Here is a 144,179-nt window from a genome sequence, read left to right on the forward strand (position 1 = left end):
TCTGCAGTGACGTTCTTCCTTCGTGAAACCTCAGACCACACTCCTTCAGCCGCGACAGAAAGAAACAATGTTCCCCATACACAGACGTCATTCGAAGGTGAATGTCGCGTGTATTAGCGTCTTACGCCACCAGGAAAGGCACGACTGCTCACTGGTCTTCCTTACTGACCTCAATGATATGTTCCTGCACTTCTGCAATTCACACTCGCTCACAGTCGAACGGCTTCAAGCACGCATGCGACGCGACTGCCATCTACCGGGCGATAACGGAAATCCCTTCCAGTGGCAGGAGATTCGTGAAGCCGAATCATCTGCACGTCGAGATATAAGAGGTGACCTGTTTTCCACTGACTGACCCTCATAAATCAGAGCGTCCAACCCTCTCCCGTCTCTCACGACACCAGCCTTCACGACAACGAAGCCTTCCTCCGAGCAATAATCCATCCCAGGGGCGTGCCGTGACCTTTCGTTACAGCGCCTTGAATAACGTAGTGTGGAAAACGACCCAAGAAACTGGTTCCCGAGACGATGACAAGTAGATGGCAGTACGATCGACCCAGGTGCTAATTTTGTTATGAAAGTAATGCGGCTTAGTTAGTTTTTGGAATATATTGTGTAGATTTGTTTCTGTAGAAAGGCGGTAAGTGAATTGATGGAAACAGTTATATTTGTGGAGTGATTTGCAGTTACGAAATGGCATTAATTTACACAGAAAAGTAACATAAATACGTTTTATGTGCAACGCAACACGAGCATCAACATATCGCATGTGAGGCTGGACGTCAAATGTTGGATTGTGTACACAAGTTTATTTTTGTATACTAATAAAATTGAAATAGTGTCATGAAGGAGAAAAAATGTTTCGTGGCGTACACTCAAAATCGAATGAAACGCTCCCCCTTACGGTTATGCAACCCGGAATTTTATATCATCTAGTTTCGCCAGGAATATCAGCTCGCGAGAAGCGTAGTGTTTCCAACTCTTGAATCTAGCCACAGATTCACGCGACCGGGTGGAGACCTTGCTTTCCTCTTGATTTGATTTTAACGGACAAGAAGTTTATTTTGAGAATGTCTCTGGTAATAATAACAAGTGTTATTAACATTTATGCTTGAGTTTTTTATTATTCTTTTACCACTTCCGAACGAATATGTGAAGATTTTTTTTTTCATTTTGCAATAACGCTTTCGGCATTTTTCCTTCAGAGTTATTCTTTTTGTTTTTAAATTTTTGGCGACATCTGATTTGGAAAAAGTTCCACGAAGTTTGTTTTAAGTGTAAATGCATCTGGACATACAGTGTAGAGTGGGATTCGAACAACAAATACGAGCTGCCGTCGCGAATCGAACCAGCGCTCCTTTCATTATGTTTTCTTTCCACGTTTATTAAAATTTGCTTCCTTCAGCCTACTTCCGATTGTCGTATATTTCAATTCGTATTCCCGTTTTTTTTTTCATTTGCATTGTTCGAGCAGTGATAACTTTCTCTCTTAATCTGTTTATTCGAATACTTTTATACTTAATTTTTTTTTTCCTTTTCTCGATTTTCCCTTCGCACTCATTACAGATTTTGGTATCGCGCTTTTCCATATTTTCAGTAATTTAATTCTTTGACTATTTTTAATTTGCCCTTAGTCCGAATCAAGAAAATATGTTGGGAAATGTTTCCCGTGTAAATCTTATTGTATAGTGGTGTAAAATTGATGCCAGCTTTTTCTTGCGATAAGGGTTTTGAAAGTGCAAGGGTCTCATTTATTAACCATGGTGGGAAGGGGAGGGGGCGGAGGGGTGCCAGAAACCTTCCAGTCGGAATATGCCTGAAACGAAAAGTATAGATCGACCAAAACAAAAAAAATCCTTGGGACGAAAAGTACCCGCGCAGATCTCCCTTCTTCCCTTCAGTTCGGGCCATAAGGAAGCATGGTCCACTCTCCCCCGCCCCTCCTCGCGGGAGTACGGTGCACAGGAGTCGTGGGTCTGCGCAGGATGTTTTGCTTGTGGTTCCACTCTTCCATCAGCAGGTGCGTGCTGAGAAGGCTATGCTATCTGCGAGTGAGGGGGGGGGGGGGGTGACGAGCAACACTGCCACAGCGAGTCGCTGTAAATGATTTCATTGTCTGTGCTGGGTGAAACCGGTTCTTGGTGCTCCTACACTTTTCCGATACATTTCTGCCAGCCTTTCTAGCGAAGCGAGGTCATATGTTCCAGATTCGAACTCTGGTCAGGCATGAATGTATCACTGAGTTTGTCCTGCCACAATTTTATAAATTGATAATTCATCCGTATTATCGCGATTAACTCAAGAGGCAGAAGAGTGGTGTAAAATAACCGAAATAGAAATTGATGCATTTGTGCCTGGTGCTAGTGTAACGACGAAGTTAACTATTTATAAATGATGCAATAGGTAGCCCTTGCGCTCAAATACACTTTTGCCACAAAAAAATCTAACTTATCGCTGATCTCTTACTACATTTGGAATACAGCCAAGAGCGATGTAAAGCAATGCAATTACATTGTGAATGTTTCACATCCTATAGTCTTTCTTTTTCTCGTAGCGGGGGCGGGGGTTCATTCATTACAAATATCTAGGAATGGATTTAGCAGCAATCCGTGATATATTTAAATATCATAACATGCTGCGTAGCCGGGGTTCTTGGGTCCTAGCCTCTGATAATGAGTTTTTCTTTTTCGTTGTTTCTTCAATCTTCATCAATTTCCCTGAAGCATCATTCATCCTCTGTCGCCATTGGCTATATGTAAAAATTGACATAAAATTAGTAAATTTTGAAAAGAAAACACAAGCTCATAGCTCGCCAAACATGCACATTTCTGTATTTTATGCTTTCAGCGCTATCATTATTCTTGGCAGGCAATGGAATTGAAGCAACTCTCACAACTAACGTAAACTACATATCACTCAGGCATGACAATTCTCGCGAGCAAAGTGGATTTCTTTGGCACATGGTAGCGCAATAACTATCTTCTGGCCTAGATTTAAATCCGTACTTTTTATTCCAGTTGAGTGATTGACTCACAATTTTGCCATTGAAGGTTTGGGTTGTATTTGGGTTATACGTATTGTGTTTTTGGTGCGCTAGGAAAAAGCAATCCCAAAGGTTCGCACTGAACAGAAAATTGTGTGCTTTTCCTCTCTCTCTCTCTCTCTCTCTTCCAACTCCGTCCCTCTCTCTCACCCCAAGTCCCCACTATTTAGGTAAACTGTTGTTAGAAACATATTTTCCGAAGAATATCCATATTGAAAATAATATTCCCCAATTGTTTTGATAGGGCATTTCTATTGCTCCGAACGAATTATCTCCGTAAAAGTCTAGGGCCTCCCCTATGGCGCAATCGTAGAGTCGTCACCTTTAATCAAGGGGTCCCGGGTTCGACACCCGGTGGAGGAACATAGTGGTTCGGAACCCACTATAAACTGTAGGTCCAGTCCCAATTAGTCTTTCTGTGCATAAAGTGGACTTAAAAAAACAACAATTCAATTCAATTGAATTATCTTATCAATATTTTTAAATCTGCATGCACCTGCTAAATTTAATAGATTATACATTTATATTCATTGCGGGCAGAAATGTGCGAGAAAACAATGCATTTTTTTCAGGGAATGCATGAGTCAATAATAATGTATATTTTACGGTATATACTTTTTTATATTGCATTGATTCAATAGTATCCTTATTTCCTAAAGCAAGCGTGAGTTTCTTTGCACACACCACGCAGGCCCTGCTTGACGTAAATCTCAGATGCAGTAACTTCACGGTTGCCTTTTGCCACCACGCTTTGGCTTTAATTCGAGCCCCGGTGGGTGCTTCGTTCGAGATCCTGCAGCAGTTTTACTCGTATCTATACCTTGAGCATGCCACTTGCAACGGAACCAATAAAATGAAACTTTCTGCACCGGAATGGGCGTGAAACTCTACATGCACCAATGATAAGGTATTTTCAAGAGGTATGTGCCACGTGCAGCATGTCCCTTCGGTCCGAATGTTCCTTTACGATATCATTTCATCATGCCTTACTTTCGGAATTTACAAGAGAGAAGATAGTCCGCATGTTCTTGTGCGGCGGATCTGCTGCACTACAGATTGCTACGACCCTTGGTGTGGACGATTCATGCGTCAGGCGTTGGATTCGGTGTTACGAGGAAGAAGGTGACCAAGGAATGAAGTGAAGACCCAACAAAGGCCGGCCGTGGAAGGCAACCAGGGAAGAAGATGCAGGCATCATTGAGATGAGCGAGGGCAATCCCTTCATGGCTACAACGAAGATTCGCCAAGAGTTGAAACTGGAGTGCGATGCTGCAACAGTTCGGCACCGTTGAGCGGCAAAGAATGAAGCAATGACGCATTTCCATCACGAAGCACGGATCAGTTTTCTTTACAATATTTACCAGCTCCTCAAGAATTTTGGCAGAACGTAATTTTGAGCGACAAAAAAGTATTTTCGTCTGACGAAAATGGTCAGGTTTATGTTTGGAGGCGCAACAACACTCGCTACGGCCCCGAGAACATTTCTACCCATGCTAGGAGCGGCAGGATATCCGTGGCGGTGTGGGGATGGATCAGTTCGTCTGGAGTAGGTGGATTGGTGGAAGTGTCCTCGAGAATGAATTCGCAGGAATACATCGTAGTGCTGGAAAACCACACGCTTCCCAGCGTGCGAGAGAGACACCTTGAAGATGAGATTTCGCACGTGACTTTCGATCAAGACAACAGCAGCGTCCATACATCGAAAGCGAACACCACCTGGTTTAATCAGCACCCAGGAATTTCAAGAGTAGATTGGCCAGCGAAGTCTCCCAATCGAAAACATTTTCACGTGTTTGATGTTTGGGAGAGTTTAAGGAGAAGACCAAACATCTGCTCGTGGAATCCTTGCCTCGTCGACTAGATGCAGTGCTTGAATCCAACGGCGGGTGGACACAGTATTGAAACCCCGCACGGTTTAACCGATGTTCTTTGCTACATCCCAGAACAAAACTAATTACACACATCTCCATATGCAACTTATGTTTCCAATTCTTTTTTATTGATACCTTGGTGCTCATGGTTACTTTTTCACACGCCTCCACCATTATATTATATTCTATAATATTAATATTCACATTATTGACAGATATGATTCACATAAAATTCAAATGCGCAGCACACATGCACCCATCCCTAACACTTAACTATTAGTTACATTACACCTATCACGTTGTCACAGTTCTAAATCAGTGGTGCCCAGGGGGAGGGGCATTATGGCGCAGACTGTGATGGAAATTTGACTGAGTAAACAGGGAACAAGTTTAATTACGTTATCAATTAGCCATTGCTGTTATACAAATAGTAATTTGTAGATTGTCAGGGGAATTGTTACGGGTAATAAGTAATATTGGTGGGGGGCGATATCCAACTCTTACATATTAGGCCTTAGATTGATAGGGAAATTATGGTGGGCGATTAATGAAGTTAGTGGGATTTTCAGGTAGCTGGATTGATAATTATTTTGGGGGCAGGGAATCCCAACTCTTGTGTATTACTATTACGTCTTAGATTGCTTTTTTGGAGGGAGCAATATCAACAGGAAGTCTAAAATTGGCTTGAAATTTTGTTGGGAAGATTGAGTATTAAATTTGACGTGGAGGAGAGGTGAATAAAGTTTTGATAAAGTGTTATGTCTTAGATTGTGAAGGGACTCGAACCCGGAACATTCGGTGTCTGGATCGTTAGTCCATCACTAACTGCGCTTGGCCGCAGAGAAGGTTCTCTTTGGTGGCCAAGCGCGTTAAATGGTCTACTTCCGATACCACGAAATTTCCGGGTTCGAATCACGGCTTCAGTATTCAGGATGGTGTCAATCTAATCTAATCGTCACTCATCCTCATTAGCCGAAAGTGGCAGAAGAGCGACTTAAAATAACAAAGAGGTACAAAAACAACTTTAACCCTCTAGTAATTTCTGATCAATAGATGCGTATTAGCTTTGATTGTTGACTCTTTAATGATAAGCTTACGATTATTATTGTTAATATGGATTGCCATCCATCAACAGAAGGACGGACCAATCGATCATTTAATTCATGACGTTTTTTTGGTATTTGTTGTCCCTTCGGATCAGCTTCGAAACCTAAGGAAATGATTAGATGTCTGTCTGAAGTTAGTGACAATGGTTCTTTAATTTTCCGTTGCTCTTTCAGCCGGCGCGGGAACCACCTTTATGGCAGTGATCGTCTGTTGCCGCGTTTACCTACGAAGGAACTCGTGGCCAAACAACGAATTAGGTCTACCGCTTGGGCAAGAAGCGGCAACTTCACAAAGCCCTCTTCTCCGAAGCAGCCAGCCGGGAAACAGAATTTTGTCAAAATAACCCTTCTGCTCTGTGAATGAACACCGGTTCTAACAGCGTTTCTATACTTAATTGGACATTATCCATTGTTTTTCTTTTTGATTGACTATATATTCTATCTATATATTTCGAGACATATCAAGAGATCACCTCTTCTCTCATCTTCAGGCGATCAATTTTTGCTATGTCTGTAGTGTGATTGGAACAATGACAGTCCGTGATTTTTTCCAAATCCGGTCCGCTAAGCAACCAGTCTTAGATGCCCATTCGAAATCGACAGCTATAGAGCAAAATATGTTTGAAGTGAAGAGTCTTATTGAATGAAACATAGCTCGACTCACCCTCACATTTGAATTTTTTTTAGATAACTTGCTTGCACTTCGTATAGAAAGCACCACGGGACTGAAAATTCACACTATTTGTCATGGCAAATAGACCTTATTCCAGCTTCGCTGAAAGTTCGATGTAGTTGTCAGTCATTAAGTTCAACGCTCTCTGCGCGTGTGTTGTGATGGGTTACCGTGTTCCAATTTTGTTTTAATTCCATTTCATGCTCAAAAAGGCTATCCGAAGTGGGACCTACAGTTGAAAGTGGGATCCGAACCACTAGGCAGTTGTGTCTCCACCAGGAATCGAACCTGGGACTCCGTGATTATAGGGGGTTAACGCGTTCATGGCTTTACAGTTTCGTGAATTCAAGGAAGCCAAGGTGAGAAAAATGTGAAGAAATATCTTCTACACGGAGCTAACTGTGTGTATGTATGTAAAACTTTCTAGCACATCCATTTTCCTACCTTCATTTTATCATCATTACGTTGAATTTTGCACCAGTGATTTTTCACTACGTTCTAGGTCACGTCATTTTGAGTCGTAAAGTATTGTCTGTAATTCAGTTTTAGTATAGTTTGTAGCCTCTCACCAAAAAAATTTTAAGGTGGGAGAAGGGAGGGGGGAAAATAGTGCGAGTTCAATTGAGAATACGAAAATAGAGCGGAATGATTATATTGCTACAATATCTTCAGGAAAGTAAAGCGTAAAATTGAATTCTGCCTCTGAGTGAGTCCATGATATTGTTTATGTTTGAAGGTAATATATTAAACATGACTATCAGCATAACCGAACGCATATAACGAGATGATTTATTAGTGTTACCAGACTAAAGGTGTGGAGTGCGGCCTGTTGCCTCGTTCATTACGGAATTCCACATGTAAAAATTGATCAGCTCTTATTGCTAGTAACCATTATAGGCTTAGACCAAATTCTGGCGTTTATATTTCAATTCACTTCCTCAACAAATCCTTTCTCGATTGACTAGATTTTAAGCGGAGCGTCATTCAGTTGTTTGTGAGTGTTCTTTTTGCAGAAGCAACAGCAGCTCGCTCGCACCCACAGTGCCCCGCCCACTCGACGAGACGCGTGGTCTGTGCAGTGCAGAACAATGACAGTGTTGCCTCTCTATTCGATCTTTGTATTCTCTTTTGCCTGCCACTACAGACAATTCTTCCCATACAACAAATGGAAAAGCAATCAGGCAACTGTTAAATGGCTCTTTTCTAGATTTTCTATTAACACTTTCCACGGCCAAGATATGTTAACTTGGTTCTGTTTCGTATTCCCACAATTTAGCTTCGTGCAGTAGGGCTTTATATTGCAAGCTAAAAAAAACAACGTAGGCAGGTATTTTAACATTTTAATTTTCATCCGTTTCATGATTGTGTGAAAGAATATGGTGGAAAAATACACTACTTGAGACAATATCACTAATAATAATTGGCCGCCGCTGTGCCCGAGCGTGGTAAGCCGTCGGCTTTTGATCTCACTGCCGAAATTCCCGGGTTCGAGTCCCGGCCTGGGTATGATTGTTTATGAGTGTTCCTTCATGAATTTTATCATACACTAATCCTCATCGTTGCGACTAGCCAAAAGTAAAGTAAAAAAAGAGAAATATATTAGTAATAATAAAAATATGAATCTAGCTCCCCATGGTTCCTTTATGACTGTCCTTTTATCAATTCCATCGAGTCATCATTCATCCTCATTGTTGCGATTAGCCAATAAATGGTAGAGAAGCTGCGAAAAATAAGATGTAAAATAATAACAGAATTTTCTCCACAGAAGGAAAAATAAATGCTCCAGAAAACATGCAATACAGGCAAAGAGTGTCCTGTAATGTGAGTCTGTAAACCAAATGTAAATCACGAATGAAGAAGTTACCTGAAGGTTTCGTCTTCTACGAAGCAATACAGGCTTGGATGGCGTAGTGGTAGCGTCGTCGCCTTGTAATCAAGGGGTCCCGGTGGAGGCACAAAGTGGTTCGGATCCCACTTTAAACTGTAGGTCCAGTCCCGATTAGTCATACTGTTCATTGTGGACTTAAAACACCAAGTCAACAGCCAACCAACCAATACGGGGTTGGAAACACTACGGTTATAGGTTTGGAAACACTGCTCCTCTCGGGAACTACTCTACCAGGCGAAACTAGACGATATAAAATTCCGGGTTGCATAACCGTAAGGGAGGCGTTTCTTTCGAATTCCTCTGTACATATTATGAAGTCATTTTCCCGAAATGCAGATGTTCGAAATAATATAATTTCATATTCCATGGAGTTCAAATAGCCGATTAGGATGTACCTTGTCATCTCTATCAACAAATTGCTTTACATTCGTGTCGATTGGTAAGTAGAACATTGGTGTTAAGGACTGCGCATAATCTCTGATAATGTATTGTTCATCGAAATGCAATTCACAAACACCAGCTGTGTCATAGAGTTCCTTGTCAGCTCTGGGAATTGCACGATTCCACTCGGCTAATTTATCTTTTTGTTTGGGAACACTAAATATACAAATACCCTTTTCTTTACTTGAACGATATCCACTAGAACAACCAGGCACAAGACAGTGGCGACAGTTTCCAGACATGGTGAAAATATAACTCAACCAACGCGTTGTTTACATTTTTCCAGTAAGCGGGAAACGAAAAGTGTCATATTTCACGCTTGCGAGTTTTTGGGCGGTAAGTTGGACAACACGCGAGTGGATGTAAAACAATCTTTGAAAAATAAACGAGTATTGTCTGTGTGAATTTCCATAAAAATAATATTTGTGACAATGACAATATTAATGAACCTTTCAGGATAATGCATACACAATACTAATTCTCGCAGCAATTGTCATGTTACGTGTTACAATCCATACCTATGTTTTCTTCCGTATTGTTAATAAAAAAACACAAGGACAGGTCATGATCGACGGTTCATAATATTCTTTAATATTTTCGCGACTACTGTACCAAATATCATAACAATTTTCTGATATAAAGAAATGTTACAAGGAAAAGAATCAGACGTTGCAGCAAAAACCTCATTTACTTCCATTATAAGCAGTCGAACACCAAGCACCGGGGTCAACACCAGCGCCTCTAGCGGATCATTTTCGAGTGGAACCAGCCAGAGCGCGCAGAACCATGCCGTTTTCCACACTACGTTATTCTAGGCGCTGTACTTTCGTGATAGGCAAGCGATGGGTTAATTTTTCGTTTCGGTTAATTATAATTTCAAATATAATATAGGCCTACACACATCCCTACTTACAATAATGTACATAATGGTGAAGCATAGAGCTTGAGTGTGTGAAGTGCATACATACCTAAAATCAAATCTTCGCTGCACGGTTTTTAAAGAAGAAAAACAGCCTCTCGATATAAACTTGTAAATTTCAACCATGAAGAAGATAATGATTTACTTGATATTTGAGGACTACTGTAAATTAAATTACGTTCTTTTTTAACCCTGAAAATAATAAACATCCTATTAGCATAAAGTTTCGGTCTTAAATAAACGGACGGGTTTCGGTTTCTTACTTGGCTAGAATCATTACTTGTCTTCAGTTGGATGCAAGCGCAGATGTGATTCTGGGAACGTTCAATTATTTGCACTGCATTATAAAAATTGCTTAAGTCACTGTAGCCTGTATAGTTCCATGGTCCTAAATTTGTATTGAACAAAACACATGGCCAACAAAATAATTTATTAAAATCATTGCTGCCACATAACCACATAATATTGTTGTACTGAGATGTTTTAAACTGCCTAATGAAAACTTTCCCATCTTTCTTAGTTGGTTTGGTTGTGCACAGTTCAGGACACGGTCGCTCATGGTTCACAATCACAAGCTCCAACTTTACACCATATGTTCTCGAACTGAATGGTTTTGAAAGAAGGTCCCTAATCAAGTCCTTACCTGCAGCACTGCAAATCGATGGCTCGTCTGGTATGTCAACCATGGTGGAAATTTTCAATGTAGAATCCTACTTTTACACCAGGTACAAAAACACGACACAAAGAACAGAAAAAAACAGCACAATATCACAGAAAAAAAACAACACGCATCCGCAGCATCCACGCTTCTAAATTAACCTTCCTTTTTTTCACCCTACCAGCAGTATTACATACCCTCCATATTTCCGAGTAACTGACCACATGACGAATATGTTCAAGTACCGGCTGTGATTTCATTTCTTATAAATAGCATACGACTGGTGATCACTGGCTAACTTCATAATGTAATTTGTTGATTACTATAGAGTTTCAAACATGAAAATCGTACCGCGTTAGGTGGTGCTACGGATGCATAGAAAATTCTGGAACACTTGTGGCCAGTGTGGACGAATTCTTTCCAACACCCTTGCCAAAGACAGATGCGGTCTTGGTGTTGATTGCCCTCGGCATTTTTTCTTCGTAAACGGGGATGGACAGTGTCCATGCAAGAACTGCATAAGTCACTCGAAAAGCGGGGAGAAAGGCGAGCAGTCTTCTTCTTCTAACGCGGTCAGTCGTGCCGCATCGCCCAGCGTCGTCAAGGGAGTAGCCGGTTTATGTTTCAAGCCAAAAGAACAGAAAATAGGGGAAATGAAAATTCTGCAATGTAAATATCTTATAGTAAATAAATTCCATTCTAATGTGTATAAAGGCATTGAAAAACACGAACTTAAGATATCAAAAGTGTTATAAAAAACAACGCAAGCGGCGCTTGCCCCGCCTTTCCTTACTGCACGCTTCTGCTCCATCCACTACGCCACGCCGACACAGCGTCGAAACACCTCAAGATTCATCCCCACGTGGCGCACGAGGGGTAGAAGTGTGGAGTTGTCACCAACGAGTGCTTCTCAGCAGCCTCTGGTGCCTACGTCCTTCCCGGCCTGGTCTCGTCCCCCGCTGCCCATTCGCCCCTCCGCAGTGCTGGCTCTCCCCCCTTTAGGCCTGGACTCCTCGGAGACCGTTTCGGCCTTAGGGCCGTGTCCGAATCCTCACCTGCTACCCTCCTCCATAGCACTGGCAGACGCAGGATTTTCTTTTCAGGGGGAGCTGCCGTTCTCGTCTCAATCTGCGTCATAAGCAGAGTTGGAGAAGAGTTGGAAGGTGCGAAAAGCGCACGGTTTGTGTGACACCCCCTCAGCTGGACGTTCGGAAGACCACTTGGACAATATTCCAACTGATCCCTGGCGGGAGAAAGCTGTAATGGTGCTATTGCACCCTGCAACCTTTCGATTCGGACAAATTGAACGGGATGGGGGAGGAGAAAGGGGCGTTGAAGATTCAAACACGGCCTAAGTCTCGGGTCAATTGATACGGCGCCAGAAGAATATGTACGGGGAGGGGGTGCATTTTTGTGGGGAATCATATTTAATACTGCACTAAATGCCACACACATGATGAATGTTTTTGCATTTTTTTTTATACTGTCCACCTGGCGCCGTAGCTGTGAACCCTCCACGGGGCGATAAGTCTAGCGGCGAATCCTGCGGCCAGGAGAATGTTATAAACCGGAAGTAGTGTCAGCTCAGTGTCCACTACCTCCACAGAGGGAATCTTGCGTCCAAGCAAGATTGTAGGCAGCGCCTCGTTCCTTTCTTTGGAAACTACGCAGGTGGGATCGGAAGTAGATCAAACTGGAAGGTTCAGTTTACGACCTCCCTTTTTGATTTCGTTTTCCTGTTCCACCAAATCCCAATTTCATCCCCCAATGGGGTGGGGGGCACCCCACACTTGCGGCTCGGCTGGACCCTTGGCCTACGCTAGAGAAGCAGTTTTCGAAATTTCCATCGTAAAACCGCCATGACATTCCAACTTCTGGAAAATAATCTCTGTTCCGATATTCGCATTTGTTTGATGACTACGTAAGCCAGGAAGCGACTATCTTGACAACAGCGAGAGCAAACCACAAGAAGGTTCAGTGAATGCTCTAGAAAGAATTACAATCAGGTGTACATTTTCTTATTTAGGAATCCCAGTGGTTCATCGAAAGGAGATGAACGTGCTTCGCTGGCGTCGGTCGAAGCTCCAGCCGAGCCTCGAGCCAAAACGTCCTCCATGGAACCCAGGCCTATCCCTAACCCTCCCCTGCCCTTTCCCTTCCCCCTAAGGATGAGGAACCCTTTGAAAATGGAACCCTAGTTTTACCCCTTTGCCAGACAGGCGTTTGAACGAGGGAGGGTTTTTTTTTCCACTTGGTCTAAGGGTAAGAATCTAACGCAATTTTTTTTACTGGAATCTGAAATAGACAGATTTAATTTAGTCAAGTTTATTGGATGTGGCTATAACTTTACAAATTTCCGAAAGTCTTGATAATAAAGGAACTTCCTAAGGTAAGGGACTGGACCTCGTATAATGTGACGGGTACAAAATAGCCTAAGTGCTGATGCACTCATAGTTACCAGTTCAATCAATCAATAGAGGAACTTCCAAAGACGAAAGGATTTCGCTAGCCTCAACGACACTGCTGCATTACAAGCAAACGTTAGGGATAATCATGTGCTCAGGATCTGCCCAAGGAATTTGTCACTGGTACAAATGGGTTACAAGATTTAATAACGACACAATTCATTACGGAGCATCTAAAGCCCCGGTACCATATCCATAAATCATTAGGTTGCACAAATTCGATATTTTATTTTCCCTCTTTTACAGGAGCTGACTAAAATGGCGTGTTCTCAGTCAACAGTTCCTGTTGAATGGCATTTTCGTTTATCCTTCATTACGGCAGGATCCTCTCTCCAAACCAAGCATACTTTCAGTGTTACGAGACACTTTACGATAGACAATCCCACTCTAACTTCTAGCATTGCAACGTAACGAATTATTGAATTCGGAATGGAACTTTAGGTACACCCTATATTGTAGGTAGCTTCGTGATACGTGAACTGAGTGTTTGTTGACATCAAGATAGTGTTATGTGCTTAAAATGTTACCTTATTGGAAAGAAATAATAATAAATATAGCCAAGAAACTAACATAAAATTTAAAAAAAATGCAAAACACCATGCCGTTGAAAATTTAAATACTAATGACATTTAACCTTCGCGAACTTTATTGGAAAGGAGCAAGAAATTATCCATTTCGACCTGTTACGTAGAACATGTCAGCTGAAAATCAATAAACGCATAATTGGTTTTGAAGGAAAATTAATTGCTCAAGTTTCAGTGACATTCTTAGGAATTCGTAGCGAGATTCATAATATCTGACAGACCTCCGTGGCGGAGTGGTTAGCACAACGCGCTATGAAGCCACGGGTCCCAGTTTCGAATCCAGGTCTGGGCATGGTTGTTCTTTGTGAGTATCAGTTCATCAACTTCATCATCCTCATCGTCGCAATTAGCTAACCGTTGCAGGGAAGCGACGCTAAAGAACGAAAATCAAATAAAATCAAAACAGAAAATATGGAACAAACTATATTTACCAAGCCTTTGCGGTCATTATTCCCAGGATGCAGCATTCTGTCCCTGGATCACTGTGTTGCCTCTGAAAGATACGAGTAAGACACACATAAACCAAATTGTAGGTAATACCTATTATTTTTTTCTGTTCTAAGACACAGTCATATCAAACTCCCAGATCCCCTTGCACCTAAGGCTCCACAGAGTAATTCCACCCTCATTTTCAGTTTCACAAAAGCTGCCACTAACGTTGATGCAAAAGCAAAGAGAAGCCTTGAAAAAAAAAGGAAGCTTCTATTTTTGTGAATGCTGCCCCCACTTCCCTGGTTTTAATCCGGCCCTCTGGATTACTTTCCTTCTTAAATACTTTCAAATCTCTCCTTCCACATCTCTCCCTGGGTGTCTGGAGAGCAGATTTATAATAGCGCCGGAATTACGAATGTGGGGTTTCGCATAACATTTATACATACTTATAGTCCCTTGGTTCGTTACACATGTACAGAAAGTGAATAAATATCTGGTTTAAAATAGACAGTACTCTAGTTCTTGTAGTTAATTCTTAAATCAGAACATTTCTTGTAGGATTATACGGATTTATTATACGTTGCTTTTATATACATACTAGCTTATTACCCGGCTTTGCCCGGGTGTTTAATGAATTCTAATTATAGCGTAAAATGTAACTAATATTATTTACGGGTATATAAAAGCATAACTACAGTATACAAATTATAATGTCATATATTTTACAAATTCACTACAATATAAATTTAACAACAATTTATGAACAACATGTTTAGTTCCACCTCCAAGAGCAAGAATAAATTAAATGGCATTGGGAGTGTACTATTCATCTCAGCGGCCCCGAAAACTATGGTTTCCACACTAATATCGGTCGTTTTACATGTCACCCCTTCCACCTCCACCCCTAGAGTTGCCAGAGGTGTCTTGGAATTGAACGGCATTTAGAGAGTCACTATTCATTTTAGCGACCCCGAAAACTGTGGATTCCACACTAATGTCGGTCGTTTTCGATTATTTTTACATGTCACCCCCTTTCCACCCCCAACCCCTAGGGGGTGCCAGGGGTGTCTTGGAGTTGAACGGCATTGGGAGTGTTACTATTCATCTTAGCGACCTCGAAAACTATGGATTCCACACTAATATCGGTCGTTTTACATGTTACACTTCCCACCCCCACCCCCACCCCTAGAGGTGCCAGGATGTCTTGGAGTTGAACGGCATTGGGAGTGTTACTATTCATCTTAGCGACCTCGAAAACTATGGATTCCACACTAATATCGGTCGTTATACATGGTACACACTTCCCACCCCCACCCCTAGGGGTGCCTTGGAGTTGAATGGCATTGGTAGAGTCACTATTCATCTTAACGACCCCGAAAACTGTAGATTCCACACTAATATCAGTCGTTTTGATTATTTTTACATGTCACCCCCCTCCCACCCCCACCCACACCCCTAGGATTGCCAGGGGTGTCTTACCCCACAGTATTTCATTCCATATTGTAAGTCATATGTGTACCAAGTTTGGTCATCGTGAATGTCACCAATTAGCTTAGCGACTCCGAAGACTATGGATTCGACACTAATCTTGGTCATTTTTGACATTTTAATTTTCACCCCCTCTCACCCCCATCCCGATAGGTGATGAACTTGAAGTGGAACGGCATTAGGAGTGTCACTATTCATCTTAGCGACCCCGAAAACTATGGATTCCACACTAATATCGGTCGTTTTCGATTATTTTTACATGCCACCCCCTTTCCACCCCCACCCCTAGGGGGTGCCAAAGATGTCTTGGAGTTGAACGGCATCAAAATAAATTTCTCAAATATCTACTATTTAAACTTGATAGTACATATCAAAAACTCACTCCTAGCAACATATTACGCGAAATCTTTAATATTTCGTCACTCGACGAAAGGAGGAAAACAAATCAATTAACTTTTCAAACTTATTAATGATAAAATAGATTGTTCTAATCTGCTGTCGAATTTAAATTTTTATGTACCAAACTGTATGTTAAGGCCCAGAACTGACCTCTTTCAAATCCCTTTGGAAGAACCAAAATGGCCGACGCTGTACCCATGAGGAGAATGTGCAACTTATTTAATTCAGTTTCTAAGAATAACCCAACCATAGACCTATTTTAATGTAATTGTAACTTTAGATCTATTCACTGAATTTTTGTGTATTGTTTTATTCATAGAATTTTGGTTTTCATTCAGCTTGTAAGGTTATATCCAACAATTTAGCGTGATTTTTATTGCATTACCTCTGTTTTTCCGTTGTTTCTATAGTCTAATAATTAAATTCTTCTCACAATTGTTATTAAATGTAAAATGTATATTACGTCATTGTTAATTTTTCTTAGATATGTACTTCTTTATGTAATGGTGATATTCCATATTGAACACTGTAATTGGACATGCGCCTGTTGTATTTTAATTAAATAAATAAACATATTTGTCTATCTATCTACCTCTCTCTCTCTCTCTCTCTCTCTCTCTCTCTCTCTCTCTCTCTCTCTCCCGCCGCTCCCTTCTAAAATTCTATCTTGGCGTCCATATTTTGGTGCCTACATCCCCCTCCCAACATTGATAATGTCTTTATATTCGCCGTTGGAGCCACTTTTGTTTTGCCGAAGGTGAATTTGAAAATCCAATTTGAAAATTTGACTTGCAGCAAATTTATCAAGTAAAACTATATATCAATAAATTCTCACCTGCTGCTTGTGCAGTTCTCCTCTTGCTGGGTGCTTGCTTTTTCTTCAGTTTCAATTCCTTGGCTTCTCAGAAGACTTCAGCTGATGACGTCAAAGCTGGAAGTCGAACGTTGCTGTCTCTAGCTTGAATGGTGCTTCTTGCTTCTTTCAACTTGTCGAAGCCCTCAAATGTGCACTTCTACACTGAGGATGAGAGCGACGTAGCTCTTGAAAGCTTGGAAGTGTTGCCAGATCTCACGTGGTCGATAATCTCAGAGAATCTTTCCATCAGCCATCTTCTGAGAAATTAAAAAATAATTTCTTTTAACTATCAATTGATATTAATTTTGTTTTCATGTGTGTCTATGTTTTATGTATAAACATGGAGATAATACTTTATAGCAGTGACGTCATTAGTAATATTAAAAGAAATATAAAGTAAATACAAAGTTTTATGCAACGTAAATTTAAGAAAGAAACAATTCATTGCACTTGGAGCGTCAGAGCTCAAAATATTTGGGTTATTATTTTATTAATATGTATGTATAAACAATTCTCACCTATCGGCCATGCAGAAGGTCGCTTGCTATGTGCTCTCTCTTCAGTTCCAATTTCTTGACTTCTCACAAGACATCCACTGGTGAAGTCAGAGCTGGAACTCGAACGTTCCTATGTCTTCAGGTTGAATGCTGCTGCTTTCAACTTGTCGAAGCCCTCAAAAATGTTCACTTCTACCTTGAAGATAAGAGGGACGTAGCTCTCAAGAGCTGGGAAATCTTTTCAGATCTCTCCTGGTCGATACCTCGAGAGAATATTTCCATCAGCGTTCATGTATATTCTGAGAAATAAAAATACATTATATTTTGTAAAATCCGTTCTCCATAATAACACTAAAGAAATTGTTCAAATATATATATAATATTGTACTATTGTGCTTTATCTATGCAACGTGTCCACACAGACACAAACTTTAGAGCTTAGGCTTATGAACGCTTTAATAGTACTAATTTTTGTAGAAATATTAAAGATTTATTGTACCCTTGTACAAATTTATTTCAATATCATTGCTGTATTAAACGCTCGTATTGTCATAAAAACGCAAATTTGTGTAAAGTTGAGTTATTAAAACATGCTGCAGTCTGCGTATAAGCGGGCTTCTCTTATCATTAGAATTGTTATGTTCATACTGCAATAGCACAGCAAATTATAATTTATAAGTGCAATATCTGTTCACGTACACACACACCGACACACACACATTTCTTATTATATCTTTTATTATGCGTAATTCGAAATAAGGAGTTTTTCACTTCTTGTGTGGTTCCTGTCCATGATTATATTTTTTCATGGAAGAATTTATCGCGCATCTTCTTATTATAAACAAAAATATATACCAACTGATAATTAGATTCAAGTGTAATTGAGTGTTAAAAGTTTGTATGAGAGTACAGTATAGTGCATTTAGTTATAAGGAATATTACCTTGCTTTTCCTTTGTGGATAATTCCTGGCTTTTGCTTCTTACTAATAGCGAAAAGCCAATTATTATGTTACTTACTATTTAGCCACATTTAGCACAGCCATATTTATAACATAAAATCTACAGAAACGGTTAAGACGCGAGCATTGTTGTCATAGGCGTAGCTAGAACTTTATATTTGGGTGTGCACAAAGAAAAAAATGAGGTCTTGTATCTTTTTAATAGCATATTTTGCAACACAATCACTTGGCTCTTTAACTGCACTGTTGTTTGTAAAGGAATATAAATTCACTAAATAACAGTGTTGAAAATTTCTGAATATATGTAGTAGAAAAAAATCAAATTGCATAGAAATTACACACACACACAAAATGTTCATAAATGTTACAAACAAATACATCAAAATACACGTCATCTATAACGAGAGACGTCTGTCAAAAGGTACAATGTTCTTAAACTCATCAATAACTTCATTTACATAAATAGACGAAGCTTTTTTCTGTTCCACAAATAGCAAGAGCAGGGGTTCCAATCTATCCTGCTTCTGAGTTGCTCTTAATTTAGTTTTAACTTTGGAAAGCTTGGAGAAAGCTGTCTCTCACACGTGCAGCTTGTGACATGTATAGAAGAATGGCGTTGCAGTACAGAGTAGAATGCAGTAAATATCTTCTTTCTCCAATGACATCAAAAAATCGAAAATCTATAGACACTCGTTTCATCAGCGATAATGCACACGTTTGTACCAAGTAATGACATTTTCAACTTCTTACTAACTGACGCTTATTTTCTCTCTCATTGAAATATCTGTCTTTAATTGGGCCTCTCCGATAGCGCAGTGGTAGCGTCGTCGCCTTGTAATCAAGGGGTCCCGGGTTCGATACCTGGTGGAGGCACATAGTGGTTCGGATGCCACTTTAAACTGTAGGTCCAGTCCCGATTAGCCTTACTGTGCATAAAGTTGATTTTAAACATAAAATCAATCCAATCAATCTGTCTCTAATTCTCTTTGATACAGCAGCCCATTAGGGTGTGCCTAGGCACACCCGGCACACCCTGTAGCTACGCCTATGATTGTTGTACTGGTACATTGTCGTAAGCCATCATTGTAAATGTTAAGGCTGGGACAAATGAAGAAACACTATACCATTGGAAAACAATACAAAGGAGAAAATGATTGGTGTGCACAAAAATAATTAATACAACAACTTATATAAATGGTGTGCTCAGGTTAGGGTTACCAGATGACAACATTTTAAAAAGAGGACATTTTTAGTTTGACAAAAGATTTTACAGAAGTGTTATCCTACTCGACAACTCTCGTAATGGCATAGTGAGATAATATAATTTATACAACTAAACTCTTACATTGCCGATTACGAAAATATTAATGCAATATTTCAGGTCAACATCTATTGTATAATTTGCAGTTAAAATTTATGTAGATGTAGCATTTCATCACCTTTTATTTAAACATTCGGTATTTCAATAATTATTAAATACAAAACTAGACTGAATTTTTGTGTTCTGTATTATTATCCTCGTAATTTTAATTCTTAAATTATACCTTAAAGTTTACTTAGTAGAGGAACTCTATTCCTTTCATAAAGTATTTTGTCATTTGCGATAAAATACTGAATTTCTTTATAATTTTAAATATATTTTGTAATTCGACTACATAAATTCGTAGGCGTTTGTTCGTTCCTTTTGACAAGGATTAACATCCGCTTATTTCATCCCCAATGAATCGACATAATTACCTCTCGCAGCCTTTCCTTATTTCTAGGAAGGCTACGATATTTGTACAGACATACAGTAACATATGTGTAAAATATTTACAAACATACCCTAAAACTACATGAATTTATAAAATATAATTAAAATAAACTTTGATACATTTCGAACTAGATATGGAAGAGTTTTTGTTTGATTACCTTTTATGTGAAGTTAAAAATTTTATTAAAACAATTATTGAAAATTTAACTCTCTCTATTTGAATTAATTTTTTTTTTAAGAAAATGATGATACTTGTTTTTATGTTTCTTATCCAGTAATAATAATCCGCATTAGAAAAACTAACATGTAATGCCTGTGATAAAGAGATATATGATAAACTGTGTAAGTTCCCCCCCCACCGTAAAGATGAAGAAAGGAACTGACACCAGGAAAGAAGCAGTCTGCGATTGTGGGGGAGTTCAGTTGTGGCACGTTTTATCGTTTTAAATATACGCAATTGAACCAACAATTCATTTCTAATACATTTTAATATTATTATAAGCATTTGTCATATTGCATATAACGCATTAGAAGGTAAATGCAGGCGTATAATGCTTTTATGCTCAAACACTTTGATGAAATTCATACAAATAGGAGCTGCAGGTTCGCTTCGAAATTACCAAGTAAGACACTTATAATTATTTGTCACATAGTATAATACACTTATTTGAGTAACACTTGTTGTGACAAAATATTCACAACTTAAACTAAAGTGTGCAATTTTCTCAAGTATCTTATAATATCTTATAATTTGCATATTTTTCACGCAAAATGAGAATTTTTCTAACAAGGTCAAATTGTCCATCATTCAATCATTCTATTTTCCGGAAGGTGAGGTTCAAGAATTGAAACAGAAAGCACGAATATGCACAGGACAACCTCTGCTCCAGCACACGTACGATGGGATGGGATGCATAAGTATTACCAAGTAAATTTTCCATCACCATGTTCATGCACTTTGTGTCTCGTAAACGCATGCGGTGCATGCTGCGCATGCGTTAATTGTGGGGAAAAGGACAGCTTGTTCTGCGACGACATTCATGAGCATTTCTATATTCTAATTTCTTCATATATGAGAAGTATTTATTTTACACGAGAGCGCTGAACTAAGCTTATATTACATTTCTTGGATCTGAAGTGACGCATGCATCAATTGTGGGAAAATAATTATTACTTTCTTTCACTTCAGATCCAAGAAATGTAATATAAGCTTAGTTGAGCGCTCTCGTGTAAAATAAATACTTCTCCTATATGAAGAAATTAGAATGTAGAAATGCTCATTAATGACGTCGCAGAGCAAGCTGTCCTTTTTCCCACAATTGACGCATGCGCAGCATGCACCGCATGTGTTCACGAGACGCCTCCCGGTGACAACCTCTGCACCAGCATATGTAAAAATTCATTTCTTAAAACAGGCATGGACAATTTGCCAAGCAATACTTGTGAATCTCACTGCACAAGTCCATTCCCTAAAAGTACATAGAATGAAGAAGAAAAATGAACGAAAAACGTGATGGACAATTTGCCTACTGCGTTCTTTGCTTGATTGCACAGGTAGAATGTAGAATATGCCACCAGGTGGTAACTTTCCAGTAATATCGTTTTCTTGACGTTTGGTCGCGTTTGGATATTTACTTGAGTGGTGTAACATGGCACACAGCTATTTGCAAAGAAGAAATTTGTACATAGAAACTAAAACATAATATGTAACAATAAAATATCGGCGAGTTACTTAATGAATGTGTAAGGGAAATCTCTATCATCAGCAGTGAAATTTAGGGAAATGTTCTGGCTACTCTGCTTTTATGTAGGAGAATTGGATGTTGTTCAAGTTCTAATAATCTTGAACTAATCTAATGCTAAACTTTCTCCGTCCATAATCTATTACTTACAAACAAGGTATTGATTGCATAGGTTCTTTTAAAAATGTTTTGGCTTTGGGACATTTCAGAACAAAACGTTAAATTTTTGTGCAGCAATTAGAATACCCGTATGAAACTCGTTATTGTCTTTCTTTAAGTAGTGTTTGTTTGCCGTTATTCGTTGTTTCTTGTTAATACCAAACTAAGTTACAATCAATATCCATTTTTACGAAAAGATAGTACAGTTATTTGACGAAATTGGCTCACTAAATGGTTGGTTTACTTTCATTTTACTTTTATTGATCACATAGTTAATGAACGGTTTATACTGTACAATCAAGATGTTACCATTTGATATATGTTTGCACAATGAATCACATTAATAAGAACAAACGTCGGATTTCAAATACCAACATATTACAAAAGTAGTGCAAGGATGAACCGCACGCAAACGTTGTATCTCCCATATTCTGGCAAGTAGCTACTCTACAGATGCTGTGTTTGCTATTTTGTACCGAGGAAAGAAGAGATCAAACCTTTATTAAATTTAAGTGCGTATTTCACATAATCTAGTCCAATACAACGTAAACCAAGGTAATAGTGTAACTAGTTTCAAAATATATTTCAAAAGAAGAGTGCACGTATTTGCCCTTGCACATTTTACATGAAGTTGCAGTCTCGCATTGCCATGTTTTGTTAGATATGTCTATATTTATGCTCGCAAGAACAGTAATGTTAGAGTTTGAGTTTGAGATTTTGTTTTAAGTCCACTTTATGCAGAGTTGGGCTAATTGGGACGGAACCTACAGCTTAAAATGGGATCCGAACCACTATGTGCCTCCACCGGGCATTGAACCAATAATGTTAGACTATAGTAATATATAATATACGTTTTTATTTTATATTCTCAAACAAATCTTAAGACTCTTTTAAAATTGTTTCAGAAGGAATCTCGATAATTGATTTTTCGCCGAAAGGATAGGATGAAGAACAGAAAGCGTAAGTATAAAATGTCAAACATATACAGTAGTACACACATTAAAGAAGTAGGCATATAATTTACATACACACACAAACTCTCACACACATATAATTATATAATAGAGTGCGACTCTTGTCACTAGGTGGTGAGACTAGCAGATTGATCTATTTTCACAAGCATTTTCTATATGTAGTAAAGTACTGTTAAGTGCTGTATCAGGATAACTGGAAATCAATTAACTATGATATCAACAAGCTCTTTTACATAATTCATGACCTTTATCTTGTGTTTGAAACATCTTCTAACTGATAAGTTTTTGGTTTCAAGTAAACTTTATGCACAGTAAGGCTAATCGGGACTAGACCTACAGTTTAAAGATAACATTTATAAAGGTTTGGAAATGTTTTTGCAATATATTTTAGTTCGTTGCCACGCTCAGTGGCTATAGAACATTACAAAGAGAAAGTTATATCATTTTCTGTGTGTCTACAAGTGTTTTCATGATACTAAAACGATTGTCTAGAGCAAATTGTGTTTACCATTGGGTAAAATATGAATAATTTGAACCATCTCCCTCGGTTGGTGAGTCTTTGGTCCTGACAGAGTTCGTTAAATTGATTCATAATTTTTTTGATTATTTTGTCAGAGAATCCACTTGAAATATCCCATTTCACAAATATTTTCATCACTTCAAAAAGTAATTCAAATGATCCCCAAAGCTCAGTTATTTCTAAGAGCGTTCCCTAAAAATTCACGTGCACCCGTAATATCAAGAGATTCTGCTTGTAATGACTTAGAAGTTATATTTATCTGCCCCCAGGACTATACAATGAACAATCAATAATAAAATGAAACTGAAAGATTCAATCTTCCCATTAAGGCCAATAGCCTCAATTCTTTCATTTGGCTTCCTGCTTTTTTAAGAAAAACTCTTTAAGAGCATACACAGCTTCTTATCTTCCTGCCCATTAATAGGATCGAGCGTTTTGAAAGTTGTTTTCTATATATTTCTTATTTAAGATTTTTGACTTTTGCCATCGCAGAATACTCTTACCAAAAAATTATGCACATTCTGAACTTTTTTCTAACAGGGCTATTTTCCGCTTGGCGCTTACCTTCTACAGCATCTTTAAGAACCAAATTTAAATTTTAAATAGCCCAATGTACGTAATAAGCTGGAGACACTGGCGTAGGCAGAGGAGGCTGATGGCCTTCAATCCCTCCAGAAACTTTAAGAGCATCAACATTTTCAAAAGAATGCAGTAAAGATGTTGGAAAAGAACCGAATCACTATATGCCAGCCGATTACCATTTTTATCTTTGAGCAACTTTCACAACGAAGGGTAAAAAGTACTGGGTGTTCCGCTTACAAGTATAATAAAAGAAAATACATATTTTCTTTAATTATTATTATTTACGCCCAAAACTTTTTACATACATACAGTGAGTGTAAAAAAGTGTTTGGACACTGCAGTAGTTACGTTAATAATGAATTCTCTTGGCGTTCTGGATGATGGTAGGTGAGCGGGATAAAAGTGTTAATTGTTCTACCTCAAATTCTTTCTTTATTGGCACAACAACGAAATAAAAATATCAAAACATAAACAATCCATGAACAATTATAACAAAAATGCCACAAATTATGGGCACATTAAGTATTTGGACACTTAGTAAATAACATTAAAAAGGACCTCTGTGAAACACGATCAATAAACCTGGACTGCCATGCACGTACTACTGACCCCTTCAACCTCTGGGCTCACAGCTGTCAGTTCGCAAGTCTCAGTACCGGCAGTAGCTCTGCTTCATTGAACACGATAGTGCAACATGGGTCCCGGAAGGAGAGAGTTCACCGTTTCTGAACGTCGGCAAGTTATCCTGCTTCACAATCAGTGCCAATCATTAAGGGAAATATCACGTTTGTCCGGCATTCCTAAATCAACAGTGCACGTGATCATAGATCGCTTTGGCGAAAGAAAAACAGTAGAAAATAAGCCGAGGAGTGGACGACCAAGAGTGCTTTCTGAGCAAGACGAACGGTTTATTTTTGCAAACTATCAAAAAAAGACCCCAAAACTAGTGCTCCGACGTTGGCAGCAAGCCTTCAAGACCGAGGTAAGCAAGTTTCCTCCAGTAAAGTTCGTAATGTATGCCGACGAAATGCCTACCATGGACGCTTGACAAGGAAGACAGTTTGGGTTAGTGCAATAAACAGAAAGAAGCGCATCGAATTTGCCCTATATCACCGCAATTACGATGCAGACTTCTGGAACAAGGTCATTTTTTCGGACGAAAGCAAATTCAATTTATTTGGGTCGGATGGTAGGCATATGGTATGGCGGCAAAGAAATACAGAGTTGAAGCCGCGAAACTTAATCCCAACTGTCAAACACGGTGGCGGTTCACTCTTAGTATGGGGTTGTATGAGTGCTGCTGGGGTCGGCAAGTTGTATTTCATAGAGGGAACAATGGATCAGTACATGTACATTGATATATTGAAGAATAATGTGAGCACTAGTGCGGCTCAAATGAACTTGGGTAATGATTACTTGTTTCAACAGGACAACGATCCTAAGCATACGGCCCTTAATTCAAAATTGTGATTGTTATAAAACACCCCAAAACAACTTCACCCCCCCCCCTCAATCCCCAGATCTGAACCCCATAGAAAATTTATGGAGTGTATTAGAGAAATAGATAAGAAAAAGAAACATATCCAGCAAATCCGACCTAAAATTAGTATTGCAGGAAGAATGGAACGCCATTTCACCTCAGATTACTGCAGATCTGGTTAAATCTGTACCAGACAGGCTCCGGGCAGTGATTCGTGCCAAAGGAAATCCAACAAAATATTAAATGCTTTTGTTTTTGCAGAAAATATGGACAAGAATGGCAAGTGTCCAAAGACTTTTTGTGTTCAAAATATGTGATATTTTCGTTATTATTGTTTATAGATGGTTTATTTTTTATATTTTGTATTTTCCTGTTGTGTCAGATAAACAAGTATATGAGGTAGAATAATGTGGTTTTCATTCCACTCGTCTACCTGCACCCACAACAGTAGTGGGGTTTGTACTACAACCAGCACGAGAAAGGAAGAGCACTCCTCCAGCAGCTTTGCTATACTTAAAAACTTGCTCAACATGAACATATGAGTATTTTGCTCTAGTGTAAGTGCTCTTCCTAATCCAAGATTTTTGTAAAAATGCCCTCGGGACTTTTTCAGAAAGGAAGAGCTTTTTTCCATGCAGATTTGTTATACTTACAACTATGACAAGTTCTCTTGTCATCTTATTGTTTATAGTGTGTTTTTCTGTCAAAATCTTGAATTGATATCTACTGGGTTCTGAGACCTAATAGAGTGTGGTGTATTGCCTTGTAATCAGGAGGGTTTTGGGTTTGAGTCCTCATAAAATGTGAAGCCTCCCCTGATGGCAAAATGTTAATGTGAACAAGGGGCTCCGGGTTCGAGTTCTGATAGATTGAAATATGTGTGGCATTCCATACATGAGATTTTGAGAATAATTATTGCTAGTTGACATACAACTCCCAGATCTGAAAACCTGGTAAAAGTGTTATACAATAGAGCCTAGTTAATAGTTGTTGTCTGGGTATAAAATCACATTAACTGCTGTTATATTTCTATGAGGCAAAACTTCTTGATCAATACAATAGAATGGAGGTCATGGAAACATAAATAATTGTTTTCATGTTCTTTCCAATCTTTTGATCAGTCCCATGTTTCAGCCAGTAATATATTATTGCTTGTCCGGGAAAATTATATTTCTTTTACGCCAACAGATATAATCTACACTGCGTCTTTTTCAGAGAGTTATTCATCATCAAAGAGTAATTGCCTTCTTTCTGTATGCCAGTAGATATAATCTATACTGCGTCTTTTTCAGAGAGTTATTTATCATCAAAGAGTAATTGCCTTCTTTCCGTATGCCTGAGTGATTATATCTGCTGCACTATGCTTTTTCAAAGGGAAATGACATGTAATTTATCATGGGACTCAAAGGGAAATTACATGTCATTTATCTACACTCTATCTTTTTCAGGGAATATTACTTACCGTCCATTATATTGAGGAAATTGGCTTCATAGATATTTGTCGTACAAACTGAATTGTAGGTTTGGTCTTGTTGCACACAAGTCTTTAATTTACAGAATAATTTTTGCAATATTTCTGTATTTCAGCTTTTGCCAGATGTGTTGTGTTTAGGGTAGGTATAAAAGCTTTTCTGCCACGAGCAGAGGTGTTATGGTAGGTAACTGACGGCAAAGTGTTGTTGTACAACAGGATAATATCTTCTAGAACTGCTCTGTGACCCTCTCATTTCTTACATCATAAACATATGATTTTTCACCTATGAGAATAACAGTACAAATGGTACCCTCAGGTAATGCCTCATGGAATTCACAGATAATTTTAATGTTTGTTCTATCATTTACCACAACTTGTTTTCTTTTTGAAGTGTTAATTACAAACATGGGTCTCTGTGCTTTGAACTCATCTGGTGTGTAATACATGTCAGTATTGCCAGTAGTGACGCGTTTGAAAGCTGAAAAAGCTTCATATAATTTGAGAAAATCATCCTTGGACATGTCTAAATTGTAATTTTCTCTAGGAAAGACCTCATTTCTGCCATTTTTAAGATATATGTTCTTGATGTTGCAGTTATCAAATTTACTTGAATTTTTTTCCTGATTGTTGTGTCTTCCAGTCTGAAACAGTACCACCACAAAATCAGGCATGTCGTACTGAATACTGGAGAATGAATTTGTAGCATCAAATTCATAATAGGTACCAGAGGCAGGCTTCTGTACAGATTGATATGTGTAAAATTGCAGAGGAACCTGTGGATTTTTTAGGATATCAGCTTTGTATTTAAGAGCATAACTGGCTTCATATTCAACAACAGGGATTCTTAACTCCATAGTCTGAATAATGCATTTGCCTGCATCAGGTAGGGTATTAGGCAGAGCTTCTCCTGTAGAGTTTAATGTGCTGTACCTCATCAAAGCATTATTATCATTTGCAGCTCTTCTAAATGTAATTCTTAACCCACCCTTCCACATAATATCTTTGTAATCTGAGAAGAATCCTGGCAACAGGCGCATAGGGAATAACACAGTGTGACTCTTGGATAATATCTTCTCACCAGCTTCAAATCCACCGATTCTGTAGTATGAAGCCTCGGTTTTGGATAATTTTAGTGTGGCCAAAGCCGTGGAGGTAATGCCGGGATAATCTATTCTGTTTATAACAACGCCATGCTTTCTGATCTCAATTTCAGAGAACAGATGCGGCACAAAATTGTCTACCAATCTTATATTTGAATTTGCCGGATAATCTGTACCATCGAGCTTTACGACATCAAATTTGATGTATAGATCTGCTCTGTGGGGGTGTATAAAGCCATCCCCTACATCAAGATCCACCTCTATTTCTGTGTTGGGTTGATTTAAATTTGCAAATGTCCTCCTGTTTGGAGGGAATGATTGTAGCTCATAACTCTCAATATTTTCCATTGTATGTATTTTTATTTAAATGTTAATCTCTATGATAGCAGTTGTTGTGGCTCCAGCAAAATCAACTAATTCTTCTTTTTCATTAGTGACCATCAATTCAATATTATCTATTCTGTTATGGCACACAGGAAAATATAATGTTGGGGATGGATTGTAGATGATGGGCTCCATGAATTCAGAATTAGGTTTGAATGTTGCAATGATGCCAGTTTGTTTGTGAGAGCCTATGCCATTTGATTTGGTGATCATACCCTCGGCCACATTACAGTGAATATTCAGAGTCTCTATGGCTAAGAATTTAGGTATATTAATAGCAGTGTGTTTGATGGCTGGTTCAAGTTTTGTGTTGTTCTCAAAGCCTAACAGCTCTCCTATAGTACCCAGATCCACTGTTTCTGTAGCAGATACAATCTCTACTCTGTGAGTGACAGAATTTTGAGTTAATACTATACCTCTGGGTAATTGAGCATTTAGAGTGGACAGATTATATTGCCCTGGAGTGATGACAATTTTTTCATTACCAACTGCAATTGTGTTGTTGTGGTGTGTAATATTAGGGATCAAGTACATGCCGTAAAATGCTCTGAGAGCTATTGTTTTGGGATACACTATGTCATCATGCAATTTGAGTTTCAATATTGAATTTTGGCTGGTGAGATGGAATACCCCCATGATGTTTTAAATACCACAAGGCTTTTTGAAAATCTTCAATTGATGGTTTATTTATTTGAGACATATATCTAAGAACAGATAAACACAAATGTCCGCAATTAACATCTTTGAAGTTTTGAATACGGGCATTATTGTAATAAAGATTAGCTGATTTTAAATATTTTATTAAATTTTCAGGAGGAACACCTCCAAATGAATCAAACACAAATGCCTCATCTTTTAAATATTTAAGATAACAGATCCAGTGAGTGCCCTGATTTTTGTACTTATCCAAATTAACTATGCCACACTCTTTGTTGAGTGGTTGTTCCGGTAAAGAATCAGACATGTACACACCTCTAAAATTTTTGATGCCCAGTGGCTTGATTAAAGCTTCAATATCTTGGTTTGTAAGCGGCTCTTGTTTTTTTTAAACTTATTCTTAACACCTTTGCCTTTTTTCTCCATGGCCAGGTTATGGCGCCTCTGCTCATCTAATTCTGCCCTATTTTTCTTGGCATCTATTACTGTTTTTGCTATGGCGGCTGATCCCCCGGCCAAGCTCCCAACTGCCCCGAGAGCAGCTAAGATGGCAGGGATGGTAAATATGAAACCCCCCACATGTGATTTTTTTCTTGATTGCTGTAATTTTTTTAATTGGGGGGTACTAAGTAATAATTTCATACCATGGCCCTTGGCAATACAAGAGCTTTTTTTCTTGCGCTGCTTTTTGGTCAAAAGACTGTCAATAGTTTTAAGAGATTTGAGACCTGCATAAGGTATTTGATACATAACACCCTTGGCCTTCATTGTAGGTTTATTATATACATATTCACAGCCCCCACCCCAATTTTTGTTTGGTGCTCATAGCTATGGTGGTTCCCAATGCTGCTATTTTTTCACTCAAAGAAGCATCTTTGCTTACAAATCTGCCAAATGCAGCCTCTTCTAATTTCTTGTCTGCAACATGTCTCTTGTCAAGATCAGAATGTGTGTTGTATGCTATGTCATGGTCTCTACAAGCAGCATCTAGGGGATTAACACCAGGATCACCTCTGTTTAATCTATCGTCCAATTTTGTGCCGGGACCACAATACTGATAGCCTGGAATGTGTAGTTCAAATGGCAGCTTGTTTATAATGTCATTAACCAACCCCCGACCCTCAGAAATATTCCAAAATTTAGGTGGTAGAGTATTAATAATTTTTATGAGATATCCAATCCCCTTAGGGTCATTCACTATAAAATTAGACAATTTGGTGCTTATCATGTCCATAATTCCAACCTTTTCATTGTAAAAATTGTGGTTCCCAGCATTTTCCTCCCCAGCTATCACCAGCAACCTATCTACAAGTTTCCTGACATCATCAACCCACACAAATTCTTTAGGCAGGGTGTTGTATTGTTTGATTCCACTACCTGTCTTGATCTGTGACCATATGGGCTTGATTAAATTATTGTATTTTGCCCCACTGCTCGACTTGACTCTTTTTTGTGTGGGATCATTGTTCTGGTATAGAGCATCTGATTTTATTAATATTTCTTTGTAATCCTCATAATCCTGATCTGTGTAGCTGCCAGGCCTTTTCCTAGTCATCAGTTCCCACAATCCAGGTGTGCCGGTGTACTTAACAAAAGCACCTTTTTCTCCGAGACGAGATTCTGAATATACAATTATATCATCTCCCATAAATGTTACTCTGAAATTGCCAATTCTATGTATGATGCTGCCATCAAGCTCTGTGTCAGCATATAAGCCAAACACCTCATCTTTGTTGTCTTTAGGTGTGGTTAAATATTTTTGAGCAAGAAGACCCAATTCAATAGGATCCTGACTAGCCTCAATTCTTCTAGGAGCAACAGGACTAGGTGTATGAATACTGGAAAGTGGGGTGAATGGGTAATCTAATATGTTCCTTGCAGCTACAGGTACAAGCTCTGTGATCAAATCTTGATTTTGCTCTGTAACGGTTTTGATATTCTTACCTAAATTATTAATAGCATCAATTACAGGCTGTTCTGTTTGTTTGTGTTTTTCATAAATTCCCCGGTTCTCTGATTTCCATCCCTTAAATCTTTTTACAAGATAATCTCTTAATTTAAGATCATCAATGATTGGCCTTTTCATGGTTATTTATTTATGTTTCAATGTCTAGAAAATTGTTGATTTTATTTCTGTATTTTCCAGTATTAGGTGTTCTTGTCATATCAATTGTGACAAACCCATAACTGTCCTGGTTCCAGCACTTGCTGCAAAACTTGGAAAAATCATTGTAGCTCAAGTCCCCACCTACATATTCATCATGTATGTGTTTGAGGTTGGTATGGTCTTGATGAAACACGCATATAAAATTGCTGTTGTCTCGGATCAGTTGCTTCGGTATTTTAGAAAAAGTCTGTGCCAGGTAGAAGCAATCAATGTTTTTGCGTCGCCCCTGTGTAAAGAAATTTCTAACCTTGTTTTGATTATCCAGTATAATGTCATCAAACACAACAACAGAATTATCGAGACATTCATGGAGTGGCTTAACATCTGATTCAAAAGTGGCAATATCCAATCCATCATATAGCTTCATCAGCTGCTGATATTTTAATTGTTCCAAGCTCTTAGAGAAGACATACAAGTGCCTGTTTTTCCAGTCTAACCAGTTGGGTGCCAATAAAAAATTATCAACCATTAGTGTAGTTTTACCACAAGCAGATGGCCCAACAATAAGACACCTAATATTTTCAGGCAGCAACTTGCCATTTCTCTTAATCTGCTGTTCAGGTTCTGGCAGCCTTTTTATAACATCCCAGGTGCTCATATTATCACTTTGTCTGCATCGATCCAGCTGTTTTCCGGATGACCTAGCCATTTGACAAATAACTTGTTGCCTTTTCTGCGGATGATTTTTTCTATGAGATAAGTATCAGGCTGTTCAGTTTTGCTGAGCTCTTGTTCATAGAACCTGCCTTTGAGAATTTCTCCTCGGTGATCCTTTATTATATATGTGTTAAGGGTCCCAGGTTTAACTTGAACTACCGTAAATAATTCTGTACTCCAGTTTCTTGTAAAGCCTCTCTTGAATAAGTGCTTATATTTGCTGATTCTTACTTGATCCCCCACCCTGTATTTGGCCCTTCTTGTTGTTGTCTGGTATCTAGGATAATAAACAGTCCTGATCAATTTTTGCTCATCAGATGGAGTTACTTCAGAGGGTTTCATGTTGATTGTGGAATGGACCGAGTTGTTATATTTATGTAGAAGTTCTGGGAGAATATTAATCCATTTATAATTACCTTGGAGGGTAAATTGTTTATACATAAGATTTTTTAAGGTTCTGTTGAATCTCTCTATAATTGAGGCTTTGAGGTCACTGTAACTCGAGTAATGTTTTATTGCCTGGCTTTTAATAAATTGTTGAAACACTGAATTATAAAATTCTTTGCCATTATCTGTTTGCAAATAGCGCGGTGATCTTCCACTCTGATTGATGATTGTCCTGAAGGCTTCTGTAACACATTTTCCAGTCTTGGATTTGAGTGGCACAGCCCAGGCAAATTTTGAATTACAGTGAGTAGATACTTGTAGCCCTTGTTGATTTTGTCTAAGTTTTTCAACTGCCCACTTGACAACTCAATCAAGTCGCTTTGCCATAAATCATCTATGCCCTTTGTGACTACTGGGAGTCTCTTAAAATTATGTCGGGCTTGTCTGTGTAATTCATCAACAATAATTTGTCTAGACATAATATGTAAACAAGAATATTGCAACTATAGGGTGTTCAGCAGCTGAGACTGCAGGATTTTCTAAATATAATTTGTCCCCTATTTGTATTTTAAATTCCAAAGTGCCATCATCTTCAGTATAGGCTGTTTCTAATGTATTGGGATCTGTAAAATCCTCTAACTCTACACTGGTGATTTTCACTTTGTTATCAGCATTTGTTATTGATAAGGTAGGGTAGTGGTGTGCCTGTGGTTGATGCCAATATTTGATCTTGATTGGTCTCAATGTGCCCCCAACAAAAAACTGGTAATAAAACTGTGCAGGGGACAGCATATATATTTTGCCACCTGGTGTAAATGGAGAATCATATTCTTTGTTGGGGATGCTGTACAATTCAAGAATTACTGAATGTTTTGGATTCTCGATTATGCCTGTTATTTCCTTTTCTGCTGTGAGCAATCTGCTTGTTACAGATTCAAGGTGCTCATTGATGGTCCTAACAACATCATCATGGCCTGGCTTGATTTTTATGTCCACAATAAGTTTCTTGTATTGTTGCACAATTTCTTGAAGCTGGGTGGCAAAAACAGACAGAGCATTTGCTTGATTGGATTCCATGGTCCCTAGCTGTTGCTTGATATTAGCTACAATTTGTTGCAAATTTTCAACAACTGCCAATTTTGAATTTTGAGCAGTAAGATCATGGATTTGCCTTCTGATATCCTCAAACAGGGCATGCAGTTCATTAATATGTTGATTGGTTGGTAGAGTGGCTACTGTCTGTGTGAGTTGTTTGATCTCTGTCTGGATATTCTTGATATCTTCTGATTTCAATATGCGATTCACTGCCCTCTTTATATTTTTAAGTTCCTGTGATGTAGGGAGATTTGATACTGTATTTTGCAAAAATTCAAGTGCCAATTTCACATTGTTTAATTCAGAAGCATCAGCCACATTTTGCATAGCATTTTGGAGCAGGGCTATATCTGCCTGAGAGGGTGTGGATTGCTGTAAAATTTCAAGTTTTGTTTGGATATCATCTATCAAGTGATGAAAATGAGATAGTTCAGATTCAGTGTTGAGGTTTTCAAGCTTTGTGATTTGTTGCTGGACACTAACAAGGGTATCTACAATCCCAGGCAATCGGGATTCTAGTACATTTGCCAAATCATTTTGCACTGCTGCTATTGTACCTTCAAGATAGGTTATGGAACTTTGAATTTTTCCAAAATCTTCGTATGTTTCAAGTTGCAGCTTAATATTTGCAACACTCCGAGTTATTGCATTCAAAGCATCAGAAGATGGCAAGTTGTTCATAAAATTTTCAAGTGTCTCAATTTTTTCTTTAACCTCGGCTATGGCATTGTTCAGAGGGTCCAGATTAGGTATCTCCAGTGATTGAATCTGTTCCTTTAAAGTGGAAATCACTAGATCAAAATCTTCTTGTGACTTTATGCTTTTGACAATTGTTTGGAGCTGTGCCTGGACATTATTTATCTGCTCTTCCAATTGCTGTTTCAATTGCTCAGAATTGGTGGCCTGGGTCTTAAATTTGGCTTGAAGAGCTGCTACAGCTTCTTCTAAACTTTGAAAATTATCCAATGTTGCCAGATCAGTATATTTCTGAAGCAGTATTTTCAGTTCTGAATCAATTTTAAGAAGAGGGTCCATGCATTGTGATTGCAAATTTGTAATTTCTACTTGAAGACTGGCATTGAGTGTGGTTTGTAAAGCTTGTAAATCACTTCTTAATTTCTTGACTCTGACATCAAGCATCAGAATCTCATCACTGTGATCTTCATGTCTTGTATGGCCAAATATATCATTAGGCATTTTCTTTTAGTGGTTATTTATTATTGAATATCTGATTCTTAATTCTATAAAAAAGGGTATAAGCTTGTCATATGATCCCGGGACCTCAATATATAAGCAGTCACCAGCAGAAACAGTATAAACAGTGCCAGAAATCATGTTTGAGTGCTTAATTCTGTAAATATTTCTCCCTACTGAAATCTTGACATCACCCTCAGGAGTTGTAATAAATTGCAATTGACCACCTACAGGTAATTGGTAATGATTTAAATTATTGTTAAATATGTACAATATTTTGCCCGTTTCATCATCAACTTCTGTAAGTATGCTGTTCAGATGAATAATTAACAAGCCACTCAGTTTAGACAGCATATCAGGAGAGGGTTGTGGTGTTGGCAGGTCCATAATAGCCTGTTTTTTGAACCCAAATAAGTTCATGGGCATGTTTATTTATTTCAAATCATGCTCTGTAATTGGGCACTGATTACCATTTTTCAAATCACAATGACCCCATGGTAAAGTATGTATGCCACATGACAAAATGCATCTCTTGTCATCATGTGGGTCCAGAGCCACTTTTCTTACAGTATTGCTAGTCAATAAGTGATCTTCACTCTGAATTCTATTTTCTGATGTTCTGATTAAATTCCGGGATTTGATGCAATTTTTATAATCTTCAAATTGGAGCTCTTTTTCCACAGCTACTTTGCCAATACCCTTGGCCTTTTTGACAACAGCACTACATGTTTTAAAACTGTACACCTTGGCTCTTAACCCAGCAAATGCCACAATAACATCACCAAGTGTCTCATCTTTTAACTTGCCAGGCACCCTTTTGTTGTGGGGTTGAATATTCAGATGGCCAGGCAATTCACTGGTATCAAAATATTCAAGCAATTCAGGCTGTGATATATCTTGATAAATATCTTCTGTTTGAATATCAAGAATAAAACTATCCGTATCCATGTACATCAGTTTTACACGATCACCATAAAAAGGTTTCAACACATCATAATACAATATTAACATATGTAATTTGGACAATTCCAATATCGCAGCCCCTACATAAATAGGTTTATCAAACTTAATCTTTGTTTTCTTCATGTTGAAAAGTGCCATGTGCTCATCATAAATTCTTCTGTAATTGAAATTAGGCTTTGCAACCAATTTTTTGCTCAGGCTGGGGTCAGTAATTATTTTAACATCGGTATGTTTTCTGACATTTTCAATTGTTTTGCCATATACAGAATTGACCAACAATTTAAACAAGCCCTTATCAAATTCGCTTTTTGCAGATGTTCGAAGCTCTGTGTTTGTATCAATGTATGGTTTCAACCATCTTGAGTGCCTGAACCTTAAGACTTTGCCAAGTTTGGTCACTTGGACACCATGTTTCATCAGGAACTGGAGGTTTTTGTAATATATGACATAACCCTGTTTCGGCTCCAGAGTCATCATGAGCTTCTTCTGTTTAGAGCCAGGTGAGCACTGAACCTCGGGAATTGGGGGCAGATCAGAAAATTTATTGTGCAAATCATCAGGAATTGTCAGATCAACCTCTAAGAAGAGGCCACAGTCACTGTCATCAAAGTCCTGAAGATCCTCAATATTGAAATCTTCAACCCATTCAAGCCCTGCATATGGCAGTTTTTGCATCATGGCATGACCATAGAGGTTGTTGGCATCTACATACAGTATATAATTTGATGGCCGTGCTGGATCATAATCAGGCAGCATAATATGCTTGTTATTTGCTCTGGCATATCTCTGGGAACATTGCACCATCCCTCCTCTTATACCTTTCTCCATAAACAGATACGTATCTTGATCGTGGATCAGATCCAATTGCATTTTAGTGTTCAAAAACGTTGCAGACCATGCTAGGCCCGGGGCACTGAAAAAATACACTGGGTCCAGTCTATAATTTTGCATGGAAAATTTTCTGAATGCTTGCAATATATCAGCTAAGAGGGTCCCATCAAGTTTCGAATATGCCTTGTGATAATCACCAAATATCTTGCATTTTAAATCGTTCCACACCAACTGGGCATGGTGATAATCTTCATCACTGATTCCAGATCCTCTGATTTTGCTGTAAAACTCTTCTTGCGGTGGCAAAGAACACTCATCAAATTTAGAAAAATCTGTGACATAGTCATATGGATACACACCCTTCCGCCTAATTAATTGCAGGTCCTGATTTGGAAACGAGGCACGTGTAATTTTTAAGTCATCATCAGGTAATTGACTGGCCAGTGTAGCCAGGCTAGCAGGTAAAAATCTGTGAGAATCAAGAAATCTTAATTGAATAGGAACACCATCAACTTTAATTATCTTGGTAATGGCAATATATTTTTCATCATTTTCAGCTAAAATATTTAAATTCTGCTTGTCAAACCCCTCGTACCTGATCAGATGATGAAAATCATAATTGGATGCTCCATGGCAAAATATGGGGATAAATCTTGGTCTCTTGATCTGAATATTGCAGCTATTACACAGGGCCATTAAGAATTTACCATCTGTATGAGAATGGTGATGTACCTTGATATTTGCATCTGAAAATTCACAATCACATACCGGACATTTTTCTGCATTGTTGAAATCTTCAATCTGTTCTTCTGTTAAAGGCAACATAGGCTTTGATTTTAATAAGATGTTAGATGCTATGTCACGGCAAACATTTTCTATTCTTTGTGCAAATTCTTTGACGGCATTTGGTCCCATGTATAGGCACAGCTCACCAGCTACACCACCCTGTACAACCATATAATAAAAGGTGGAAGGTTCATGTAACTGGTATGGTGTAATCGAGGATTCTTCAGGATCTGGATTGCAGAATGCAAGAGGTTTGAGGTTCGATTCAAAATCATAGACAATAAATGTTGGGTGTTCCAACAAGGCTTCAAATTTTTTGAATTTGGCATTTTCACTTGGCATTGGCATCACCATATGAACAGGTTTATGGTTGCCACAGTATTTCAGATGCTCAATTAACTTGTTTTTGGCAATTTCTACATTTTTTTCAGGAACCCCTTTCACCATTTTTCTACCATCAAATACAGTTAAACATCTTCTGCACAACTTGAATATTGTATGAGTTTTGTCTAGTTGTGTTCTCACTAAAGCTTGAAGATTATGTATCAGAGTGTAATGATAAGTGCCATCCCCTTCAATTAAGAGCAAATCAATCGGAATAGAAGATTCATCATCAAGTGTACTGATTCTGAGAGGTGCTATCGAGCAATTGCCAGTGGAACAAATAAATACATTAATAGATAATTGTTTACCGTTGATGTGCCTGGCCCTTTTTCAAATTTATCAATATTCTGAACAGACATCGGATATTCCAAACCCTCCATTGCATCGTCAAAAAGATGTTCATGTTGTTTGTAATAACTTATTCTCTGAGGATTCCTTGAAACTGGATACAAAGCAGCTAATATACACCACAAAAAGCATTTCAGGTCGGCATTTTTTATATTAACCACGGCTTGTTTGTTTTTGATATTATCAGGTAATGGCAGATAAGTGGAACCTTGTAATGGGCTGAATTCAGAAATATTAACATATAACTTGTGTGGAGAACCACATAGGCTCCATCCGGACTCTTTTGCAGCAAATTCGGAGTGTTTAATATTAAATTGATTTATCAAGCTGCTTATTATTGTGTCTGAATTTGCGTTTGAATATACCGGTAGAGTTTCTGTTATGTGGGGCTGTGTAAATTTTGTGCCATTTGGTTTCTTATATTGTACAAACAATTTGAGGGACAGCTTATAAGAGCCATTTTGTGCATTAAGAATTGCCTGCAGATCAGGTTTTTTACTGTTCAAAAAATTCTCAATGCCACATCTTGGCTCTGATACAAACGGATAATCCCTAAGTTGGCCAGCAAAACTGCTACGGATGGGTTCATAGCGTGGCTGCTTTGCAGGTCCAGCATTAACAGGTGCTTCGTGCTTTCTTTTCAGACCAGATGTAGATGGTTGAGTTGATGACTGTACAGAGCAAGTATCTTTATGCTTATATGTGAAATATTCCATGTTATATTTTCTATTGCATTTGGGGCAACTTATTGTGGGAGTTCTGTATTTGTCTGGCTTACAAATTTTTTGGTGTCTGGCCCAATTAGAGCTAAATATATTTTTATTGCACTGATTACAATATTTTTGATTCGGCATTTTTGTTGTTGTTTATTATATACAATTTCCCGGGATTCAAATCAAAACTTTATACTGGATCAGTTGGGTTCAGCACTGTGCTTTGTGTGTGTATGTGTGTGTATGTGTGTATGTGTGTATGTGTGTATGTGTGTATACACTTAATATTTTTTGGCTTTGGTATTTATATAAAATTTCCTGGGTTTTAAATCAAAAACTCTATGCCTATCTTATGACAGGTTGTAAAGCCAATAGCTTACAAGTGGAAAAGAGAATCACACTGACTCTGCACGAACATGCATATTTTGAATAGCAATAACCTTGTTATGTATAACAGGCTGGGACAAATATAAACTTGATTAAATATGAGTAGATTACAACAAATATTATTCAATATGAATATTTAAACCAGTAAGTATGAGAAGCACTGTATCAATACATCTGTTCTCCTCAGCCACTCTTACAACACTAGCTGATGCAATACACGGGAATTTCTGTAAGTACTGGCGCTGAGGAGACATGCAAACCAAAAATCAATACTACCGTCTTCGGGAATTGCACACACTGACACAGAGGTGAAACACGCAAACACGGAGCAATTCTCTGCATATTGCATTGTTTTAATATTGGATATGCAAGTTGAGGCCGGGGTCCAATTAAACTTAAACTGGAAGTAAATATGTGTGTGTATGTATGGGTTTTTGCTTAATTTCTGGTGTGGTCAAAAATTTGGCAAGTTTATGGACAAAAATCTGCTTGAGAGGGGAGTTGATACTTTCCGAAGAGCATTTTTACAAAACTCTTGGGTTAGGCAGGTGCTACACTAGATCAAAAAGCTAATATGAACATGTTGAACAAGTTTTAAGTATAACAAATCTGCATGAAAAAAGCTCTTCCTTTCTGAAAAAGTCCCGAGGGCATTTTTACAAAAATCTTGGATTAGAAAGAGCACTTACACTAGAGCAAAATACTCATATGTTCATGTTGAGCAAGTTTTTAAGTATAGCAAAGCTGCTGGAGGAGTGCTCTTCCTTTCTCGTGCTGGTTGTAGTACAAACCCCACTACTCACAACCCTGAGCGGATCCCTTGTTTACGTACCATCAATGGTGTCCAAACACTTTTTACACTCACTGAACATAAACTCAAAAAGTTTTTTTACAAGTCTAGTACGCTTCACCATTGGTTGCGCGGGAAATGTCTATTCGGTATTCCACCTCGGCCTATACGTTTTCTAGCATTTCTGGCTTCACATTGTTGATTGCAGCACGAATTCTTTCCTGTAAGTCTCGTAAATCTAGAACCTTTGTAGAATACACCTGATCCTTTACAAAAACCCACAAGAAAAGCCGAGCACAGTAAGGTCCGGTGACCTTGGCCACGTTATGAACCGCGATCCTCTACCAATCCATTGTGCATAAAGTCAGGGTTTCGGAGCGGAGTGCGGAGCGAAGTGCGGAGCGTACTAAAGGAGCGCTCCGGAGCGACTTCGAAGCGTCAGTTCTACTCCGCTCCTCGCTACGTTCCGTAGCTACGATTCTCCAGTCCCTTCCACCCACTTATTTATTTACTTTCTTCATATCTACTCACGAAATACCATGAATCTAACGAAAACACACAGATATAGTTAGAACAAGAAACACACCTCGCATCGAAGGTTCCAGGTTTGAGTTCTGGATTTATTGCGAGGGTGGATTATTCCTGTGTGTCTATTTCTCATATTCGTCTAAAAGACATTCCTCTGTATTCCCGTGATTAACTTAGGGAGACACCAAAGCTACTCAAATAACAAAAGTACAGAAAACGCAAGACACACCTGGGTACGCATGTTACACCTTGGAAATTAGCAATCTTAAAATAAACTTTCGTTTTGGTGGACTACTTTCAAAATCGTTTGGTGTAGTCTCGTTTGGAGTGTTGGCTAGCGTGTCGGACTTGCGTGCGGGCAACCTGAGTTCGAGCCCTGCAGAAGGTAACTTTTTTTGTCAAATATCATCCAACCTTAATTATAAAAATTGAGGTTTCTTCAAAACCTTTTGAATTACATGCCACTTCGTATGTTGGTAATCTGAAAGCAGCAAACATGAACATTTCTTGTTCCGAAGCGACGATGTATTTGTGTATAAGTTAAAAAACACAGTTATTTATTAGCGAAAAGCATGCAGCTAAGTTATAATTGAGATCATAGTTGTCAGTGCTAATATGGCAATAGCTACATTATGTCAACACACCAACTTAACGTTCCCCGTAAAATGATTACCTTTCCACGTTTGAAAATCGTGAGTGCTGTCTAAAGTAAATACTTTGACGCTTGCATTTGCATGTTGGAATCCAAAGTAATACGATTTTCTTTACCAGCAAATGACATTGAAACCATTAATAACTGTTTTTGCAATGTGATATTGATATCATATATTGAAAGATTAAAAATGGAGAATTTCTCTTAAACCAACTTATAAATACTACTGATGTGAAGCGTATGATGACGATCAGAAAGCCTGAATGTTGCATTGAAAACTGCAGAGAACCATGACTGGCTTATGAACAGCGAAAAGTTTTTCTATGCTTCAATGGGATTTTAGATATTACTATAAATAAACAAGGGAGAAGAACACAGGTTGGTTTGATGAACTAATTTGTAAACTAAAAGTTTTAATTAAAGAAACAAAATACGTTCACGATTTAATATGTCATTCAATTTCAGGCACATTCCACCAACTGAAAGAGTATTTTCAAAATTAATAATATTTGGATAATCGACAAATCCAAACTTGACGTTGAGCCCGTAAAACACTTGATAATTACAGAAATATACGTAATTTAACTTAAGCATGCCCTTAATTTTGTGTCTTGATTGTGGAAATAATGTGTTGCAACGAGCAGTAGTATGTTTTAGAGAGTGTTTATAATCTATTGTGTACTGCATGAGAATACTGAAGTCATTCTTAGTTTCCTAATCAAATAAAAATTATTTATTGTAATCTTTAAAAAGGAAAGCCTTTGTTTCTTTGCTGCTGTTAATGATAGAAATTCAATTGCAAACAAGTTACCAAATTAACAAATATTTATCTTACATATTTGTGCTATGTGCTCGTATGCTTTATACAGGATGAGGAAGGAAACAGATTGTTCTTGGGTAAACTGTCCTGCTTTTGTCAGAAAACCTGATCAGCATACTGAACCAAGCCATCATACGAGATACGACTTCAATAATAAGATCCGTTTCTATGGCCAACTAACTCCAAAAAGGGTAATAAAATTGTCAGTGTGAGGAGACTGAGAAATAAATGCCTCCCATATTACATTATACTCTGTATGCCTAGTGTGGTTTGCCTGTCTCTGAAGAATAAGCTGAAGACAAACCTCTGTCGATTGTAACGCGTGTAAAGTCTGTTCCAGCTTACAAATCGCATGAAATACCTTCGCTCGCTTCAGTGTGCTGCACAAGGTCATATTCGACTGATAACCAGACACCACGTGACTCCGCGGCCAACCGACAGCACCCCAGAGAACATTCTGTAACTTTGCGAGGTTCCTTCGCATCCTTGATAAAGCGCATGCGTGTAGTCCAGGCACATTTTGCATAACTTTGTAACTAGCAGTGAGTTTGGATTCTGGATATTTTTTGAACTCGGAAAAAAGTAATGATGTGCAGAAAAAACATTTTTTTCTGTATGTTTTGATTGTGTGCTCAAATGTTGCAGTAATCATATCTCCTTGACCAGGCGCGGCTCGTGCATTATTTACCCGGGGGTTCACTGAAGTGATGTGACATATATTCACTTTCCGCAAAATATACTTCCTTCGCCCAACAAAAGGATGGGGGAGGGTTTAAAAGCTTTGTCAAGAATTCTTTTTATCTGGGAGTATAAGGTTTTGTTGTAGGGGTGTGCGAATAAATTTAGGGCTGAAACTACAATAAATTGTGCCTTTATGAAAAAAGTTGAGTTTTGTTGGAATATCATGGACATCCTCAAGTAGGGGCAAGTAATATATTTTTTTCCCCACGAGGAGCAAAAAACACTCCTTCAGTCTAAAGTTACTGCAACGCTTTTATAATAATTACCAAAAATTACTGTGACTGAAATTAAATTATATGCGTGTAATATATAATTTTTGGTTTACATTCAATTTCCATGGGGGGGGGGGCGGCCCCCTTTTCCCCTTCCGGACGTCCATGCTGACTAATCAGAACTGGTCCTACATTTGTTAAAGGGAAATGGCAACTAATGGCATGCGCATACTAGAAATCGAACCTGAGACCCTTTCATTTATACGCGACAGGTTTGTTCAAATTTGGGGCTGGTCGACCAGCACACGCTTTTTTTCAGTGGACAAGGAAGTTTGTTTACGTTAATTATGTGCATTTCTATCGGTCATTTCTTACCTGCGCGGACAGCAACGCCTACACTGCATCAAATGACATAACCTAGGTAAAGTCCATCCCTCGTTTCACTCGCAGCATCACTTAATACTTTCCAACAAGTATCCAAGCACTTCAAAAACTAAAAAACTTGAGACTTTGACACCGAGCGACAGCGAGTCACGTCTTCGCGCCATTCTTTCTCTTTCGCGAACCCGAAGTGTTTCCACCTTAAAGGAAAAACCTCTGAATGCATGCACAAGGTATTTTGGTAATGTATCTCCTTTATTTTAATTCATCGCATCTAATTCCAGCTTCTATTTGTTTCCACTCATCCATCTCTGACACAATCTTGCATTTATTCCAAGAAGTTCGGTGCAAAAATGATACAAGAGAAGATTGAATATGTAATGTGTGCGCTTCAAACTTGAACCGCACGCAGCAACACTGGAAGGGAGGAAGCAGCGAGAAAGGAGCCTTGTCCCGCGCCTTCTGCGAGAGAACGAACTGCGCATGACCGTTGGGTAGAGACATAGGTTCTGCAAATCTCATCTCCCATGTATTTTGTCCTATACCCTCCTCGCGCTTCTGCTCCCGCACGAAGCTTTCACAATGGCACGAGCTGTCCTGTGGGGGTTCAACTGAGGGTCTGTATCAGGGCGGCCGATTCGCGGTTTCTTCTTCTCAGCAAGAGAGTTCGCCGTGTTACGGGCACAAATACATGACTTATTGTGTAGAATTTTTAGCGAAATAATGTGAAAATTTAAAGACATTGTTCATTGTTCATTCTCGAGGTGATTATCGTATATTACTGGGGGTTCACTGATCCTGTGCGCTATAGGGCCAACCGCGCCTGGCACACAACAACAATTACATTAGTCAGTCACTCCCGAGAAAAAAGCGCTTCAATGTTTAGAAACTTAGCAAGCGGTACTCACAAGACGAATATATTGTCCGTCTGTCAGAAGGCCCGGTGGTGTGGTGGTAGCGTGTTAGGTTGGCACACAGAAGGTACTTGGTTCGATTCCATTTGATTGTCTCCAATTTTTTCTTAACTCAAGCAACTAATTATTTCATTTTATTTATTGCACACATTCTTATTTTATTTGCTGTGCGAATTGTTGAATTTCGAATTGAATTTTGTTTTCCAAACTTTTACAATAATTACTTGCGAATAGAATTATATTTATTCCTGGTTCATTTTCTCGAAAGAAATGTATACTTTTCACTAGGTATAACATTTTTTGAATAAAAACTTGAACAATTTAATATGTAAATGTTTGTAAAATGATGAGAAAATTGGAAAATTATCTTTAAAAAATATTTCCATAAATAAAATTGAAAACGGCAAAATAGAGATTTCTACCAAAAATTAAGTAAATTTGTATTTCACCTTTATTTCAATAAATTATTAAATAAAATGCAAACATTTGTTGCTTGAGTTATTAAAATAAAATTGGGCAGTAGAACCGGAATCAAACCCATAACCTTCGGGACGTGATACTTATTCGCTACTATGGGGCTACCTGTCCACTTTAAAGTCATACAATAGCATCTCCTCATCAAGGCACTTGGAAAGCATTGAAACCTTCAAGCGCTTTCCTCGGATTTTTTCTTCTTTTAAGTCCACTTTATGCACAGTAAGAAAGCTTATACCGGATTGGACCTACAGTTAAAAGTGGGATCCCAACCACTCGCGTATAAACCGGGTATCAAACTTTTCCTCGGAAATTGCTGGCTAACGTGCGATATTATCAATACTCTTTTCGGGCATGGATGATTGTGTTTGTTCCAATGATAATAAAGAGAACATAGAGAAAATTGACATGTATGACAAATGAGAAAAATGTGAAGAACTGGGGATACTGACGAGTAGGTGTATTCCTTTAATTCATTAATAAAAAAAACAAAAACTACAGGGTACCCTACCACTATACAAAGTCCCGTTCCAAACCGTAGCCTCTCCTTCTTAGATGGAATCAACAGATATTCGCAGTTTGTGACTTGTGTGCTTTTTCTGAGAAACTTAGATATTTTATTTTAGTTTACAATTTTATTTCATCACTAATTTTTCTCTCTTGTTTATTTATATTAATAACTAAACTCCTACTATAGTAAAAAAATAATTTCACTATTCATAAGTCATGCATTATAAACTGTTAAAAAATAATGCATTGTTCTCTGCAGTTTTGTGTAGTAAGTGCAGTTTATGTAATTACATTAAACGTTACAGATCAACTACAGATCACATTTTTCACATCAGATAGACACTTGAGAAAAAGTGGGAATATAATCAAAATGTCCACCAGCTATTCATTGATTTCAAAAAAGCATATGATTCGGTCAAAAGAGATAAATTATATAATATATTACTAGAGTTTGGAATACCTAAGAAGCTTGTTAATATGATAAAATTATGCACCAGTGAAACAGGAATTAAAATTCGTGTGGGTATTAAAATGTCTCTGACAAATTTACAATTCATGATGGATCAAAACAAGGACATGCATTATCTCCTTTGCTCTTTAATTTTGCCTTAAAATATGCTGTTAGGAAGGTAAAAGAAACTAACGAAGGACTCAGTTGTTAGCATATGCAGATGATGTAGACTTATTAGGGGATGATATAAATACCATTAAGAATAATGCTAAAATATTTTTCAAAACTGCTAAAGAGATAGGTTTGGAACTTAACAAAGAGAAAACTAAATATATGCTCACAAGCGGAAACCGAGTGTTAGATAATAATCAAAATCTAATTATTGATAACAAGTCGTTTGAACCAGTCTCCAAATTCAAATACTTAGGAGTAATATTAACAAGTGAAAATTATATTAAAGAGGAAATTAAAAGTAGGCTTAATTCAGGAAATGCATGTTACTTTTCTCTTCATAAACTTTGTCTTCTCGTTTAATATCTAAGAAACTAAAAGTTAAAATATACAAAACAGTAATTCTGCCTGTAGTATTATGTGGGTGTGAAACTTGGTCCCTTACATTGAAAGAGGAACATAAATTGAGAGTATTTGAAAATAAGATCCTTAGGAAAATATTTGGACCTAAAAGGGATGAGGAGACAGGTGAGTGAAGAAGGTTACATAATTTGTATTCATGTCCAGATATTATTAAAAATGAGAATAATGAAATGAAGAAGACTTAGGTGGGCAGGCCATGTGGCACGAATGGGAGAGGAATGAGGAGTTTACAGGATTCTTGTTGGGACACCTGATGGTAAGAGACCTATAGGAAGGCCAAGACGAAGATGGAGGGACTACGTTCAGTTGGACCTAAAGGAAATTTGTAGGGATGGAAAAGATATTATATATATATATTGCTCAGGATAGGGACAGATGGAAAGTCTGTGTTGCTGCAGCCATGATCCTTCGGGTTTAAAAAGCCTAGAGAGTTAGTTAGTTAGTTAGTCCTCTGCAGTTTTGAATGCAACATTCAGGCTTTCTGATCGTGCATCTTACATCAGGATATGATTATTTATAAGTTGGTTTAAGCAAAATTCACCATTTTTAGTATTTTAATATATCAATATAACATTACAAAAACCGTTATTAATGGTTTAATTGTCATTTTCTGGGAACAATAAAAAAATCGTATTACTTCTCATCTTTGCTGCTTTCAGATCTCCAAAATACGAAGTGGCATGTAATTCAAAAGGTTTTAAAGAAATCTGAGTTTTATAAATAAGGTTGGATGAAATTTGACAAAAAAAAGTTACCTTCTGCAGGGCTCGAACTCAGGTTGCCCGCACGCAAGTCCGACACGCTAGCCAACACTCCAAACGAGACAACACGAAACGATTTTGAAAGTAGTCCACCAAAACGAAAGTTTATTTTCGGATTGCTAATTCCCAAAGTGTAACATGCGTAGCCAGGTGTGTCTTGCGTTTTCTGTACTTTTTTTTATTTGAGTAGCTTTGGTCTCCCCCTAAGTTAATAGCAGGAATAGTGAGGAATGTTTTTTAGACGAAGATGATAAATAGATACACAGGAATAATCCACCCTCCCAATAAATCCAGAACTCAAACCTGGAACCTTCGATGCGAGTTGTGTCTTGTTCTAACTATATCTGTGTGTTTTCGTTAGATTCATGGTATTTCGTGAGTAGATATGAAGAAAGTAAATAAATAAGTGGGTGAAAGGGACTGGAGAATCGTAGTTACGGAACTGTTGAGAACATATCCTTCGTCAAGATAGAGAATCTCTATATCCCTTGTGATAGAGAACCTATTAGAAGAATGAAAGGACAGATTAAAATATTAAATTTGATGTGTATCCTTTCGTTAAGATGCCTAGAAAACAATATAATAAATTTGTTCACTGCAAGCGAATAATAAAAAAAGTTTGCCCAGTTCGCACCCAGGTCTTGCTGATGAAAGTTCTGCACGCTAACCAACACACTATCAATAGCACTACACTTTGTTTTTTCCAGTCAGTCTGTTTCCTTCCTCAGCACATGAAAAAGCAAATGCATCTTAATTTCTGATAATTGTCTCATTCTCTATTAATAGAAACCACGTATGTCAAAAATAGACGCATTCTATCTTTCAGGTTTGTTACCAAACAACATTAAATAAAGGAACGTAACTTGGACCGAGTATTATTCCATGTCGAGAACACGAAACATTACTTCCGACAATCTTCATCTCGAATTTCTCATTGGCATCACTGCTTAATTTACACAAATGTATACCCGTGACTGGTATACAAGCAGAATTACAATGTTGTTTTGGTTGTCTAGTCACAAGGCGCTTGGTGGTCAGACATGGATGGCTTGCTTGAGTGTTTTTTCAATAGGGTCGTTACAACGCAGAAGTGTCCAAGACTGTACTACTTTGTATTGTGACTCTTAGATATAAGAGTTTGCATGTTATGTGTTCAATGGGTTACGAATAATTTCAAGCAATCAGTTTTTTGCCCGACCCACCTCCCCCATACAACAGACAGCTTCGTTTTGTGCCGTATTCCGTGTTCCTTGCAGGTGACTCAGTGCAATCGGCTAGCGCATTGTTCTTGTGCCCGTTTCAAGAGGGGAGGAGGGTGAAACTGCTACATAGCTTGTTTGTGTGTGCTTTCGGGGTTGAGAACTTCGTTCGCTGCGCTGTACGTTGCGTTCGATTTATCCGCATATGGTAGAGACATCGCGTTTGCCAGACAGATCCAGTGTTGCCAGTTGTATTAGAATTATGTTACACCAATTCTGGCTAGATTGTTCTCTTTTAAAAGTATTACTTGCGCGTGTTGTTCTTCTCTTCACTGTCATAAAAAGAAGCCTTTAAAAGCTGTGTTCTCTTGTGTCATTACATACATATTACAGTATGTGTGCTTGTCAACGGTGGTTGACAATGAAATTTTGAACGCCGATGATACATAGACGTCTTCAGGAATTTTTCAGGAAGGGACAAGCAAGGTATTTTTCCAAGGGAGGGGGTGGAATGAGGCAGAATTTCCCCAAAATAGTATTACTCCCTTTAACAAAAAATCTGCAGTTTGAAGTTATCATGTTCCTGCAACGCTCTTGCAATAATTAACATATATTACTGTGACTGAAATGAAATTATATGCGTGAAATATGTATTTCTTGATTGACTTTCATTTCCGGATGGCGTGGCCCCCTCCCTTCCGGACGTCCATGCGAATGGAGAAATCATTCCAACCAGTCTCGGTTAATGGAATTATAAGGTGACTAGATTTGTTAAATGAATATACAAGAACAACAAAGAAAAATCCGTAATTGTTAATTCTATGCATCATAAGCCACGAGAACCATTGAAGATCTATACTGTAATAATGAATTGAAGGAAACCATGCCGAGTTTTTATTTATAGTTTACCTGTTCAAGTAGGAATGGAAAGGTGCACATAAAGAATTACAAAAATGTATCTAAAAGAAAACCAAGTATTTCGATCAAGTTATTTCTATAATTGTAATCAACACTGACCAATTGTCCTTTCAACTAAGTATAAGTTTCAATTTGTCTTTTCCGGACTATTACCTTTGCCTTGCCTTTAATCGTATATTTCTCATGGTCCGTAATTTTAAACAAATTCTAGATAAGTCGGTAAAAAAATAGGACACCGAAACTATGGAAAAGAAATATACTGTGATAGAGAAACAAACACAAAGGAAACACCAATGATATTAACGCGGGTCAAACCAACACTATTTGTTGTTGAGAGCTGAACTCACTTCCACGAACTCGCAGAAATATTCCCATGGAATTCGTTATTCGTCTGATATTAAATACCCAATGATGCTTTCTGTTATGTAATAGGACTTTGCCAGATTTCAGAAAACACACACACACACACATACGTAAAAGATATGAATAAGAGGTTGTTCATTTGGAAATTCATTTCCAAGTTGTATTTTTATGCTCTTGTGAATAGATGTAAAGGAAAGCGAAGTCTCTTATTGTTAAACAGAATTACAAATGTATATTTGCTTAAGGATTAATTTATCACAATATAAATTGCAATTATACATTCAACATACGTTGAAACAATGCCTTTTGTTATGGACTTTTGGTGGATTTAAGACTCAACAATACGCTATCCAGAATAGACCTACAGTTTAAATCTTACCTAAAGTGGGATTCGAGCCACTATGTCCCTCCATCGGGTATCGATCCCAGTGCCCCTTCAATACAAGGCGACGTTGTTACCACTATGTTATCGGGGTACAGCGCGCTACTTTTTTTTTTTTTCAGTACACATTTATCAATTCTCTCATTATTATCGTCGCGATTAGCCAAAAATTCAAAGCTACGTAACAAAAATCAAATCAAATGTCATCAGTGAGGAAGGCACGTATTGCACGCAGCCCTGTTTTCCAAAATGAAACCATAAAATTCAGGACATGGCCCTATCCAAGTAGGTAATATTACATTTTGTGTTTATCACGGTTATTAAGGTTTATACATCTTGTTTCGACTTATCTGCTGACTACACATTGTTCATTATTGAAAACTTGCTTTCAGTTTGCTGTGTACAACGTACTTAATACAAATTTTTTTTTAGTTTTATACGTATACGTTTTCTGGCTTTCTAGACTCAGAAAGTTAAATATAGCAACATTCCATTCGTCGTTTTTCCAAAATTTTTGCAATTTTCTTATAACCACCATTCCTATTTCCAGGTTACTGCTTACAAACTTGAAATGTTAGATATGGCAACCAGACATTTTATAATTTTTGCAGTTGTATTCGTATGTAACCATTAAATACCTATTTCAACTTCCTGCCTTTAAAATTGGGAAAAAGAATCGATATGACAACCCTGTATTTCTTACTATTTAAATTCCCCTGTTCGGCTGAATACAAACAGCATTCCGATTTTCGACTTTATGTCTTCATAAAATTAAACCAAATGTGGCAAGTTATATTTTTGGTTAAGCTGGTTTTCAACTTTCTAGTGTCAGAATTTTAAAAAAGTTAGATATGAAAACTCTGTATTTCAAATTAAAACGTTTCCTAATTGGCCGTGTTTAACGGTAACATTAATAAGCATGATTCCGATTTTCAACTTCATACATTCAAAAATCGAAAAGTTAAAATTAGCACCCTGAGTTTCCAATTACTTTAAACTTTTCCCTTTCGCTACATTCAAAGTATCATACATAACCAGCGTAAAAGAAAGTTAGATATGGCATTCGTGCAGCAGCGAGTGTTTTGCTTGAACACCTGTCTGCCTTTTATCTTCCTCCGTACAAGTTGCTTCGCCTTTCCTCTGCGTGATACTGGCCTTTAGAAGGTCAAATGGATTCTCTGCAGTAGATTCGCCATTGTTACTCGAACCAATATTCCGGAATAACTCACTTCTCCCGCGCCGTGGACTGTAACGTCGGGCCGATATGCCGAAGTGCTTAGCCCGAACCAGAAGTTGAACCGAAATGAGTTTCAGTCGCGATCCCTGGTGGCAGGAAATGAGAGAGTGGTTCCATTCTCTCAACTTATAAAACCACAGGTGGCACACCTGCTATTGAAATATATTGTCCCCAGAAGTAGTAGTAGAGTAGTAAAAGTGATAATGAAAATGTAATAATAATAATAATAATAATAATATCGCTCTCTTCACGAAAACAGTCCAGTGAAGATCGAAGCTTCCCCTTGCCTCCTCCAGGTTTGCCACACTTCTTCTACGCTTCACAGTTGACATATTGCGCGTTGTACGTATGCGATTCATTGTGGCTTCCCTGGTGTATTGTGTAAGGATTATTCTTTGCTTAATGGCAACACTGTAGGTGAGTGACGTAATCTTGTCTGGACTGTTTCCGTGGCGTTAGCTTTAGTAATAATCAGTTATATAACAACAATAACGGGCGATTTTCAAATAGCGTACAAATTCCACAAACAAAATTACTAATGTACTCGGAATCTTTAATCGTTAGTTTTCTGTATACACTCGTATTATCCAACCTCGGAGCGCTCCGGAGTCGCTCCGGAGCGGAGTGGGCAAGTTCTTTGAATATCGCTCCTCGCTCCGGAGCGGAGCGTCCCAAGGTATCGCTCCGCTCCGGAGCGGAGTGAACCGTTCCCTAAAAGTTCGCTCCGGAGCGGAGCGAGAAATTTTCCAACTTCCTCTGCTCCGCTCCGGAGCGAAGCGGGCTAAGACATCGCTCCGCTCCGGAGCGGAGCGAACCATTTCTTAGAATCTCGCTCCTCGCTCCGGAGCGTGGGCAACAGCCGGAGCGTTGTTCCGCTCCGCTCCGAAACCCTGATTAAAGTGCTCATCTAAGAAACGGTGAACTTCCTTGGCAAAGTGACATGGGGCTCCGTCTTGCTGGAAAATTGTTCCTTCTGAAAGTTGAGGCACAGCGTATTGCTGTAGCATGTCCATATAAATTGCTGCATTTATAGTGCGCTCCAAGGAAAAAAAAAAGGACCTATGATTTTATCTTTCATGACTCCACACCACACATTACATTTTGATGCCTTCGCGGCAGTTTGAGCGAGCCTGCGCGATTTGCCACAGCACGTTACATCTAAAACTTTTTCAGTTACTCTTCACAATGTTGCCAACTATCCGTCATTCCAACTATTTGTTACAGTTTTATGAATTTTTCTTTTATTATACTCCTAAGCGGGTATTAATTATGAAATATTTTATAGCATATCTTGCCTTCTCCACTACGCAGCTATATACCTAATATCCACCTTTACATTCCAGCTCCTCCGAAAAAATTCCTGCGTGCGCTAGAACTTGAGGTGCAAGTTGTTGCGTTCTTTTTGTACGTTTACCGATTTCCCGGCGAACGTTGCAATCCTAGCTTAATGTGTTAAACCTTGCATAATTTGACCCCGCTAGCATTCTTTCCTTGGCACAGCGGGAAATCGTAGCATAATTACTGCAGAGATACACCTACACGAAACCACTAGTATTGGGACTCACACATCACTATATAATCTGCTTGCAGTGGGCCAGTCTAACACAAAGATAAGTCAGGAAAATCCATTGCAGTCTTCCTGCATTTCGAGGCTTCTTTACCTCGGGGGCCCCGGGGCGCAGCCCCGACTGCCCCAGCATAGTTACGCCCCTGATTGTCAGTCAGTTAAATCACGCACACTAACCATAAAGCATGACATGGAAGCATAAAGATGAGTATTATTGCTATTAGTATTATTACAATAGAGAGCATTAACCTATCTCACCTATAAAGTATGGACATTTCTAATAGATTCTTTCTTTGGAGAGATACGGAACCAAACTGCCTAACCTACAACAAGTGGCGGAAAAGAAATAAAAGAAATAAGAAAAAAATACCTTACAAGGGAATGAGTATGTTTTAGAAAAGAAATCTCCACACCGACGAATCATGAGATTCGGTGAAACTAGCACCACCTGGTGTGTGAGAGTTTAATCTTTTTTTTAAAAAAAATGGCACTACTTCGAAGAAATGAAAAAATACCCTAGGGAACGGTCACTTCGGTCTGTGTCAACTATGGAGGTACCCAAAACCACATGAGATAAAAATATATAATTTTGTGAGCTAAATAACCAACCGAGAACTAGCTTTGTAAATTCACATGTTTCCGTGGAGAATATTGCAATTATGCACCTTAAACACTGCCTCAACTTAAATTATTTGTATGAGTCGTTGACAGATTTTATACCCTGATGGCGCAGTGGTAGCGTCGCTGCCTTGTAATCAAGGGGTCCCGGGTTCGATACCCGGTGGAGGCACATAGTGGTTCGGATTCCACTGTAAACTGTAGGTCCAGTCCTGATTAGCCTTACTGTGCATAAAATGGACTTAAAGCACCAACTCAACTCAACCAACTGACAGATCTTATATAAAAAAAACGTTCTACGGAAGCACAACTGCCAAAGTGTGATTTAATGATAATGAATTTATTTCTAACCAGATTAAAATTAATTAATATTAAAGGCACTAAATAATCACTAGGTAAACAGTCAATACAAAAATAACTTTCAGACTGTAACAAATAATTCCATATATAAAAAAATTAAATGCATTTTTATATAAATGTATAGGTTATCATGAATTCCAGCATTTTTCTGGTTTTCCTCACTTCAAGTTCACGTGTGATGTGATAAATAAAGATATAATTTTAACTACTTCAAACTAAGTATCGAGTTATTCTAAATTACGTTTAAATCTAAGAATATACATTAGCATCTTCGTTATTACTGAGTAAATGTAATGAGTATTGGGAAATAAATGGAGAGAACTTCTCAATATGTAATTATCATCATATCATCACTCATTCTCAACTTCGCGATTAGCCAAAAGTGGCAGAAAAGCGCGAATGATCATTAACTTGAATAAAAGGAATAGATGATGATTTACTACATGTGTTTTTCTTCTCTTACACAATATAAGTCTTCATGTATTTAATTATTACAACAAATAAATGATGAAAGGAGTCGGCTTTTCTTCAATATCATTCATTTTATTTTACTCTGTACACACATGTTTGACATGTCCTTCCCGGACGTATGAACAGACTGTTGAAGTACACCATCCCGCCTGATAGATATGAATCTTGTGCTGGGAGTTACGAGATTAATGGAAGTGCATGAGAGAGAGATTGTGCTGTTACTGTGATTTCTTTTTGTGAGTTCGTTAGGATGTACAACTTTGGTTCTTTTTAAATTGCATAATCAAGATAAATAGATTCTGAATTCATATGTTAAAACGTAAGTTCTGTGTTTTTCTGTCTATTTACTGCAAATCTTAATGTTTTCCCGTGCCCTGGGAGGTATCAGGCGTATACCACAATATAGTCTCATGTTGCTCATTCTCAATTTGTATTGAGATAAATATATTCTTATGACTATTAATAATATCCTATGGTTGAATCTGGCACGACCGTGTCAATAATTTGGCGCACAGAACGTGGGGCCACGAACACATTGTGCATTAGTTACGTTAATCTTTGGTAACGTGTTTTAGATTTGCAGTTGACTCAGAACTTTTGATGCGCAACAATGGAAAAGAAAATATTAAGAAGTGGAAGCAAAGCTTCAAATGTTGACGAAAGCACAGTTCATGTGTTTTGCTGTGAGACTACATCAAGGCTTGATGATACGTTTGTTTGCACTGAGTGTCACAATACTTTTCATTTGAATTGTGCAAAGCTAAAGTCACCAAAGGAAAGTAATTAACCTTGTGAATTAACATGTCTTGCATGCAAAGAAAAACTTGCAGTTCCTGTTGTTCCTGTTACTACTGATTTGCTCGCGTCATTGCAGCGAATGCTGGAGGCAAATTCCAGCAATCTGGAAGCTAAAATGGCAGAAAATTCTAGTAATCTAGAACATAGAATCCAGGAAAGGATTACTGAAAATACTAGTAATCTAGAACTTAGAATCCAGGAAAGGATTACTGAAAATACTAGTAATCTAGAACTTAGAATCCAGGAAAGGATTACGGAAAATGCTAATAATCTAGAATCTAGAATGCGGGAACATTCTGATAGCTTGGAGGCTAAGTTACATGAGAACTCTAGGAGGTTACAGGATAAACTTCAGGAAAATATGAATATCTTGGAGCACAGTTTACAACTAAGACTAGAAGAAAGTAGTAGAACTCTTGAGTGCCGGCTAGAAGCAAGGATGGAGGAGAAACTGGCCCATAGTTGTTCACAACTCGCTGCGTCCAATTCAGAGATGGGACGGAGGATCGAACAACTGACTCTGCAAATGTCTGAGGGACAGCAGAAATTGAAGGAAAGCCTTGAAATTGAGATGATGAGCTTACGTCAAGCATGTCAGTCAAATTCTCAGCAGCTGGAATCTAAACTCCATGAAACAGTTGTTCTGTTGAGGGAAGAAGCTGAGCAGACCAAGGAGGACTTCCGAAAGGAAATCAGTGAAACGCAGAGCGGTTTCAGAGAAGAAATGTCCAGAGAGTTGGACAACCAGGTGACCAATATGGCATATCAGCTGAGAGAAAACCTGAATTTGCGAGTTGAAGAGACTGGCGGAAAAACTTAAAGGCACAGAGGGTCCTAGAGAGAATGCTGAAGAGTGGGAAAATGATATTGAATCCAAACAAGGGAATCTTTCTTCAAACATGCGTAGTCTTTGTGACGAAGTGGCTCAAATTTCAACCACTTTAAGCAAATTGCCACTCTCCGGTGAACCAGAGTTATCGCGGGTGGACCAGCTGGGCGCGCCTTTTCGAAGGTTGCTGTCTCCTAGTCGTTCTGAGGTCTCTTCGGGGCAACGAAACCGTACACATGTAAAAAAAAAGACGCCACAGAGAGATCGTTTCCAGTTCTTCAGGCAGCGAGTCGACTTTATCGGAAAAGAGAAAATAAAGAAAATCTCGAACCAATGCTACGCGTGGTGGGATGACTCCCCGGATGGCTGACCTGAATTCCATGCGGAAATTCGACGGAAATATTATAGCCACTTCGGCTGAGATTTATCTCAAAGAATTAGATACCAATCTTGAGATCCTTCAGATCCCGCATAGATACAGGCTGGAGATTATTCCTCGGTTGCTAACGGGCATGGCTTATCATTGGTTTTACTCTCATAAGAATGATTTCCACACATATTCAGATTTCCGTAGAGCGTTTAAGAGGCGTTTTGCTTCTTCAGAGGCAAAAGAAAGGGAGTTGGCATCTGTTAGGGCCAAACGGTACAACAAAAACAATGACAATAGTTTGGAAGAATATGTTTGGTCTGTATATTCTGCTTACAGAAACCTTAGTAGCCACTACACAGAGCAGGAGGTGGTAAACCTCATAATCGGCCAATTGCCTTATAGAGTGAAGCAATTGTGTATGGCCCACGCTCCCGTAACTGTTGATTTGCTTGCAGATTTTGTTAAGAGATACGAGCAAGCGGAAGAGCAGGATGCTTGGCGAACTGGGTGGAGGAAGGAGAATCCTACTCACCAGAACAACCGAGATATTCCAGGCAACTCAGCAAACAGAAACCCGAGGGTTCATATGGTCCAGAGGCAGAATAATTACCGTGAAAATCGCTCTGCAGGTCCATATAGAAACGACAATCGTTATCGTCAACAAAGCCAAAATAGGCAAAGATGTGAGTATGCTGCTGTCAGATACGAACCTTGTGAGAGACCACGAACTGAGAACCGTTTATCTTCACCGGAGCACAGTGAACATTTGAGGAAAGGTCGTAGCTCTCCACGATTGCAAGCGGCCAGCAGTGGCTTACAAACAGATGCTGCAGTGTCGTACCCTAGTAACGAGCAGCAACAGAGCGTCGAGCTGACCAGAAATTTTTGCTGGGAGAATGGAGCAAATCTCGACCAGGTGCGGGATTTTACCCCACGCCTGGCATAGAAACGTCCCCTTCTGATGTCGGGCGGTCTCGGATAGAACTGGGGCCTGCAGAAAATAATTCCCAGTCTGTAAGTAATGATCTGAAGCTGGTGTTTGTTATTAATAATGAAGAGAGTGAGTTTCTTTACAATTTGTGTCAGGCAAGTCAGTCTAAAAACTTTGGAAGAGCGCCTGAGTTCAAGGCACGTGTAGCAAATGTTGATATCACTTGTATAGTGGACACTGTAGCTGAAATATCTGTTCTGAGTCTCGAGATTTGGAAGAAAATAAAGCAAAATTTGCCAGGGGCCATGTTACAAGCTACTCCAGAGGTACGACTTATTGATTTCGCTGGAAAAAGTCGAACTCGAGTTGTGGGAAAGCGCAGAATCGTGCTGGAAATTGCTGAGAGCACCATACCTTTAGAAATTTTTGTTGTGAAGGATTTGCCTTCAGACTTATTATTGGGTTATTCGTTCCTGCAGAAATATGAAGCAGAGATCAATCTCAAGCATAAAAAGTTGTATCTAATGGTGGATGGAGAGCCAATTGAGCAAAAGCTAGATGATGATGATTCCGTTGATAAGCAGATGAGCGTCCGGAGGATTGAAGCTAGCTACGATAAATGGGCTACACCGCTAGAGGATATAAGGGAGAAGATTGACTCCAGTGAATTATTGGCTAAGGAACAAAGAGCCGAATTGTTCGAGATATTTATTGCACATAGTAAGGTGTTTTCAGAGAGACCTGGCACTGCCAAGAACTTAGTCTGTGATATTCATTTGTCCAGTACCGTTCCAGTGAGTCAAAAACCGTACCCGATTCTAGTGGCAAAACGGGCAAAACTAGAGGCTGAGCTGCAAAAATGGAAAGATTGGGAAATAATTGTGCCTTGTAACTCTCCGTACTTGAACCCGCTCATTGTTGTGGACAAACCGGATGGGTCTGTACGTCCGTGTGTAGATTTTCGGTTGTTGAACAAGTTTGTTATTGTTCCTAGAAGTTCTGTTGAACCAATAGACGAAGCACTCCAGAAATTTAAAGGTGCCAAGTACTTCACTAGTTTTGATTTGGTATCCGGGTATCTGCAGATTCCTGTAAAGCAAGAATGCCAGTCATACACTGCATTTTCTTATAAAGGAAGACAGTGGATGTTTACAAAAATGCCTTTCGGAATAGCTAACGCAGTTTCAGTTTTTGTTTCGGCTATGCATTCTATATTTGGGCCCGAAACTGATTCATTTCTGACCCAGTATATCGACGATTTATTACTGTTCGATTGTGATTTCCACGAACATTTCCGGCACATTAATTATGTTTTGACCAGACTAGAAGAAGTTGGAATGACGGTGAAGTTGAAGAAATGTGACTTAGTTAAGTCGGAAATATTATATTTAGGCCATATTGTTTCTGGGGATTCCATACGAACTGATCCTAAGAAGAACGACGCCATTTTAAATTTTCCTAGGCCTAGAAACAGAAAAGACGTCAGGAAATTTTTGGGACTTGCCGGTTGGAGGAGAAAGTACATTAAAAATTTTGCGGGGAAAGTGCAACCACTTACTTATCTTTTGTCCAAAAATGTGAAATTTCGATGGACAGAAGTAGAAAATGAAGCTTTCGAATTGATGAAACTTGATTTGGTTAGTGCACCTGCGCTATCGCAACCAGATTTTACTAAAGAATTTTGTCTACAGTCAGATGCATGTGGAAAAGGGCTCGGTTGCGTTTTGTTCCAGACAGACGGACATGATATTTTCGTTATCCAATATGCTTTCCGAAAGTTACGTAACAATGAACTTCATTTTTCTGTTCATGAACTTGAGTGCCTTGCTATATTATTTGGAATAGAACGCTTTGCAGTCTATCTTACGGATCGAAAATTTAAAATTTATACTAATCATAAAGGACTACAGTGGCTGCAAAATAGTAAGAATTGGAATAGTCGATTGACCCGTTGGTCTTTGAAAATCCAATCATATCTGTTCGAAATAGTGTATGTTAGTGGAAAGGAAAATATTATTCCTGATACGTTATCTAGATATCCTGTGAAGGCAGATACTGAGAGCAAGCCGGAGTCTGATTGTCTGCATTACCACATAAATTTTCTCTGGGAAGAAGATGAAGATGAAGAAGTGAGTGATTGGAAAGAAGCCCAGGCTAAGGATTCTTTTTGCAGTGAAATGATTGCTAAACTTCAGCAGCCTACTGAAAACGAAGATGCAGGCATGACCAGGTTACGGAAGTCCTTTAAACTTCATCATGGATTGCTGTTTAGAAGTTACAGTGGGGAGGCTCCAAAGTGTGGGAAAGTGTTATAGGCAATTGTAATCCCGATATTATTGGAAGAAAATGAAACCTGATATTTCTAACTATATCCGTGATTGCCTGATTTGTGCAAAAGTGAAGCCTGACAAGTTAGGTATCATGAAGAAAAAGCTGCACATTAGTGGAAAGGAACCTCATGAGATGCTTTCCATTGACCTTATTGGAAAGTTACCGCCTTCTTCAGGGTACTATTATATTCTCAGCCTTATAGATGTTTTCTCCAGGTTCGTCACAGTTTATCCTGTGCGGAAGGCCAGTACCGCTGAGATAATTCGCTTAATGAAGGAGAGATATTTCGCCCATTATCCAGCTGTTAAACTAATTTTGTCGGATAGAGGATCCCAGTTCACTTCCCGGTCATGGCAGAGTTTCATCGAATCCATGGGAATGAAACATGTGTGTACGACGCCCTACCACCCTCAAGGAAACTTAGTAGAGAGAGCAAACCAAGAGATAACTCGTTTACTTAGGGTTTATTGCCAGCACGATCACCAGGTTTGGTCCAAGCATGTTTATGAAGTTGCCTGGTTAATTAACAATTCTCTTTCTGAAGCTACAGGATATTCACCCATTGAATTGTTTTTCCGCCATTCAGTTCTACCACAAGTGCTAAGAGATTTTCCATGGCCTGAGTCAGGAGACGGTGAGAAAGACTGGCAGAGTAAGGTTGTTCAAGTGCAGTTAAGGGAACGATATGCTGTGCAGAGGCGGAAACTGAAGCAGAAGTTCTATGCTTTGCAGTTGAAGGAGGAGGACCTGGTGCTGCTAAGATGTCATAGTCCAAGCTCAGCTGTTAACCGGACCATTTCCAAATTGTTGTATTTGTAGACAGGACCGTTCATAGCTACCCAAGTGAAATTCAACACGGCAGTGTTATTGGACACAAAAACTCGCAAGGAAGTGTGCAAGGTAAATTTCGACAATCTGAAGATTTTTAATTGTTCTCCAGACATGAGGAAGATACTTTTAGAAGGTTGAATCCAAAATCTCCTAGACTGTGAGTGCTTCCACGAGTCCTCGTCGATTTTGTTTCTCAATGGAGGGGGCGATTGACATGTCCTTCCCGGACGTATGAACAGACTGTTGAAGTACACCATCCCGCCTGATAGATATGAATCTTGTGCTGGGAGTTACGAGATTAATGGAAGTGCATGAGAGAGAGATTGAGCTGTTACTGTGATTTCTTTTTGTGAGTTCGTTAGGATGTACAACTTTGGTTCTTTTTAAATTGCATAATCAAGATAAATAGATTCTGAATTCATATGTTAAAACGTAAGTTCTGTGTTTTTCTGTCTATTTACTGCAAATCTTAATGTTTTCCCGTGCCCTGGGAGGTATCAGGCGTATACCACAATATAGTCTCATGTTGCTCATTCTCAATTTGTATTGAGATAAATATATTCTTATGACTATTAATAATATCCTATGGTTGAATCTGGCACGACCGTGTCATGGTAAACACTTTGTCTTATTAAATAAAAGAAAAACATATTTATTTTAAAGAAAAATAAAGTTTGGTAATTATATTTGATTTTCAGTAAGTGAACTTCTATTTGAGAGCATCAAAAAGATACTTAGGCAATATGTTTGGTTAAAATATTTGGTTTATAGTCAAGTAGATTTCTAAGTAATTCTTCTCCATGAAACAGTCACTTAGAATGAATTATTTGCTTACTTGTACTGGGTAGACGTTTGTAAGGTAAAACAAATTAAAGTCTGACAAATATTTAATATTCGCATGAATTTGGGTATTAGTTTTCCTCTCTGTATGAAAATATACCGTAAACACTATCTCTTATTAAACAAGAAAGTTCATACGCTTATAAGTTTAAAAAAATATTAGAAAAGTAAATATAATATTCAATTCTGGTACTTTACAAAAAATAGTTTTACCCGTGCAACGTGTAAAAAATTCTCAAAGGCAATGCACCAATGCAAAACAAAGGAATTCTGTTTAATAGTTATGAAGTGTACTTTTCATTTTTTGTTAATAAAACTCTAAATCAATGTAACTATGAACATGTCATTTTAATAGGCTCAAAATTATGTTACGTATTTATCAATCTCTATAATTATGAAGTCCATGTAATCATAAACACATTATAGAAATATAGACAAAGTATTTTGTAGGAACTAGCAGCTTACAGTCCATTGCACGAAGTTGTTATTTAAGTTTTCAAAGCAACTGAATTTCAAAATTTTCACTTGGAAAGTGCCCTCTATGTAGTGAATGCGCAGTTCGTCCCTGAACTATGTACCCCCTTTCGACTGCAGTAATGGCGGGCATGCTAGAATTGATAAAGAGTGTCTATAAATTCGGGAAATTACGACTTGCGATAAAGTGTTGACGTTCTAAATTCAACATGCAATGGGGCTTAGCTACCTTGCCTTAGGCGATTAAATGAAAATGTTTTCACCTTAGCATCCAGAGAAAACATACTTGGAAACAGAGTTAGCTCTTCGCTCACATTACAAGTATTCAAGTTAAAAATGTAAGTGTCGTAAAGTAACTGTAAAAGTAAGTGTTGATAACGTTATTTATTTCACAAAAAGTTACAGTTATTTTTAAAAGTCATTATTCCTCAAGAAAAGTAACTGTGTTACAAATAACTAGTTATTTCCAAAATACTAAATTAATAGTTTTTCTTGTATGTAATCATTGCTTGCATTGTAGAATGATTTTCTTGTAGTTTAGGGTTATTACAAGCATAAGAAAACAGTTTTTCGTTGTGACGTTTCAGGAGAACACACGCTCCCTTCATCAGACATTTATTTTTATTTTGACTAAAGATACAGTTATAACAATGGTTAGCAATTTTTAAACAAAAAGAATCGTTATATAATGGATGTTGTCAATGTTACATTGTTGTAATATAGCAACCTAACTGTGAAAAGAAACAGTCTGTTTTATTTTCATTCCACATAAAAATTTTTGATCACTTTATTTTTTATTTAAATTACGAATCCCAAATATCATCAGGTGTACGTACCTCTCTCCCCGTAACTGTATCTTTAGTCAAAATAAAAATAAATGTCTGACGAAGGGAGCATGTGTTCTCCTGAAACGTCACAACGAAAAACTGTTTTCTTAATCTTGTAATAACCGTAAACTACAAGAAAATAATACTGAATTAAGTGCACAAAACTATGAAATTGTATTTTCTGTGATTTGGTTTATTTTACTGCGCTTTTCTGCACCTTATGGCTAATCGCGAAGATGAGGTTAAATGATGATATGATGAAATTGATGGAGGAACACTCACAAAGAACACCCAAGCCTGAATTCGAACCCGGGACCCCTGGTATCGTAGTGTGCTGTGCTAACCACTCTGTAACGTAGGTCGGCGAAAATATATCTAATATTGCGACTTGTGTTGTCATTTCAGGCAAGACATCTGCAGCTCCTCCAGGGCAGCAAAAATCCCGAAAGGCCGAGAAAGAAGTCGAGAAGGCTGCATCAGTGTATCCTCCTCAAAGCCCAGGAAAAGTCGAGATGCCTGTAGCAGTCGTTCCGGAAACACCAGAGGCGACTCTCAGGCAAGATCCTCCTCTATTAGAGTCTAACGCCAGAAAGACTGCAGCACACAGCTTCATCTCGTTCTCCCAACCGACTCGAAACTCGCAGCCGAGGCTGAAAGGCTGGCGGCCACCGATCAAAGGGCCGTCTGTGCAGAAGCAGCAGGTGACAGAGGTGTGCACCAGGGGGAAGGAGAACTTGGTGGCCCGCAAGAAAGCTCGTGTGACGTTTACTGGCTCCTTGCTGAAGCTGGTCAACCAAAAGGAAGGGATTGCCTACTCAGGTATAGCAGCAGAGGGGAAGGCGTCCAGGTCAACCACGGTGTCTGATGGAGAGAGAGTTGATATCGTACAGGAAAATGGCAGCGCATGTACGCAAAGGAGTGTCCAGAATCCTGTCACAGAAGACGGATTGCAGCAACGAGCAGACGACAATGAGAGCTTCCAGCAACAACTGGAAGTCCCTGAGGATTTGCGTCAAGAAGGTGACGCACACAGTCCTGATGAATCCCGATGTGCCACTACCGTTTCTGAAGAGAAGAACAAACTGGAGATTGGAAAAGAAGAAGAGGGTCGGCCACAGTTTCAGAAACTAGAAACTGCAGGATTGCCAGCTACCCCAACTATCAAGAATAGCCAAGATTGTGTAGGAAGAGACTATGACGTGACAGACGAAGATGAAAATCATAGTTCGTCCAGAAGTTGCGATGTGAAGCCCGTACCAGATTGTGACAAGACTGAGGAGACAGTTCGGCTTGATGAAGAATGCTCAGCTCACGAAGATCAGTCACCAAATCATGACTCTACCTCAGCTAACAACGAGATAGAGGACACGTCTGAAGAGAATCCTTCACCTGAGCACTCCCGGGAAATCCCTCAGAACGCAGGCACTCCTGAAGAACGTGAATCAAGTCGTGACTTGCAACAAGACAGCTGTTCCGACCTTAACGGACGCGAAACCGCCAAAACAGTGGCGCCAAGTGCCCACGAAATTGGGGACGTGGACATTTTCGCAGAAATGAACGGAGACATAGATATTTCTGAGTCTCAACTCACAGAACTTGAGAATGAGGTTCAGTTAGGTAGAGTCCATTCAACCAGCTCCAGGCAAATGACTCCATACATGGCTGACAACTTCAACACCAGGAGGGGATCATCAGCTAACTTCATTTCAACTTCCATGGCGCCTCCACTTCAGATACCGCGCTCCACATTAAATCAAAGACGACAGGGGGAGAGGCTTCGTGCTATTATTAAGGAGGTTTCCCGTCTCAAGTAAGAACGATTCAAGAATAAATTGTACAGTCAGCGGCAATGAAAATGGGACACCTAAATTCTGAAATACTCCATTACCCGCAAGATGTTATGTGTGTTGCCTAACTCTACGGCGGTGGTAGAAGTTGCCTTTGAAAATTTGCTATTCGAATCCACTTGTCGCCGTATAGTTAGGCAACACACAGAACGCCTTGCGGGGAAGAGAGTATTTCAGGATATAGGTGTCCCATTTTTATTGCAAGTGACTGTACATATGTACAGCTCACAATTTCACAAAATTCCTGCTTATTTCATATGTGCTAAGTTAATCGCGACGATGAGGATGGGTGGTAAACCGCTGAAATAGAAGTTAGGGCAAACACACGTTCACGCCTTACGCAGCATTCGAACCTTGAAATTGTAGTACACTATAACCATGCAGCTACAAAACCGTTTATGTATGCTATTCTAGTATAATGAGGTTTAACAACAGGCAGACAGTTTCAGCTTTACATAGTAAACTTTCATGTCAAATGTTATCAATAACGTTTTTAACACAATTTGTATTTTTCTTGCTTTCCACAATACTGAAAAAAAAAACGATTGTCGAAATATGCCTCTATTTTCAGTTTTTTAAACTATAGAGATAAACAAGTAAATTTTGGTGCTGCTAAGAAAAGAGAAAAAAATATATGTTTAAGGGAAGAGAAAAGTTTGGTATTTATGTTTGATTGATTGATGGATTTGTTTTATTTTACTTCATTTTTCTGCCACTTTTAGCTAATCGCGAAGATGAGGATGAATGGTGATATGATGAGATGGATGAAGGGACAATCACAAACATATATGGATGACACAACACAAGCCACACAAAGAATAATACTGGCTGGGAGTCCAGACGCCCGAGACTCGCTCGTCTGCAAATTGCAGTCCCAGGTGTACTACGTGGATGTGAGGTTGACACTTGGGTGCCTCTAAAAAGGTCCACCCACTTACACCGAATTATAAGGTACCTGAACCCAATATGGCCTACCTACGGTTTGCTATAGTTTCTAATGGTGTACAAAGTCAGAAAGATAAAACTAATGGCAAGATTCAAAAGAGGGAACATTTCTGGACGTTTACTGAAAATTAAATCCAGTTCCAAATTATAATATGGGTACAGTGAAGATTTTATTAAAAATATACGTTTAGTTTATATTGGGTACATATGTACCCAATATGGTCTAGTCATATATTTTATTTCTTAACATCAAAATATGAAACAGAAATTGTAAAGAAAGTACAACTATGTTGTTTCTATAGGTAGATATTGATACACTTACATTTTATTTACATAATGTATAACCCTCTGCCCACAAAATGTACTGGTAACATTGCATGACGTCATGCCTGGATTTGATATGCTGGTATGCTCGGAGCCGCTAGGAGGAAACAGGCATGCTTTGTCTTGAGGCATCCGTCACGGGGGAAAGAGCGGTGTAGCTCTGACTAACAACGTGAATGGTGAGTGTGGCAATATGATGGGGAATTTACGTAGATTGTGGTTCCTTTAAATTCTATAGTTTATTTCTTCATTTCTTGGTTCTATATTAGATTTGGTTATTCTAAATTTCTTATTAAATTAATATTAGTTTAGGTATTGAGGAACCTATTCTTAGAATTCTTGGTCGTATGGCCGCATTCACTATACACGCATTGCCCCCTTATCATTTATCAATTTAACTTGTAATGCTGATAGTTGTCTGATTAATGATATATAAAGAAAGGGAAAATATTTACTTGTTGATTGTTACCATTCTATAACGTACTCTTGCACTGTTAAAATAAAAAGGAAAATATCTAATTCCTAATTGAATTGGTAACTAATTTCCTAGAATAATGAACTCTGATAACAGCCTGCTTTCACTGTCCCTCTGTATGGTAAATCCTGCTTTAAGCAGTTGAGGTTGAGCGTGTCGAATATGAGAAATGGGCCTTTTTTTACAGTTAAGTTGCAAATGACATATGATATTTGCACGAAGAAATAACATTGTTTACAAACCAATAAAGGAATTGACGTGTCATAATTTGTCACCAGAAGACCGTGGATCGCACATCACAATCTTGGCAAATGAAAGGTCATTCATAGTCTTTAGTGATTCCCACACACTCAACCTGATCATAACAGTAACAAATGTCACATTTGCGCATGTCTCCGTAGGCCATATTGAGTACACCTTACATAGTATTCTTCTTTCCTTCGATAAACAGGACTTTAGATTAAAGTCTAAACTAAGTACATCGTTGTAAGTATAAATATGTACTAGAGATATAAACACCGATCACTTTGAAAGATGTAGTAAGTAATAACTTACCTGTGCAATAATGGATCACGTAGAACTAAGTCACGAGGTCCAGCTATTTCGCTTCTTTGTCCTCAAGTTAAAGAACTATAAGTACAACTAACAGGTTCAATCACGTCATTCGGACAGTCTAAATGACATACTAACGTCATCTGTTGAATTAACCTTGTAACTACGTACTTGGAAACAGCAAATAGGCCATATTAGGTACTAGGCCATATTGGTTTTAGGTACCTTACTTCATTTTCAGCAAGTTTCCAATTGGAGTTATTAAATAATTAGCAACATGCTTGGTTACAGCAGATAGAGACGCACATTTGTTTGGGTAAACGATTAGCACAAGAGGTGAAGCTATAATACAATATTTGACGCTCGCATGAATTTTGGTATACATTTTTCTGGTTCTTTAGATAAATAGTTTTTTTTTCGTGCGATGTGTAACAAACCTATTTCATTTATCATTTCAGTGCCTTGGTTATAAGAATCAAGAAAGACGTAGTGAATCAACGTTTCTAGCTCGTTAACAAACATTAAATGTACAATTTCAGCATAATTGTATTATTATATAATAATGAAATATGTGTTTTCTGTTGTCTCTAAGAGTATTGGTTGTAACCAATGTTATTAAAGCCAGAATCTTTTTTTTTTTGGAACTGATATAAACAAGAACTCAAGTTTATGAATCCAAAGATAGTTGTGAAATCAATACTCTCAAACGTATAATTTATATTTATTAATCATTTAAATAATGTTTGTAATATTCAGTACAGGATCTCGTATAATTGATACATGTTTACCAATATAAAACTGAGGTACTTACAATTCAAGTTTAATTTTGTGATCATTCCTATTACCTCTAAGCAATTTGCAATTTAGTTGAACTTCGCAATTGATGTTAAGTATTTCTAATTTTATTCTCATCAGTATTTATATTATTTATTTGTACTAAACATTACTCTCCAAAGGTACATAAATATTTATAATATTTGTGTATTAAGATATTATTGTTATAATTCAATAAACTAGATTAATTCAATATGCGTTTTACTTCATCAAACAATGTTATCCTTCAATGATAAGCCAATTTCCCATATCTTGGATAATACACCTAGTTTAATATCCAATAATTATTAATATGTTTTAAAACTTAACTGCAAGGAGGATACATACAGGTATGTCATTCAGGCTCTTCAGGTACTTATTACGGGTTCATGTTTTATTTGTGAGCATGTTTTTATGGTGTTTAGTCATTTGCAAATAAATTGAAGGAAGTATAAGACGCTTAACTGTGTTTAGATAGGTTAGAAACACTTAAGTCATAAAACTAGATTAATGCGTATATTTCCTGTATAATTAATAGATATTTGTAATATCTTTATCATAATTTATTTACGTATTATTGGATAAAACTTTTCCCAAGTTTCCAAATATGAAGTGGATGCTCATTATAAAGCTCTATTTTACTCTATAGTTAAAAATAGTTATTTTAATAAGAAGCCACTATTGATCACTATAAATTGCTCTTTTTACGCTATATTACGGATAAAATCAGAAAAATTTAGCAAACTATAGATGGTCAGAACAAGAAAAGCCAACGGAAATAACTTCCAAAATAAAATAGTACATGTAAGGAAATACTAGATATGAAATATCCTCAATATAATAAATATCATATCATATAGCTATGTAATAAATTAAGCAATTACACACAATTTGTTTCTGTACAGTTTACTTTGCTTCATATATGTTTAATAGTAGGGGAGAGTTGCCTATATTGTACCTCCTCCTAAGTCGTACCACCGCTGGATTTCTGTGATCCATGCCAATGAGTACCATCTAGCGGCATGTATTGAAAGGTCTTCAGTAGCGAGGGAGGCAGTGATGAAAGTTGGTGTTTGTGCTCGTGTCTACTAGTTGCTAGAAACATTTGAAGGTTTTAGCTACAGTGCCTTTAATAACGTAGTGTGGAAAACAACCGAAGAAACTGGTTCCCGAGACGATGACAACATAGATGGCAGTGCGATCAGCACAGCTGCTAATTTTCTTATGAAAGTAATGCGGCTTAGTTAGTTTTTGGAATATATTGTGTAGATTTGTTTGCCTTGAAAGACGGTACGTGAATTGATGGAAACAGTTATATTTGTGGAGTGATTTGCAGTCACGAAATGGCATTAATTTGGAAAGAAAAGTAAAATAAAATTAATAAATAAATAGCATGCGTAACACAAGAAGAAACATCGGAAATGTGATTCCGGACGTCAGGTGTTGGATTGTGTACTAGAGTTTATTTTTCTATGTTATTAGAATATAAATAGTATCCTGAGAGATATTTCATATCGAGGCGACAAACCACAAGTGTCGCTTGGAAGCGAGCAGTTGGTAATCAATGCAGCCTTTCGAACCGTAGGGACACAAGCTGTTTCCTTAAGGAAATTCTAGATCAAAGCGACACGCGACAAACGATACGGGGATTTCACACCAAAGCGACACGGGTCCTTCTGTCCAAGACAACTTTCATACCGAAGCGACACATGTCACTTGGAAACGAGCCAATCAAGAGCAACATTTCACATCGTAGCGGCATGACGGGCAGCACAGGCTAGCTTTCTGTTGGTGAAATCCTCAAACGATAAGTGTCGCGTGCCGCTTGTTGCTTTGGTGCGCAATCTCCCTAAACCAAGACACTCATTGCATAGCGCATGCGCGAACAACAAATCACGGCAACACGTTGCAAGCTATTGGGGAAAAGGGCCCAGTATGAGCGACATGCAAGCGACACGTATGGCTTATCGTGTTGCCTAGATCTGCTGTTCGCATAATTAGCAGCAAACGCTTGCTAATAGACTGAAGGCACCATGTCGCTTGCCACTTACCCTGTAGCGCGTTGCTTCGGTATGAGCACCCTTCGTTTAAGGAAATTTCAGACCGATGTAACAAGTAGCACGCGAATACGGCATATGAACGTGTCGTTTACTGTTTGGACCCTCATACGCAATGAATGCTATTTTACAGACTGGAAGTGTCTGTGTCACTAGTCACATCAGTGTGAATATCCCGTGTCGCTTGTCCCATTGATCTGAAAGTTTCCTTACACCAGGGTCCGAAATCCTTATGGGGACGGGTTGATTTCCCCCCACCAACAATCTTGGCCTCAAAAATCCCCCCACCAAAAATTTTGGGGTGGGGGAGAATTTTTGTTATAACAAACAAAAGATAAGCAATTACTTGTAATTTCAAATATACTGTACTAAGAATAATATCGAAAACACACACAAATTAGTGTAGTTGTGAGTATTGAATGCATTCTCTCTCAAGAGATCGTTAACAAATCTATATCAATACATGCAATAAAAGTAAAAGACGAATGCAAAACAATAATAACTATGAAATCTAATTGATTTATATTAACATAAAGCACAAACTAAACAAGAACTTACACATAATAAAACCACTTGAACTATTTCATAATTTATTAACATCTTTAATCGGTTAGTAAAGAAATTAGCTTCTTTGTAATATCTGATATGTATAAAAGTAACAAATTAATTTCCTTTCTGTAATTAATGATGATAATAATATATTTTTAATTGAGTAATTTATTTTTACTTTTATTAACATTACAAATATGTATATCGTATAATATACACATATGTTTGTGGAGGAGGGGGTTTGAAGATGAAGAACTTTCTCCCCCCAGCACTTTTCAATGATTTCGCACCCTGACTTACACTCATGTCGATGGCACTAAGGATGTTTTGCGGATTTTCCTTTGTCGTTTCATGCAATCATCATTATCATCATCGCCCGATTAGTTTAAAGCGGAAGAAAAGAGACCAAAAATACAAATGCTTCAGTGTGCATATCTTTAAAAGAAATGATGATAATAATAATAATAACGAACCTAACTCATACACAAAAATTTAGATCCTAAGAGCATTTCACGCTTATATTTTGTCCCGTATTATTAACGAAAGTAACGATAACAGGACGTTCGTTAATATATTCGCAACCACTGTACCAAATATCATAGCAATTATCACATTCATAGAAATGCTTGATGTAAAAGAATCAGACGTTGCAGCGAAAACTCCATTTACTTCCATTGTAAGCACACGAATGCCATGCAGCTGTGCCGCCACGCCACCAGCGCCTCTAGCGGTATCATATTCGAGTGGAACCAGCCAGAGAGCCCAGAACAGTGCCGTTTTCCACACTACGTTATTCAAGGCGCTGTAGTTTTAGCAGTGTGTGACGTAATAATTGCGTCGAAGGCGTAAGGGGATACACATCGAACGGTGAATTTGAAATAACTGATCTTTAAGTGCATGCTAGAGGTAAGTTTCGGGAGCATGTTGACTGTGAAGTTTTGCACGAGTTTTCTTTGTTAGGAGACGAATGGCGGGAATAAGGAGAAAGTGCCGGTTGCCTAATTTGTACCACACGTTGGTTTCCTATATTGTACCGGTACAATATAGGAAACAGCGATGAAAGTGACTAATGGTCCGTATCCCAATTTTATTTTTCAGATGTATACGAAACGGACGTACGGATCATGGACCACAGACGAGTTGGAGATGGCCATGGCTGCATTCAGGAACGGGGATTGCGGCATAAATGAATGTTATCGACGGTGCGGCATCCCAAAACCCACTCTGAAGAGACATCTAGGGGCCAAAAATGCATATGCGAATGAATCTGTGAAGCAAATGGGTCGTGGTACAGTTTTCTCGCCAGAACTGGAAAAGGAAATTGAGAAATACCTTCTTCAGATGGAGGAAAGTTTCTTTGGATTGTCAATATCAGATGTTAGGAGGTTAGCTTTCGACATGGCGGAAGCAAATAACTTGTCCCATAATTTCAACAAACAGAAACGAATGGCAGGTAAAAAGTGGTTCTATAATTTCATGAGACGACACCCCACGTTATCTGTGAGACCGCCAGAGCCAACATCACACGCTCGAGCCAGGGGATTTAACAGAGAATCTGTAAACGCTTTCTTTGACGTATTGGAAAAGTGTGTAGATTCAAATGGACTGGATGGCACAAGACTTTATAACATGGATGAGTCAGGAGTGACCACTGTGCAGAAACATATGAGGAAAATAGTGGGAATGAAAGGGAAGAAGCAGGTCGGAGGAATCACGTCAGAAGAGAGAGGTGTCACTACAACTGTTGTGTGTTGTGTAAACGCCTCAGGACATTACGTACCACCCACAATCATATTCAAGAGGCAGAGAATGAGCGATGCCCTTAAGGTGGGCGCGCCACTTGGAAGTGTGGTGGAAGTCTCAGAGAGTGGGTACATGAATTCGGATTTATTCGTGAAGTTTCTCCAACATTTCATCCAGCACGTGAACTGTTCCCCGGAAAGAAAAGTTATTTTGCTACTAGTTGGCCATACCACCCACTCTAAAATTGCAGCTATAACTGTGGCCAGAGAACACGGGATAATAATGCTGCAGCTTCCTGGGCATACAACCCATCGACTTCATCCTTTGGATTTGGGTTTCTTCTCGCCATTGAAAAGGTACTATGATGAAGCCATAGAAACTTGGATTAGAAGCAATGTCGGATCTGCAGTAACCCAATATCATGTGTCCCAGCTATTTGCACAAGCCTACGGTCGTGCATGCACTTCAGCTGTTGCAGAGAGCTGCTTCAAAACGTGTGGTATCTGGCCTGTAAACCGTCACGTTTTCATGGACTCTGATTTTGCTGCAGTTTCTCAAATTTCTCAGGAACCTACAGAGGTTGTCGATCAGATTCAGGGCGCTGTTGTAGCTCCTATTTACTTGCCACGACCAGTGACCTGCGCAAAGGTGACTCCAGCAGGAATATCCCCTGTCAGGGTGAAACACTCCACTCGGAAGAGATCCCAGCCAGCTGTAGAACTAACTGCTTCTCCATACAAAAGCCAGTTGAGTAAAGAAAAGTTGAAAACGTCTCATCCCGACACCACTGCATCTGCGGTTCTGTTCGAAGCTCCTTCTACGTCTGGTAATAGACGAGGTGAAAAGAAAACGAAGAAAACGTGTCGACCGAAAACTGAACCAGCATCAAATAGAGAGGCAATATTCCCCGATAACAGCACCTCCTCATCCACTCTTCCACATGAACATGCAGAAGATTGGTACTGCAATATCTGCGATGCATGTAGCGTGGAAGCAATGACTCAGTGTGTCCAGTGCAAACTGTGGACCCACGATGCATGTTCAGGAGTAAAGAAAAATGCTGTGATCTATATCTGTAGTAGTTGTGAAAGGGATGTGTGATTTACTGCTTCCAGGCTATAATATGAAAGTGTAGGCCTAATTCAGCAAATTTCATATTAGTAATTGAACTTTCAATTATTATCTTTTCATTTGCGCATTAACTTGTTATATTGAATGTAAAAGTTCTCATTTTAACTATTAGCTCCAGTAAATATATTCTGAAAGATTATATAAAAGTCTACATGTATTACTTCTTTACTTTGACACTGTTTCTGTGATACTTTTTATCCGGTACGAAATAGGAAACCACTGGTACAAATTAGGAGCCCAGTTGCCAATATTGTACCGTTTGTAAACTTCTTTTCAAATAGCTATTTAACATATTTTGAATTCACTAAGTCAATTGTAACTTAGTGGAGTGTTGCATAAAAGAGTAAATTTTATGTTAGTAATGCAATAGTAAATATATATTTAATATTTTGTCGACAATCGTTCAAAAATTACGAAGTGGTACAAATAGGCAACTCTCCCCTACATATAATTTTTTATTCGAGCTGCAACTTCATGTTCGAACATGTTTTATTTATTGATTGATTTTCTTTATTTAACTTCGCTTTTTGTGCCACTTTTGGTTAATTTGTGAAGATGGGGATGAGTGATGATATGATGAAATTGATGAATGGAAAATCACAAACATCCAAGCCTAGGCCAGGAGTCGAACCCGGGACCCCTGGCGTCGAAGCGTGATGTGCTAACCACTGGGGGCTGGCGAACATGTTTTATTGAGTAACGTCATTTGCAAATAGCTATATATATGACAGGATGAGACAGGCAGTATAATGCTTTCAAATTGTCTATAGCTTGTAACTATATTTTTGTTGTATTGTTTGATTTTGTACAGACATATTTGTTTTACTTTCAAGTGTAAAAGGAGCGTCCGTCATTCCGCATGGCGGAAGGTTCGATGTTTGACTTCAGGGAGGCCCATTCCATTAAAAATGTGGCCGGCCCCGGGACGTCTGTGGACGTTTCCCTATCACTTAGCTCTGAAACGAGAAGCATATCTGCAAAAGGGAAACTTTTTTTTTTTTTAAGTAGTTGCATTTGTCACCACATTTTGGTAGGTTCAGAAACTTTGCTTAGCATCTCCAATTAATGCGAGTTATGTGGAATTAAGCACGGGAATATTTATGCATCTAACCGTTAAACATGTTCCCCCGATCACTAATGAAAATATTTTAAAGTGACGTTAATGCAGAGAATAAAAAGAAAAACTATGGTAAAATATGCAGGCAAATATTACGTACAAATACGTAACTTCAAAAACACTATTTTTTTACACATTTTCGTTAACGCTTCTTTTCATATAAAACTCAAGTGCATTTGACAAGCAATAAATGAGTGCACGAGTTCCTACAGATTCTTATTTTAAATCACGTAATTCCAATCTCCCCAGATTTGGACTCTGCTTCTTTCGATGATCTCTCCTTTCCCACTTTCTTTCTATCCCCCTCCTCTCTTTTCTCTTTTCCTCCTATTCTTGTCTTTCTCTATATGTTTCTTCTTATCTCTGTTTTTCTCTACCACGCCTCTTTCCATTTCTCTCTTTTTCATTTCCCACTTTTCCTGTATTCCTTTCCGCAGAATTCTCTCCAGATTTCGCCGGCGAGTGGCGCGATTTCAGCCGCTACACGAGCCGCTTTCAAGCGACACAATAACCAAATGTAGGCACTGTATAAATGCATCTGAAAAGTTCTGAAATATGCTATTTTGTTGGGCTGGAAGGTGTACCCAGTTACCTAGTGGGGGATTCCAATGACCAATATGATATTCGATACACCCTTCCATTTTAATAGATTTGTTAATTTTTAAACGTTCGTAATTTCGGCGATGTCCTAATATTTCTGATGGGCAAAGTGCTAAAAATCCCGATATTTTTCTAGGATAAGGTCCTTATAGTGTAAGATTCAGTTAAAAGTTAGAAATTGATACTTAACTGGGAATAAAGCTAAGTCAGAAACAAAACTGCAGAAAAATAGCTAAAGAATTAGCTACTTTATATGTAAGAAATTATTCTAAATATGTAGGTAAATACTATTTTCTATTTTCTCTCATATTAGGTTACAATGTAATAAGTTGGAACTAAAATTAACGATTCTAATTTAATGAACAGTTTATATTCTCCACACTGACGTAAGAAGGTTAACCTTAATAATGTGAAGGGGAATTATTTTCGTTTTATATTCAATAATGGTATATATAGTGCATGAATTAAATTCATTAAATTAGATATATGAAACCTAGAAATATAAGAAAAGAAAATCACGTATCATTTTAACAGTTTGAGTTTTGTAATATAAACGGGTTGATTCTGTAAGCTCGTAAGAAGTTAATATTAACAAGAAATTTTCAGTACACCGTAAAAAAACTATTGTTTTGGCCTAATATAAACGTACCTGCTTGTGTTAAAACAAATTTCCTTTAAAATTAACTTTAACGGACCATGAGAGGGCAAAGCCAAGGCAGACTTCATCCGGTGACGCGTGGTGGAAATTTGGAACAAAGCAATATTGTGACGTCACATCGCAATAAAATTTATTCTCATAAGCATAACGGCCACAGACAGAGATAGTCATGTACTTGGAACGTTTTATTTTGCGTGTCGGCGAAACAGCTCTTCGTATTAATGTTTATCACTTAAGCACGAGGACGATGTAGCGATGCCGTCTCTCTGGACTTAACGATGTACATTTCTGGATAACTATATCAGTTTCAATATAGTTGTGATTCTCTGCCAGAAATTGCAACAAAAATGTTGTGAGTAATTTGTTTCATTCCTTGATTTTGTTTTCTTGTACATTGTACGTGGTAAATTAACGTCTGTAGATCATTCGCTACGATAAACAACAGTTATGTATACATATATTTACACATGGAAAGCGAGCGGTCGAAAAAAAGGGGGGGGGGTGAGAGCCTCATTCAAAAAATGGAAAGTGAAGAACGGAAAAATGAAAACTATATAAGCACGTTTCTCGAAGATGCAACAAGTTTTATTAAATAGTTCTGGTTCTTTCTATACCTGCTTATAACGGAATAGAGTATATCTGTATTATTATTTAAAATCACGGAATAAATTTGAAACAGGATTTTATAATTTAATTATATCTCGCCTATGAATTTTTAAGAAATACGAACTTTTGATAAAAGCGTGTGTTGAAAATGACGGTCTATGAGGAAGAGAGGTAATTCATAGGTAATTCTCTGATTACAAACGTGATAGAGAAGCGTTTGATTATATTAGACTTAAGTTATTCACAAACAGCTATGTCCATTTCTATCTGTCACATTTGATATGACCTGGAGCATACAATATACGCGGGCCTACAACCAAAATTTTTCATAGGTCTGAAAATAATCAGAGATTTTGGTTTCTTAGTTTCAGTACAGGTGCCCTATATAATTACAATGCATACATTATTACAATTAGTACACAATTAATTCATATATATTTAGTATTATTACCTAAGAACAATAAGCAGACTATCATGAAGGCTAAAACCAAGAATTACAGAAGGCTAAGAAATGTTTCCAAATTAGTATTCCTTTAAATTTCCGGTGCACGTTCATTACGTATATTTAGTTACAAAACTGTGTTCAATATCAAGCTATTAGTTTATCTATTACGTGAAACAATATTTTTACTTAAAAAAAATCATTTTATAATTACACGAATAGCGCACATGAACCATTTTTGATTGGTATGTTTTAACACGAGTTCTATGTAGTTCTTTGTGTTGGAATATCATTTCAGTGATTTTGGATATTTCTAATTATTTCAAGACAATCCATAGAGTCAAGAAAAATAAGATTGGTTGCTGCATTGGAAGCACCAGCGCCTCATAAACTCTTAATAAACCGTAGACAACAATTATTTTTATACGACGCGGGGCTCCCTAAAGGAGAAAAGCTTTGTTAGTAGTATCTGACCCCGCCAAGGCCTGCCCTCGGGCGATTAATATTCGCAATTCATTTGCACGGGTTTTAATTAATTTGCGCGTACTTAGAATTCATTTGCATGTACTTAGAGTACTTTATATTTATGTATTTGCATGTTTATAACTTTTTATGAATATATATTTATTTATTTTATGAAAAATATGTATATAAAAGGTAATTAGAGGTACTAAACGGTATGCATATGGTTTTATATTCATTACTGCAAAGTATGTAATGTAGGAATCGATAATAATTAATGTTTATAATATTGAAAATAAGTTTTCTATGGTTTATGAACCGCTATGAACGGTGGTAATGGCTGTAGGTACAGGTCCAATTACGATTGGGGACGGTCCTGGTACTCGAACCCGAGATATGCATCGGTATTAATTAGTACTATGTAATAATGTATGTTATTATGGTATGAAACACGATGGTACGACACGCCAGACAGAATACTGTCTCCGAATCTCGACTCGGCGGTGATGCCAGACAGAGAGAATGAATTAATATTCAGCGCAGGTATCAAGAATGAAGCCTCTGTTAATGTAGGTCAAGGCGAAAGGGTTGTGGACGAGACGGGATGTTGTTGTGATGGGAGAAATATACAACAAGTCATTTTGGAGAAAATAAATTGGTTAGAGAAACAAACCGCTTCGATTTCAGGTGGAAAAAGAAAATGTATCACGGGGTGATTGTGTCCCTTGAAAAAATACAAGAGATTGTAAAATGCTAATTTTAAAAGTCTTCCGCTAAGCGGAAACTCCCTCTCTGTGTGGGTGTGGAGGGGCGATACGGACTTTAAAATAGTAATCGCCAAGGCAGGTACAGAATTTGGACGAAAAAAAGGATTTTAAGTTAAAAGGACATGAGTGGAAGGTGATATAATTCAAGGCGGGTGGATGTAAGGAATTTATCTAATGGAAAGAGAGGCTGAGGGTTTTAAATTTGGACTCGTAGAGTTAACGAGGCAGCGAGAATTTAAAGGGAATGTTAGTTTCCAGTATGGAAAATAGGGGAGGCCCGATTGTGGGGTATTTAAACTTGGGAATCCGAATTTGTCCGCACATTTTTGTTATTTTTTCTACGGTGTTTGTTGCTGTGTTTGTTTTCTGAGTTTTTCTTCACCATGATGATGATCCATATTGTAAGTATTGCATTTTTTTATCTAAGTACAAGTGTTATACGAGAATGGAATTTGACTAGTGTTTTATCTTAAATACAAACTAACTTGTCAAGTTCTATCTCGGTTGTGTTTTAGCGGCAAAGTGTTTAGCGTGGCGAGACGGAATAAAACTGAATTGTAGTAACAGTCGCGATTAATGTATTTGAGATTTGTGCAAGATCCCTAACAAGGATCGAACCTAGAACCGTTTGCACCAACAATATTAGCTTTTTTTTTTTTTTTTTTTTTTTACATATAACTATAAAACTTTTATTTTTTAAAAAGAAATAAAACGCACAAGTCTACTACATACAAGTTTATTGTTCTAAAACTAATCTACTACAAAATAAATACAGAGTCAAAGTAATTTTACAAATTATTTATATATAGCGTTTACACAACGCTTTACAGTTTTTTATAAGTCAGGTTATACATATACAGAATACATAGCGTTAACACAACGCTTTACAGTTTTTATAAGTTATTTTGTACACATGTTGTAATACATAGCGTTCACACAACGCTTTATATTTTCTCAAGCAAAATTGTACATATACATTTATATATAATGAGTTTTACATAACTCATACAGCTTTAACACTACGCTGCTATATTTATACATTATAACTACTCTAAATTACAATGCTTTTAAGTTGTTACTTTGTGGAACAAATAGCTTCCCAGAACTCGTTCTCCAAAGAAAAATCATATGAGTGAAACCGGTGCGAATCCAACGCACATATACATTCAGGTATATACATATATCCCTGCCCACAAAAGTGAAACTTTTTTGTTGGCTTTTCATTATATTTAAACACACAGTGACGTACGGGATTACCGTACAATTCTCTTCTGCGTAATGTCTGTACTGGTGCCCCAGAAAAGTACACTTTATTATTATTACAGGTGATAAATTCATTTATATACATTACACCTTTTTGTTCTGTTTTTGATTTGTTTGGAGCCCACAAATCATTGCATGTATATGCAATATGATGATTATTGTAGAAAAATGTACTATGCAGAAATTTAGTATACAGTTTCATAACTAGTTCGATATCTACACTGTCCACTTTTGCATCGAACGCCTTTCTGTCACGTATAAATATTCTTCTATGTGCCTGCTGGAAGTAGCAGCAGATAACACCCTTGTAAGTTTTGATCAACTGTTCCATTTTTTTTTCTATGCACTCAAGATTTAGACATTTGTGAAGTTCTTCTTTTGGTTCGCCAAGTTCACATTCAGAACATGTAGGCTTGGGATAATTTTCTACTATTGCTTGTGCAATAGAGAAAATAAGACACTGGTCTTCGATGCAGTATTCACTGCAGGCACACTGTAAATTAATTAAAGGCACTTGAGAATTTTGTCCATACAATTCTGTCATTTCTTTTTAAGTTTGTTCCAAACAATGACAGAAAATAGGTTAGGGGTAACTCACGACACATATAATGTAAAAACATAATACAATAAATTCCACACATGGATGAGTTCGGGTTTTGAACCACCGTTTCACTGATGCACCATGAAATACAGTTCTTTTTTATAAATTTTAGTACATTTGCACTAGGAGGCTGACCAAAACTATCAAAGTACATGGCCTCCTTATCACTGTTTATAAACAAACTTGTCCAGTGTATCCCAGGTCCAGATTCATTGTCGGTGTTAATAATCAATGCAGCAGGCAATTGCACACTTTTTGGCAATGTATTATTAGCAAAAACACCTCGAAAAATAAAAGACAGACATTTGTCTGATTGAACAGTTTTTTCAATTTCAATGTTATTCATTGTTCACTATCCGAAAATGCACTATTTTTGGAAGAGCAACTTTGCTCGGATAAGTAATACACATTTGATGCGTCGTTGTAAAACGAAGCTAATGAAGAATATCCACTGTCTGATGTTGAGGTGTTCTGTTTAGGTGCAGTTCTTGTGGCTTCTCCTATAATATGTTGTTGAAGCATGAAGCTACGGAGATAAGATGCGTATAAATGTGCGTCTCTAAGAGCACATTTGATTGTCCTTAATCTGTGATAATTGCGACAGCAATTTTGTGCAGGGAAGGCTAACAGTGACGCTTTAGGGCATCCTAGGTCCTCGAGGTTAACCACAGTGCGGTGAAGTACTTTAATCAGAAACTTGCATTTATCAGCTCCAAAAGAATAAATAACTGATGCGTTTTCGGTGTACTGGGAAAGTACAGAAACCAATTTCGAATAGCAAAGTTCACCGATAGGCCATTCGAGAGAATGCTTGTTTTGTGTTTGCCACATATTTTCGTTTTTTGCTCCAATATCTAAAGTATCCCATTCGTAAGGTGGTAGAAATATCCATGATTGCATACTATCTGAGTCTGCATCGACTATAGCTAGTTCTTTAGGAATAAAGTTGCCAGAATTGTCTCGGAATCCTTGAAAATCAACGACAGCCCTCATATTGTGATCCGTACTCCTTCCTGGCTGGTACTCAACTGATTATTATTTTGTATTATCTGGGAAAACACCTCTATGCTTGTCTATTTGGAGCAGAGAATCGAACTCTCCATAAATAATGCATGTGACCGCCGTAGGCAACGGCGCAGAGAATGACAGTTTAGCACTTACACTCCCATCGCGTAATATGTCCCAAGTAGAGTCAATTTCCATTGTGGGTGAAAGAATAAAGGGATACAAAGCAAATCCATTATCAAAATCTTCTCGGGAGAGACCGTTTCCTGTATCCTGGTAATGTATTCCCGTTCCAGAGAATAAATTGTAATATGCTTGGATAATATTTTTGTCTGTGAAGCTGGGGCAGAGAGGTTGGTTTGGAATGGTTCTAGTTCCAACTTGGAGTTGAATTTTATTCAATCCGAAATGATGGAAATTAAAGGGGTTTTTATGTATTTGACCATTGAAAGCTGAATTTTCAACAAAACCTAATATTACACGTTTAGGAACAGTACCTAAAAATATATTATCTAGATTATAAGAAGTAATATTTTGAGGGATAGTTATTGATTTTACTTCCACGCGTGTAATTGGGTATTTAGCTGTAGTAGTTTCAAGAGCATTTGCATGAGCAAGACCTATATCTGGAGATACAGTAACTCTTTTTACATAAAGAGAAATGTCCTGTATTTCTACACGATAAGAAGAATTCTCGGCGGCCATCAATGAAAATGCATCGTTTGATCTATGTAATTTAATTCTCATGGACACATTGTTCAAGAGAAGACGAGGTTGGCACATAAAATCAGAATACAGTCGCCCGTACATGTCGAATGACCGACTTTGCGCAGCAAGACTCATTCGTTTTTCAATTCCTTTATTTTCAGTTAGATTTTCTAATTTCCCAGGCGTATCGCGATACCAGAGAGCAGCAGTGAGATGAGATTTTTTAGCCTCATTAGAATAGTTGAGTAATGTTTCAATGTATGCCCTGTAAGCGTAACACCCTGCAGAGGACGAAATCAATTTGTCATTTAACGAAACGTCGACCTGACTGAATGCTGTATGTAGAAAATTGTTTCCGGGGGCAACCAGGTTATCGGCAGCTAAGGCCGTACCATCTGGTTTAGTTATTTTACATTTTAGGTACAGATAAATGTGTGCTGGATCAATGTATTCCCCACTGTCTCCAGTAATGGCAAACTCGACTGGACTGTTACTAGTTAAAGATGAAATGGGACGATACTCCACTAAACAAGAATTTTCAATGCTAGTTTGAGTTAATGGTAGAGAAAACAAATCCAATTCTGTATTTGTGCATTCCGATGAGTTACAGTTTACTAACGACATGGTAGTTAATTAGCGAATATATCTCTGTGTACCCTTCGCCTTTTTTTGCGTGACTGGCAGGTAATAAAGGGTGGTTCGAATTTTATACTTTTAGCTTTTCTTTTTTGTCTGCCTTTACCTGAAAGAATCTGAGAAATTTTTCTCTCGCCTTTTTCACGAAGAGCTTCTCCCGCCTGATTTACACGATCTCTGAAAGATTGTTTGAGAGGCCTGTTTTGTAAAACATCCCCAACAAATTCCATTCCCGAATGTAAAGCTTGCTGGCCAATTGCTTTAGCACCCTGTTTTAATAAAGGCGCCGCAAAACGAAACAAGCTTTTAAATATTGAACCGAGGGCTCCGTGGCCTTTTTGATAGGGAGGACCGGAAAAATAAGGTAAACCTGTTCCCGCCTGGTTGAGATAATAATCTCGATACAACTGACGTCTATCGTATCTCATTGTCGCTTGAAATGTAGTTTAACACTCAGATCTCCGAAGGCAAATGAGAGTTTACGACCTGTGTTGTCTCTTAAAACTATTTCTATTGTATCAAATAAATATTTCGATACAGGCATATAATGAACGGGGTTAAATATTATAGATTGTGACCGGCCATAAGGCACCGAAGAAAATGTAAACATTCTTAAAAGAGGTGCCTTTGTGTCTCCTACAAACTGGTAACTGAGTACATTAGTGTATACTAAAACCTGCTGGGGATAACCAATATTTAGGTTGGTTTGTTTCGAACTATGCTGTTGTTTAACAAGATTTCTATTTGGTTCGAATCCTAACTGCAGGGCCAAAATATCAGAGAGGTTCAGTGTAGATAATTGTGCATTGTATTTTCCCTCAACAATATTGCTGGACGGGTTATAACCGAATCGAAATAGCCCTTCTCCAATATGATCTTCATTTAAAACTTGTAAAACAGACTCCACACTTGAATAATATCCAGGGGGAACGATTGTTTTACCGCTCTGTTTACTTGATTGATCCGACTCTTGGTTATAATAAGTCCACATAATTTCATTTTGTCCTTTTTGAATATTAAACAGACTGTTTTGTGAAATGAATTTCAGACAGACCCACTAACCAGCCTCCAGACTCGAGCTTAACAGCATTAGAAAGTTTAGTTAAAAAATGAGAAGGTGTATTAGTCGGAAAAATATTTTTGGATGCATTTGAAACCAAAGTTACATAGTAATCATTATCACTGCCTTCAGAAATCATTATTCCACTTTTTTAAAATGTAATGTAACGCTTGACGCTCCAAACTCAAATGGAAGCAAAGTTCCATGCTCTGTTTTTAATATAATTTCAATTGTTTCAAAGTAACGCTTCTCTACTTTTAGATACTGCCTGGGCTCAAATATATAACTTTTTATTGCTCCATATTCATAATCAACCACACTAACCGTTCGTATTACGGGACCTATATTTGCTTGATATTTGACAATATCTGTGCATATGTTGATTTCACGGGGGATATGATAATCTAAATTACAAGGATAAATAGAACTTGATCTTGCCGTACCTGGACCAATAACCGAATGTATAGATATTTCTGACTTGGGAGTATCCAACGAAAAACCAAACACTGGAGCTAATTGTGGAGATATATACAATTTCATAATTTCATCTTCCTCTAGCGTTGTTTGTGTATACATACTATGCGTGGACAAAGTATAGCCAAATCGGACATGTTGAGCAAGCAGTTTTCTTTTTGAAGGGGGAATATTGTTTAATAATAATTGAATATTGGAGTAGTAACCTTTAGGAACTATACTTTCACTATAAAAAATCTGGTCCTTCTTTTTCGGTTTAAATTGATATGAAATGCTATTTGTATCGGCAACAATATTATAAAAACTCCAAGTTAAATGAAGCTCTGTGGCCACCACCACCCATTGTTCATTTAATTCTATTGGTTCGCTCAGCTTAGTACGGTAATGTGCTATTTTATTATCAGGAAACAAGTTCAAGTTTACATTGGAAGGTAATGTAACGTAGAATTCGTCCGGCGGCATAATGGCAACTAACCTAAACACGCGTAATATCTGATTTATGTACGTAACTTGCACATGCGAGGGGGTAGTTTTTCCATTTTACTAGAACAAAGTCTCCCTTTTGTTTTAGAATTTTCTCGATAGTAAATGGCTTGTCTGGATCAAGTGTAATTTTTTGTAATTCTGGTTCATAGAAAATGCCTTTGACAGGATCGTTACTCCAGTCTTTTATACGATATGTAGGGGGATCAGTACCCATACGATCGCTAATTATAAAAATTTCCTCTGTCCAACTAGGTAGATATCCTTTCTCGAATTTCATTTTGGCTTTACTTATCCTTACATAGTTACCGATATTAAATTTAAATTTGATATTATTGGTTTTTTGACTTGTATTGTTTCTAGACTGAGACCAGACCTGCAGCGCATTATTTTCGCTCACTTCAACAGGAGCCATTTTTATAGAACGGTGATACGAGTGATTATATGATTTTACTACAAGGGGGAGAATATCTACATAACGATACGTATTATTGGCTGAAAAGTGTTTATACAATTTTGATTTTAAAGTACGAATAAATCGTTCCACTACTGCTGCCTTTAGTTCTGAATAAACGCTATAATGAATAATATTGTACTTGTCAAACACTTTTTTCACTTGAGCGTTATAAAACTCTTTTCCTTGATCTGTCTGGGAGTAAACAGGAGGATATTCTAACATGTTTATAATTTTAGTGATTGCTTTTGCCATAATTTCACCCGTTTTGCTTTTCACTGGTATACAGAACGCTTGCCTTGAAAACACATCAATTGCACAAAGTATATAGCGCATACCGTCATTGTACTTGGCGATATTCTGCATATCTGCCAAATCCATTTGCATAAGTTCCAGGGGAAAAGTGGTTTCGTAACGTTTACGTGTGAATTTTTTTCTAACTGGAACATGTAAAGTATATGCATCTTGTTTTGATAGCCACTCAGAAATATTCTTTCGTGATTGCGTAGAATGTTTGGATAATTTATCAGTATTGGAAAATGAAGTCGGTAGTTCATGTGTATAATACAATGTTTTAAGATCCATACTTTATATATCTTCCCATATAAACTCAGCTTTCCTATTTCTTGAAGGGGGTGGGGGCGTGCGTGTAACTATATATTCTTTGGGTATGTTTAGAGAATGAAGGATAGATTGGAACTGATCTCTCCCGACAGGATCTCTACTTTTTTTACGGGGGCGAACAGAATCATTTATCAGATCTATGATATTTGAACCCTTAATTCTTTTTCCATTTATGTACACTGTACCATATGCGTCCCAATTTATATATTGAGAAGAGAATAGTCTTTTAAGTAAAAGTTCTGTTTTCTTCTGAACAGTTTTCGGTACTGAAGCAAGAATTTCTTCCCTGAGAGTAACACTAGGAGGGGAGTCGTCTTGTTGCTCTGGTTCACTTATTTGTGGCAGCTTATTTTCTTCTTCGATCAATGGTAGGTGTGTGGGAATAGGCTTAGTAAAATTAACAAATTGTCGAAGTGCCTGTTGGTAAAGTTTCCATTTTTCACTTTCCCCTATATCTTCATGTGCTAATATTGTACGAATATTAGAATCTAATCTTGATTCGTGTCTCTGAGCTTTCTCAACGGAGGCATGCATATTAGTGGCAAAGTCCTCGGGAACAAGAATCATTTTTCTCACGCTCATTGTGAAAACAATGCACTACCTAACGCTGATATAATAGGACCGATTAAAAATGGCAAAAAGCCGGCGCCTTTTTGAATTAATATTTTCTTTTTATTTTTGAGCGAAGTGCCCTTCGCCGCTAGTTTACGCAAACTGGCCTTATACTTTTGAAGCTTAGTTTTTTGTACCCCTGAAAGTGGAATATTACCGCGTACTGTATTGGCTGCACATTGTCCTAGTACACGAACTAGTCCTGGTGTTGCTCGTTGCAAAAGGCGTTTCCGTTGAATAGGTTTTAATTTACACAATAATTTAAGTGCCGGAGCATGTTCTTTTAGTTGTGATGTCATTCTGACGTTCGCACAAGAAATGGTTTGTTGACATGCTTTCCAGTGGCATAAATAGCCATTTGTTCATCAGGGAAAATATGCGCCCTCATACGTAAAATTTCAGGTGTATTTTGTGTTAAATCGAACATTAAATAAGTGTGTGGAGTTTCAGTTGCATCTTGAAAAGCTTCCAAAACACTTTTACTATTGTCAGGTTTGAATTGTCGTGCTAAATGGTATATTTGGTGTTTGTCACGTGGATTTTTGAATATCACAAGATAGTGTGAGTTGAGGCTTATGTCTCTCATTTTAGCACCTTTGTGAAATAAGTTTTGTACTATAAAAATAACACTTATATTTTTGTGATGAGAATATTTCGTAAATATATCTGCAACTGCTGAATCTTTGCTGCTTTCATTCATTAGATCATCAATGACAATTAATCCAGGAGTTTCAATATCCATATTTGCTACATCAGGGATTCCTTCAATAAACTGAATATTTGTATTTTGGCTTAATTTTAATCTGGGAGGAACCGCACCATACGCCCATATTACTGTTTTTGGAACTTGTGTAAACATTTTATGTTTATAAAATAGAAGCTTATCCACAAAAGTGGTTTTTCCACTTTGTGAGGGCCCGCAAATCATCATTGCAAACGGGTGTGTAAAACGCAATTCCATGTTGAACAACACACGTTCTCTGCTTGAAGCGCAGACACACAATGGCCCAAATATATACCACAAATTAATTTTATCTTTTCTTTTCAGGATGAAATCAAGAGGGAATGTTCTGTGTGCTGGGAGGTGGGGTTCCGAGGAAAAAAGGCCCTTATGGACCATATAAGGGCGGAACACCGCCTTCGACCGGTGTCCCCTCCCTCGTCGCGCCGGAGGCGCCAAAGAGAGGGGAGATGCGGTTTCTGCGCCAGGCGGCGCATCAACGGGGAGTGCCCCTGGATAGCACGCCAAATTGAGATTTTACAGATGGCCCTTGGACTGTAAAAAGACAATAAAAAATAAAACAAAACACTCGTTTTTTATTTAGATTCCATATGGAACCGTCTCAAAATTTTCAATTTTTCTTCGTTTTGTGTGCACTGCTTGGTGTGTTTTCTGCTCAGATTCAGAAACAATTTCAAAATTGGCTTTTCGTTTAATTTTACGTGGGTTCTCAACAACTCGCTTTTCAATTTCCCCTTTGACCAGTTGCTTAAAATAATCAAAATTAATCTGGAGTCGAGTTCTGTAATTCATGGTAATGCCTCTTACTTTAATAACATGTTTCTCATCCTGAGGATCATGTTTGTTCACCATTTTATATGCATAGTTTTTGGGACCACCACCCAAAAAGCATGTAATTTGGTAGGGCTCTTTAATCTCATCCGTCATTTCACCAAGAAATGAGCCTGTAGGAATAAGTTTTTCATGTTCTCTTTCTACATAGAACACAGAGTCCGTATCCACGTAGTGAATACTTTCCTTGACTTTGTCCATAAAAGAATATAAGTGCATTCTTCCATAAGCAGTAATAAACGCAGAGACAAGTACATTTGAGAGTACTAACGGTTCATTTTTGCTTTCCAGATCAATATAATTCACTAATAAACAAGATTCGGAAATAGGGACAACATTACTGATTTCATACTGTGGATTAAACACTATATCATGGAATTTCTGTTCTGTATTTACAAAAATAGACTTAGTTTTTAAAGGATTTTGCGCGAATTTCCCAAAGATTGAATTCAGCAGAATTTTGGAAATAAAACGAAGTCCAGGGTTAGGTGCAATTTCATCTTTTACAAGTTGAATTCCTTCACGATCGAAATAATCTTGAATATACTTGTCTTTGTCATTTTCTGAACTGCAGCCGGAAGGATATCCTGAAGACTGTTGTTTCAGTCTAAGAAATGTGTCTACATAGTCTTTGAACACATTATCATTCTGATCAGCCGAAGGAAAATCCCAAATTTCATATATTTTGAGTATTTTGTACCCTTTTTTTTACAGCTAGTTTCAGTTCTTCCGATACCCAGGTGCCATGTAAGTATCTTTCTTTATCTGCGTGTGTACATTGTTCTTGATTCTCGCTTTGTGCGCAAGTTCTGCATAAAGCAAACATTAATTTGTTATTGCATGACATGCCCAGTACTGGTAAATATAAATCTTTAGGGGAGAGAATATCACATTTTACAACCCCAAACACATTATCCAAGGTAGGAAACTCTGACGTGTAAATCACTGGTTTCCCTGTAGGCATTTTTCTTTGCTTCATCATTGCAGGGTAAAGGGAAACTACATCTAGCAGTTTCATGCTCGTATTTTCATTCTCTTGTTTTTCATAAACTGCCCTGAAAAGTTCAGTGCGTCCCCCATTAAAAGCTTCTTTTGGGATAAGTGGGTTATTCAGTGAATAACAATTCTCAGCAATAAATTTGCGTAATTCTGGATTTTTTTAAATTTCCTCATTGAATTCACATTCCCATTTTTCTACAACCTTGTACCCCATTTGCTCTAATATTTCTTTACGGGTAACAGTACGTTCGTACCTATGGTCTAGGGTCTCGCCAGTCTCGTTAAGAGGCTTATCTCTGTTTTCAGGAAGACAAATCCGGCAAGCATGGTAGTAGCACCCTTGGAAACTATAAACAGTTTTACTTTCTTCATGGAGCCCGTCCAACTTATAACGACCTATTTTAGCCTCCCCGAGATTCCCTGCGTGTCTTAGAGTGATTTTTTCAGTATTTTCGACCCACTTTAACCACTTTAAGGCAATTAGAGACTGTTGGTCTTGTTCCCGAAATCCAAATGGGGGGACTTTAATAAGCGTGTTTTCTTTAAGATATTTACTTCTAAATATCAAAGACGCTAACGACGCAAGAGTCGCGCAGCGAACAAAGCACTGTATTCCAGTCAGATCTTCGATCAGATTAGAGAATTTAATACATGCAGCAGCAAGAATTTCCACATCTTTAATACAGTATTCACGCAACTCTTTTTGAAAATCAAACATTTTCCCTGCTTGCACCGTTTCCTCGTGCCATTTTAGCATCTCTTCTCTTTCTTTGGGGGACTTGGAATCTATGTCATAATATTGAATATCAGGGAATGGCCCTACATAATTCTGATTTGCAGGGGTTGAAAACAAATACGGAAAATCGCCTTTCTGCAAATCTTCCGCTAGTCCCAGACTTGCAGGCAAGTCCTTCAATTTCATGAGCATGAAATTCAACGAGTCCCTGAACACTATTTTCTTTGTAATAGACATTTCTATTATTTTCCTACCCTGCATAATTACGGAGGGGGTAATATTCTCTTTAGTAATCAAATAATTTAAAACAAAATGTGAATCGTATCGTCCTGCATTATGTGCAATACACACAATTTTATCAAACCCTTCCCTCGGAGTTTGAATATATTGCATAAATTCTTGAATATTGGGGAAAATATGAACACGGGGACCACACGTCTCGCAGAAATCTACATCAGTGTCTTTACAGACATGACAAGCTTGCTTAGCAACAGCCAGATTAACTTCGTGTTTCTGGTCATTCTCGCCCTCTACCAGCATACACTCGAAATCATAGAAAATGTAGAGAAACTTTGCACTTGGTTCGGGCTTAACAGGGTGAATATAGCATTTGTGTGCTGGTTCAACAAAAGCATTACAGCTTTTACAAAAGAATTCATCGCATTTGTGTGGTGTTTTGCGATTTCTCTTGTTCACTACTTTGTAACAAACGTTACATTGGTGAATAGATTGGCAAACACTTGATTTCCGCCCTTCTGTACGCAAATGATTTTCATAACATTCCGGGGACAGAAACTTCCTATTACATGCAGTGCATTTTCTGGGGATAGTGTTAGTGGATTCATTGCCACCATGACTGTATTCACACAATGAACAATACCTAGTGCATTCAATATGTTGATACTTGTGAGCGAACCCGACTTGGCATTTGGGGCAGTAGTACTTCTTCACAAGAAGTGTGGGGACAGAGTTGACTATATCAAAATGTTGATCGTGATACAGTAAATTAATCTGTTTGGGGGCGAACGGCGTTGACCGAATAACTTCATACTCCCTTTCCCCCTCTTTCATTGAAAACACAACAATTTGGTACTCTGGTCCCATATGATTCTGAAATTTAACAATGTCCTCTACAGTGCACCCATTGGTTGGATCAACGCGTGCTTCATGGCATAACCGTAGAGCCGCTTCTTTGAGTTTATTATCGTATCTACGAAAGGATTTGATTTTGTTTGTGTTCTTGTCGACTTTGGCTTGCGCAAATACAATAGCGCGTGGCAAGCACAAATTGTCATTGTTAGTCATAATAGTAAAAGCAGTCTGTCTCTGGTTAGAATTGTTTATTGATAGTAAAGGGGCGTACTTCCTGTAAAGGGGGTACTTTTTTTTCCCTCTACCACGCTTGGGTTCGACAATATGCGCCATGCATTTCATAGTGTTATCCACAAAAAAAGATTCATTGCTGTTCAGCACTTTGGTCACATAGTGTTGAATAATCTTAGGATTTAATGCCGAAAGGCGGCGCCAAGGGATATAAATATCCTTATTGGTTTCATTGCCGAAAATAATCAAACCAACCTGACTGTCCGGTGCCACATCAAAAAAAATCTTTTTCATTAGAAATTGGAACATGGACCCAACCAAATATTCAGGGTCGCCCACAACCTGATTAGGTATTTCAATGGATACCTCCCGTCCTAGCATTCCAAACCGTCTAAAATATCTTTCTCTTTCATCCACAATTGAAAACTGACTTGCCCCCACCCCTAATTGACACATTGCTGTTTGCACTGTCTCGCAGAAAAAAGTCGGATCACAAGAAGGGATATCGTCGTGGAAAATAACTCTGTCACACATATCATAGTATGCATTAACGAGTTCTAGTGGGGAAGTATACTTTCCAGAATGAAAATTACATATAATTTCGTTCGAAGTACTCACCGCAGTGTGGTTAGCCTCGTTTGTGGAGCTTGTAGACGCCATTTTCAGTAACAGATCCTTCCAGTCGCACGCACACAGAAAATAGAATCACCTGTAAAAAAACAGAAAAAATAGTTGTAGTACTAGTTCACATTACGCATATTTGTTTCTTGCTTCGGTTCATTATTTGTTTTACGCATTATTTAAAAGCACCATACATATATGTAACAATTCACTTACCTTAATTATAGCTTCTTTTGAGTTCTTTGTCTTCAAATCTCAGACGATAATCACAAGTTGATATCTTTTCTGACACAATGGTTCAGAAATTCTTCTCAAACTAACATCTTCTCGCTTTTACGCGTTTTTTTATACTTCATAAACAAAACTGACGCGTTCTCTGATTGGTTGAAATAAAACCGACGCGTTTTCTGATTGGTTGAAATAAAACCGACGCTTTCTTTGTTCTTGCGTTCTAGTTCACCTTGAACTCCTTCCCATCATCCTTTGTTCTAGTGTTCTCGGTAACCTTGGCATACTTTGACAGAAACATGTTGTAGCCTGCAAGCGACGCGCAGTTTAAAAAAAAATTGACCCTTGCTGTGCATTCCAGACATCCTTTGTTGTCTGGTTCAATCCCTCTATGCCCTACAGTATTGCATAGCTTTCCCCTGTTATTGCGTACTGGTTAACCTTGGGAAAAAAAACCGGTTCTGAAAATCTACCGACGCGTTCTCTCATTGGTGAATCAGGTTCCTTCTTTGTTCTGACGTTCTGACGTCATTTGACCTTGAGCGCATTTCCCCCAAAATTCCTTTCTCGTCTACCTGGGCGGAGTTCACCCTTGTCTGTCTGGCATCGGACTCAGCTCACACGTTATACATAGTTCGTCTCCGCTCAATATATTACATGCCATATAACATTATTACATAGTGCACTATATTTATTACCGTTGGATATCGCGGGTTCGAGTACCGGGACCGTCCCCAATCGTAATTGGACCTGTACCTACAGCCATTACCACCGTTCATAGCGGTTCATAAACCATAGAAAACTTATTTTCAATATTATAAACATTAATTATTATCGATTCCTACATTACATACTTTGCAGTAATGAATATAAAACCATATGCATACCGTTTAGTACCTCTAATTACCTTTTATATACATATTTTTCATAAAATAAATAAATATATATTCATAAAAAGTTATAAACATGCAAATACATAAATATAAAGTACTCTAAGTACATGCAAATGAATTCTAAGTACGCGCAAATTAATTAAAACCCGTGCAAATGAATTGCGAATATTAATCGCCCGAGGGCAGGCCTTGGCGGGGTCAGATACTACTTTTGTTTCCCGTAATTTGAGGCACAGAAATGCCTCGTGTATTTCCGATTCCTGTCCTTGAACAACACGAACAGCCTTGCCTATTTCTTTTATAGCGAGTTTTCTTACAATACCGCTAAAACTGAATAGACTTTCAAGCACCGAAGTGGATATGACGTTCCATAAAATGCCATATTCCACTCCACTCAATACACACAAACACAACAAGCATCGAAGCACAAAATTGTCAAGGAACAATAATAGAAAACCTAACACAGCCCCCTGATTTTCAGTAATCATCTTCCCTCCCCGTTCCCCTCGCCCACAAGTAAACAACAAACTGTCTCGCAAGCCGACTGCGATCTTGAAGATTTCTAGTCCCGTAGACAGACAACTTGATTTTTTTTATCAGACCACTTAAAATCAGAAGCGTGATTTGAAAATGTATGAGGTACAATTTTACATATGTTATGGCAAAATCTTTAAAACATTTTTGTGAGAGAAGTTGTTTGCCTCAAGAAACGCGATAGCATTCAGAATACACTACAGTGTTTATTTTATTTTCTATTGATTGATTGATTGAGTTTATTTTACTTCGCGTTTTGTGTATCTTGGCTAATTTGCGAAGATGGAGATGAGTGATGAAATTATGAAATTGATGAATGGGCATTCACAAACAACCAAGCCCGAGCAGGATTCGAACCTGTTCCATTCCTTATTGGGAGTTTGTTGCTCTACTTTCGTTAACTGCGTATTTAGGTCAAGTTCCTGGCGATACAAGTCATTGACTTGTATATTCCATGCTGAGTATAAGAATATAAATATAAAGTATATCCAGCACTTAAAAAAGAAAGTAATGAAAAGGTTCCCTATGGTACTTCCTGCTCCCAGTCTGTATACACATTCTACAATAGCAGGTAAAAGATAAGCAAAGTTTTTCGGGATAGCTGTCGTGTGCATTGGCAAGGTCTAGGGAATTTTATTGAGGTTCGATCTTAGCACTATCGCTGTGTAGCTATCTGGTTGTTGTATAAACATTTGTAGATTACGCGTGTTGAACAATGCCGCTGCTTTCCATTCCACGTGCATTAGTCCCAATCCACCTGCCGTTCGCTGTTGCACTGCAGTGTTATAAGCCACTCTGAAAACCTTACCTTGCCACAAGAAATACGTAGCTAGCGATCGTAAACCTGTTGCAAAAATTCTTGACAAAGGGAAGAGTGCTGCAACAAACCAAACTTTTGCGAATATGTATCTGTTTAAATAATGCACTCGTGATATAAGCGATAAATTTCTTAACACATTGGTTTTAATCAAACCTTGTATGTTATTTATTATTGTTTCAAAATTTATATTTATCGTCGATTGTAATTTATTCTGAAAAACTATCCCCAATATTCTTACTTTATCTTTAGTTACAATTTCACGTCCATATGTTAAGTTTGTTTGCTTTCCCAGTGGCAACAAATACGATTTTTTATAGTTAATTTTTGCACCTGATATTTGCATGTATTCATTTAGACAGACTATAACTTCCTCATAATCAGTCTTCGATTAATGAAGGCTGTTACATCGTCCATATACCCACATTCATGTAAGTTATTTTCACAATATCTCAGAGATGACAATTATGTTTGAATTATGTACAGAAAAGGTGATAACGATAACATGAACAGATATGAACTTAACGGGGATCCTTGTAAGACTCTTCCTTTCACCTGTATTGTCGACGTTAGGAACCCATTAACAAGTACCTTAATATATATATTTCTAGTTAATAGTTGAACCCAACTAATAAATTTGTCACCAAACCAAAGTTTTTGTAAAACTAATTTTAAGTATTAATGGCTAACATATTCATATGCAGATGCAAAGTCAAGAGTGAAAATAGTTGCGTCAGTGTCATTCTTCTCTTCATATGTTGCTATTATATCTCTAGTTATAATTAATGCTTGGTGTATGGTGCCAACACTTGGCATTCCATATTGTATTTATTATTATGTTGTCATCTATTATGTCGACCTACTAACAATGACATATATGGTTTTAACATATTTGATATTATTTTTGTTAAGATTTTATACTCAACATTCATTAGATTAATTGGTCTGTAGTCATTAATTGTTATCGGTTTCTTTACCTTAGGTATTAAAACAGTCACTCCAGTACTACAATTTTTTCCTATCTTAATTTTGTGAAACACCTCTTGAACCCACTTAGTTACTGTGGGTCCTATAGTAGGCCATATCCTTTTATAACCTTCACTTGTAATACCATCGATACCTGGTGATACATTTCCACGTAAACTGAAAACCGCTTTAGTTATTTCATCCTGAGTAAACTCTTTTTCTAATATATTTCTATCTTCATCCTGAAGTATTGTGGGTATATTATTTATTATTGTGTTGCCCTCTATTATGTCGATCGTTTCTGTTTCAAATTTTTGTTGAAAATCTTCCTTTATTACTTGTTGAATTTTAGATTGCATTATAATTTCTTTCTCATTTACGTTTTTAATTTTGTTTATAATTTTTCTCTGACCTCTATTTCGTTCTTGTTTTATATGATATAATGTGGTTGTTTCTCCGTGATCAAAGGGCTGTACCTTACTTCTTACTTGAATACCTTTTATTTTATTTCTATGGAATCCTAATAATATCGCCTGAACATGCTTAATTTTATCTTGTACTGACCTTGCAATACATGATATTGTAATTCATGCAAAACACTATAGTAAAAATTGTACATACTATCTCTGTCTTGATATTTTTGTTTTCCATAGTTTTTACGAAGTTTTTTGAATTCTACTATAAAACAACTATCCCACCACTCCACAAGATTTGTCTTATAAGTAGTTTTTGTTGAGCACGTCTTCCATTTTTCTTGAAAACGTACTATGAATTCCTTGTCTTGAATCAATGCATTATTTAAATGCCAGAAACCTGGTCCTCTACAAATATTATCTGAATCTATTTTGATCCTAACGATATATGCAAAATGGCCTGTAAAGCAAATTGGGAAAGTTTGCACATTAGAAACATGGTGCTTAATATTATTAGATACATAAATTCTATCAATGCGCGAGGCATGATTTGGTTTGATGTACGTATATCCTTCTTCATTTCCTTTAACATATTCCCATGTATCAACTAATTGTAATCCATCTATTAATGCTTTTAAAGTTGGGGAGTAGTTGTAACCTGGTTTCTGATCAATGGTTCTTAGAACTGAATTAAAAACACCTCCTAAGATGATAGATGTAATATTACCACTTAATTCCGCCGCCACGTCTTCTAGAAAGAAGTGGTTCCGCTGTGTTCTGTTTTGTGAGCCAGAAGATGCGTAAATATTACAAAGTTTTATTCCATTTAATATTGCTGTTATTATTCTTCCTGAATAGTAACATTGTACCTGTTGTATCGGTATTCCTTTATCAATATAGAGAGCTGTACCATGATTTTGTGGAGTAAAATTATTATACACATCATATATGTTACCGTCTTCTAAATATGGAGTTCCAATTTCTTGCAAAAAGGCTATATCCACATATGCTTTTTTAAGGAAGTCTAGTAAAGCTTCCTGCTTAATATTACTACACGACTTATTATAATTAATAGTAGCTACTGTATTGGTAAACATATTATGAATGTACCAGGTGGTTATAATTAAAGTGACGGTGTTCAGAGTGGTACAGCACGGGCTGTAATGAGAGTAGCAGTCTGAAACTTCGTAGATATGATAATGAAGCAATGCGCTCTTGAATTATGCAAAAAAAAAAAAAAAAAAAAAATAGTTCCAATTCTCGTCACCAGGGTAAAAAATGGCGCTGTAAGCAGTCAAAACGTGGAATTTTCCGTAACTCTGACGTCAAAGTCGGTGACATTGCCTAACCATTGTGTGAGCTCCCTGGTTGTTGTTGGTGACGCTTGTTGCTTTTTTTTTCCTTTAGTGATGTGAATGTTCGCCGAACATTAAAAGTTTGATTTTTCCCGTGTAAAAAGCAATGGCTATTGCGAAGAAAGACCGTGCACTGCTAGTGAAGTTGTTTTACCAGAATGGGAGCAATAGTAACGCTGCACTGCGGAAATATCGCCAACAGAAAGGGCTGAGAAGAGGGCCCATGTCAATTAATGGGCTGAAGAAGATGATGAAGAAATTCGAGGAAACAGGTGAATTGGGTGTTGCACCAGGGAGAGGAAGGCGGCCCATCCCCGTGGAAGTTGTGGACGAAGTTGCTGTAGCTGTAGCTGACCGTGCAGCACATGCCTCAACTTCTGCAACCAGTGCTAGAGCTGTGGCACGTGAATTGTCACTCCCCTGGTCAACAGTTCGCAAGGTATTGCGGTGCATTTTACACTGGTATCCCTACAAGATTCAAATTGTGCACCAATTGAAACCCCAAGATATTCCACAACGCCGTGAGTTTGCCCATCGGTTTTTGGCACGCATGGAAGTGGATGACATGTGGCCGGGGAATATTCTGTGGACTGACGAGGCGCATTTTACTCTGGTCGGTACAGTGAATACTCAGAACTGTCGCATATGGGGTTCCACTCGTCCACATGTTGTGCAGGAACAACCATTGCACTCAGTTTACGTGACTGCATGGTGTGGGTTCACTAGCTCCTTCATTCTTGGTCCGTTTTTCTTTGAGGAGATGACACCTCGAGGGCCTGTTAGGTGTACAGTGACATCTGCACGTTATAGGGACCTCCTTGTGCAACACGTGATTCCAGCTTTGCAAGAACGGAACTGTGAACACACCACCATTTTCATGCAAGATGGGGCAACACCACATGTCGCTCGCCACGTGAAAGATTTGCTGCGAGAAACCTTCACTAATGACCGCATCATCTCTAGGCAGTTTCCAGATGATTGGCCTTCCAGATCCCCCGACCTTAATCCATGTGACTTCTGGCTGTGGGGATATTTAAAAGATCGTGTCTATCAGGGACATGTCCGGTCTCTGCTTGATCTGAAGGCTAGCATACAACCACATGTCGCTCAGATTTCACCAGGCATGCTGCGAGCAACCGTCGACCATGCCGTGTTACGAATGCAGCATGTTGCTGAATTGGGAGGCCATATTGAACAGTTCTTGTAACCATAGTTCCTAATAAACATGCCAGAGCCATTGTTCTCATGTGTTTGATCTTTCCTGCCTTTTTCCTGTAACTATACCATGTTTTGACTGCTTACAGCGCCATTTTTTACCCTGGTGGCGAGAATTGGAACTATTTTCTTCTTTTTTTTGCATAATTCGCGAGCGCATTGCTTCATTAGCATATCTACGAAGTTTCAGACTGCTACTCTCATTACAGCCCGTGCTGTACCACTCTGAACACCGTCACTTTAATTATAACCACCTTGTATAATGAAAAGCCAAGGATTACATACAGACATATATAAATATATGTAGAATTATAAGAAAATACTCTTCTCTAGTTCATTTTACCTTAATCTTATTCTGGCTATATATGCAATATTTCACACCAATTATCAAGGCCAAATTATTTGTTAAATTATTGTTTTGATTTATTTAAATCACTACCCTGCGCCTAGATCTTCTTTTCGCTAAGTTCATGTCGCTCACTTTCGTCGCAATTTTAGTCCGTTTTTTTGTGCCAGTTATATTTTGCACTACCATTTTCATATTTATGCTACTACTCTCACTATCTTCATCAGTAATCAATTCACTATCCATATCGTCTCCCATTGTGTCTTGTTGTTCTTCCTCTATGTCTGCTGTCTTCTGATCCTTAATATCATTGGTACGTACCGCGCCATCCTCTAGGACTACTTCGAACCCGGTTTGGAGTTTTCTTCCTTAGTTACCAAACATGGTGTACCATCTTCCTCTGGGATCTTCGAAGCCGCAACTGCCACTTCAGCTTCCTTCGTGGTGTCTTCTACGGGGTTGGTAGGTGTTCCGTCCTTCTGGGGGTTAGGGTGTCTTTCTGTATGTATTTCAGTTGATTCCAGCTGATTCTCAAGGCTAGTAGAAGGTGTTTGACTGGATGGAACTTATTGGTATGGTCCCGAGGTCCCTACGTATCCTTCTCGTTGTTGCGCCACTTGACTGTAGTTTCGTCCGTGCCTGAGCGGACCTCTCAGGACAGTGGGTTGACGAAGGTCGCACATCCTACGTTCGTGACCAGGCTGGTGACAAATCTGCCACGTCCCTTGCTATCCATCATAGATAACGTGACACTGACACAAGCGGATTACTAGAAATTAAGGTATTGGTTTTGTGACTTCCATTTTAGCCACTCGCACTCCATTATACACTGGGTTCCCCGACAACTGTTCTTTGTCTACACTATCGACAGTTCCAAATTCTCGCAGTTCTTTCACACTATTATCGTCCATTTCCAATGGGAGATTAAAGACACGCACAAATTTCATTTTCCTTCCCGGATCTTCTAATGACACTTTCACACTATTGCCATCAGCGTAACGAAACTCCATGTCAGGCCCATGTTGTTCTAATAGTTTTCTCATTGTCGCTTCTCTCACACATTTAATATACACACAACGCAAAATTGTCGGGAGTTGTATTCCCATCAATTCGTCAACATGCCGACGGAATTGTCCGTGAATAAATTCATGTATATCCGTTGCCCTCGGTTTGGAGCATTTACTGGAAAGCTTATCTTTATCGTATTTAACCTATTCATTTCGTTATTCTTACTTGCCACTATAGTACTTACTGGTTTATCGATTTGTCTATTATTTTACAAGTCCAATTTTTCGGACGTAGTTGACTCACTAGCTGCACTCGGGGAACGCACTACCAGAGAACAATACCAGCACGTCCAACACCAACTGCGTCCACCGAGGAACTCCACCACTTGGCCACAGGGTCCGGCTATTTTCTATTGACTTTTGTTATTTGAACATCGGTTATGGATATGAAAAAAAGCATTAAACATTATTGCTACTACAGAGGAGATATAGTTTGCTCGTAACGTATCATATCAAAATGTATTTAAATATTGAAGTAAATATAAAATATATATATATTATTAAATATATACGTAAAAATATAAGTTTTTCAGCAAATAAATCCACAAAATACACTATCAGTAGGCTGAAACAAAATAATAACACCAGTGAAGAATGATATTATGTTAGTATAAAGAGCAACAGTTTGACACAAATAATATTGTCATTCTTCATGTTATTGTATTTACACTTCTTCTTATCTACTTTCTTGACTCTTATTTTATTTTTATTTTATTCCTTGAACATTGATGGGTTATTATCTTTGATTATCCTTCTATACTCTTTTCCTCTATTTTCTGTCTCTCTGCCTCTCAGGTCCCGGGTTCGAATCCTGACCTGGGCGTGGATCTTTGTGAGTGTCCATTCATCAATTTCATCATATCATCGCTCATCCTCGTCTTTGCAAATTAGCCAAAAGTGGCACAAGAAGCGAAGTAAAATAAAGCAATTCAATCAATCAATCAATCAATCTCTGCCTCTCACCTGCTTCGTTGTACAACCATCCTATGATGGCGGCCTGCGGAGTGACTATTGAATATTCTACAAGATATTAGCTATATTTTTAAAAAAAGTATAGCTAACAACAATAACATTGTAGAACACAATATAAAGGCATGGTGCAATGAAGAGAGGCAATACTTACAATATTTTTGTCACCAGTTTGTTAAAATTCAATGAAAATAATAACAAACTAACACTTAAATACTCTACAGAATCACTTGTCCATTGTACTTTCGTCAATGTAAAAATGTTTCATTTTATAACCTGCAATTTACTTCATTCAGATAAGACTTAATCACATTATTAAATTTTATTTTAAACTCAGTTGTGATTTTTGCTAACATATATATTCGAGCCATAAATATTAACTTTATTGATACGACAACAAGCCTCTAACAGTTGTAGTGCTAACTGGTCGCGATAGCTAAGTCGTTAGAAAATTTAATGTGACTGTAATATCAGATTTACGAAGTTGATTGCGAAAAGAATAACTATTGCAAAGACTTGAAAAAGTTTAAAATTTGACGAATGCCTTCGAAGCGTATCATAACTTGTTGTAACGTAGTTCAGAGTACAAACACAAGGCGAACAAGACTGACTTTTTTCAGTTTTAAAACAAACAAAAAGATGTATTAAAGGAATCATCACATAACGTTGTTTTTATATTTGAGGCGTGACAAAGTTTAAAAGACAAATTATTTTCAACTACATTTGTTACTTATTTTGAGTACCATAAAGAACTGTATGACAGACTTTAAATGGTGTGGAAATACTATATAACCGCAATAGTTTCATAAATGTTCTTGTACGTACATATTCACGAAAGCTGAAAAACTGTGTTAAGAAGGTTAAGAAGCAATATGCTCGTGCCTTGAACATAAACTGCTTTCCTGTGATAATCCATCAAAATGAACACCTGTATTGAACGTGCTCAATGGGTTATTTTATTCCTGTAACGTTTATGTGTGTAGGATTTTAATTACAAGGTCAATAAAGCAAGCTCTATAAGTCAGATAACGGACACTGCAGTATTGAAAATAACAATTCTATGTATATAGCAAATTACTAATCAAAAGCCAAGGAGATATCTGCAGTGAATCTAGTAGACTTCTTCCTGTGATGAAACGAGACTTGAGACGTGGACTTTAGGAAAGAGTACATAAACTTAAGATTTTATTGTCTAGTTAACATGTATGCCTCGTGAATAGGATGATACACGAGATACATGTTTTTCCAAACTATTTATTAAGTGCTTCGAAGCAAGCGTAAATTCCTTGGTGTTGGAATATGAGAACTTTGTAACTACAAATTGAAGACTGTCAGTGATACCGTTACAACTATGTGAGTAGCTGGATAATATTCCATGCAAAAGTTTCATGGCTTGCAATGAATGATATATAATTCATCTTGCAAAAGTAAATGGTTTAACAAAAAACGGAAGTTGTTTATGTTTCTCCACGATGTGTACAAACAATCTGTAAATTTAGAACTTGACATGCTCCCTTGTAAAGTAGATTGGAAGTAATTTTGTTAGAAATAAACAAGTTGTATGTTAACTATTGTAATTTAACGTAAATTTGCGAAAAATATAGCGATTAGCAATTGCTCTTTATTTGGATAAGAGAAAGAATTAACGTAAAGGTGTTTATTACCTAGAAGACATAATTTGTAAAATACGTTAAATATGTCAATATACATTAATTTTATTATGTAGATATAATGAGTCAGATTCATGTCTGTACGAACTGTTTTATTTCTTCCGGCAAACGAAAGAAAAGCTACAATTCGTCCCAGGAATTTGTGGAGCAACACCGCTCATAACTACAGAGAAGGGAAGAAAGCGAGTAGGCGAAGCAAAGTAGTGCTGTAAACAGCTTGTGGCTGTAATTGCTCCCTCCACCAATCCCCTTTCCTTTCAAGTGTTCATTGTTCGAGCTCTCTCGAGTCACCACTTGCGCAGAAGGCTTGATTTCGTTCGCTTGCTCCACAGGCTCCTGGGACAGAGAATACGTTGCACTTAAGTCTACTTCAAGGATAATCTTGATTTCAGTGTGTTACTTCCAGGAAAATTTTGTTCACTTTTGACTGGACTCTCTTCTGTGTTACTACACTGGCCGTTCTTTCTACTATAGCAACAGCAACAAGCAATGACCTTGGTAAGTTTCATGTTGTTCAATCATATAACCTTTAAAATATATATGTAATTGACATAATAGCTTTGTGCTTTTAGTGATTTGTGGAGACGAATTTCATGGAATAGATCAATTAAATTTTAAAGTAACATTTCTACTAACATTGCTACCTGATAGAATACTCCGTATGAAAATAGAGTTTTTGTTGAGTTTGTGATTTAAGTCCACTTTGCGCTCACTAATCGGAACTGGACTTACAGTTTAAAGTGGGATCCGAATCACTATGTGCCTCCACCGGGTATCGAACCCGTACCACAATTGAATACACAAAGCAAAGCTCATCGGATCTTTTTTGAATTCTGGATTTATCGTGTGACATGAGTTGGATACCCTCACAAATTTGCACAAAACAACTATCTAAAGTGACCAATGAACGCTTTCCACGGAATTAACGCACAGAAAATTAATTGTATCAAACTGTCAAAAATGTTAATACTATTGTTATTCAGAAAGTCAACGGTCTTTAAATGGTGACGTATTTAGCCGTTTTTGTTGAGTATCCAGGACGAGCCCCCACTTTGTATATTCCACAGTGATTTCGTACCGTCTTCATACATATTGCCTTTGCAGGGAAAGCGATGCTCCGATGTTACACACCGTGCAAAGTGAAGGAGCAGAAGCCAGCTGACGAGGAGATCATATGGGAGGGGACCGAAGCGACCACCGGAGAGTTTCCGTTCTTGGTAAGAATTTTGGATTACATTTTGTTTGTAACTTTTCGAATTTACCATTACTAATATACACAAAGTGCAGTTTGGTTATTTTAGGCCGCTCTTTCTACTTCTTCATGTTCAGAATGGTGGTCGACGAGGTTTGAACTCCTGGATTCTATATTTTTGCAGAACATATGAGGCATAGCCGAAGGGGTAAATTTCTCGTATCGGACAAACGGCTGAAATTTGCTAGTTCATTTAATTTGAATATTCGTACTTACGTATTCTGCATTGAGAAACATTGCTGAAGGTGGCATTTCGCTTATTTCACGGACATAAGCTCTATTTGCGACATATCGAGTAAGTTTTCTTCGTTTCTTTTTTCCGTCGGTAACACGCAAAATGGCGGTCACAGTTTCACTACCGTACTCGGCATGCAGTGTTTCCAGCCCACTGCACCCAAAAATACCTACGTAACCCCACAAACCATTGACGCATAGCCCCACGAACCATTCATACATAGCCCCACGAACCATTTTCGGTAAGGTTAGGTTAGGTAGGGCCACTATAGGTTACAATAGTTAAAAATTGGTTTAAAAATAATATGCGTAACCCCACACACCATTCTCGCATAGCCCCACGAACCATTGACACAGAGCCCCATGAACCATTGACACACAGCCCCACGAACCATTGACACATAGCCCCACAAACCATTTGCGGAAACCTACCTTCTTCAGTTACAAAAACACGTGTTTGGAAACACTGACCGGGATTGACTGGGATTACGTCATCACACACAGGCTACATCCACCTGGAAGTAAATGGATGCAAGAGCTTTCGTGCATCGGTCGCACATTTATATCGAAAAATAGATGATTTACCGGCAAAATTCAATGAACGATGCGAGAAAACACTTCCCCAAACTTCCACAAGTCTAAAGAAACTGCATTCGGTAAGTAATTTCTCCTGTAAATTTGAAGAAATCCGTTTGTCCGATACGAGAAATTTACCGCTGAAGGTTCGCCAAGGTTAATCTCGATAAACTTTAAGGTAATTATCCGATAAGGCCCGAACACCTCTCACTCGTTTATTTCGTTACGTTTGGAAACACTGGCGAGATCGCGTGACCACAGGCGTGACTTTCGACGCTCGCGCCATCTGCACGTACATAATGGAAACAACGGCATAATGTTACAGAAAATGCAAGTTCCTTACATAAGTGATTATTTCTTGTTCTTCAGCATTCTATGGTGAAGTTTTCAGTTTCCGCGAAAGAAAATACCTCCAAGAACTTCGACAATGCTACAGAAACTGATTTCAGTAAGTAGTTTCTAATGTAAATTTGAAGAAATCCGTTCGGGCGATATCGGATATTTACCAACTTTAACAGGAATGGGAATCGAATTCCATATGGTGTACAATTTACTCAATTCTTGTGCTATGCCAGTGTGTGAGTGTGTGATGGTGTGTGTGTGTGTGGACATCATAAATTTTCGTCGCAATTATCCAGAAGTGGAATAAAAGCAACGCTAAAGGATTAAAATTCAATCAACTCAAATCAAATATTGGCATTAATTCGGTACATTGTTACAAAGATTTATGTCACTATTCCATTATGTGATGTATGTTACTCAATTATTGTAACAATGTACCGAATTAATACCAAAATAAATACCAATCTGATCGTTGAGGGAAAAAAAGACAATAGCAATAATTTCAAAGAAATAGTTACGTTATCTAGGAAACTTTGTATGCTATTTTTGGTGGTTGTGTCTTTGTATGACTGAAGATCAATTATTCGACTAAGCAGAATTATAATCCACATTCATATTATTGTAAACTCTCTGTTCATTTCCAAGGTTTCGATTCGTCGCTCGAACTATGATGAACATGAGAAGAAGTGGGTCTGGGGGCACAGCTGCGCTGGTGTGCTCATAGACGATCATTGGATCCTGACGGCGGCACACTGTGACTTCAAGTAAGTACATGGTTCTCGAGCAGGAATTAGAATATTTCATGTTCACTGCTTTAATTCGGCAATAATTAATTTACGCGTAGAAACTGCGTTGGATACTGCGGATAAATCATTTTTCATTGTTATAGCTATGTGTATGCAAATATGACACTAAGTTTAACTAAGAAGTAATATTTCACGAGCGGCTAGGGATAATCTTAGCAACTTGGAAATACACACTAAAGGCACCAAACCTGATCTGCCTAACCTATCCATGTAGGCCTATAATAACAGAAATGAGCATGTAAATAGGTTAGGCAGATTGTTTATTTAAGCTATTATATGCATACGTGGATAGGTTAGGTAGATCAGGTTTGGTGCTGTTAGTATGCATTTCGAAATTGCTAAGACTGTTTCTAGCCGCTCGTTAATATTCCTAGGTTTAGTCTTTCAATTGAGTCTATGTCATTCTTAACGTATTATTTATTTTGGGCCTTCTCAATGGCGCAGTGGTAGCGTCGTCTCCTTGTAATCAAGGGGTCCTGGTTAGGTACTCGGTGGAGGCAAAAGTGGTTCGAATCGCTCATTAAACTGTAGGTCCAGTCCCGATTAACCTTACTGTGCACAAAGTTGACATAAAACACCAACTCAATCAATCAATGAACGTATTATTTTTTAATATAAGGAATGGAGAAACTTATATTTTCCTGAGTCAAATGGCATGCAGGCAGCTTTGTGTTCTTTGCACAGAAATCTTATTCTACTATGTTCGTCCCCCCAAAATGAAACCTGAGAAAATACAAACCCACACATACAGGGTCATATGACTGCACAGTAACCCGCAATGAATATGAGACAGGGGAAGACGCAAATATCACATTGAAGTGCGTTGCGTATGTTGCCAACTTAGAGACCGTGAACGAAATTCTATAGCATGGCTTCAATAGTAAGTTCGGCCTTCACCTCAGAGTTCGACAACACACATAACACTTTGCAGGGAAGTATTTCAGGAAATATGTGCCTGGTTTTTATTGCAGATGACTGTACGTACACTAGCGTATTCAGAAATTCATTAACGGGATTAAATGAACATTATTCAGGTATGGTCCATTTTCTGGGAACCAAAATGTTATTTTACCAGCCAGTATATTGGCATGATCTCAAATTATAAAGTTATAAATTTGGTTTTTCTTTGTATTAATACCTGAAAAGTTGTGTGTGTGTGTATGTTAAATATTTCATCATATATTTGTTCTCATGTAATCACAAAACGAAAATCAAATTCAGTATTTTGAAAAATAAGTTACAACTTTAGTGTTTTAAAAGTAACCTGAAGAGAAGAAAAGCATGTGATTGCAGGTTCATCTATTTTGTGTACACAATTATAGCTTTGCTTACGAATATTATTTCTTAATATTTTTTTAAGGAAATTACATACATATTCAATCCAATGTTGCAAGCTTATAGTGGAATTGATGTACGTTTAAGGTTTAATATACAGTTTTGTATCCTACACAGGCTCAATTCGAAAACGTAGACCTGGCCTTGTATATAGTCTGTAGTCGGCAATTTGTACATATTGCATCAAGATTAATTAACATTACAAACTGGACGTTAACTCAACTTTCAAATTGAACTGCAATCACATTAAAGATTGATGAGAGTTTCAATCCCACTAATTGAGATCTGTTTTCTTCTCTTCAGATAATGGGACGATGTCTATGATGTCTTTCAATTACTTTCGGTTTCATGAAATAGTGGGTGAGTACATTAACTTCACAAGTTTTGCTACCAAATGAACGATAGTTTTCGTGATATATTTGAAAAAATTTATCTCCGCATTTTCCCGTTTGGTACTGTTAAGTCATTGTTTCAAGCACGTATTGTTACATGTCGGAAAACAACTTCAAAATACAATGATTTTTTTTCTGATTATAAATTGTTTTTCTGTTAAACGAAACACCTGTTGTCATATCGTTTTACGCATTGGAAACATATTTTTTTGTAATTGTACGCATTGTTTGATTGATTTACGATTCAAACTAGTAAAACATATATTTACAAGTACTATACTTGACAGTGTTTGAGGTGGTAACATGGTCAAATACTCAAACTCAGTTTGAAATTACAATGTCCCGCACAACAATATATTTTCAGAGATGAAATTTTTGAAGGGACTCACACCCATGCTGTGGTGGAGATTCGTACCCGGAACCTTCGTGAGCTGACTATTCAACCCGTTTCGTGACCAAGGAGGCACAAACAAAGTTAACGGAAAAATAAATGAGAAGGATGTAAAATACTTTCTAAGGGGCAGACACATTTAATATAGCACTAATATCTCATTAAAGTGCACATTTGGGGTGTTTCTTGCTGGTGGACAGCAAGGGGGGAATGGGGAGGTTACTGGTTAACAGGGTGAAGGACATCTGTGAGAAACACCATATGAAGTGCTGAACCACCTTTCCCAAAAAGCATTTAAGCTTGATTTCAATTCTCTTCTTTAACTTGAATTGTATATTGTTTGCTGGTTCTTTAAATATTGTTCAATTTTATTGTAGATTTGTGTGACTTACACATGTTAACTTTGTAAAAGAAGACTACGAGACAAACATATTTTTTATTGTAATAATGATAATAAATTGATGATTGCATGCAACATTTTGAACACCTTACATAATCTATACACACCCCTGTTTGGAAGGTTCGAAGTTCGACAATCTTTATCTCGACAGGGTCCGCCACTTCCGGAACCAACTAACTTTGACAGCCGTGGCCGGAAGCACATTCAAGGACCAGGTGACGTATTGCGAGCAGCGGAGGACAATTAAGAAAGAGATATTCCACGAAATGTTTGAGGAGAAAGATTTGTCCAATGATATTGCACTGTACGAGGTAAGTCCACTGCAACAATAAGAAAAAAGTGGAGCTGGGATTGTTGTTACAATTCAGTATTCTTGTGTTGGAAATGTCCTATTTTGTACACGTGTGTGTATGTGTGTGTGTGTGTGTGTGTATATATACATATATATACTATTTCGACCGAAATGTCCACTAAATTTCAATATGTAAGAAAAATGAACTTCACAAAATAATGGTCCCATTAACTCATGCGCTGTATACCCTGCGTGGCAGAGGAGGGGATAATGGACCTTATTGCGAGAGGACAAATGCCCCTGGGCTCAACCTGCTACCGGGGTCCCTTTGAAGTAAAACATAACAAGTGTAGACAATGTGCGAAATTCATTTCAGCCCTAATTTCAATATGAAAAGGCTTGGGGCCCCCTTGAAAATATTTAGTGTGAAGTTACATTTTAAATATCATGTGTAAAACTAATATTTGCGGTAAAAGATCATGAATTAACAAGTTTGATGTTTATTGTGTAGCAATAAGGAATTGAATGGTTGAGCAACTGAATCTTTCTACTGGATTCATAACTGTAGACAATTGACACTACACTACGTTTACGACAAACTGCGATGCTATAAAGGTATGAGATGAGGGATTTTAACCTATCGATTGCTATCTGAGGAGCAGGTAAGTTAATTCTGCATTTCGGAGGGGACCCATATGACAAGTTACCCGGTGCCCTCTGAGTGGCTGAGACAATACGCCACTGCTTATTATCACAGACGTTGTTATATGATGTTATTGGTAACCAGATTTCTGTTTCGTAAATCGATTTTTTTATATGAGCGACACTAACTGTGGAAGTCCTGCGGATATAAAAAAAATTAGGAGCACATTGCGGGGGCAGATCACTACCAATATGGTAGTTCCTCACTATTTAGCAGTCTGATTCATAGGCGTAACTTGGCGGGGGAACCCCGAATTTTCAGGTTACTAAATGTAAAAGTTAAGGATACTTCTCTTAACCTCCTGGGATCTGAGGAGCAAAGTATTGAAGAGTATTTTTTATGGCTCCGCAAATGTAAGCTATTTAGCAAAATAGTTCTGGACGTTATTTTTATTGGATAGAAAACTCATCAATCTGCCCCCGAAGCTAAATCTCAAGTTTAATTCTGCCCCTCAAAGTCCAAACTTTAATTCTGCCCCTCAAAGTTAAATCCCAAGTTTGATTTCGCCCCTCAAAGTTAAGTCCCATGTTTGATTTCGCCCCTCAAAGTTAAGTCTCGAGTTTTATTCGCTCCCTCAAAGTTAAGTCCAAAGTTTCATTCTGCGCCCCAAAGGTTAAGTCCCAAGTTTGATTCTGCCCTCCAAAGTTAAGTCCCAAATTTGATTCTTTCCCTCAAAGTTAAGTCTGAAGTTTCATTCTGACCCCGAAGTTAAGTCCCAAGTTTGATTCTACATCCAAATTAAAACCCAAGTTTGATTCCGCCCTCCAAGATAAGTCCCAAGTTTGATTCTGCCCCCCAAAGTTAAGTCCCAAGTTTGAAAGTTTGATTCTGCTCCCCAAGTTAAATCCCAAGTTTGATTCTGCCCCCAAGTTAAGTCACAAGTTTGATTCTGCCCCCAAAAGTTAACTCCTTAGTTTGATTCTGGTCCCCAAAGTTAAGTCCCAAGTTTGATTCTGGTCCCCAAAGTTAAGTCCCAAGTTTGATTCTGCCCCCCAAAGTTAACTCCTTACTTTGATTCTGGTCCCTAAAGTTAAGTCCCAAGTTTGATTCTGCCCCCAAGTTAAGTCACAAGTTTGATTCTGCCCCTAAGTTAAGTCCCAAGTTTGATTCTGCCCCCAAAAGTTAAGTCCGAAGTTCGATTTTGCCAGCCCAAAGTTAGGTCGTAAGTTACGCCCATGGTTTGATAATTGTGTTTGCAGCATTGTTTCCAATGTAGAATTTTATTTCATCGCATTAAAAAAAATACTGAGAAAGAGTGCAGGTAATTGCGCACTACATTTGACAAATCAATGTTCATTAAAAAAACAAACGAAGAACCTTTATTGATTTGAGGCAAGACGCTTAATGATTCCAGTACTTCTATTTAAAGATCTTACTTCGTATTGCTAAACCATAAAGAGCTTTTTTTTTTTTTGCCTTTCAGCTCGAATTGCCGTTCACTGTAGACAACTTCGTCAATATTGCGTCACTTCCTGACAGGGACTACAAGGTCCAACCTGGGACAAACTGCACCGTCATGGGATGGGGACCTATAGTAAGTATAATGCTGTATTTTTATTTGTATGAGATATCTTCATTTTGGGTAAAGACTTAATTCGTACACCTTTACCGAAGATATTTGATGTGAGATAGATGTAGTCATGTAGTACATGTTAGGTGGTTTTGAAATTTGAAGCAATATTGTTTTCTAGTTCAAAGCTTTTAGATAGATGAGTGAATCGCAATGCTGAAATGCTGATATATTTTGGACGCTAGCATGGGAGAGGTTTCGTGATAAATAAAGGGTGATTCATAATTCCATCCGGGGTTCATACCGTTTATAGTACAAGAACTATAACACATACATGAAAACGGTGCATATCAGTACATAAAGAATCTCTTCAAGTTTGCCGTAATAGGCTCCATCAGGTTATTGTAGATTTAGCCACCAGGTGGCAGTATAACGGAGGATTGTAGAACCAAAGAGGTGCGTCGACAGTTACTAACAATGTAATAACCCAACGTTATTTTGTGCTGCGCACAACAGAAGAGACTTGTTGGTATCATATCGATTGTATCAATGCTTGTATCAATCACAAACAAATTTTCCCTTTTACTCTCAGGATCTCACAGCTCAGTCGCCCTGCTTGATGAAGTTCGAAGTGGAGGTGGTGGACATTGTGGAGTGCATAGAATCGTACGGAGCTCCCCAACACGCTCAGGAGGGGGACATTTGCGTAGTGCGAGCTCCCGAGACAGGAATCGAGACGGTTTGCTCGGTAAGCCGACAGCTGATGCTAGAATGAAAAAAATATTAACATCCTAAATTATTTTAATTCCTATAAATATTGGAATCCAAAACCATGGAATTAATCATTCCAATTCCGAATTCCAAATCAATTAAATCTTTATCCCAATCCTCAACCCTGGAAGTACTGAACGAATTCGGAACCTGATTGGCTATCAAAATCCTGAAGCTTGAAAAACACCGATGGAATACAAAATCTTGGATTTACTGTCCGAATCCTGAAGCTGGAACCACTGATAGAATCTGGAATGACTATCAGAATCCTGGCGTCTAAAACTACAGATAACATTTGAAACCTCGTAATGGCTATACGTATCCTTAGCCTTGAACCAACATTGAAGTCCGGAACCTTGGATTGAATGTCCGAATCCGAAAGCCTGAAACCACTGATGGAATCCGTATGTTTGTAATGGCTATCCGTATCTTGAAGCCTGAAGTCTGCTACCAAGGATTGAATGTCCCATTTCTGAAGCCTGGAATTTTCGACGGACTCCGAAACCTTGGATTGGAAGTCCGAATCCCGACGTCTGGACCCACCGATGGTATCCGTTACCTGAGATTGGCTGACCGAATTCTGAAGTCTGGAACCACTGATAGAAATCGGAACCTTGTAATCGTTATCCGTATCTTGAAGCCTGGAACCACCTTTGGAGTCTGCTACCTAGGATTGGATGTCCTATTTTTCAAGCCTGGAATTATGTACGTTGTCCGGAAACCTTGGATTGGGTGTCCGAATCCTGAAGTCTGGAACCACTGACGGAATCAGGAACCTTGGAATGGATATCCAAATACTGAAGTCTGGGATCACTGATGGAATCCGGAATCTTGAACTTGCTGTCTGAATTCTGAAGTCTGGAACCAATAACGGAATCCAGAACTTAAGATTAGCTGACCGAATCCTGAGGTCTGGAACTACTCGTGGAATCCGGAGTCTTGGATTGAATGTCCGAATTCTGAAGTCTGTTAGCACTGATGGAATCCGGAATATTGGATTGGCTGTCCGAATTCTGAAGTCTGCAACCACTGATGGAATCCGGAATATTGGATTGGCTGTCCGAATCCTGAAGTCTGGAACCACCAATGAAATCCACAATTTTGAATGATAGCCTGTCGGACTTCTGTATCTTTTTCTTCTCTTTTACAGAATCGGAAACCATAGATTTCCTATATGGATCCTATACGAAGACATTTACCTTTAACCGGACAACCAGTGTCTATTATACACTGTTGCTTATATTTTTTGTCACATACTCCAAACGATACTTCCTGCGAACATGATATTTTTTTACTTTATTTGTTTCTCTTCTTTTTCTCATTTCACAAAATTTGACTTTGTTTGATAAAGAAGGTCAGGCGTACAAAAATATTTTACGTAAATGGGAAGCAGTGTCTGTCGGACACAGTGTGCAAACAAAAGTTGTAATATTACTTGACTATGTATTAACAAATGTTTAATGAAAGATAAAGTAATTAATTAGACACCACATAAAAATATTATTAACGGTAAAATAGAAAAAATAAAAAATATATGAGCAAATAAAACAATTTCCTCACACTACCTTCCGACCTAACACGTTTCATATACTATGCTACAAAAAATGCAATTACGATGATGGTAATGATGAATACAAGCATTATGGACATAACAATGATGAGTAGGTTAAACATATATCATGCTACTCGCTTGTTTCCACAGCGATGAAACATAAAAATCTTGCATTAGAAGGGGAAGATCCATTTAAAACAATGCAGTGTCCGACACAAACTTCTTGCCCGGACACGTTACAAAAATAGCTTGCTCCGAATCCTCAAACATTCGGATCCACACATCCCTAACGTTGTCATGCTTAGAAACAATTTCGTCTCAATCAAGCACAAGTGCTATCCAAATGCTCCCATTAAGTTAAGTTTCTTAAGGTTTTTGGAACATATTATTTAGCACTGATCGATTATATGATTTCATATTCTATGAATTTTTTCAACTTTCTTTTACCTGTATCAGGATCACATTTTTTTACATATCTTCACATGTTACTGTAATACAATATAATAATAATAATAAAGATAATGATAATTGCAGGAGGATTACGGTAGCGCCCTTCTTTGCAAGGGGAAGCTGGCAGGGATAATGTCCAGGTACAACAGCGAACACGTTTGTGGGACGGACTTCTACCCTATCATATACATCCCGGTGGCTTTCTATACAGACTGGATCGACAGTCACATCGATGTAGATGAAGAGGAGGATGATAATATGCGCCCTCGAAGAACACGTGTAAAATATTGATCATAATAAAAATTATAAGATGATGTCTCTTCATCTTACCAACTTTCTTGCATTCCCTATTTTGCAAATAGTCCAGAAATAGAAAAGATGCTGTAAACAAATTGTGTTAAAATGACATAGTAGTGGTCCCTGGAGGTTGACAGAACATTTTGATCAACGTTCAACTTCAGTGGTATTCAAGTTACACAAATAAATTGTTGAAATCAACTCCAAAAGGACCACTGTGCCATTCTACTACAATTGATTTTACAATTCAGGCTAACGAACATAGTAAACAGTGGATTGGACAAACGAAGGGGACCGAATATAACTCCTCATTTTGGATCTTGACAGGTATTTAATGCTATACATTTTTTAAAACCAAAGTTTGAGGAATTGGAGTAAGGGAATAACCTCTACACTCCCCATTGAGAAATGTATCAATACTAAAGTATTTTTAGTGGTCTTACTAACTTGATAAGTAAGTATTTGAGATTTCATTCTTGCTATATCTCATAATAAAGACTATAGAATCCTTCATGCTCATTAAGTACATAATAATTCAGGAGCAAATTCATACAAAGGTAAAATTCTAATTTCACAACAGTACAACAGTTAATTTGTAGTCATTGAGTACTTTACAATTAAAACAATTAAATAAACTTGACGTGACTTCTGTCAACTATAAAATTATAAAATGTGAATATATAACTTATATTCTAATGAGCTGATCTACCTATCCGTGATAACAATGAATGTCATATTACGTACTATTACATATAGTCTACATTATGTACATTGCTATCACGGATAACAGTATTATACTAGGTTGTAGAAACAACTTGTAATAATCCTTTATAGTTCCTGAACTAAGAATAATCAAAACTAAGTGTTTTGATTATATTTTCAATTATAATGTTAACTTAACCTTTTGTTATATTTAAAGAAACGCCGTTCGAGAAGAAAACCGACATACTGATAAAGTTTAGTAACTCAACGTCAGGCGCCAGGAGACAATGATTTAGGCTCTGACGTCAGCACTGGGTTGCTATAGCCCCTACCACCCTCCTGCTCACCCGGATAACCTAGATGAGAAACAGATGATGAGAGAGAGGAGAAAGAAAGAAATGGGAAAGAGAAAAGAAAACACATGAACCATATTCCCTGCCGACAACACTGCCTTCACGAATCTTATTTAATGATCATACCTCGTATATTGACCAAGATCTTTCTATACATATTACTAGTTTTCTACAATGTCGCGTAATCCAAACTTTGTTCACTTAATATTGAAAACGTTGAGTATATATGTTATCTTCTGGAACAGTGTCTACATTAAATAAGACTCTAAAGGTTAACATTATCACCGAAATGTCTGCAATATGAAGCCTCATTCACTGAAATATATTAAATTCTCTACAATTTACTCCACAAAGGAAATCCTCGAAATAATTCATGAAGTCATGAAAAATCAGATTAGTTGCTTAATTGGAAGCACCAGCGTCCTATAAACCCGCAATAACCCGAGCACAAACAATTATTTTCATCTGGGTGGGGCCCCATGATGCGCGAAGCATCGGGCGAGTGCCCTAGCTGCTCTAAAAGAACGGTTCTCAAACTTTTTTTCTCAATGCACCCTTTAGTCGTATCCAAACATCTAATGTACGCCACTCCCATAGGTTTTCTCCGAATATTCAGTTTTGGGTAATTTCATTGGCTGCCTGATTGTTGGGGAGTTCTTGATATGTTGGAGGCGTGTATCTGCAATAGAACACAATTGCATTTGGGCTGTAAGTGCAAAGTTAGTAAACAAATATACATCAGTAGGCCACCGTGGCGGAGTGGTTTTCTCAACGCGCTACGACGCCAGGGGTTCCGGGTTCGACATCACACTCATTTCCATCTTCGCAAATCAGCCAAAAGTGGCACAAGAGGGAAGTAAAATAAAGAAAACCAAAAGAAAAAAAATAAACAGAATCCTACGTTTATTATTATTATTATATTGGGTGTTCCTACGCTTACAATCTTTATGAGTAGTTACAAAAATTAAAATGTGAAACATGTATGCTAAGAAATAATGCAGGTATACAAAGAACTTTAATTTTGAACTATTTTTTCCAGAGTCATTGAAGAAATAAAGAACTTACTTCTCGGCCAGACGAAATCCATTCGACCTTTATCGCAACATTTCACAGCCATGTAGATAGGCCTGCGGCAATATTCCTTTCAACCAGTTACCTCGTCTAACACTTTTAATAACCCAAAAATCTTTGTCTGGCATCAAATTTAGTAATCAACACCTTGACTACGAAATAAACAACGAAATTGTTAATTGTTGACCTGAATCGCATTGGACTCGCAATAAATGGATATTGTGAAAGTATCTTTTTTAGAAATAATAATAAAAATAAATGAAACATGTTTCATTGTAGTATTAGTATTGTGTCATTTATAGGGTATAACTTGATACTGATTCACTTATTATAACGGTTTGTCAACTAGATTAGATATTTGGATCAGAATAATCAGAGGACAATGTGAAGATTTATTTCAACAAAGCAGCTAAGAGGAAATTTGCAATGTTTCCAAACATAGTTTAATTCCTCATCAAAATGCCTCATTTCATTACAATAAGACTGCTTTCACAAACATTCAATCACACGTTGCAATAAGAGTTATCTAGTATTATGGATGTTGTGTTGTAGTGCAGTTTTATTAATACAACTTTTTTAGAAGTGCCAATAAACATGTATTATCATTTTCAGAATTGTAAATTAATAGTAGATACGTAGCTCTATGTTTGGTACATGAAATTGTATGTGTACGATTAGCATTTATTTATTTTGTAGCAGTCGCGGCTATTGGGTTGGCAAAGTTCTAAAACTAAAAAGGGGGGGGGAGACAGTTGTTATCTTCCCCTTGGTAGATAAGGTTTGGCATAATGCTGGGGCAAAAATGGCAAAAAGTGAGGGGGGCAACTAGCCCCATATCCCCCTAATAGCCGCCACTGGTGTGTAATGATTTAATTTCTCTGTAAACCTTTACAAAGCCGTTTTATTGCTGTGCACACGCATCGATAAATTTTATTACATACTTCACAGTATACTTCATAGAATGAAAGCACGAAATGAAGGAATAACTCCATAATAGTTGACAATTTCACCACCAGAGAGCAGGCACACAAACGCCTTGATAAGCACATCAACGCCATCTGTAGCGAGTAGCCAAACTTTGCAAAAAGTATAACATCAGCTGCAGCTTGCCTATTTCATGTGATTGAGAATTATATTGTTTGCTTTGGATAACGTTTGAAGTATATTTTGTATTCAGATATGCTACTCGGCACTGGACCTTCAGTTTGAAATGGGATCTGAGGCACTGTGCAATGTGCCTCCACCGGGAATCCAACCCTGGAACACTTGATTTCAATGCTACAACGTTAGCTTACGAAACTAGCTTATATGTTAGCTTAGCTTAGCTCGTATGTGCTAATAGGGGAGGCCCAATTGATAGTAAATGCAGTAACGTGGTATTGAGGTACAGTTTGGATGGTTTTCAAAGAGATAAAGTTCCATATTTAGACAAAACTCAATTGAAGCACAAGGAAATAATTAAAAATCTGATTAAAAATAAGCATACAGTGAGAGCCGTCATGTCATCTTGGGTTTGTCGACTACTCGGAAAATGTTAGAGTCAAAAAAATTGAACCTGATTCAGTAGAATCAACGGCCTTAAAAGTTCTTCCTAAATACATCAATTATCTTTATTTATTTCTGTGTGACTAAAATTATTGATAATAATTTAATTCAATTTCAATCGTTGTTATTTATCGTCGCTCTTCTGCCACTTTTCATTAATTGCAACAAAGATAATAATTTAAACATGAAATATTTTAAGAGAGCTAAGATATTGAAATCAGATGGGAGACACAGGTGCTTATTTATGCAAATACATTTACAATCATTTCCTTTTGCATGTACAGAGCATTCCCTGACATTCGCTACGAGACTCGGCGGCAAGCGGTCCGGCGTCAGCGCATGTCTTTCCCGTTGAACGGGGTCCGCGACAGTCGCACACTACAGTCTGTTTTTTTTCGCTCTCCCTGCCTTCGCTCTCTTTCCCTTTCTGTTGACGTTGCAGACTGACGCCAGTATAATCCTCCCTCGGAAGTTGTGTTGTGTCGTGTCCGTGTGTTGAAGATTGTGGCTTAATATGGCACCACAAAAGTTTACATTACAACAAAGGATTTATCTTATCGAGTGTTTCTTCGGAAAGAGGAATTGTGGAGAAGTGCGACGACGTCTTGCAACGAAATTTCCTGGTGTTCCCGTTCCGCATAGGACCACTATATTAAACCTCGTAAAAAGTTTAGAGTAACAGGGTCAGTTCTGAATAAAGGTGGAAAGAAGAACCCACGTGTACTTACTGAGGAAAAATTCGATGAGATAGGACAAAGGATAGAACAGTCTACTCGGAAATCTATCCGCCGCATCTCACAAGAAACGGGTGTTTCAAAAACCCTCTAGGTCCCCCGATTTGTCAGCCTGCGATTTTTATTTATGGGGAAATCTAAAAAATAAAGTATACAAAGACAATCCGCACACCATCCGTGAGTTAAAAGAGAGAAATCGGGAGAATTACAGTAGACGAACTTGCACGTGTAAATGCCAATTTCCTTCGGAGATGCCAGGAATGTGTTGCGGCAGAGGGACATCATTTTCAACATCTTCTGTAGCCAAGGTTAGTACACAATATGAAAACTGTAATTTTAATAGCCGACTCTACCGAGTGTCGCGGACCCCGTTCGCCGGGAAAGACAAGCACTGACGCGAGGCCGCTTGCAGCGAATGTCAGGGAATGCTCTGTACAAACAACTGAGAATACCTCATGGATGTAAGACCTTGTAATCAACTGGACCCATGTTCGTAACCTGTTGGAGGTACCATTACACAGTGGTTTGGATCCCTCTTTAAATTACAGGGTTAGTGCCGATGAGCTTAGCTGATCATCAAGTAGGCTCAGAACAAACTTTAACAAATAAAGACTTTGCCAAGTGTGGGAAAAGAAGGAGTGAAAATGTGCCGCGCGTTTGCATACACCCAAAAAATACATTGCAATTTTTTTGAAGGCTCGTCCGTCTTCTTCATGATCTATGTACGAGGGGAGAACCTGCAGTAATGAAGTGGTTCTCAACCTTCCTGAGTTCACGGCCCGGTAATATATATATTTTTTGATAAGTCGATGCCTCATCCAAACAGTTTTACTCGTAAATATCTTCATGCAGTAATTAATATTTACCCTTAACATTAAATATTAATAATGAAATCGTGTAATAGTTCGATTATATCTATAGGCTTCTTGACAAATGTAAAATTATGTTTAAATTAGTTGTCAACCACTGAATCTAATGAAGTCTTTCAGTTTCTCAGGCCAACATCATTAAATTAATTTCATAAATGCTGATTTTCATTGGCGTGCTGCATTTTGAACACCGAAAAATTTCAATTAATCAGAATATTTCCACAAAATATGTGTTAGTTAAAATTGCTGCTCAAACTAATATTAAAAATTTCAGGGGAACCTCTCGTGTTTCGGTATAATTGATGCCATGGCCCTGAACTGGTCCGAGGCCCGGCGGTTGAGAAACACTGTCGTAGAGTGACGTGCTGTATAAAAACAATTACACGTGCGAAAAAATATTAGATGCAGCATTGCAGTACGCCAATTCAGTAGAATGTATACAACAGAAAAAATACAATGGAAAATGCAGAAATCATCATTTTTCATAAGTGCGTTTCTTTCCATGTACTGCAATAGGACTGTAAGTTTTCACGAGGTTTAGTGAATCTGGTTACATTAAAAATACATTATCTATAGAGTGTCTCAACCTTAAAAGTACTTCCCTCTCTCTCTAATACGTGAGTTTTGCAAATAGCTCTGTCCTTCTCTACCACCGCTGCGTTGTCAGATGTTACAAAATTTACAAAATGTAAAAGTCAAAAATTTCACAGTGAAATCATTATCCTGTAGAGTTTTTATGCTCTATTTACTGACGGCATTATATAACCTGTCATAAATTCATGTGATCTGAATTTTTCATAATTATGCAATTTTGCAAAACGCTTAATTTTTTTCTAGTAAATACTTCAAAAGCCATAAATATCAAACCGCTTGAACAATTTCTCCAGTTTTTTTTCTACGGGATCTATGATGTTTGTAGATATGATATTCTTCGCCTGAGTGAATTAATTTGTTACGAGGAGAGTTATATATATATACATTGGATATTTTGTATAAATCATCAGACCGTAACACGAAAAAGTTGGTTAGCGAGAAACTTTTCGGTTTGTCGGGATACACATGCAGACCAAGCAAGAAAAGTGTTGAACATTGCTTGAAATTATTTTTAGAATGCATTGCTACTCCACAGCACCGTTATTTATTCCGCAATCGTAGTTTGTTTGTGCGGGCTGTCTCGCGTATCATATTCATTTCGCGCCACCAAGGTTACAATTGAGTTGGAGGCAGGTGCCCCGGTTCGTAGGAAGTGCAGTGTGCTTTATTTTCCGTAAAAAAAGTATCTTAATGTTTGTTTTTGCATTTATTTAAATCTCTTTATGTAAAGGATAGAACATTCAACGAAAGAAGTAACAATAGTTGCTTGTATTACACATATAATACAAATGTAAAATGGTAAATTGTTACGTCGAAAGATAAACATTTACATGCAAATCTTCAGATAACTATAGTTTATTTTTTCCAAAATGCATCAAATACATATATTTTGATGATTTCCTATACGATATTAAGGAAGTAAATTTGTCGCAATCATTAGCGATTAACAGCGACTCGATGCGACTCCGTTTGTTGATCTGGCAACGCCGCGCTCCATTTAACCCATACTGACTTTTAAGGTTGAGACGCTCTATAGACTAATAAGGGGTGTAAGGGGTGACCTTCCACGTAGTACACCCAATTGTCAACCTCACTTCCACTTAGTACACCCTGAACTCAGTGGCGGCTGGTGGTCTGGCTCTATGGGTGTGCACTTCAGCCTTGGCTATATATTTGTTGGAGTTTATTTTTTAGATCCACCTTATGCATAGAAAAGCAGGCACGACTTACAGTTTAAAGTGGATCCGAACCACTATGTGCCTCCACCGGGTGTGGCTATTTGTTTTTAAAAAGAGTTGGATTTATTGTTATCAAGAATTAATTGAAGTTACTGCTGAATAACTTAACAAGCATATTGCAAAATCATGTTGCAATTTAAGGTAAGAGATTTTTGTTGTTTTGATGTCGTTATATAGTTATTAAATAAACACATACAATACACATGTTCCTTAACAGTAACACTCAAAGTATTTTTAAAATAAGGCTATTATTTATCGTCATCAAAACTGTAAATATATAATGACCATGATTTAAATTGGAGCAAGCTGGAAAGTAGGAGCACCAGGGTGGAAAAGCGGGGGCAACACCTCGCCCGGGTGAAACGTTTATCTGAAGCCGCTCCTGCAAACAAGGTAGCCGATCCAAAGACAACATGCAGAAAATCAGTTGTAATCTATCTGGCAGTTGTTTATTTCTAATGACCGACTGACCAAAATAACAAAATCAAGAGAATAATAAATATGAAAGAAAATAACAGTACCTACTCACTCAGTCCACACTGCCCTGCTTCGTATTTCAGATGTTTTCCCCATTCCGCAGTGTCCGTATTATTACTGCAGTCGCTGCGCGCTTTGTAGTTAACTTCCCTACAAATATTCAACAACGTTAAATATTACGTATATGCTTTGGCTGTGTAGAGTTTTCCCTTTCATCATGAAATCAAACACTTTCCACTGAAACAGGAACGAGCTTTTGACAGTGTAACAATTTTTGCAACGCATGAACGGGACTCAATGAAAACAGCTGACTGCAACGATCCCTTTGATCGACTACAGTGCCATAAGGACATTTTATTTTGACCAAGCTGCTGCGCTAAGCAAAGGGAATGCAAGACATTGTTTAAAACATACGTTTCGCTCTCAGTTGTCCCTCTCCTTCCTCCCCTTCTTTCTTGCGCCTGGCATGCTCGGAACAACAGTGTGGGCGAAGATACCATAGAAATGTCCCTTTTCCAAAAATAAAAAAAATCCCTCGATTTACGATGATGTGTGGGCTGTCTCCACTCCGCCACACGATCGTGAATGGAATGGGATTGTAACACTGCGTGAACACAGCACTGGTGGTGCTCGTCAAGCCCATAATACTGCAAGCTACAGGCGCCAATCATTCTCTTTCCTTGCGTGCTGCAAACAGCGGCATCTGAGCACACTGCCACTTGTGCGAAACGAACGAACTTCAGTCTGCAGGCGCTCGTAACACGAAGATATGGTCGCCGATTGGGCGTGAGAATGTTTGATGTTTTGTTTGAAGGAGATAGTATTCAGTGAATAAGTATAATAAAAATTAATTGCATTACAGATTTATTTGGGTGTGCACGTGCGAATAGGCAGAAGCCGCTACTGCCTGGAGTGCATTTTGCAGACTAACGAGGCTCTGCCCTTGTGTGTGCAGAGTGCCTTTATAAAGCCTCAGCTTTTAACGAAAGTCAGAATATTTTAAAATTTAGAAACACGACATTTGCAATTATGCTATTTTGTTTATGCTAAGGGGCTGGAACCCGTATAATGTGACGGGTGCAAAATAGCCTAAGTGCACCAAAATTTTAAATTCTAATTCAAAATCTACACTAATAAAGAATCCATCCAACTATTTTCCTGCGGCTTATGTCGTTCCCACTCTCAGCTCTGGCAGCTGATGCTACATACGTGAAGATTATTGCTGAAAAATGAAGCCACAATTTTTGTGCTTAATGTGACGTCACAAACAATATCTCGAAACAAAATTTTTCAGCGATTAGCTAACATACAACCGAGATTCCTCCAAATGTGAGTCCATGAGTGCTTACATAATGCAATTTGACATTAGAAGACTTCACACCTGAACACATTGCAGAGAAAATTGCCTCCAAAAATTTGATTCTGAAATGGGATCAGTAGAACTGTTAATAATGTCGCCGTTCAATGATGAATTTAATATCTAGCCATTCATGGATTCATAGTTGTGAAAATCTTAGTTGCATCTTCCCAAATCAAAATATGAAATGAGGTCAAAAGTTATATTTTTCGGGTAACTGTTTTTAGTTTGTTTCTGAAACGAGTAACTGTTGCTCAGGTAATTTACACGGGTTACGAATTGTAAGAGAATTACCAGTTTTTTTTACAGCTATGTTTCAGCAGAAGTACTTTGACAAAAAATATAGAAATTAACTAACTAACTCCCTAGCCTTCTTAAACCTGAAGGTTTATTGCTGCAGCAACACAAGCCTTCCATCTGTCCCTCTCCTGGGTAATAGTATCATTCCAACCTTTTCCATCCTTACCGATTTCCTTTACGTCCATCTCAACGTTATCCCTTATTAATTATTTAAAATATTTCGCGTGAAGTAACACTTTCATGTACGTACGTATAAGTAGACTTTCATTAACTCCAATATCTTCATATACGTATACAGGGTGTTTCCGGGCTGATGACACAAACTTTCAGTGATGATGGAGAAGGGCACATGTATCAATTTGAGATAAGGAACCCTGTTCCGGAAACGACTCAGTCGAAAGTTATAAGCGAAAATCAGTGTTTGAAGATGTAATACTTTTATTACCTGCACAAGTTTCACAAGCTCTTTCGTCGCCAGCTTGGTCATCTGATCTGACTCTACTTGATTTCTTCTTGTTGGGTCATGTGAAAAGCCTTGTGTACGAGACACCTGTCGAGACTGAAGAGGATCTCCTGGCAAGAATTCTCGCAGCCTGTGACATTGTTCGAACGACCCTGGGGTTGTTCCAACGGGTACGCCAGAACTTTGTGCGACGATGTCATGCCTGCAGCGAAGCTGGGGGACGCCACTTTTAACAACTGTTGTGAATGTAGCAGCTTGTGACTGATTGATTGATTGATTTAGTTTATTTTACTTCGCGTTTTGTGCCTCTTGGCTAATTTGCGAAAATGAGGATGAGTGATGAAAGGATGAAATTGATGAATGGACATTCACAAACAACCAAGCCCGACCGGGATTCGAACCCGGGATCCTTGGCGTCGCAGCGCGATGTGCTAACCGCTCGGCCACAGGGTCGGGCTGTAGCAGCTTGTGAAAGTTGTGCAGGTAATACAAGTATTGCATCTTCATACACCAATTTTCGCTTACAACTTTCGGCTAATTCGTTTCCGGACCAGGGCTCCTTATCTCAAATTGATACATGTGCCCTTCTCCATCATCCCTGAAAGTTTGTATCATCAGCCCGGAAACACCCTGTATATATATTTTGTTTATTAAAATTTGATGAAAATTTGTGTCAATTTTTAGATGGCGATTTGTAAAAACAAAAGAACAAGCCGTTTGCAGTTCCAAATGCAACATGAATCAACTTCTTATCTGAAATAAAATAACTTCAAAATAACTTACGGTTATTTTTTTTGTTAATGCGGAAACTTTAACAGGGTTATTTTCAAAACGAGTAACTGCCACCGACTTACTTTTTGACCACGATAATTGCAACTTATTTTAATTTAAAAAGGTAACTAACTTTTCAAAGAATAATCTGGTGCTGCACCGTAACTTGGCGGATATCCACTTAAATATATTAACACGAGATTCCCTGTATAGGCGTACCAAGAAGGGCAAGACAACGACCAACTCGCGAACTAAAGAGAACATCGTTTGTACTCGAATTCCCCGTATTGCCGCTGTGCTTCGTTGTTAAAAACTTCAACAATATTAAATAATACTTCTCTACTTTCGTTGTGTGCGGTTTTCCCTTTTGTGATCATGTACACACTTAGCACCGTATGAAGGTGACGGCGACGTGTTGAAGAACGCCATATATTTTGGCAACGCAGGGATAGGATTACAATGCAAGCATCTAATTACATCCCTCAGACTCCCACCGCTCTCTTAGAGTCGAAAATTTGACGATAGCGTAATACGATTTTTATCATATTGGTAGAGCAGTAATAGTTTACATCTAATTTTAAAACCTGAAGGTCCTGTCCTGGTTAGGCTCAGTGCATTTCTTCGTACACTCCAATCGCAAATGGTAAAACACTTGCCAACTCTTCTTTGTGCAGACAATTTGCGGAAATATATCCCCATTTCCTTGTTTGTAAATACAAATAAAAATTACACAAGAATGCACTTAAATAAAACTCATTTCAGTTCTTATGTACTTACGAAGCAGAAATTCTGGTTAACGCAGCACATATATCAATCTCACGATAATGAAAAATCAGATAGTAGATTATTTCTTCAAGGAAACTAAGTAACTCCATTGTAAATGTGAACGCAATAAAAAATTAACATGTATATTTAATTTCATTGCATGTTTTGGGCAAGAACAATATCAACGTAACCAGACTGCGTACAAGAAACAAAAATAATATAATTTTTTAATACGTGGGTTTCGGAATAGCTCTTGAAACACTTTTATAGCTGTTTGTGTTTGATGGATGTTCTGACTTTAATTGATCTAAGATTGGTTTTCAAAAGTGTCATATGTTGCTCATTTTGTTTCAGTTCTTAATCTTTCTCCACGCTGTGACTTCTGAAGACTTGCAAGGTAAATATAAGAGAATATATCTATGGTTACGCAAGGGATATTTTTATATTATGTATAATGCCTTTGAAATCTTCCTTTACATATATCCAAAATACAAAAGAAACTATGATTTCATACTATTTCCCAGTCAAAACACTCTTAATTCTAATTTCAATCTATAGCGTAATATAATCAAATTATAACAATTACAAAGTCAGTTCCACGGAATGTACTAAATATGCAAATAAGGAAGATGTTGAATGTACACAATTCAACAATTAACTCAACTGTCCTCTGTAGAGTGGGATGCACAAGTATTACCAGACAAATTGGCCATCAATATGTTTATTTTCTTTTTTTTATGCAATGAGAAGTTCACGATTTGAAAAAAAAAACTACAAACAAACTTTCGACAACTTCTGCACCACCATACATAAAATTTATTCCTTAAAAAAACGTAGGGTGCACGAGAAAAATTAATGAAAATCGTCATGGACAATTTGTCGAGGAATGCTTGTGCATACTACTTTACAAATAAAGATTTGATTCACTCTGACCCAAAATTGATGACGCCGGAGGGTGACAGGTGGTCGAACCCCCAAATCTATCAGTTCTCCCCTTCCAGCAATTAAGAAAAGTAGATAATTATGTTCTTTTGGCTCAGATCTGCATTGTTGACCTTGGGATTATGTTTTTACGTGTACTTTATGCACGATAGGCTAATCGGGACTGGATCTAGAGTTTATGTAGTATCCGAACCACAATGTGTCTCCACCGGGTATAGAATCCGGGACTCCTTGCTTACAAAACGACATGCATTGCTATATATGGTATTTAGCAGGGACGTATATTTAGGGCTGTCTAATCTAACTACGAAGCCCAGGCTCAGTGATTAAAATACAGAAAAAAAATATCTATCAGAAATGTGCATAGAATTGTTCATGTCAATAAGACGATGAACCTGAGTTCTTAGGAGTTGGCAGCTTGATTTCTTAAGAGTTGGAAACCTTGCCCGCTTTCTTTGATTTCGCGAGGCGGTTCTTCAGAGGGTGACGGGCGAATGTGACAGAGCTATCTTAAGGATCACCCGATCAGTGTTGCAGACCAATTTTTCCCAGCATGTAATTTTCCAATTGTGGAACCAAACTGTTACTGGAGAGGGAACAGGGTTGCATATGGCGGGAGAAAAACCCTCTGAACTTCCTCAACAGTCTGGGTCAATGTTGCAAACCAATTGTTCCCAGCTTGTAATTTTCCCAGGAACGGGGAATTTTGACGCCAAATTATCTCAGGCAAGGGGAAAGTGTGTCATATGACAGAGGCAAGAATATCATTGAACGCTTCCAGACAAGTTGAAAAAGAGGTCGTTGACCTTCAAACAACAAGAGTTACAGCGGGAAGGAGAAAATTGTTGGGTGATACGTGCTATGTTTTGTAGTGAAATGAAATGAGGGACAATTAACAAGCTGTTTAATTCGTCTTACGTGTGACTATAAGCTCCAAATCGTTGTAAATCTTTCTTGTATATGGTCCGTTCTGAAAGTATCCGAACTTATTTATTTGCAAACAATTTATTGATGACAATTACAACTGCTGTCAATATTCTTCAATGTAGGCACCTTCAGCCTCAATACAGCGAGTATAGCGACTTTTCCACTGTTCACAGAAGTCCTGGAAGTCCTTGACTGACACCCTCTTGAATGCTGCGGTCATGGCAGCTTGAGCCTCTTCAATTAACGCAAAACGCTTCCTCTTGAGCACCCTTTTGACCTTGGGAAACAAAAAGAAGTCGGCCGGTGCCAAGTCCGGGCTGTAAGGGGGATGAGGCAGCGTTGCCACGCGTACGTTGGCCAAAAACTCACCTACCAACAGCGCTGTGTGAGCTGGCGAGTTGTCGTGGTGAAGCACCCACCTGTCGACGATGTCAGACCGGACGCGCTGGACCCTCTGTCGCAGACGCTGAAGCACTGTTTTGTAGTAACCTGCATTCACGGTGGTCCCAGCAGGTACAAACTCTTTGTGCACGACCCCCTTCGCGTCGAAAAAGACAAGGAGCATTGTCGTCACCTTTGACTTCGACATCCGGGCCTTCTTTTGACGAGGGAACGTGGGGGTGTGCCATTCTGAACTTTGTCTCTTGCTTTCGGGGTCATACTCGAATAGCCAGGTTTCATCCCCGGTTATCACTCGGTCGAGAAACGTATCGTCACCGTCCACACGTTCCACAATTTCGCGGGCAATTCGCACACGACACTGCATTTGATCGTCCGTCAAAATCTTCGGAACCATTTTTGCACAGATTTTACGAATGTTCAAGTTTTGTGTAACAATTTCAAAAACTTGCGTTTTCGCCAGTCCTCAGACCTCAGACCTCATCTGGAGATGTCACATCACTTCAACTCCCACCCAAAATGAGCTAAAAATAACATCCCCACCAGCAATTTTTTGTCCATTCGAACACTATGATATGGTGCTATAGCCCATGTTTCTATCCCAGTATACGACACTGGTATACTAAATGTGATTGCCCGAACAGAAAATATTCCTTTTCCCCTGATCATTATTTCCTGGTATCGTTTCCTCTTATAAAAGTTGCCGAAAATGTCCACCTTCGACTTGAATACAAGTGTTAGCATATTTCTTCATATTGGACGACTCCTTTCCTTGTACTCCTCCTAGAACATTCGAGTGCATTTTCGTGTGGTTTGATTACTCTGTTCCCTAGCTAGATATATGTGATGGAAAATAGACTTTCGGTGCCCCGAAACCATCACAAATACCAGGACAACAGGGAAAGCAAACCACACGAAAATTCACTTCAATGCTCTACAAGGAATTCTAAACGGATATAATTTGTCAGAATTTGGAACGTAAGAACTGTGTTTCGAAAGGAGAAGAGTTCTCGAAAATTATTTTGCTGACGTATGCCAAAGGTCCAACTTGATAATGACACACAAAATTTCTAAAATAAGCCAAAGCACAACTCTAAATAAATAATGAATACCACTATATTTTTGCAGCTACAACTGAATCACCCACGACACCAACAGTTGGGACAGAAATCTCTCAAACAGGTAAATATCTCATATAGTACAAACAAGCAGTAAGTATTTATGAATGGGACAGTACCTTAAATCAAGTAATCATTGATAAGGACCATAAATAAATATACTTTCAATTTTTGAAAAAGTCTTAGTATAGCTATTGATATTGTAAACGTTGGTCCATCTGTTCATAGTTCTTGTTGTACGATTAGAGGCGGCACAAGGTCATACTTCTGCCCTACACTCTGGACCAATACTATACCTTCTTCCTACTTCTCCTCTGAAATGGTGCCTGGCTGTAGTGTTGCCAGTGGTGTAGTAACGATTCTCACTAGATCCATCAATCCGTATATTGTCTGAATTTTAAATAAACAATAAAATGACGGATTTTATTTTACTTTACCCTGGAGTATGTCCCTAAGGACATTAGAATATCATACACTCACTGGTCCGTTAGGGAGAATTCACACAGAAGAAACATGCGACACGCGACATGCAACATGCGACATGCAACACGCGACACGAGTGTTTCACACCGAAGAGACAAGATGCACGCGGCAAGCGACACTGGTTTCTTTGCTCAGTTTGCATGATGGTACCGACATAATTGCATTAATCAGTATATTAGTCACCCGAAAATAACGTAACAAGAGACATTGTTACATGTAAATTGCGTTGTAAAATTTGTGCAAGTTATTGAAACTTGGGAGAGGCATGTTATGCATGAGAAAACTGAGAAATAACTGTAGCTAAACACTAGAGAAATGGTTCTCAACCTTCGTGAAACCATGTCACGGTATTTTTTTTAAGTCAATGCCCTTAGCCGAAGAATTTCCCTCGTAAATCTTTACAGTATTTAAGATTTTATGCATGAATTAACATGTACCTATGAAATTAAATATTGATAAATAAATTCTAGCACAATCATAAGAGTAATAATAGTTTGATTACGTGTGTAGGATTGTTGACAAATATAAAAATATGGAAGGCAAAGTGGTAACGTCGTCTCCTTGTAATTAAGTGATCCCGGGTTCGATAACCGGGGAGGCACCGGGCAGATCCAGTTCTGATTAGTCTATTTGTGCATAAAATGGACTTAAAAACGAAAACTCACAACTCAAACATGATATTGGGATTATGATAGTTGTCAACCAATTTCAGCAGAATATTTCGGTGCTCAGTATAGTTGATACGAGGGCACGGTATCGGGTCGCGGCCCGGCGGTTGAGAAAGAATGCACTAGAGTACTTTACCATGCTGACTAATATATTTTGGACTAAAGTGCCTCCATAAGCTGACTTTTTCAAATAAAAGCAGTCAGGTAAATGGCCAAAACACTGCCTCTTTACACGATGTTGAAGGCAAATTACAGCCGATAGATAACTGCATCAAAAAACTTGATAAAGCGAACTGAACGTTGTGTTTAAATCTTAAAACATTCTTAAAACATTGTACATATCGATACTTTATTATATCAACAAATTAAGCCGCGCGTCAGGCTAAGTTTGCAGCAGATTTTATGTATCAATCCGCGCGGGAACTGAGCGCAGAATCTTCCGTGCCAGTCTTGCCTCAACCGCCGAGCTGCTTACATCGCAGACACTGAGAAAATCCACAGTATTGCCAACCGCACAACACATCAAAACCCGCATGCATGTCAAGCGGAATATATTTGTGTTTCTTTTTGTCTCCTGAAACATAACATTTTAGAAGTACTTTCGGCGCATAAATTATTTAAAAAAATGTAAAAAAAAGGTAAAATGTTCCCCTGTGCATAGCACCACGCCATGAAGGCGTATAGGGGGTGTGGGGGTAACGCCCCACACTTTCTTGATCCGGTCGTGAGTGGGGGTGATGTGATCAGCATCACGCCCCTGACCGTCTTTACCCCCCAGGGTTTCCCCCAGGTACCCATGTTATTCGACGCTGGGTGGGCGCCGGGGCCGCTTCCATCGTTAGAAAAGTTCCCGGATTTGAACCGGCCGGGGATCGAACCCGGTACCTTTAGCATGGTAGTCAGACGCGTTACCGACTGAGCCACCGCGGCCAGACATTTAAAAAAATGTGTCATTACTTAATATAAATGCGAAATATCTTCGAAACATGAGAGTATTTTTCCCAGGGGGGCAAACAAGTCACATTTCCCCCAAAAGAGTGTAGTTCCCTAATAACATTGCTTAAATTTGAATTTATTGTGTTAATGCAATAATTAACACATATTATTGTGGCTAAAATGAAATTATATGTGTGAAATACATAATTTTTGGTTGACTTTCATTTTCCAGGGAGGGAACGGCCCCCTTGCCCCCCCTTCCGGACGCCCATGAGCATGTGTGTATATTTCGAGCACGCAAAAATAAAAATGAACAAAGATATAAGTAAACAACGACAGGCCCTCTTGAATTTAATGACAAATTATTGTTTTTGGTTTATAAAAAAATACGTTTATGAAAACCTTTGTTACTGTAAGACACACGCACTTCAAGTTATACCAGCAAAAAAAAAAAAGTATGATTTGTTATTGTGGATATATACAATCAGGTGCATTGTCTGCTGCTATTATTCTGGTTACAATTTATGAATCACTTCACTAAACCAGGATTCAAATCTTGGTCTGTCCATTTCTTGCTAATCATCCATCCCTTTCCTTGCACGGAACAGTAAATATATGCGCCTTCAACAAAGACGTCATTGCCGTCAGTGGGTGAAACAATAAGCCTCCCCCCTTCCCCTCTCCCTTTCTCGTCGGTTTCTTCAGCCCTGGCGGTGGTTTTGCATGGTGATATATATATATATATATATATATATATATATATATATATATATATATATAAATCAATATAACGCCCACGCCCCTCCCAGAGTTAAAGCACGTCTGCTCCAAATAATAAACATGTTTCTTCTCACGGGGATATCTTTTAATACCTGGGACATTATTTTGTAGTCAAACAACAAACAATCGTTTCCTCTTCCTAAACTCAAACCGCAAATCATTCAACATCCGGGATACAGTTCGTGCGCCCATTGACGGCAAATCACCTCACGCCCTGTTTTACTTTGATCTTGTTTCCGTAAGGAGGATTATGCATTTTAAACAACTTGCTTGATTTGAAGAGCTTTTCCCTTCGGATGAAGCCCACAATAACACTCGCTGAACAGGAGACCTTGCTTGATTCAGCCATTCTCGCCCCTGTATAGCACGATTATTAATCACAATAAACATAGGGTTAAAATAGTGGGATGTGCAACACTGGTATCACGGATTCCACGCGCTCTGCAACGTATTCAGTCTTGCTCGACTCGCACTTGGGCTTCAGGGATTCCTCAGCTCAATACAAACTCCAGTTGGCGAATCTGCGGATCCAAGTTCGTCTGCACAGTGATTGCAACCGATCAAGTCCACACCTGCTAATGGATGTATTATTTTGTTTGTATTTTACAAGTTAAATAACTGTTTTCTTGCAAGTATGCAGTTATGTCGGAATAGAACCCGTCTCAATGGAACTATATTCTTGCGCGCACGTTTGGATCTACATATGCGAAAACCTGCTGCAAGGTTAACCTGACGCTTGGCTTAGAGGTTCAGACATAATGCCGGTCAGGCTCTCTTCTAGAGTCAAAATACAGCTCCTTGGAATGAAGCATTCGCTGCGCATGCGCGAACAACAAACTGAACAACACGATGCACGGTGTTGAGAAAACGGCACAGTCCGAGAGGCACGTAAGCGACACGCGACACGTGCATCTTGCCGTCTCTTCGGTTCGAAAGGTTGCATTGGTTACTGAGTGTTGGCTTCCGAGCGACACGTTTCGTGTCGCATGTTGCGTATTGCATGTCGCGTGTTTCTTTGGTGTGAATTCTCCCTTATGTAAAAATTCTACCAGACACTTTGTATAGAAGGACACTAGGTTGGCAACACTGACGTGCTCATCATACGCCTATTAAAAATCAACAAACTGAAGCATAGAATGTACTTAAAACACTTTATTCAGAGAGGAGAGAGAGAGAGAGAGAGAGGGGAGAGGAGGGGGGTATGGGCCAAGAAAACATGATATAATCTTGAGTACCTACTATTTGAAAATACAAGTCAACAATTTATATCACATCGCAAGATACTCTTTAGCATCATTGTAATGCACGCCTTATGTGCAGATTCTTAGTTCAACATTGGCATTGATTCATACATTCTTGAAAACGTAATATTACATTTATGAAACGAAACTCTCTATGTGTATTTATTATTATTATTATTATTATATTATTATTTCAGCTACATTGGGGGATAATGGCACTGCTGCCACACCGATGGAAAATGGTACTAGCAGAAATGACCAAGGTAAAAAGTTATAAAAGATACATAAATCTAGGGGCGAGGGGAGGGGCCTTTCAAAATTACTTTATTTGTTGCAAGGAGTGGTTATAACGTAAAAGAGAAGCACAATAAGTGTAGCTCATACTGCAGTAACGACTTCCAGATGTATAATTATGATAAAGTAAAATGTTATTGGTCATATTGACAGAATTGAATTGACAAAAAACCAATAAATATGTCTTTATATGAACTTTATATTAACGTTTCAACCTTTTTAGTACAAGCATACTTCCAGATATTGATATGATCCATATTTTTATGTAACGTCACAACTTCAAAATATGTGACTAATATATCCATTTTGAGCAAAGAAAGCGTAATTTCCGTGTTATTATATGTAATATTGCACCTTGTTTGTAATGTATATCTTTTGTTTAATATTTATTGTATTTTATGCTCTATTATCAGTAGTTCAATGTATCTTTAGATTTGCGAGAGTGCACTAAGTGAATTTGTATTTCTAAACATGTATAGATGTCAGTTTTGTTAATAGCATCCTTTTGTAGATAGTGAATGATTAATTTGTATTTGAATCTGTGTTCTCGAAAGTAGATTAAAAGCGAGGATATCGCATAAGAATCATCACACATTCGCCACGGATCGTCGAAGATTTTAAACTTAAAACGAACTTCTCGGTGTTGTCCATACATCTTTGTATGGAAGTTCTGGGCGCAAGTTAAGCCTATGTGACCATAGGTATGCCGGTGGCCATGCATTGATGCTATGCACAATACTGCAACCATTCTACGTTAAGAAATGAAGCTAGCCTAATGATTAATTTGGAATAAAAGGCTAAAGAGCAAATATTGGCTCAGTTTTTATTGCATCTCTTGGTGTGGTAGTTCGGGGCTCAAGCTAGGTCTATGTGATCATAGGCATGCCGATAGCCATGCATTGAGTTTATGCGTTTTGTTGAGTCAAGTCATCGACAAAGCGAAATCCTCACCCTCGTACTAAGCCTGTTTGCATCATAATCGCAATAAATAAAGAATAAATCCTGTCGTTTTGTCTACTGCAATGATGTGGTTTTATTCTTCTGTGCTGTGAAGCATTGTCTTTGCCTAACACTATCCGTGTACCTGAGAAGAGTCTATGTACTTCACCGAGTCTCATCGCTTACCGCTGGGTAATACTGAGTTATTATTAACAAGTATAATAATACGTTTAATAAAGAAAGCAGCTTAAACGTATCAATATGCTTTGCAAGTGAAGCGAATATTGTGTAAAGCCTTTTCGTTATATTAATATTTAATACAATATATAATACTCATTTAACTCTTTTTCGTATATATGCAGCAGTAACTACTATGTGTTAATATCTACGGTTAAACGATTAAAATGTAATGAAACAATTTTGAATATCTAAAAACAATATAGCTATAATGTACATTTTGGCTAACATATGAACATTTGTATATTTCATAGGAGTTCCAGATATTACAAGTACAACCTCCACCATAAGCGCCGAAAGTAGCAGTAACTTTGAAGGTAAAATCGTAGTGAGTATTTTCCTATGAATATAACAAGTGAAAGCATAGATAACCAATTCCATGCACGAGTATTCCTTAGTGATAATTATTATCATCGTAAATTGTATTTTCAATAATGCTCCGGGAGATTATGTTCCAATCTTAATGTGCAATAATATTGAAATCACATTTTTATGCACTTCGATCGACAGAATTTCATACACTTCTTTCTGGGTTGTGAAGTATCAATTTCTTGCTTGTTTACAGAAGAAATTAGATTTTCTTTAAAGTATCTGAAACTGTTAACTGTATTTTCATGGAAATTATTTGTTACTCCTTCAATCACAGGGACGTCATTAAAGGGTGGGAACACTGGTCTATTCAAAAGTTTCACATAATCCCCAAATTTACCGTGGTGTATATATCGTGTAGGTACATAAATTACAAAAACGTAATATTATATAATGCATATATAGGGCTAGGATTTGTATAATCTAAAATCACCAAAATATGAAAAATAAAATATGCTCTTATGATCTAAAATTTTACAAAATATGCACTATAATTTGAAAAATATGCCCTTGTACCTAAACTGTTTCAAACATCAATATGTAACATATGCTGAAATATTTTCACATACGTAGATACTATTTTTAGTTCACTATATGGGCCCTGAGTTGCAATGCCCAAAATACTTTCTGTAACTTTTCAAATAAAAATGAAAAATATTTTGCTGCTGTCAAAACAAACAACCTTTGAGTCAAGATAGGAGTAAGAACGAATCCACTTCGAAAAAACTGAATATTTCTTGAAAAAGCAAAAATATGATGAATATGACCGAAAATTCATCAAAATATGTTCTATCACTTTGAAATGGCCAAATATGCCAAAATATCCCCTTAAAAAGCATCTTAATTCAATTAGTTTCTTCACAATATGAATTTCTAAATATTTAGGCAACTCATTACCCTTAACAAAAAGTCATGAAAATCCTAGCTCTGCATATTAATAATAGTCTACTGTACATAGAAGACACTACATAATTTAGAATATACAGGGTGGCTCAATAAGTCACTTAACACCCCCCGTACAAGGCCACTGCGGCATGGAACGTGAAAATGGCGATGACCAATCGTTGACTGCCCAAGGGGAAACCACATTGACGTCACCCGCATGGTCGGCAGCCATCTTGATGTCCGCCATCTTGAATTCAACTTCAGAAATTTAAATGGGAAGGGGGTCGTGCGACATATCAAAATGGGCTAGAATTTCACCAGGAAAACAACTGTGACATTTGTTTTCACCTAACTTTAATTGTTGCAGAGTTAACAATACCACAAAGTTATAACACATGCTCAATATGACGTCCCTCTTGCGCAACACACACGTGTAATCGTCTCTCCCATGACCTTACCACATTCTGAAGAACCTCAGGAGTTATTGTAGTATAGGCATCCACAATGCGTGTGCGCAAATGGGCCAGATCCCTGATTTTCGTAGCATACACCATGGCTTTCAGGTGTCCCCAGAGGTAAAAGTCCAATGGTGTCAGGTCAGGTGAGCGTGCAGGCCATTCCACAGTCCCTCGGCGACCAATCCAGTGGTGAGGGAGTTGTTGATCCAGGTACTGACGGACTATCATCCCATAGTGCGGTGGAGCACCATCTTGCTGGAACCATTCAGGATAGCTCCCATCCTCAGACAGTAAGGATGGTAAGATCTGCTCCCGTAGCAGAAGCAAGTAGCCCTCTGCATTTAAGTTGCCCTCAATGAAAAATGGACCAACAAGTCGGGAACCCCAAGTACCACACCACACCATTAGCTTCCCGCCTCCCGTCACCTTGCTGGGATCTGTCCAACGTGGTTTTTCGGGTGACCAGTACCGCAGATTTTGCTTATTCACCTCTCCCGACACATAAAAATTAGCCTCATCACTGAACAGAATCTTGCTACCGACGGCAGGGTCACGTTGCAGTTGTGCTATAGCCCACTCACAAAACTGCAAACGCCTGTCTGGATCGTCCTCACTAAGGTGCTGCTGCAGCTGTATCTTATACGGATGCCAGTGGTGGTCACGTACAATCCTTTGAATTGAACCCCTGCTGACACCGTTTTCCAGCGCCAGTCTCCGTGTGCTACGGGTTGGGGACTTTGCAAATGATGCCAACACCGCTACAGCAGTACCCTCATCCGTGGCTGTTTTCGGACGTCCATGTCGCGGCTTGTCGTACACAGATCAAGTATCTTGAAACTTTGCCAGCAACTGGCTGACGGCCACATGTGACACCGGTTGTCTTGCAGGATTGCGGTTATTGAAGTCTGCGGCAATGTCACGCGTACTTCTCTCCCCTGACATCAATATGATGGCAATCCGTTCCTCACGTGTTAGTGGCATTTTCGTTCAGATCAGTGAAAAAGGAAATATGCTACTCTTGACACGATCAATTCACATCATCACTCTTTTGAACTTTTATGTAAAGACAAAACACAATCGTAATTCCCATGCCAACCAATACTACAAGATATGTACATACCGGTAAGTCAATATCCGGACATTTTCAGTGATTGGTCTAACAATAAATACCACATAATCACATACTAACGATTATTTGAACAATAAACATTTAAGCAAAAAGGAAAGGACGTGTCACTCTCCCATGCGGAAATCGCCCTTAAATTTAAAGTTAGGTGAAAACAAATGTCACAGTTGTTTTCCTGGTGAAATTCTAGCCCATTTTGATATGTCGCACGACCCCCTTCCCATTTAAATTTCTGAAGTTGAATTCAAGATGGCGGACATCAAGATGGCTGCCGACCATACAGGTGACGTCAATGTGGTTCCCCCTTGGCCAGGCAATGATTGGTCATTTCCATTTTCACGTTCCATGCCGCAGTGGCCTTGTACGGGGGGTGTTAAGTGACTTATTGAGCCACCCTGTATATATTTATGAAATAGATAACTTCTACTACTAATTATTATCTACATATTAGCCAGCTCCCGTAGAGGAGTGGTTAGCACATCGCTATACGACGACAGAGGTCCCGGGTTCGAATCCCGGCCAGGTATGGATGTTTGTGAGTGTCATAAATTTCATCATGTCATCCCCATCTTTGCAAATTAGCCAAAAGTGGCACAAAAAGAGAAGAAAAATAAAGCAAATGAATCAATCAATTAATAATTATTACATATTCAATAGTGCTTCCATAACATTACAAGGCCTCACTAAGCTCGTGTTCGATCAGCTAGCGACCCGTAGAACACTGAATGTCACAAAATAACCGTACTTATTCCATATTATTCTGCAGCACGATATGAACTCGATGCATCCTATTCCAGGGTCTTAGCGATGAAGAGCAAGTGATAACGTAATCACCTCATAATCAAACGGTCCGGGTTCGTTACCCGGTAGTTGTTCGGATTAAACTTTATACTGTAATCCCTGTCAATAGAAAGCAGACACGCATCAGATGTAAATGATAAGGAAAGAATGGTGGGATGCATAATGTGAAAAAGCGATTAAGGAAAGAAATGAAGCGAGAATGAAAATGCAAAATTGGACAATCACGAGAAATGTAGATCAGAAAAAGAAGGAAAGAAACAGATAAGACCTGTAGAAGAAAGAAGAAAGATTATGAAAGCAAGCAAAAGGAAGATATAGAAAATACATAGAAGATAAAATATACGAGAGAAAAGAGTGGGTTTCAGCCAGGAAAGACATTTTGTAAAGATTAAGATGGAAATCTGGTAGGAGAGATAGAGTGAACATTGAACAGATAGATGGGTGGACTATTTTATAGTGAACTTTTAAACAGAGAAAGAAGTGAACTATAGAAGAGGAGGAGCTGATTTATATATATATATATATATATATATATATATATATATATATATATATGTGTGTGTGTGTGTGTGTGTGTGTGTATATATGTATGTATGTATATATATATATATTTATATAGAAGATAGATTATTCGATTCTCTATTTCTGATTATGCCAGTGATATGAGTCTGCCCGTAAACTACAACAGTTTATGGAACTACACGTAACACCTGCAATGAGAAAAAAACTTGCAACTTTACTCTTTGAAACGATGTACTTTGTTACTTTGTAATGCTACTCGTTTGGCTACAATAAATTTTTAAAAGTGTTCCCGGACTTTTGTTACACGCTGTATATGCGTAGCATAGGCGTAAGTTGGCAGGTGCAATGGGGCATTTGCTCCAAAACATTTCAAGTTTATTAAACTTTACAAGTTAACCTCCGGCGACCTGAGTAGCGAAGTAATAAATAATAATATTTGTATTTCGTTAATGATAAAACGTATTTAGCAAATAATCCTGGACTCTCTTTCTACGGGATGGGAAATGTTTCGATTTTTACTCCCCTTAAGTAAGCCCCAAGTTAGATTCTACCCACCCCCCATAAATTTACGTGTAGACAATGTAGGCTATAAAATGTAATTAATATATGCCAATAACATGTCGACGAGCCCAGTATTAACTTTGGTTTGGGCTCGAAAATTTATTTACTGTGTCTTAAAAACCTATTAGATTTAAATTTACTAAAATATATTGTTTCAACAATTTAAATTTAACCCGTGTTGTATGTATCCTATTCTAAACTCTACATTTCTATTATTCGCGCTCTAGCAGTGCTTTCTACCGGCATCTTTCTGATGTTTAACTCAAGGGAATCACATATCTGTCGTTTTCGTTTCGGCTGCGGCAATGAGTTCCTTATTATCTGTGTGTCACATGCATGTCGACTTATGACGTCGCTTGATATTTGCGACCGCCATTCGGATAGGCATTAAAGTTGCTCATGAGTCATTCCATGCCAAATCAACACAGATATGTGCAATTTCCAACCTGACCATCTCCGATTTTCATGAAATTTGGGGAGTTGAAACTATGCATGGAATTTAGTAACTATGAAAATTTGACTCGTCATAATTCATGTAATGAAGCTTTTATCAGTCACATAGTTATTTTATATCTTCTGATCACATTGCAGTCCCAGAATGATTTTTTGATATGTTTTAGAGTATGGCATGAGGGACCAAATACATTTTTTCACGATTTTTGGTGATGACATGTTTTGAGATATTCAAGGTCAAAGGTCAAGGTCACGTGACAAAATTGTATTTTTATCCAAAGGTAAGCTTGTTATATATCGCTGGAAAGCTTGTTCAATTCCCTGTATAATAAGTTTTATTTGAGCTTCCTAGGCGAAATAGGGGCGGAGTTACAGCACATTTAGTATAGCTAAGCGGGCTCAAAAAGGGCAATTTATGCAAACTTTGACCTTGAATAATTTAACAATTACAATACGTACGAGACTCAAAATTTTCATAGTTACTAAGTTCCATGTATAGTTTCAAGTCCCCAAATTTCATGAAAATCGGAGTTGGTCAGGTTGTGGGCTGTGTTGATTTCATTTGGAATGACTGACCCTCATGTCGTTCTCCACCTCATATTTGCGTGAAACGAGACTTTCATCTCTGATCCAAGTGAAAAGCAAGTACAGATATAGACTTGACGCGCACTCAGGTTTACGACTTAAGTTAACCATCATTGAACTCAACATATCCCCAGCTTATGCGGAAAAGGCAGCCCAAACCGTCACATAATTCGATGAGTAAATAAAGATAGTTTTCAATTTCAGAATGTGTGTTTAGTTACAATATAACAAATGACTAGAATAAATTAGTCTTTCAAATTACACATTTACTTTTCTAGAATGAAGTATGTGTAATTTGTTTAAGCAGGCGTTAAAGAGGGCTTCTTAAAGTACTCGATGCTAGCAAAAATATTATTATAAAGTGGGTGTACACCCCTACAAGTACAGGTAATTCTACCGGCGAACATGCTTATGGGTCCCATGAAGTGTAATATCCTTCAATGTGGGTCCCGGCCCGGACTGAAAATGATTGAGAACCACTGTACTAGATGGTGCTTGAAAAGTAAAACAGATTTTTTTCTTTCAGTACTTAATGTTTACAGCTAGATAGAAACCATGATTGAGGAAATTGTACATTTTTTCCTTAAAACATAGTTGTAAATGAAATTAGTGTAATGTACTCTATATTGTCTGCGTAGACTATGGATAATGTAAATATACACGCAGCAAGCCGAAAGAATTGTTAAACTTTAGTATTAAACACAAAATCGATAGATGAAATAAAACATCCATGAGTTATCGTAAACTCTTTTACGTAAATATTCACTTTGTTTTCACTTTATCAAGCTTTCTCCTGCCTCATCTATTTCAACATTTATCTAATCATAGAGAGGTACAGTCATGGGCACTTCTGGGTTGCAACGATACAATTCACTTTCAATAGAATCGTTACAAACCAGAAATGTCAGTGACTGTACAATAACTGCGAAAATATCAATATACATTACGTATACAAGCAGTGGCGGCGATTGGGTTCCAAAATTGGGTGGGCAAGGACAGTTTATTTCCCTTTTATGATAAGGTTTAGCATAATGCAGGGACAACAGTAGCAAAAAGTTAGGAGGGGGTCAACTGCCCCTCCCCACCTTCCTAATCGCCGCCACTGTATACAAGTATTATAAATAAATAGCATATCAACACACACTAGTTACCTACTTCAATTTGTTTATTCCTATTTTTGGTGATTTTAGGCGGTTTTTCTACTTAATAGGTCAATCACAACGATGGGGATTAAAGAATGAGCTGATAAAATGATGAGACGAGCACAATGATACATCCATGCCTGACCACGGTTTGAAACCTCAGACCTCAAGACCAGCCAACTGACTGTTCTGTCTCCTAAATAGAACTCTAACTAAACATGACACAATAGTTTAAAAAAAAAGTACGCACCTCCATCTAAGGGATATATATTTTGCACTAATGATTTTGAAGAACATCTTAGTCAAGAAACCTAGCGCATTTTTAAACACTGTCCACAAACTGCATAAAGTTTTCTCTTTCAGCAACAACGCAGCTAACTACAACCGTTGATGATGATGACGAAGATGATGATGATGACGAAAATGATAATGATGTGTCTTCAGCAGATAAAAGTAAAGGTACCATTCACTTAATTATTATAGCCCAATTTGTATTTGCATATCCTCAATTTCTTCCACAATGTAAATCCAACACTACATGTGTTGTTACGTATATATTCAGAATTATCGTCGCCTTGTATTCAAGGATTCCTGGGTTCGATAGTAGGGTGGTTCGAAAAAACACTTTTTTCGAAATCGGCTTACGGATAGTGCTAATTTTTGGCCAAATTGGCTCAATAATACGTGTACAAGATTTCAGTTCGATCGGGGCATGTCTTCAGGTGCCGCATTGTACCTAAAGTTTGAAAAAAATTGAAAATGGTAAGTTTTGGTGAAAATTTTTGAAATATTTTTTTTCCCCTAGTGATGCTATTTTGCATGTAGATCAACTCTAAATGATGTAAGGAACTCTAGAAATAATAATAATAATAGGTATTGCCGGACCTCTTTAGGCGTACTTAAGGCCTAAATTTAAACCAACATTTGCGAAAAATAGGCAAAATGTGTTTGTGTGTGTTTCTTTACTGCGTTTGTGTTAGTTGTGACGAAAACGAGGCGCATTTATTTTTGACAACAACTTACATCTTTTATAAAGTGTTGTCTGCAGCTCTTTGCCTATTTTCGAAAGAAAAACTGTTCCTTTTTTTTCTTTTCCGAAAATAGCCCAGAACTCACCACGAGGAGGTGGCTGCAGTTCGAATTCCGCCACCCTCCCACCCATGCATATATTGGTTTAGTACGCTATGCAATGATCAGGAGATTTCTGCATTCCTATGTAGTAGTTTAGTACTCTGACGTAGTGGAAAACTTCGGAATATGGTCCCGAGACATCAACGTTGCCAAAATAAACTTATGGACGCTTCTCTTTGCCACACACTGACGCTGCCGCCTACGTCATAAGCTTCACATGTCTTTCGACTGCTTGCGTATGAGCTGGAAAAGGTGATATCTTCTCCCGGATAAGAAGCTGATTTAATGTTGTCCTGAAGTTGTTCAAAGCTTAAGTGTCGTGTCAACGGTGGTTCAGTCAATTTGGACTTAAACCAATCAATCATGTCGACGTAGTTTTCTGCGTCGACCTTAATCTACGGCACTGTGAATTCTCGGGTGGCTTTCGGAGATGAAGATGTTCTAACTTTTAGGATTCTCCTCCAACCAAGTACCCTCATGTCTGGGTTGTCGTCGGAAATCATTGTCAAGAGGTTTTCCTGTTGGGCAAACCAGGGGTTTCGCTGTAGGACAAGATCGATTATTTTTCTGTACTTGACGTCCATGCAGCGGGAAGCGGATATAAGTCTCCACAGGTGTCGGCCGCCTTCAACGCACGATGGCTTTTTCTTGATCGACAACCAAATAGGAACATACACGTTCATAATGTACTGGACGAATGCCTGCAGCGCTTCCGACGGATTTTTCTGTTGCAATGTAGAGACGTAGTATTCTACTGGCAGCTGTCAGCCACCTGGCAACTTTCCAGGATGCCTCTCAGCCAATCCATTGTTGCATCACCGGTCGAAACCGCTTTACAGATGCACATGAGATACCTTTGATCGGATGTTAGGTACTCTTCTGTTAAGTCGTCAGTCCAAGACACTGGCACAGGCTGAAACCGTTGCACCGGCATATTCTTGCAGTCTCTCAGTGCCATTCCAATTGGTCCTGCGAAGGTAGTACGTCCAGTACTTTTCCAATTTCTTGAATTTCCTTATGATCAGAAGTAACAAGGCCTACGTCTTCCAAAAGAGATGAAGCTAGAAGAGCGGCTTTCCGTTTAGAAATTTGGGTCCTGTAAACCGCACTGGCGAAGTTAGGAAGTTTCAGTCTCTTTTTCTGGAAAGGTTCTGTCGAAGTTTTTTGTCTTTTAGAAGGGTTGAACTCCTTGTCTGAATCCGAAGCTCCTTCCGTCTCAGTTTCATTTGTAAGAACTGCAGCGGTAGAACTTGAGGCACCTCGCATGATTTTTATTTGTTTTAGATCTCACTTTTTTTTAAGACGAGTCTGTTTTAGACAACGTCCAGTCTCTTTTATGTCTAAGCTTCCAATAAACATCTTCCTTTCAGTGCACTGATCAATCAAGAAAGGTATTTCCAAGGAAGGAACCGATTTCCTTTTTCCACAACTGCAATGAGCAAGTGGGTTGACACACTTACATGTTGCTATATCAAACAAAGTTCAATTAACAGTCTTCTGAAATTCAGCCACTTTAGAAGCATTCGATGGCGTCTTTAACGACTTCTGAAGCTGACGGATTTGTGATTCTCCGTTAAGACTGCTTCGCCGCTAATCGAAGCTTTATTCCAAATCTTGATTACTTTACGGGAAACTAACTTAGCTATTTCTTTGGCAGTTGGATGCTTCTTAGAATCGAGCTCTAATTTAATCTTCTCTCTCTCCCACAGTCGGCAACTGCGCTTCATAAAGTCCCTGTGGTACTCCAATTATGTCGTGAACAAAATCACTGGATCTCAAAATTGTCTTCTTGGCCATTGCTCCACGATAATGAGCCACTGACTGACACACACACGTTCCAGGTCCAAACAGTACAGTCAATATCACTTAACGAAATCAAGTCACTTTTAGTAGTAAATGAAACACAATACCAATAACTAATACTTCCACTTAAAATAGTTTCACTAGAGTATAAGAACGATTGATGTTAAAACTGACAACAAACCATGCGCTTCCGAATGCAAGGAACTAACCACAACAAGACCACGCAATCACTCTGGCAGCACTGAGACCGATACTAATCTGTTGTTGACGTTTGCAACTTGGGCGAGTCCATTACGCATTGCAGCGGGGGAGTTGGGTTGATTCACCCACCTCCACCGTAGCTCAGATTTCGCAGCAAAGTAGACTGGCCCTTTGTTCTATTTCTGATAACACTTTCTTAGCAATAACATGGTGACTTAGTTATTAAGAAATATTGTGCTAGGCGTGAAAAGAAAATGTTTTCAGATAATTTATTTAGCCGATGAGTAATGAGCTAAACTCGGGCGTGATCAATGTAAAAAAATATTGCTTCGCACACTTCAAACACAAAATATATCCTTAAAAAATATTTGACTAATACAAAATGATAAAAACCTAATATATCCGTACAAAAAGCTCTTTGTATCCAATTCAAATCACGTAAAGTAAAAGTCTATTACGCCTATTTTTCGCAAATTTTGGTTTAAGTTTAGGCCTTAAGTACGCCTAAAGAGGTCCGGCAATGCCCATCATTATTACTTTTGGCGTTGTTTATATCATTTAGAGTTGATCTACATGCAAAATACCATCACTAAGGAAAAAAATATATTTTTAAAATTTTTCACCAAAATTGACTTTTTTTTCAATTTTTTTTAACTTTAGGTACAATGCGGCACCTGAAGACATGCACCGATCAAACTGAAAATTTTCACACGTATTATTGAGCCAATTTGGCCAAAAATTAGCACTAGCCATAGCCAATTTCGAAAAAAGTGTTTTTTCGAACCACCCTATTCGATAGCCGGTAAAGGCGCATAGCATTGCGGATCCCACTTTAAACTATGGCTTCAGTCCAGAGTCTTTCTGTTCCTTGCTTTCTGTTTTCTATGAAATTTCTACATTTTAATTGCATTCCATACACATACGTCGCCTAGCATTGCTTATCTCTCCTTATTCGACAAGGTTTCGAAGTGTATCCAGTTTGCCCTTAGATTCCTTGACGTGAAGCACGATGATTCACAAACTATACAAACAGGCCTCACGTTAGCATAGCGGGAACGCTATGAAGTGATCGATCTGCACCCTGGTTCGGGTATCACTTTAAACTGTAGGTTCGTTCCCGAGTTAGGCTATATGTACATAACGTCGACTTAACAAGTCAATACTTTTTAACGAACTATTGCTTCACTTGAAATATTACTCGCTTTTTCCTTTGTTTTGTTGTGATTTCTTAATGCTACGAATGCAATTTTAACATGGTTCGGTTTCGATTTACTTCTCTTAACACATACTGCGGAGTTTCAGCGACTACTTTACGTTTTGTTAGGCAGGCCAGGTTTGGTTCTCTTAGCATTAGAATACAGTCCCTAAATGCATTCTACTAAGGTTCCGACTTACTTCTGGATGAAATTCCAAGATGGCGGCTTTCAAGATGGCCGCCATGATACACACTAGCTCCATCTGGTGTGCCCCCACCCCAATTACCAATATCCGAAATTTCATCGCCCTCCGTCAAGTCGTTTTCAAATATAAAGGGCGGTGCTGGACTTTTGCGTCACTCTGTACATTAATTCCCACTAGTCTACGATACTTACAGTAGCTTGTCAACGGAAAATACATTGTTCATGAAAAGCGCGCATGCTTGCGTAAGGTATTTTTTTTAATATAAATAACAGTGCTAATTACTTTAAGGAAGGTTCATGTTTCGTGTACCA

The 144,179-nt window shown here is 38.1% G+C and overlaps 2 protein-coding genes and 1 long non-coding RNA gene across 5 annotated transcripts in view; 2 read left to right on the forward strand and 1 right to left on the reverse strand.

Annotated features, from left to right (window-relative positions):
- LOC146004384 (uncharacterized) overlaps positions 1-17,076 on the reverse strand; it is a 19,517-nt gene extending 2,441 nt beyond the window's left edge. Inside the window, exons 1-2 of the long non-coding RNA XR_014443924.1 lie at positions 16,803-17,076; positions 14,080-14,141 (exon numbers count right to left, since the gene is read on the reverse strand). This is a non-coding gene — a long non-coding RNA (uncharacterized LOC146004384). The remainder of the gene's footprint in view (positions 1-14,079; positions 14,142-16,802) is intronic.
- Positions 17,077-21,843: 4,767 nt separating this feature from the next.
- LOC146004097 (uncharacterized) lies at positions 21,844-66,892 on the forward strand. Of its 2 annotated transcripts, none has more exons than XM_083142739.1 (4): positions 21,844-21,932; positions 22,840-22,894; positions 62,597-64,001; positions 66,793-66,892. In XM_083142739.1, exons 2-4 carry the CDS (start codon positions 22,879-22,881, stop codon positions 66,839-66,841), a joined length of 1,470 nt encoding a protein of 489 aa, XP_082998865.1. In that variant the 5' UTR covers positions 21,844-21,932; positions 22,840-22,878; the 3' UTR covers positions 66,842-66,892. The 2 variants fall into 2 exon arrangements, with proteins under 2 accessions (XP_082998865.1, XP_082998866.1); XM_083142740.1 differs by having other exon boundaries at positions 22,843-22,894.
- An 8,339-nt stretch (positions 66,893-75,231) lies between these two features.
- On the forward strand, positions 75,232-112,281 carry LOC146003995 (thrombin-like enzyme flavoxobin). Of its 2 annotated transcripts, none has more exons than XM_083142539.1 (8): positions 75,232-75,354; positions 101,331-101,422; positions 102,029-102,141; positions 103,974-104,092; positions 106,804-106,963; positions 109,071-109,181; positions 109,750-109,905; positions 112,015-112,281. In XM_083142539.1, exons 1-8 carry the CDS (start codon positions 75,350-75,352, stop codon positions 112,219-112,221), a joined length of 963 nt encoding a protein of 320 aa, XP_082998665.1. In that variant the 5' UTR covers positions 75,232-75,349; the 3' UTR covers positions 112,222-112,281. The 2 variants fall into 2 exon arrangements, with proteins under 2 accessions (XP_082998665.1, XP_082998666.1); XM_083142540.1 differs by lacking the exon at positions 75,232-75,354 and adding an exon at positions 100,331-100,607 and having other exon boundaries at positions 112,015-112,280.
- The last annotated feature ends 31,898 nt before the right edge of the window (positions 112,282-144,179 follow it).

This window comes from Lepisma saccharinum, chromosome 21, assembly GCF_977018435.1.
Source record: "Lepisma saccharinum chromosome 21, izLepSacc3.1, whole genome shotgun sequence".
NCBI lineage: Eukaryota > Metazoa > Arthropoda > Insecta > Zygentoma > Lepismatidae > Lepisma > Lepisma saccharinum.

Excerpts from the sequence above, each read along its gene's own strand:
- LOC146004097 (XM_083142739.1), top strand. Across the intron at positions 64,002-66,792 it reads AAGGAGGTTTCCCGTCTCAA|TGCCTTGGTTATAAGAATCA; the intron begins GTAAGAACGATT and ends TTATCATTTCAG.
- LOC146003995 (XM_083142539.1), top strand. Across the intron at positions 104,093-106,803 it reads GCGGCACACTGTGACTTCAA|GGTCCGCCACTTCCGGAACC; the intron begins GTAAGTACATGG and ends TTATCTCGACAG. Across the intron at positions 109,906-112,014 it reads GAATCGAGACGGTTTGCTCG|GAGGATTACGGTAGCGCCCT; the intron begins GTAAGCCGACAG and ends TGATAATTGCAG.